At 46.7% G+C, this 134,407-nt stretch overlaps 5 protein-coding genes across 7 annotated transcripts; 1 reads left to right on the forward strand and 4 right to left on the reverse strand.

Moving 5' to 3' along the window:
- Positions 1–420: 420 nt before the first annotated feature.
- On the reverse strand, positions 421–19,876 carry CORO2A (coronin 2A; the record flags this gene model as incomplete). Its single annotated transcript, XM_082497340.1, has 11 exons — positions 421–552; positions 1,931–2,202; positions 2,440–2,530; positions 3,645–3,757; positions 5,580–5,676; positions 6,021–6,125; positions 7,869–7,985; positions 8,675–8,854; positions 9,396–9,545; positions 14,307–14,423; positions 19,643–19,876. 11 exons carry the CDS (start codon positions 19,874–19,876, stop codon positions 421–423), a joined length of 1,608 nt encoding a protein of 535 aa, XP_082353466.1.
- A 40,882-nt stretch (positions 19,877–60,758) lies between these two features.
- On the reverse strand, positions 60,759–81,832 carry TBC1D2 (TBC1 domain family member 2). Its single transcript, XM_082497423.1, has 13 exons — positions 81,407–81,832; positions 80,619–80,751; positions 79,571–79,709; positions 76,420–76,556; positions 75,622–75,809; positions 74,100–74,486; positions 73,132–73,242; positions 71,407–71,594; positions 69,794–70,264; positions 68,893–69,013; positions 62,782–62,967; positions 62,013–62,134; positions 60,759–61,313 (listed from the first exon to the last, which is right to left on the reverse strand). Exons 1-13 carry the CDS (start codon positions 81,812–81,814, stop codon positions 61,112–61,114), a joined length of 2,793 nt encoding a protein of 930 aa, XP_082353549.1. The 5' UTR covers positions 81,815–81,832; the 3' UTR covers positions 60,759–61,111.
- A 4,223-nt stretch (positions 81,833–86,055) lies between these two features.
- Positions 86,056–118,145, forward strand: ELP1 (elongator acetyltransferase complex subunit 1). 2 transcript variants are annotated; one of them, XM_082497846.1, is made up of 36 exons: positions 86,056–86,251; positions 87,702–87,854; positions 89,563–89,644; positions 91,583–91,663; positions 91,992–92,077; positions 93,301–93,400; positions 94,301–94,391; positions 94,884–95,007; positions 95,688–95,778; positions 96,240–96,470; positions 96,766–96,936; positions 97,584–97,683; positions 98,366–98,539; positions 99,331–99,437; positions 99,943–100,046; positions 100,888–100,941; positions 101,043–101,148; positions 101,821–101,936; positions 102,683–102,756; positions 103,396–103,474; positions 103,733–103,812; positions 104,703–104,843; positions 105,918–106,003; positions 106,582–106,730; positions 107,567–107,690; positions 108,144–108,241; positions 109,461–109,662; positions 111,053–111,114; positions 111,589–111,651; positions 112,513–112,573; positions 113,394–113,504; positions 114,199–114,310; positions 115,362–115,489; positions 115,883–116,037; positions 117,047–117,125; positions 117,624–118,145. In XM_082497846.1, exons 1-36 carry the CDS (start codon positions 86,102–86,104, stop codon positions 117,689–117,691), a joined length of 3,993 nt encoding a protein of 1,330 aa, XP_082353972.1. In that variant the 5' UTR covers positions 86,056–86,101; the 3' UTR covers positions 117,692–118,145. The 2 variants fall into 2 exon arrangements, with proteins under 2 accessions (XP_082353972.1, XP_082353973.1); XM_082497847.1 differs by lacking the exons at positions 114,199–114,310; positions 115,362–115,489; positions 115,883–116,037; positions 117,047–117,125; positions 117,624–118,145 and having other exon boundaries at positions 112,513–112,636; positions 113,394–113,438.
- A 2,429-nt stretch (positions 118,146–120,574) lies between these two features.
- On the reverse strand, positions 120,575–121,678 carry LOC309683000 (actin-like protein 7A; the record flags this gene model as incomplete). Its single annotated transcript, XM_082497182.1, has 1 exon — positions 120,575–121,678. One exon carries the CDS (start codon positions 121,676–121,678, stop codon positions 120,575–120,577), a length of 1,104 nt encoding a protein of 367 aa, XP_082353308.1.
- A 1,753-nt stretch (positions 121,679–123,431) lies between these two features.
- Positions 123,432–134,026, reverse strand: APTX (aprataxin). Of its 2 annotated transcripts, XM_082497740.1 has the most exons (8): positions 134,001–134,026; positions 133,306–133,442; positions 132,309–132,355; positions 129,560–129,889; positions 127,997–128,056; positions 125,011–125,237; positions 124,087–124,190; positions 123,432–123,782 (listed from the first exon to the last, which is right to left on the reverse strand). In XM_082497740.1, the coding sequence occupies exons 2-8, from the start codon at positions 133,433–133,435 to the stop codon at positions 123,628–123,630; spliced, it is 1,053 nt and encodes a 350-aa protein (XP_082353866.1). In that variant the 5' UTR covers positions 133,436–133,442; positions 134,001–134,026; the 3' UTR covers positions 123,432–123,627. The 2 variants fall into 2 exon arrangements, with proteins under 2 accessions (XP_082353866.1, XP_082353865.1); XM_082497739.1 differs by lacking the exon at positions 134,001–134,026 and having other exon boundaries at positions 133,306–133,493.
- Between the last annotated feature and the right edge of the window lie 381 nt (positions 134,027–134,407).

Genomic DNA, 134,407 nt, shown 5'->3' on the forward strand with positions numbered 1-134,407 from the left:
CAGAGTGGTCTCCTAGGGCAGAAGGACAGCGGGCACAGGAGCCACACTGCTGGGTCCAGGGGTGGGAAAAGAAGGTGGCAGCTGCCTTCAGTCTCCCATCCTCATGTCATGTGGAGGGGCAGCAGAACAGTTTGTTCCCAGACCTTAACAGGTGGCTTCTCCAGGACCAGAAGAGCAAGATTTTCCAAAGTCTCTCGCTAGCATTAATGCATGAGCTTCTGACATAAGTGAGCAGGCAAGCAAGGGGAACCTGAAGAAGTGCAGCAAGTCCATCAATAACTGTCAGGTGATGATTAGGGAAATGTGACCACCACAAGCCAGGGAAATCCATGCTGCTTGAAGCATCATTTTTTCCCCCAGCAAAAACCCTAGGAGTCTGCTGCAGTTGCCAGGGGTGCAAAGAGCTGCAGGCCAGCACCCTCAGAAACTGCCTGGGTCTGTGCAGAGGTTTCTGAGATCCAGCTCCATCTGTTTAATTTGGACATCTCTCTGATTTACCAGCTCACGTAGTCTACGGATTTCTTCCTGTTGCCGGTAAAACATCTGCAAAAGCTGTAAGAAGAGTTGCTTTTTACTTTTACATTTTACACTAAGAAAACACAGACTTAACTGATAAATGTCACATCACTTCTGAGAGAAACAGCATCTAAGGAGACAGCCTTCAACCAACAGACTGAACATCAGCAGCGCTGCTGCTGTTCCCTAGCCTGGGCTACAAGTGAAGGTGTTTCTCAGCACCACTTAGTAATGCTACATCTGCTTAATTCAATGGAAAAGATCAGAAAAAATAACCTTCATTATATAACCTCACTCAAAGAGAGACCAGACATAGATAGTATTTGGAGCCTAAATTTCTGGATCTGCCACATCTCCTACTCCGACCTTGGGCAAGCCCTTTTACTTCTCTTCTTTTTTCCTGTTGATCATGCTCTGTCCTCTCCAGTTGGGACTAGTATGGCCTTTCACTGTGCACACAGCAAAGCACGCAGCGAAGCACAGTTTGCTTCTGTAACTTTGGGGTGCCAGCTCAGAAGCATGCAGAAGAATATCCTTTTTCACACCACAGAGAAATTCAGCTGTGGAAATTCCTGCCCCATCAAGCTACAGATGCTAAAATCTTGCAGAGCCAAAAAGGAGACCTGGGTATAGCTACGGGAAGGAAATCCTTCTAGGGTTCCTGAAATCAAACAAGCTGCATGTACTCAAAGATGTCCCGGAGTGCTGCCAATGATGGAGGGCTTGCAAATCACCACAGAGATCTACCACTATACAAGCTCCGGTTACTATACAGGGAGGGGGTTGGCCATGGCTGAAGGCAGATCATGGACCTGCCAGAACCTTTTCTGGAGTCATTCCCAGGAGCAGGCTGCACCCAGCAGCCAGCCTCAATGGCACTGCGCTGCCAAGTTGTCCCCCAGCAGTGAGCTGCCAAGGAAGGGGCAGAGCCAGCCCCTTGCCCATGTCAGGGTGCGCAATACGGTTAGGCACTTAAGACTACACAGATACGCCATGAGCCAAGGGAGCAGGGTACACCCACTCCTTCCACAGGCATCCCTGCTGCCTCACCGGGCTCTCTGAGTGCAGCTCTCATAGAAAGGTTACACTGCATAAACCCCCTTCTCTTCTACAGAATATGGAGGTCACAAGGACCTCCTTGTCCCCAGCCAGCCACCAGGCAGGCCTGGGCCACAAGAATGCCTAAGAAGCAGGAATACTGACTGCTCCCTCCTTCCTGAATCCCCTCAGCTGGAGTGCTGCTGGGCCACATTTCTGCTTCCCATGTGACAGCCCACGCTGGCAGAGCTTGCACTGGCCCAGGTCTGCAAAATAAACCCTTCCCGTATGCTGTCACCTTCTGAACAGCATCCTTTTGCCACCTGACTCTGGGCTTCCCCCCACAGCCCCAACCCTTCACCCCAGACATTCACACCTCATTTTCAGTTTTTGGTGGTGGACACTCAAATATGTCAAAGCCATTGGAGAGGTGCATTTGCTCATTTTTTGGCAATTTCTCCTCCACTTTCAGTTGTTTTCTGCTGTCTTCGATCTCACTTGGCTTCTTCATGTCTTCCTGTGGCATCCTCCCTCCTCGACCCTGGTGCTGGCTCATGTCAGTAGTTTTCATGAGTGGCTCTGGCTCAAGAAACTGTGGTAAGGAATTCACAGCTCCAGAGCCTGGTCTCAAGGATACCAAGAGGGGCCCTAGGGAGGGAGGCAGGTGACAGGTTAGCACTTACAAACCACACTCAGAAATCAGCTGTAAGCAATTCATTCAAACAACCTTCAGGGATAAACATGGAGGCACTTGACTGGAGAGGCTTCCAGAGTTCATAGCAGTGAATAATTTAGCCACCAAATTAATTAACAGGCCAGAGAGCCAGTGGCAGCTTACCCAAGCCCTGGGGAGCTGAAGGGCTGGGGAGCTCTCCATGTGCTGACCTTTGTTAACTCCGTTCAGCCACTCTTGTGCTGTCAGTGCTGGCTGGGCTCCTGTGGTCAAGGGGTAGATGTCTTCCTGGTATGACTCCGACTGCAAGCAAACAAAAGTCCAGAGTCACTATGTCAGTGAGATTTTGGCTTAAAGGTACCATACTGGATTGTGGTGGAGAAAAGAAGTTTGTTCCACCTCAGCACTGACTGGCATGGACATAAAATCTTCTCACCTGCCCTAAGCCTCTCTCCCCCGCACCCCAACTCAGAACAATCCTGTCTGAAAGACTATTTTAACTCCTGCCAGTAAGGCTTTTACACGTCCAGACAACAAACTGAGGGAGGCTGGTGACACAGGCTAACCCGAATCTCATGAACTCAGTGTTCCTGAGGATGAAGTGGATACAAAGGATACACACAAGTAACAAATCATCAGCTGATCATCAGCTGACAAAAATTGGCGAAGGAGATAATGGGGGAACATGCCTGAGTAGTTGCCATGAGCATTAGCTCTGCTGCTTCTCTGAATTCAAGACACTTGTACCTTCCAATGTTTCTGGAAGTACAGGGCACAGTCCTGACATTTACCATGTACCCCTGCTCACACGGTCATATGGGAGCTACCTCAGCTAGCTACAGATTCATAACCTGGGACATTCTCTAGCCACACCAGCTCTGAGATTTACTTCTACATCACTCTTAGAGCCAAGGGTCATGTCATAAACGCTGCAGACCAACTGTCTGTAACACATCTGCACCCACTGGATAGAGACCTAAGAACCCTTCGTTCCCTTTTTCCCAGGGTGATTCTTCTTCCTTCCACAACAAGATTTTCATGTCACCCAGCACCACCCCCAACCCCTCTCTGTCTTTTGTCATTATGTCAAACAGATGCCACCAACTGAGGAAGTTTACAGCCAGCTAGTTGACCTGACAGTCAGACAGACACCTTGTTGAACCCAAGCAGAGCAGATCAGCGGTGAGCATGTCTTATAAAGTTGCCCACTGCACAGAGACCTAACTCTTGAGTTACCCAGCCAGGGTGTGTTGGCAGGGCGTCCCCACAAACTGACCAGCTTTGTCCCTCAGACCAGGAGAGAGAAAATCCCTTGTTCTACCTACTCTCCTGCCCCCCAGAGTCACAGAGAGAAGGCTCTGCCCTCCTTTTCACTGATATTTGCCCCAGACATGAACATGACCTGAGGTTAACTTACCCGTCGAGGCACAATCATGGAGATGGGCTCAATCAGGCTTTTAGTTGGGATCAGTTTGTAGAAACGGAAAATCTCACAGGCTGACACTTCAAGGCCTCTCTTTGGCATCATTCCTGGTGGGACAGAATGAAAGAAACAGAGTATAAATCTCCCTAGGAAAGTTAATGTCATTCACCATAGAAAAAGAGTCACCAAACAGAAGTCACAGCATAAGTTCTACAGCAGCATGGTCTGAAATCTGCACCCACAACTGGCTCAGTGGCACAAATGACAAGACGAAATAGTATTTTTTTTCTGTCAGGCCACAGAGTTACACACAGGGTCTGTGTTTCTTGTTCTAAGCCTTCTGTTCCTTATTCATTCTCATCAGCTGCAAATAGAGTTACCAGGACTGAGCAGAACTGGCAGGTGATACCACAGGATTTGACCACCAGGATCAGCAGGAAGGGGTTTCAGGACACCTAAGCACCACCAGAATAGCTATATGGGTCAGGCTGAAAGCCCTTCCAGCCCAGTATCCTCCCACCAACACTGCCCCAAAGCAGAATGGAATCTGAACAGGGTGTGAATATCTACTTGTCAGACAGGACCATCTGTCTTTCAGGGACTGGCCACACAAGGTCTCTAAGTACCTGGTAGCCTCAGTGGATTTCTCTCCCATAAGCTTGTACAATCCAAAGCCTACAACCATGTAAATTCCCTTAACAAAAAAGATTGCCTCTCCTTGGAGACTTTGCTTCATGGTGTCCTACAGAAGCTTTGTTTTCTACTAATAACCAATGACTTCATTAAACAGTAGATTCTACGTGAAGGACTGTTGCTCCTTATGTTATGCATTCATCTAAATGCGAATCTAAAATCCACTCCTGTACATTGTATTTTCTTCAGGCAATATTGTAAAAGAAGCTATTGTGCAATAACCTTAGCAGCATTTTTCAACAGCAGAACAGATCAGGTTAGGGGAGGAGATTTGATTCACTCAGGCCTTTTAAAAACACTTGTACACTTACTTTTCATGGAATGATTTTTAAAGAGACTATGACATTAAAATCAGGATGTGTATTGGAAGGATTATAAAAGCCGAATAACGGAGAAATCTTCCAGTTAAGCTTTAAGTAATTTATTCCTTTTCAATAACAGTTTTTTGAAGGAGACCTGCAGGCACAAAATCTAGTGCTGCTAAGTATTTGTACCAATGTCCTGGAAGAATGGGAATGTCCACAGGTAGTGTGGAGGCGTGGCAAATGGTCCTAAAAACACATCAGTCTATAGAGGAATATTGCTTACAGGATAGACTGGAGACTGGAGGAGGTTCAAGAAAGGGCTACCAATAGGTTCTGAGGGCCAAATTCTGTAGCCTGAATGAGTTAAACAGTGAGTAGTATGTGGACAGGTTAACAAGCAAGGGTCTCCAACAGAAGAAAGGTGACCTAATCAGAACAGATCTATCTCTAATTGGGAAATCCCAATACAGTAGAAGGTAGGCAAGTGATAAGAGTGAAGGCATTAAGATGTGGAGCACTCATTACCAGAGAAATCCCGGAGCAGAAGCAATGTCAACAGAGTTCAATGCCAAAAATCTTGTAGCAGATTCATAAAGGACAAGGAGCATCCTCCATCTTTAAATGCAGACTATCCTCCCTTCCACCTTGACCAAGTATGTGATAGGGGATGCAACAGTGACTGCTAAAGCTGCCCAGCCCATGCTTTTCTGGCCAGAAGGGACCCCTCCAAGCTGTGACCCTGTAACACCATCTGTGATACATAGGTAAGCTGGGCCAAGCTGGCTGTTGTGCACCTGTAAACCTGGATGGAGACTGGAATCTGATCCACTCTCTTTTCTAAATGTTATTTTGGATAGCCATGGACACTGACAGCCTCTAAAACAAAGAAGCCACCACGCTTTTGTAGCATTAGACACATGCTGCCACTCACCAATTCCTTTCTGTGGTAAATGAGAATGATATTCCATCAGGTAGTTCAGGTATGGTTTCTCAGGGCTTACCTCATAGTACCGTATATTTCCATCACCCTAAAGGCAAAAAAAATGAACATAAGCCAGGCTCTGCTGTTCACAATGAGGGTCTGAGAAGAATGCCTGACCTCAGAAGCCATGCAGGGTTGAGAATGAACCAAGTATTTCCCCCAAAAATTCCTCTGTGGGAAGGTTAGGGCTCTGCAGTGTACCTCCCCACAGTAAATGTGGTACACCTGCAGTGGAAAATGTAACCCGACGCTGCAGCACCCTCACGCCTCTTCCCATCAGCCCATATCAGGCTAACATGCTTCAGGAGCACCTTTGACTTCAGCCTGATGCAACACAGGCTGGGAGAAGAATCAGCCAAGCCAGCATTTGCTGACATGGAAAGCACTTACCTTTCCCACAACATAAAGCATGTGGGTGTCTGAGTCATAGAACGGAAACAGGAGTCCTGAGGAGCCATCCAGATCCTCCTCCAGTAAAGGCACAGAAAGGTCATTCTGGGCAGGACACAGGAAAAACAGACAGCTGCGATCACCTCTCAGTCACCTCAAGTCAGGGACACCCTACCTGAACCCCTCCTGGCAGCAGTATGTGAGCGCAGCTCTATAATGATCCTAGGCCATGGCCAGCTGCCCTGAGCAGAGGGCCATGCATAGACTTCTTCAAAGCTTTGTGGGTGGGAAATGGGTGCTCTGTCCCTGGCTCTTGAGTGAGTGCAGCACCTCGGGACATCGGTACCTACCACTAGAACATATCAGGCATCTGATGACAGGTGGATGCAATAAGAAACACTGCCCTCCTCTATGTGGGCCACCAGACTCAAGGAGATGGAGGGGCCTTTGGGGCATGTCTGCATTGCACGCTGAATTACTCATGCTCCCTCACTACCTCTAGTCAAGGCAGTATCTCCACAATAGTGCACCACCCCCCACAAGAACAGTTGACATCAGCTGAGCACTCTCCACACTGCACAGTGGGAAGGTGTCCATACCAAGGGCAAAAGCTCCCATCAGCCTTTTGCAGGTAAGCCATCTAGGAGGACATAGCACACCACTCCATACAGAAGGCTGGGACATCTTATATAAAGCTACTCCTGCACTGCTGAAGGGAGCACTATCAGGAAGACCAATGGGGCAGAGTATGGCATCCCATGGCTGCCATTGTGGCTGTTGTCACATAAATATGTATTTAGCATAGGGTTAATACATACTTTGTCCTGCAGAACTGCCCAGCTGCAGGCTCCATAAAGCCAGAGCTTCTGTTTAGATGCGATGATGACGTGTGGATATGGACCTCAGAAAGATGCCTGCTGGGCAGGTCCTGTGCCAATGCCTGTCCCTAAGGAGGCTGCACACACCTGGCCTCACAGGCCGTCCCACTGTATTCTCAAATTCAGTGTAGCCAGCTCCTCCAGCAGCTCTGAAGGCAGTGAAACCCTCATGCCAGACCACGGTGTGTCAGAGCACTGCTCAGCTTTGTGGAAAGCCTTCAGACAGCAGCACAGTGCTTTGCCTCTCACATATGCGAAGAAGCTGTGTCCAAAGATAGCCAAATGGCAAATCATAGGCCTGGTCTGCCAGCTTTGTTTGATACAAAAGGTGACAGCACAACAAAGAGGCAGAAGATTATGCTCCAAAGTGGCTGGCACCAAGGGACTAACTGAGATGCTGCCAAAGAAAAAGCACCTCACACATAGAGATAGAGGGGTAGAGCAGAGCAGGGTTTCGTAAGGCTAGCAGCCATCATGATAGGAGATCATGTCTCAGAAGTGACCAATAAGCACTACCTCAATACTCTACTGGCAGGAATCATCAGAAATCAAAAATACTTCACATCTTTTTCTCCACTGAGGTTTTCACCTGAGTAGGCTGTGTTTAGAGCTCATTTCTCTTTCCAGTATCAGTAACAATTTGCGAGTAAGACCAGTAACAGCGGTTTTTAAGTCAGAGCTACAGTGACCACCCAAAGGTCCTTTGAATTATTTCTTCCTGCAGTGGGCACGGCATTCCCTTTGTTCTGGTGGATTTCTAGGCAGAAAGCTTTGAGAGCTTCTTCAGAAACTCATACTCAATTAACAGTTTCATAGCAGTAAGACCTATCACCCATTAAGAATTTGACAGATCACTTCTGAATTGCTGTTATAAACCAATTATTGGGTATTTGGCAGGTAGAAAAGTTAAAGTGACAGGAAAAGAGACAAAACTGAAGCTGGTATTGTTAAGATTGCTGGTCCAACTCACTTGATCCCATAATGCAATTTGCCTATTATTCCACCGAGATGTTCCAGTAGAGAACAGCTTTTTCATGTTTCCAAGGAACAAGACTTTATTTACTCTGTGAGACTTGTAGCTGGCTTCCTATAGGAAGAGAAAGGACACTGCATAAGTAAGAGACACCACCTGTTGCATAGCTACATTTCACGTTACATGAGACTTCTGATTCACTCACATCTGAAATATCTGCTCAGCCTGGCTGAACTACAGTGAGCAGGATTTCACAGGGATCCAAGAAAGGTGGCCTAAACTCTTCAGGACCATTCCCAAAAGCTCAATCAATCTCTCTAACTACTGAGTCACATATTTCCAAGAGGGCAATCCCTATTAGTTGTAGGCAGAACTTTCTGTGTACACAAATCTGTGCAAATACCTATAAAATGCAGTCAGCTTCACCTTACCAACAGATACAAAGTACAGGCAACAAGAACAACCCTAGCAGTGGGACAAATGTACACTTGCATTACCTGTCCACCTGATCTCTACAAGCCCTCCCAAGGTATCCCACAGAGGACCACAGGAGGGAGCTATCAAAACAGTGCACTGCAAGAATGGTTTCAGGGAGCAAGGAGCATGGTAGCAAGATGCAGAAAGCCTGTTTTCAACAATGATAGCAAGTGTTCCATGAAAATTAGAAGGCAATAGCACCATCTGCTGCCTTGGGCAATGCAGAGCACAGATGCGTCTTCTTTAATGGCAATGAATCTGCCCAGAAGAGGAAACATTCCAAGGGGTGAGATCAGCTGGACCACAAACCTCTGAACCCAACCTACTTGTAGGACTGTTCCTGCACGTGGGTCTATCAGACGTATCTTTCTGTCCCTGCAGGCTGTGGCAAGGAGACTGCCATCTGTGTTGAATGACATGGACAGGACCACATCTTTGTGAGCGTCAATGATCTTCACCGGGTTCGAGATGACAGCCTCCTTGGTGTCAAGGTTCCAGATCATTATCTGGAGGCAAAAGAAAAAAGAAAAATCGGCCCTTTGCTGCCTGACCAACTGGGGACTTTGTGTACCCTATTCACTCCTTCCTCTGTTCTCTACATGTATAGGTCTTACCATTGTAGGTCGTTGTTCTCCAGCATTTAAAATAATTCCTGGTACTTACTTATCAGGGACACGGTGTCTGCACAGAAAGTCCAATATTCTGATTTTCTTTGCAACCACATTTTATACATAAAAATGGGCAGCCTTAGTGCAGATATTTGCACTAGCACAAGAATGAAGCCAAACAAAAGTGCATTGCATACTGTATCCCACCCAGTAAAGCAGAAGGGAGTAGACTGAAGTTCATCAGAAGACTGGCAAATTAGCAAGTCCATTTGAACTTGTAGCAATGTCCTTTTGCCTTTGGGGTCACTATGGAATTTTCCCCTGAAGAAAGTTTCTGAACTCTTTAGTATTATCTTACAGCTTGAAATTAAAACAAATTTCAAAACACACTGCCAAACAGGGTGTCACAGGAGGAAAGGTCCACAGAGAACAGACCCACCTTGTAGTCATAACCGGAGCTGAAGAGGATGTTATTAGCAGTGGGGTGCCATTCAATGAGGCCCACTCTTCGAACATGCCCAAGAAGTTCCTTCTTCGGACTGGTAATATTTCTTGTTAGCAAGTGCTTGGGGATATCCCAGATTTTAACCTAAACGGCACAGGACGGGTCTTTGTGAGATTCCTGAGTAAGGAGCTAATTTGGAACTTAATAATAAATATTATTCCCTTGGTATTATCATTCCCTTGGTAGCAAACAGGAATGCTTCTGGCTTTATTGAATGCCAGTCCTTTAAATTAGCATCTTTACTTTTCTGTAGGCCTGAAGACTCCTCTTTATCCTCTATTTTTAGCCAGCAGTTCTATCAGTTTGTTTTAATTTGGCAATCCAACCCTTACACCTGGCCACGCTGTCAGCACAAGTATGAAAAGCTATTCCCACAGGGAAGAAGTAAACCACAGATCTTGCAGACCTTGCCTCCTAAAAAACTTTGAGCAGGAACAAGCAAATCTCAAATAAACTTCAGCAAAGAGTCTCAGAAGATATGATAACAGTGACTGATCCAAACAGTCATCCCCTCAATGCTACCTGGTAAAAGAACTGAGAATTCCCCTGGTCAGATGACAGCCATAGTACTGTTTGTCCCATAGAAAACTGCACCAGTGCTGAACGCTTTGCAATGACACAGCCATTTTTTAAAGTACACAGAAGACTACTCAGATGGCCACACAGCAGATGCCCTGAGCAGAGAGACTGGGCAGAACCACACTGAAGTCACTCTAAACTGGGAGTGTGCTGTCTCATAACAGGTCTACCTGCAGCCCTGGGTTCTTCTAGAAGGATGCTGAATGAAGACAAAAATCCTCCGTCCTTCTGGGGTAGAACAAGAAAATAAAGGAAACCTGAAAAAGGGGCTGAACCTATGTAGGTAAAATGAAAGAGTCTTTCTCACACTAGCCCTAGAAGCACAAGTATTTAGGATGCTAAAAGATGATTAACCCTTTGGCTCAATGAAAATTACTATGCTCATCATAATTTTTCTAGGACTTAGCCTGAAGGAAAAGGGAAATGGTCTTTGAAGTAAATAGTTTGTCGAAATTAGCCACACCTGCCCAAGCCTACTACTGTTTGGCTGATGAGGATTACACTTTTCTAAGCCAAAGAAGAAGAGGCACAGATTCTGGGACCTGCTGGGAAAGATCATGAGCACTCTTTTCAACAGTGTTTATCCCAGTGAGGAATCAAGCCCATCAGAAACCTAAAGACTGCGCGGTCCTGTAGCCTCCAGGTGAACTTCTACAGTAGTACGAGAAAGCATCACACTCTACAGCTTCAACAGCTACCATGAAAGAAATTGGGTTGAGAGATCAGGAAAGTGAAAAATATGCTGTGTTCACACTGAGAAGAACTGCCCAGAATGAACCATTCACTCCCCATGTTATGAAATGGCTGGTGATAAAAGCAGGGAAAAGCCCCTGGCTGGAATCTAAGGATGCATTAAATGACAGAAATTGCCAGTGCTTGGTGTACAGAAGAAGCAGGCCTTGGAGCCAGACCTGCCAGGCCAAGCAGGAACAATCCACGAGCTGTCTACCCTGCTGCATCTTGAAGAAAACCTGACAAAGCAAAGGAAAAGGCACAGAGTTGCCCCTCTAACCACAGGGGAGATAATCTTCAGCAAGCTGAATTCAGCAAACTGTGCCTGATGATTTGCCAAAAGGAACAGACGGGGTACGAGGATAAGCCTTCTCCCCGTACCATTCAAACTCTCACCCCCTGGCCATTTGCACTGGCTTCAGTCCTAAGCCTGCCTGAAGCAGCAGTGGGAACTGGCAAGGGCACTGGGTCTTCACAGACACATCCCCTCCCATGCCCAAAAGTACCACCCTACATGTTTCAACTGCACACCACATGACAGCTGTGGTACCACCAAGGCAAGCTCCAGAAAGGCTGGTTGAGAGCCAAGAAACCTCTGAGGAATAAGGGTGATGGGAAATTTCCACCATCTTCACAAAAGCTTGTGGCCTTCCTTAAAAGTTCCAGGGAGATCCAGCCCAGTAAGAGCAATCAGGTGCATCCTTGCACCCAAGCCAGAACAGCTGTGTATGCTAATGCTCAGAAACGGCAGAGAGCACCAAGCCTTTAACAACAGACTCCAAGGAAGGCTTTGGCTCTAATGTCCAGCACAGTAGATGTGATGGATGCCTCTGGGACCCCAAAAACTTCCTTAGGCTTCTCACAGGATAAAGTGTTGCTGTTGAGATGTCCCAACAGTATGTCTAATCTGAGCTCTCCAGTACAGGCCAGGACAAGTAAGACAGATGTTGACCCCATGGAGTAAGTCCAACAGCAGCCACTAAGGTGAGGAGAGGACAGAAGCACAGCAAACCTCAGGAGAGCTGGAAAGAAAATAATTTGTTCAGTCCAGGAGGTGAAGGCAAAGGTGACCTTCAACTACATTGCAGGAAGGCACAGAGAAGACAGGGCCAAGTTTGGCTCTCTGGAGGTGCATCAAAGGCAATGGGCACAAATGGCAATATCGGCACTCCCTGGAGATCAGAGGATCCCAGTTTTCCCCAGAAGGATACTCAACCACTGGAAAAGGGCCAGTGAGGCCATGGGATCTGTAGCATTGGAGATTTTCCCAACGCATCTGGACAAGGCTTGGAGCAACCTGATTCAACTGACCTGCTTTGAGCAGGGTTTGGACTAAGTGACCTCCACAGTTCTAGCTCCAGGTACCAGGAAAGACAGTCACACTAAGAAACACAGTCTGCTGCCCTCACTAGTTAGCAGGGAGGGAAGAGGTGTCCTTGTGTCACTGCGCAGGTGACCCCTAAGATCCCATTTCCTGGTGCCAGGATGATGATGGGAGTGTAGTACTAAAAATGGAGAGTACAGTCACAAACAGCAAGACTTCTCAGAACAACTTTTGGTGCTGAGACGAGTGTCAAGCTCAGTGTTCCCATTCTTTAGCCTGGAGAATGATTCAGTGCCAAGTTTCAGTAGGAAATTGGAAAAGAAAGCTGACAGAGAGCAGCCCTTCTGCATAGATCCCAGGGTCCTGGTGGACAACAGAATAAATATGACCCAGCAGCATGCCTTGGCAGGGATGAAAGCTAGCAACATCCTGGTCTGGAACAAGAGCAAGATAGCCATTAGATCAAGGGAAGCAATTTTCCCCTTTACACAGCAATCATTAAACAACAGCTGGAATACTGTATCCAATTTTGCACTTTCCAGTGCAAGAAAGATGCTGATAAACTTAAGTGAGCCCATTGGAGACCACCAGGATGGTCAGGAGACTGCAGCACTTACCCTGTGAGAAGCAGAGGGACATGGCCTTGATCAGCCTTTTGAAGAGAGAGCTTCAGGGTGAAGTGATGGAAGCCTTCAATACTTACAAGACTACTGAGAAAATAGAGCCAGGCTGTCTTGAAGTGCAGGGTGGGAGGATAGGATACAGTGGTCACTGACTAAATCAGGGAGGTTCTGATTGCATATAAGGAAAAAAAACTCCCCATGGGAGCAGTGATGAACAGGAACAAGTTGCCCACAGAGGTGGTGAAATCTCCATCCCTGGAGGTTTTAAAGACTCAGCTCCACACACCTGCACAAGAGGTGAGGGTAGAGACAGCCCAAGGTGCTGCTCAACATGAACGATTCTCTGATTCTGTAACTACAGCAGGAAGCTTCAAAGTTTGTACTCATTCCTCGTCTGAGGCTCAAAAGAGAGGTCATGGTGGTGCCACAAGTCCTTTCTGAGACAGCACGAAAACCTGGCATATGGGTTGGAAGATAAAATAGAACCCTCATAGGCAGCCCAGAAACTGAAAGAAGCCTTCAAAAAAGACACGAATATCCAAAGAAGCAAAGGCAAGTCACTAAACAGGAAGGACAATTCAAAGAGCCTCAATCTTCAATTCAAGAGTGATTTTTGGTAGAGCTGAAATGGCAGAGGATGTTCACCAAGCCAGGGCTGGAGGAAACAGCAAGGGAAACCTCCCTCACACTGTGTGGCAGAGGGTGAATATACCCAGTGGGAGAAAACACACGTGGGATGTCTGGAAAAGAGCACAGTAGTTAGTTGTCCTCATTACCACAGAAGTCAATGTCACACTTTTGACAAGACATGGAAAGCAACCTTTCAATGGTTAAATATGGGCTAAACTGTCCTCTACAAACATGAATTGAATCTTTCAGTTCCTAATAACTAGTCTGCACCTTCACTGAAGTAAAATATGTGACTGCATCTTAATTATACTAACTTCAGCCAAACCACTTATTGCCTAAAACTTAAACCTGATGTGATGTATTCGGTATCTTTTTATAGGTTTGCATTAGCATGAACCTTTGCACTTATGGAGTCTTTCTGTAGTTTCAGTAGGAAAATGCTCATTTCACTTATGCCTTTTGCAGAATAATATGATGTAGATTCCTTATATACCCTATAACTGATCCAGCATGGCTTTACATAGTAACTGAGGGCAGGAACAAGCTCAAACTTGCTCTGCAGGGAATTAATCTGAAATAGCTGTTCCAGATTATGTTGTGTTGAAGCTTTTATTCTCAAGTGAAGGAAGAGTTTCACAGCAATTAAACTTGAATAGTCATTCCATTATGAATTCATATTCTGTTTGTCTCATGCAGCGCACCCAAAAAGACACAAGCCCCCACAAAACAGATACTCCTCCTCACACCGATTTTTGTACATCATGTGGAAGGGATCACACAGGTCTGACCTCAAGAGAAAGACAGGAATCTTACTCTTACCTGACTTTTTTATAAGTGTATATATATATATATATGCTTTTACACCTCATCCACAGGTCTTTTGGTTTCTTTTTTATGTCTTTCCCCAAAAAGCACATTAGCCAGGTAATAATACAGAGTACAAGTTGGTAAACTTACTGTGGCATCTTCTGAACATGAAGCTATTACAAAGTCATTGAACGGGTTCCACTTGATGTCCAGAACACTCCCTTTGTGCCCACATATTTTGGGATAATGCGGGTCAAGCTTGCCTGTCTGGAAAAAACAAATATCATCAAACCTAAGGTAAGCCATGGAATTATGAGACACTTTCAAGGAAGATCCACCCAAGAAACCTCTTTCTGCTTGTTATGCTCCAAATGCCCTGGGTGATCTCTATCTGTTGAGAAAGGGGGTTAACTGTCCCTGCCAGGCAAGTCTTTATGATACCACCAAAAAGAAAGGAAAGAAGTCCTCAGGCCTTCTTAAGTACACACTGCTATCAAGAAATCTGTACACATGCAGCAAGACTGCTGAAGTTAGAAGACTGTTTGGTTCAGACAACAGAATAAAACTTAGAGGGGAAACACTTATGAATGAGTTGAATCTTTCACATTTTTTAAAGATCTTGAGGGGAAAAAAATCCAGAATCTCTTTCGGAAGACATTTCTTATAAGCAGGAAAAAAAAATGGTTTAGCTTCTATTTCTTAGCCCGATCAGCTGGCATTTATTTCATTTTTTAAGCAAAAAGACGTTTGTGACACAAATTACAAATGCAGTTTTTCTTCCAACAAGTTATCTATTTCTCTCTGATGGCGTTCAAATCCAGCCATTCACCGGACTCAATCAGCATTCCAGACTCCCAAAAGAAAATGCCATGTTTGGGCGGCGTCTTCACTGGTAGAAATCCTGCACGAAGTGCACTAAGGAGTATTGAGGACGTTGCGCCACACGGGGGCTGTGTTGCATCAGGATAAACCCTTACTGCAGGCACAGTCTCTGCTACAAAGTCAAATCGGTATATTTATTATGGGCTAGGAAGGGTGCTGGGGAATTTATTCACATTGGAGCAGCGCTTGCTTCTCCCTGTCAGGAGCAGAAGTATGGGGAGCTCCAGGAACCACCTTGCATCCCAAACATCTGTCCAAAAGTCAGTCACCTAAGGAGAGAGACATGGTGGCAAGCTGGTGATGCTTACCTGCTTACTTTTACCCCACGTGGAAGACTCGTAAATCAAAATGAATGCAAATGCATGCTCTCCTGGAAAGCAGACACTTCCGTTGGTGTTCTTCCTGCCCCTCTCCAGAGGCAGTCCTCAAGAGTGCACAGCAGAGGGGAATGGCCCTAACCTGGATGTAGCTAGGATGCAGTTTTCCCAGCCTTGAAAATTTGTACAGTTTTGAATGCAGAACAGGACACGATGTGCAACTATTCGGGCTTCACTGGAAAGTTTGTCGCATAGACTGGGACCAACCTGCTTTAAACTGAACGACCAGAGGTCTTTGAAATGTAAAAGACTCTGCTTTTTTAGACTACAGTCTAAAACAATTCCCTTTTATAACAGCGACAATGCAAAGTGACTTGGGAGGGCAGAAGAGAGATAAAAGGCCTTTAATAAGCAGCATTCGCCCGCCTACGGTGTCCTTTTGTAGGCTTCAGGGCTTGGTTTCAAGCTGGCAACTCAATGGGCTGGGCAGCCAGCTCCACAGGGATCCCTTGATCCCTATGGGAACTCTGTCCCCTCCCAGAGCTGGCTGCCTGTCTGCTCCCCACTCCACTTGGGAGACTCCCAGGCTGCCTGGAGCCTGCTTTGCTCTGCTCCATCCTCCAAGGCTCTCCTACCCCCATGTCCCAAGCAGGCTCAACTGGCCCTGGAAAAGGTGTCCTTGCCCTCCTGGCCACCAATCCCACCTGCTCCAATGCAACCCTGCAGCCCTGGGACAGAGCGGGACTCACTACGCTACTCCCCAGGCTGCCAACAAACATATACGGCAGGTAGGGCTGTTAGTCTCAGATGCACATCTGCATGTGGAAGTTAAGGTCTTCATGTGCAAGGGAAATTTCATTCCACAGATCAAAAACTACGATTCTATGATTTCAATAACTAGATGTGTTGTCATTCATGCAGAGGTACCTGATTTCCACAGTTATTTGCAGAGCTTGAAAATGAGTAATTTTTCAACCACTCGCTTTATAAACTCCCAGCATTTTTGAAAAGTAGCCAAACTCAGAGTTCCTTGACAAAAACCACTTCTAGTGGGATAGCTGTTAAAACCCTCCCAGCAGATTCATACAGGGTGGATTACCATGAGATGGGTCAGCCCCACCTCTCAGGTGTTCTTCAAAGGGCAGTAACACACCTTGTTGTCATGTCATGGCACAGCACTCACATCACTTAGATAAGGCCTGAGGGGTCATCACAGGTTTCATCTTATAGTTCTTGCACCCAGAGAGAAGGGAGCAGGTTTGTGTCTAGGAGGTCTAGAGAATCACAGATGTCCCTCCTTTCACACCTGGTGCTGACACATTGAAAGATTGGAGACTGCAAAGACTTGGACACAAATATATCCCTGTCTCTCAGGACTTTGTTCTCATTTTGCTACCCATTTGCATTATGCTGCAAAGGAATAGATGGATGCAGTCTCAACCAAGTCTGGTCACCGGAGAAGGAAAAAGGCAGACCTTTGTCTTTCAAAGGAAGGCCACAAAATTTCTCTCTGACTCAAGGTCCTTCCTTGGCATGTGGTGCATGCACTTCCCCAACACATCTCTGTGAGACCCCACACTACACCCAGGCCACATTGTGTAAAAACAGCTCATGTCCCAGTGACAGTCACTGAGCCCGTGTCTCCTCAGACTTGCACGATTTACAAAGGCACCCAGACTGTTCTTGGCACCAGGCCATGGCCACTTCCCTCCCTGGTGAGATGTGCTGCTGTTCCACCCAGCTGGCTTCAGTGGCACATCTTCATGAGGACCAAACTGACATATCCTGCCACAGAAGACCATTCTCCAAGCGGTGGCATATATTCAACTAATTCCTCTTCAGGTTGAATGCAAAGGCCTGCTGAAAGGAGGGTATCTGCAGCAAAGAGCTCTTTCCCCATGTAACCCCTGCTGCTCCCAACCCTACCTCACGCCCAGGCTCTCAGAGAGGAAGAATGGTGCAGAAGGCAAGAAGTGGTATTTATTCAAGAAGAGATGAGAGAGCTCAGTGTCCGTGACTCAGCAGGAGAGGACCACAACAAAGAAGGAGGCACGGTTAAATGGAGCGAGGTTGAGCCTGCATTCGAGTACACCCTCAAGCAGGCAGCCCCTCCAATAGCACATGCAGAATGAACTCAAGAAAGGATTGTAGGGACAAAAGCAGCTACCCGAGCAGGTTGTTCATCCTCCCGAGAAGGCACAGCCCTCCCTGTCCCAGCTACCGTCTCTTGCTTTGGGCAAGCGCATCCTGGCTCTTGGGCTTTTCCTCCACACTGTGGCATGCTCGGAATGTGGCTGCTCCCTGTCAATTCAGTCAAAAGTAACCCCGGATCAGCTGTCCATCATGAGAGGGCAATACTGTCCTAGGCAAATGTCTCCAGACCAGGCTGCCTTCTGTGCATGGCAGCCATGGGCACAGGCCAAAAGCCCAGTACCCTGTCTACCATGGGTCACTACCACAAGAGGAGGTGGCAGCCACAAATAACACCACCAGGAGCACAACTTGAAAGCTGTTGATTTTTACCAGGTGACACCAGTTTGAAAGTGTATCATGAAAAAAAGTAACTGGTGTTGCAGCCCCCAGTCTCAGGAAACCCCTTTCTGTGGGTTTCCTGTGGGCCAAGGCTGCTCTCCCCCCCCAGTATGGGTCAGGAACAGGTATGCAGACAATGGCTGTACAAAGCACATCACCATACACATCCTTTCCCTGATCAACCACAAATGGTAAGCCCTCAAGGGACTGCCTGAACTAGGGGACCTGCATCTGAACAAATACAGTTCGTAAACCAGCTTCTCTCGGTAACACCATCCTGTTTTCAACACGTTAATTCTGCCAGGCTCATCAACATCCAGAGCAATAAGTCCCACGTCTGAACAGCACAAGTCTTCACATCTGCTGCTAATGGTCTCCAGGATCCCCTTCACCACACAAATCTAGAAGACTTGCTCTCCTTACACTTTTTCCCCACCCTCTTCACAGTTTTATATCTCTCCCTCATTTGCCTTCCCCCCACACACCTCCAACTGACTGAAGCCTAACCCCCAAAGCCTTTCCGCACATGAAAGCAATTTCACATTTTCTTTGACATACTTTAATTATCCTTTTCTGTATCTTCTAGTTCTACCATGCCTTTGACTTCTACAAGCAGTATTTCAGATCTGGGTGGAGTATCTGAGCAGGTGTTAAGAATGGAAGAACTGCTGCTAAAGACTAGCCAAGCTGAGAAGAGGTGAGAAGATGGAAGAATTATAGTAAGCAGTGCAAGCACCTTCAGCTCATTTTGCCAATGCTTTGAGAGCTGGGTCCCACCCCATGTCCCACAGTCACCAGCTGCCTGCTTATAGATGCAGCTCTGTGATAAAGACAAGTTCTTCAGCCTCAACAGATCACGGTCCAGGGGCAGAAGTGACTCAGTCAAGAAAAACAGGGTAGTGGTTAATTTTAGAAGGACTGTCTCTGAACAGCACCAGCGGTGAAGAAGCTGAATAAACAAAGTCTAGAAGGGCCAGGAACTGTGCTAGGTTCTTCAAGCATAGCCAGTTCACTTTCATCCTTAGCAAATATATATTGAAAAAGTGGCATTGCAATAACACCATCAATTAACTTTTAATTAAAGGCTGAACTTTTGCCTTTCATCTGTTCTGCCCTGATTCCAGAGAGCTCATAATCTCATACGGAAGTTAATCCACATTAGTGCATGCCTAATTTTTCTGAAGCAATAAACATCAGACAGCCAGCTTCTCCCTCTCATCAGATCCCTAAGTCATCAAAACCCATAAAGAAGGCATTTGTTTCTGAAAGGGAAGGTTTTCCAGCATGAAGTGCTTGAAGCTTAAGAGCTTCATTGCCTGATAACTGTGTCTCCATTCTTTCGCAAAGGAGAAGGTAGAGCAAAACGTACCACATTCTCCTTTGGTCACAGCTGAAGTCATGCCACTAAAGCACCTTTTAGTTTTTGCCCTCTGTATCTAACTGCTTTTTTATTTGCAATTTCTCCTAGGAGACAAACAGCTCAGCAGCACAGTTCCTGTTGATTATACAAGAAAGTCAAATGAGATATGAAATGAAGGGAGGTGTTAAAAAACTGCAAGCAGATAAGTAAGACATGTAAGTAAACACATCCCAAGAATCACCTCTCAGGGCATCTGGGGCCCCTTCCATCATTTTGCAATTCAGGCAACAGCATTAACCGAATATCATCTGTGCAACCTAGCTCCCTAGAAAGCCCAGCTCTCCTCCAGCCTCTCGACACGCTTGTGAAAGCTAGCTCAGCTTGGCAGAGCTCACCTGGTGGATGGGAATGACGAGGAAGGCCCCCCCACCTGCACACTCAGTCACCACGGCAATGAAGTGGGGGTTCACAGCACAGAAGTGGTTGTCGTGGACATTGCGGGTGATGGGCACGCAGTCGTAGCACTTCTCCTTGCTGGCAGCTTTGCCGTACACATGGCGGAACTTGGAGCTGCGGTACTGTGGGTGCCACGACATCTGCAATGGGAGAAACACAACACCCCGTGACATAAGAACGAGCCATCCCGGCAAGGCTTGCAGACTCCCACTCCCCTCTCCCCAGCACACGCTCACAATCCTCATGTGGGCTCCTTGCACCAACACTCAGCCAGCAAGCAGCAGCTACATTTTCCTCTGCTGGTCTTCACCCCTTTGGCATGACCTGTCTTTGCACCTGTGGTACATCTCTGATGGAGAAAGGAGAGTGCAAGGGAGAAAAGACATCTGTCTCCAACACCAGCCAGCTGGGCTGGCCAATCCCTATCACTGGGACAGGGCCGCATGGCAGCAAGTTTAAGAGGAGATGAATCCCAGTAGCACAGACCTTGGGAAGCATGAAAGATACAACATCTTGGATGAGGAAAGCCCAAAAGATCGCGAGTGAACGAGCCAGTCTGGATGCATGCTTCATTTAGCCCTCAGGTGGTTTAGAACCAAAAACGAGTCTAAATTTTGCTCACATAAGGGGAAAAAAGAGGCTCAACAGATCATAGGAATAGTTATAGTCACTTGTTGCTTTTCTTCCCACTGACTGCATGTCTGGTTTATAACTGCACCACATCACTCTGACAGACAGCATTTTAAATGGTGTTTAAATGAGATACACGCAATCAGCTGGGAGTATGGGCAAAGACCGGGAGAGGGCTTGGTTTTGCCCCATATTGACCTGTTTAATGTGCATTGGGTGAACGGTATTATTGGTGACGCTGGATCAACAATAATCCAGTTTGAGAGAGGAACCCAGACAAGCAGATTTGAGTTAGAGCAAGACTCAGACTGCTTACTCACATGGGTAAGCGTTTGAAGGGGAGCACGTACTCAATGGCAGAAAGCCAAATGCATCATCACCTGACAAGCAGAGGGCTAAGCAATTCTAAACCAAAATGTACTTGTTGCTGGCATGGTACTGCATCCTCGTGGGATGACTATTAAATGCTAGGAATCTGTATTGCTTGATGCTGGGCAGTCAAACTGGAGCTTTACAAGTATCCATCAACACAAAGATCCAAAAAGCTCACATCCCACGTCACACTGGAAGATTTGGGCTGTGAATAGTTCTAGGACACAAGTCCTGTACTATTCCCTGCCTCCTCCCAATCTGCTGGCACAGCTCAGACCCAACCCCACCTTGAACAAATATACATGCCTGTAAAAAATCAGTCCTGGCAGATCACTGGTTGCTTTCACAGTCATTTTTATTGCTCACTTTTAGCTTGGTATGTTTTACCTATATCAACTCTGCATTTGTCCATATTCTTAGCCGATTAAATTTCTTGTGCAGAAAACATAAGGTGCAAAGGATCTCTGACACAGTGAGAGCTACCTATCCCAAACAAAAATGAAGAAATGCAAGTTATTTGAAAAAGAAAGCAGCGATCCTGGGAAGATAATCTTGGAAGAAGAGATGTTCACAGGCAGAAAGACAGTGGATGTTATATGCAATTGGCTAGCTCCCCAAACAGCCCCAGGAGTGTAGTGTTCTCAAACAGCTTCACAGTCGTTACAGCTTTAGTGGTTAGGTTTACTCACACCGGAGAAAAAAAAAAAATCCCTGTATTGTTTGGATGCAGCAATTCCTTCTTACAGCACGAACATTATCTTTCCAAAAGGAAATTAATTGCCTGGCTCCAAGAAACTTCTAGCTAAACTGCTCTTGAGGTGGGAGAGAGTGTGTGGTCCGGAGGTTCAAGGCTCCTCTGCAAAAAGGAGTCTCTGCAAAAAGCATGTGGAAGATATTCGTTATTGCGATATCATTCCTATGGACAGCAGGAACACAGCCCTGTCCTGTCCACTCCTCCCCGCAGGTGCAACCCCTCTGTGCTTTTCTGCTTCTGACCTTCCAACGGGGCAAACAGCAAATGTAGCTGATCTTGATTGTTATAGCAATAAGTATAAGCAAGAGCCTCTCTGCATTCCAGTCCTTGGTATTAACTGTAAACATCAGGCCTTATCTGCCAGAAGCGGATACTGTCTGAAAAACATGCTGTTAATTTCAGACAGTTAGTTAGTTAGGAGAGACTGAACTGTCAGTTAAATTCAGTAAAACTACTGAAAAGAAAATTGGTTCTGTTTTACCTCAAACCAGGACGCATCTTCACTAAGTAAAATAAGCCCCTGTGTGCACAGCCTGTCTGCTAGAAGCCCTGCAGCTGACAAGATGTGGTTCCTCAGCAAGAGACAATCTTCCAGCTTTCTGTTAATGCGAACAGCACAGCCAGGGCTCTGACAGATCTCAGCTATTAGACAGTGCAAGCTATGGCACCTACAAGAAGATCCTTGCAGAGGAAAAAGGTCACCATTCTTAGTTGTTCACCAGAGCCCAAAACACACCAAATGCTGTGTTATGTATGAATATAAGGCCCAATACTGAATACATAGATGGATGTATAGGTATAGGTACTAAAAGGAGCACAGAAAGTCTTATCCCCCAAGCAGGTCCCCAGTGCAGCCTGCCTTCACACAGCTTGCCCAGATCTGCCCTTCCACTGCTGTCAGAACAATGTAGGAACCAGTCACAGGCCACTGGTAGCCCTTTTCCATCAGCAGTCCTGGCCCAGCCTCTTTGCTCAGCTCCTGTGCTTGCGTGGCAGGACAGCAGGGGCCTCAGTCTACAGCAACAAGTCTCTTCCTTGGTTTTTTTTGGTAACGCAGCAGGTTTTCCAGCCACCACTTCTCCTCCTCCTCCCTCTATCTTCCTCAAATGATGGTGTTGGTTTATTCACTCCTCATCTGGTACTTCAACCATCTTGACCACCCTCCACTTCATTGTGCTAGACGCAATGCCGTATGTGTTCCTGGGAGAGACAATATGACTGTGTGCCATGGCTACCCTCCAGGGCTAAAGGTGGAGCCTGGGGACTGGCCAGAGAGAAGAGAGGCATCTCCACTCCTTCCTTGCAAAAAAGAGCAGAAAGCACCACAACAAAGGCAGAGCTGGGTGAAAAACACTTGTGGTCAGGCAAGGGGAGGAAGCATGGTTTTCTCAGCATCTCCCATCCAGGTCTCAGAGAACCTGTTCTGGTGCAGCTGGCAAAAAAACTTTTTTTCTGTGAGGGTAGTCAAACACTTGCACAGGTTGTCCAAAGCGGTTGTGGAGTCTCCGTCCACAGACACACTTAAAACCTGACCAGACATGGTCCTGGGCAACCTGCTCTATTTGACCTTGCTTTGAGCAGGAGAGTTGGACTAGATGATGTCAAGGGATCCCTTCCAACCTCAACTATTTTGTGATTTTAGGGCCTCTGGATCTCAGCCATGTGTATCTTGTACTGCCCTAAAAATGCCACTGTCAACATACCAAGATGCACATTCATACAATGTGGACTTTCAATCCAATAAACCTGAAGTTTGCCTTGCAGGCTCAGCTCTCCCACCTGTTCCTCTGACAGGGAGTGATGACAATGCATTTCTCCCTCATTCCATGAAAACTGCTGTTTGGAGGGGCAACCATTTTCAAAATTGTGCAAATAGCAACTGGTATAAGGGATGGGGGACAGAAAATGAGGGAAAATACACCAACATTTTGTCAACAAGACAGGACTGTTTTTTCATTGCAAAGACTTGCACCATCACCTCAAAAAAAAACCATATTTGTGAATTTCATAGAGCCCCTAAATTAAATGTTTTGCATAGTCCCTTAACAATATGCTTTCCCTGGATGCTTGTTAGGACTAACAGGGTTAGCTTTCTCTGGAGGGCTCACCCCAGTGTACAGAGGATGTCTCCTTGCAAAGCCCTGCCTGAGCAGGGTGAGCCAGCACGGGCAAAGCCCAAGGTCCTGAAAATTCTGGGTGTGCAGCACCGGGTAAAGCCTGAAGCCACAGCTCTGGGACCCCTAGCTCACCCCACCTGCCTGTGGGGCAGGAAGGAGCCAGCGTGCCCACAGCAGGGGCACGCAGACCATCCCTGCACACTGGGCAGTGCCTGTGGGCAGCATATCCCCATCCTGAGAGGCAGCTGGACCTGAGGTCTGGATCCTCTCATCTGGTCAGGGAGGTAAAAGATCCTCCCTCACTTGCTGCTCAGGGCTCTGATGCCACTACCCTACAGAGAGATTGATGCTGAACTGACAAAAGGATGAAAGGGACTGATGAAGGGACCGGTCCTCTGCCAGCATGGCATAGAGCCCTTTGCATCCTGGAGAAAGAAAGGAGGAAGGCAGCGCAGCCTTTGCAATCCAAGAATCAGCCTCCTGCCTTCCCTCCCCATCAGCCTGACCTAACTCCCAGAATCACCAACTTCTCTCTGGTAGGAGGGGGTGACAGGATGGAGGGAGATACTGCAGATTGTACTAGAGTCCATATGTTTCTAACCATAGAGCTGATGCAAAGAATGTGCTTAGCACTATCCTGCCCTCAACCAGCTCTCAAAAACCAAGTGCTAGGACCTTGCGGTTGTCAATCCCACCTCTTCCAACAAAGAACATTAAGGAGATTTTTTTTCTGAAGCTGGCAAGAGGTCCTGGCATAGGATACAGAAATCCCTGCAAGCACTCCTCAGATCTCTGCTTACCAGGTTGCAGCTGGCAATCAGCACAAGCTTTTTCAGGCTGGACAGTGTTTCCTAGACTGGTTCTTCCCACTGAGATGTGTAACCCTAGTCCTGGGAGCACTATCATCTCATGAAAGAATATGCAGTGCTCTGTATGACCTGTAGTAAAATGCATCCATTTGCTTCATAGTTCCTTGCTGCTAGCATAAAAGAAAGCAGCACCTCTGCCTCCCTAAGCTGGATAATGCAACTGCAATAGACATAGCAAGGACATAGAGATAGTTCTAAATGATTGCCTGAAACCTCTCACAACAGGCATTTCTGGGTGCTTGGCTCTGAGCTGGAAGGACACAACATGGACCACTCTGAAAGACAGATCTGATTGCGTAGAGAGCATCAACTACAGAGCAGAGGAACCTTCATGCCAGTTGGCCTTGAAATAGAAAGGTCCTTATCTCTTGCCCAAGGTCCAGAATATAGCAGAAGGAGGCAGAGAAACTGAGGTCAGGGCTGCAACTTCTCCCACCTGCTAGGAACGGGGGTCTTGCCAGAATCCATACTCTGACTGTGGAAACTTTGCCTGGTCCAGCCCTTTGCAAGCAGTAGGGATTCAGACACCTGCCCCAGCATAATGGGGCCCTGAGGCACAGAAACCTCTGGAGATGTCTTCAATGTGCAGTACAGAGCGCAGGCTTCACTGAAAAATGGGCCTGCAACTAGCCCTACTGTTGCTGTGTATGCACAGGTTAAGTCACAAATGCAGCAGCACACTCAGCAACAGCTCATGCAAGGAAGACTAGAAGGGAATTGACCTAAAATTTATCTGTAAGTTTGCGGCTTGCAGGACCTTTTGTTCCTTTATTTTTTTTTAAGACACGATCATATTGCCCTTGGCTCAGCAGTTGGGTCTGCTAGTACAAGATAAACCAGCAAAGCAGTAGCAATTCTCAGCCCTGTGCTCAGAACAGGTGGGAGTCCTCCTCCTGGCACCTGAAAAGGTACCCAGAAAGACACCGGGGCACTTTGATACTCTCAAGTGCAGCCCACTCGGCCCTTTTGTACTTACCAGACGTGAACACGGAAATGCTTATGTGACCTCTAAAGAACAGACAGTTAAAGATGGAGAATCCAGGTCCACCACAATGCAGCAGCACTGAAGGGACTTTGCTCTGCTCTGACTCTTTTACAAGGTTGTTTATGGGAAGTGAGCTTTTCATGACTCATCTGTGAAACCTGACTGCAAAGGTCCTAGCTCCTTGCTGAAAGTGTGAGCTCGTAAAAGGGCTGTGAAGTCTAGGGATGTCTGCAGCACTCAGAAGCAGTCTTCGGAGAGCTATGCTGTGGCATATTTACTGCTCTCCAGGAAATGTCAGACAAAACAAACAGGCGTATGCACATGCTTCACCGTAGGCCAGCGTGTTTCTGCTTGCCCCATTGTGTCCCACTTACCCTAGGATTACAGATTTGCCTGTACTGTGCAAGAAATTTGTGAATTCTGGATTAATTTCTCTTGCTCCTGGACAAAATAGCCACATGGAAAAAGTGAAATATGTTTGAGAAAACCCAGATATATTGTAGCCTAATCCAGACCCAACTGAGAGCACATTCTTCTCTGGTGCACAGTATTTTGTGAAAGAGTCACGGCAGCCAGGTCAGCCCTGACAGTCTAGAAACTCAAGACACTGGCAGCACTTTATTCTGCCTTTTACCATCTTTGATATCCTTGGCATCAATCGTGCCAGGAGCCGGAGGGAGTACAGACCAGGAAGTTATTTTCCTTACACCCTGAGGAAGGCCTGAAAGAAGACCGATGGGCACCTTATCTCCTGGAAATACCAGTTTGTGGGTGTGACTCCACACACTGTTATGAGCTAACCTCTCCAGCACACACTCCTGGCCTATTTGTGTTCTGGCACTTTCAGTCCCATCCATGAGTGGCTTTCTCTTGCTCAAAGAGCAGAAAATTAACCCAGGGGCGGGGGAAGATATTTAAAAAAAAAAACAAACCTGTGCACTTGAGCAGAGTCAGTTGATAAAAAGTACCTGATGTGGGTCAAACAGAGCACAAATGGATGGGGATCACATCACAGCTAGAAGCAGAGGGAATTGGAGTGTCTTTGGCAGCAGTGAGATCCCCTCAGCTCACCCAGGGAACCACAGCCAGACAGTGTAACAGTGTCACTCCAGGAAAGGAGAAGCAGCTACAAACCAGACCTTCCCTCATTCCCCGGTGAATAAGCGTGCACATCTCCAGCAATGGCTGGATGAACATCACGGGCTGTGCTGCACCCTGTTAGAGCAGGGAGGAAATTAGACTAAATCAAGGTCTGATGGGAGATGGGTTTGTAACCTGACCAAGAAGTTTGGGGACAGGAAATCCCACTTAGCATGCCCAGCTGCTATACTGCACACTCTTCAGAAGTGCACGCCAACCTTCTGCTCTTTCCCAGTCCCTAGAGACCAGCAAACTCCAAAGCATGCACGGTCTACCACCCAGCATCTTCTATCATGTCATGCACACAAAATGTAAGAGTGGATCCCCACTGTGGGAGGGGAGAGGTGGCACCAGAAGATGTGGGAGCCAGGACCTCCATTCATCCCACTGCAGGCTGCCAGGAAGGGCACTCACTTTCTAATATTTTTCTAAAACGCACTTTCCAGGTGCACAGAGCAGAACTATCAGCTGCTAGGCCCTCATCCGCTAAACGGATGCCAAGGGCTAAGCACGCATGGCCCTTTCTGGAGCCAAGAGTGTCCACTGCCATCCATCTTGATTCAGCAACTGGCTCAGCGTCAGTGACAATTTTCCACTGACTTTATGTGAGGGGAAAGGCTGGGCAATCCCACCATTTACCAACCTGGATGTTCTCTGTGTATTTTCTTTCCTTCCAGGCATGTTCCCTGCTCTGAAAATACAAGCAAGGAATGAGGGAGTCTGGCTCTGTGTGGAACTACTTAACCGTGTCATGAGCTGTCTGTATTTCCAGGACGGAAACGATACACAAGAAGTGTGCAGAGAGGATGATGCTGGACTGCATGCTCCTGCCCCACTCCACATACCTGCACTGGGATTTCAGTTCAGCTTGTGTTTCCCATCATCAACAACACAAAGACCAGACAAAAGACTTCAGCTCTGGGCACTGCTCTTAGGAAAGATGCCAGACAGTTAGAGGAGAATTCACTGGAGAGTGGTACGGACCAGTGATCAAAGGTGTGTGACCTGCTAAGAAATCCTACAAGCTTCAGGGTGGAGATGATGGAGGGAAGCCATGACAGTAGTCTTCAAAAACGGAAAAAGTTCCTTCAAAGAGGGTATAAATCATCTTCTTTCAAAGTCTAGGGGAGACAGAGAGTCAAAAAACATGTGTTTTAACAACATCAGAGAAGTCTCCAATTAGGCAGCAGTAAAACTTTCTAACAGCCACAGGAGTGGGAGAGGGAAAGACATGATCAGCGGCATTTCCCAGGCAGACTCGATAAAAGCCTAGCAACGACGACAGAGCTATGGCTGACACTGATCTGGACAGGAGACACACTCACAGAGCTGGAACAGAGAAATCACATAATGTTGTGATTTCGTGTGCAGTAAACCTGCTGCATCCAGAGTGTGGCAGGGCTACACGCACTCATACTGGCTGCTCTAACCCCCTCAGCAGGGCAGCAGTATCACCATTTTGAGCAATTTTCAATCGCAATACTTAATGACAGAATTGCAATTCTTAACATACAGGACAAAACAGCTGAATGAGATACCGCTACCGTGGAACAGTCTGTTGCATTATGGTACCAAAAGCCACGCTGCAAGCCAAGCTGGTTACCAATGGCCATCATTCCTGTCATTAACAGGTCAGAGTAGCTCCTTTCAAATGTATCACTGGTCAGGGTCACTATTAAAAGTGGTATAATGGTAGATGAAAGCCAAAAGTTTGAGTTCACTCATTTGATGCAACATTTGAGCTGAAACCTTCCCTACTGCTCTCATGAAAACAGGCAGGCCCTATTTCCCCTGTTAACCTCAACAAGTGGATGGGACTGCAAAAAGGAAACATAGAAGGAATAGACAGTCCCATCCAGGTGCAGAGCTGAAGATGATGGTGAGCAAAAGGGGTGGGACCTCCAGAAGCAGATCACACAACATCATGGAAAAGGAAGGAAACTGAGGCACAAAAGTATTCAAAGCAGCACAAAATGGCATCTGGAGAACTCAAAGGAGTTGAACAAGGCCAGTGGGCACAAGAAACTTCTCCTCTTGGCTAAGCCACCTGGAGCTCCTTCAGGGAAGCTGTTTGAGGTCTCTGTCTACAGAAAGTTTTTCAAGCTAACCAGGCTGGAAACCACCTCCCTGTTTGCAGAGAGCTGTCTCTGCATGCCCAGAGCTGCCCCCAGGCCATCCCAGCGCCTGTCTCCTGTGGGACCAGGCTCCAGACTTAGTTCGAACTAAGTCCCTCTTTCCACCTTTCTGCACAGCGCATCTCGGGGCCTGGCAGCACCCAGCGTGCATCCACCGAACATGCATCCATCGAGACACAAGTCCTTGGCCCCTTCTGTCCCCACCCCAACATATTATTGCTCTCCTATTGTCTTCAACTCAGTTTCATTCATCTTATCCTTTTCCACTCCTGCAAAATCCTCTCTCCTCCCGTCCCTGTCTTTTTCTTCCAGACAGCAGATCATCTCAAAATTCAGCCCTCCCCATCCAAAAAATGAATGTCACTTGCTGCCAAAAGACAAGAAGAGTCTCTCTGGAAGGCTAGAAAAGCCCTTTCAGCTATCTCATCTCTGCCATTAGCAATTAGATAATGCTTAGAGCCAGATGAGGAGAGCAAGACATACATGAAGTCAGCTTCAACACTGCCCTACACTGAACACCAAGCTGTGCATGGGAAATAGGAGATGCATTCCCCTTCCCAGTACCCAGGACTTGTAGAAAGTTAAATACATTATTTTAAATAAGGCAATTAATATATCATTAAATACTGCTGGTTTTCTGCAATGCACTGTAAATTTCATTACATGACTCCATATGGAGCAGACTGTCTAAGAGAGCTCCATAAAAAGTACTCCCCCTCTCCTCACTCTGCTGTCCACACAACAGATTTATGTTGAAGCGGGAAGACATTTGCTACTTGCACCTAAACAAGGCTTGTGCAACCTTCACAGAGGCACAAGGTCTTGGTTTTAGTGTCTCCACTTTAAAATAGACTGTTGGTACCTCTTCTGATCAGAGAGAGATGTGCTTCTTGCCACATCTTGCTTCTTGCTGAATCTCAGCAGAGGAACAGCTGCGGAGCAGGCTGCTCCAAAACTTTCTGCTCTTACCTAGCCAGCATCAGGGCACAGCTGGGGAGCAGTGCAGTACATACATCAGGTCAGCAAGGTCAATGTTTCTTACACCTCCTGCAGAAGACATCTGTCACCTGGACACGGTAGACAAGCAAGACTCACATACAAGCACATTTCACTGGGAAACATCTGCTCCTGGCAGTTGGCTAACCAAGTCCCATGTCCACCCAACTGGACTGTGACAGTTTTGGCAAAGACAAATACATCACACCATTATATTTACTCTAATGCTACTAATGCTTCCGCCATGGGGCAAAGATCTCTCTGCCTGAGACCCAGTACTACAGGCCACATGCCAATGCACCCTCCCCCTGCGGTTAAAGAAGAGCATTCAAAGCACCAGGCATCAAAAAAACTGCATGCAGAGGAACTCCTCACTTCCAGATGGCTTTAAAACTTTCAACCTCACACTGCTCCACATGCATTTCTCACCCTTTCTTCTTGACTGATGCAGACAAAAGGCTGTTGGCTGCAACCCTGATAGGAGCACAGTGATCACAACAGTTGTTGTGCTAGTCTGCAGGTGCCACTTTCTAGCTACAAGCAACCACAGCTGGGTTTTAATTTCCCATCCCATGTGTCCTTGTTTGCCACCAGCTTTCATGGTAATGAAAAAGGCTTGGTTAGAAACAGCAGAGTGGGCAAATGTGTCCCTCTTGCTAAATCAAGTATTGTAATAAGATACAGTTCTCTGCAAGTAGCACGCACTCATCCCAGGAGGATTTTGGAAGATGAGCCAGACTCTGTCTTGCTAACACGGACCAGACTCAGGCATGATCAGTCACCCTATAGAGCATGGTCTGGTCAAGCCATCATTGGTTCTACCCCACACAAATATTATTCCCAGGTGATTTCGCCAGAGCAATCAGCTCTTCACAACCCCACCCTGTTCCCACCCTCCTCTTTCCTCTTTCACCATGAGCAGCAGTAAGGGACTAAGATGTTAGCGAACAGCCTTCTGGCTCAGAGCAAGGCCACCCCCAGCGACACATCAACATGGCTGCAGCTTTCTCCAGTTGTGCCTTGCAAACTCCCAGGAGGGAGACCCCCTCAATCTCCTGGTGCCCTGCACCACCCTCTTTAGGTTGACCTACGCCTGGAGACTTCTGCTTACAGCTCTCCATGCGTGGCCTGGAGAACCAGCAGAGCAAGGAGTATTTTCAGAGACACCCACCTCCTGCCCCCAGAGAGGACTCACCAGCAGCCTGGGGGAAGCCTGCTGGGTTGGGCTTGTAAGTCTCTTAATGACAGGGTCACTAATGATATGGGTGTACTCATTAAAACCAAGTCCTTTGCACCACCAGGCAGACGGAGAGGCAGCCCCTGGTTCGTAGCCTGCAAAGAAACTAGAGGAGACCCCTCTAAACACCAAGGGAATTACTGTGCTGTCAGACTGTTGCAAGAGCAGGTGGAGGCTTTGCCAAGACACCCCTTTGCTCCATTGGTTTGGGACTATCTTCATCTCATCCTACTAGGAGCTCTTGCTTCCCCATGATGAAGGTCTCTATCACAAGGCAAATGCTCCTCTCTCCTGTCCTCTCCTGCTTGGTGACACCTCACTTATAACAAGCTCTTCGCAAGAGAATGTACATCAATAAATCAAAGCCAAACCCCCATACAGCCACCCAAACCTTGCACTGAAAGGGCCGTGCTGTCCTCTCTCATTTTAAGCATTTCTTGTGTTGGGGCGTGAAAGGTCTTCAGTAAGGCTATATGAAACATACTGCTGTCACTATGGAGGAAATATTGCTAAGAATTGATCATGGAGATGAACATTTAGCAGGTTATCTTGACCCCAACAACTGCCAACAGCAGGCAGTGGTACTGCACGGGCCATCTTCCAGTCCTCTGGTATCTAGGAGGCTGCTTCCTGCACCAGGAAGATGCAGGTGTCGTAACACATCTCCAGCATTTCAGCTCCTTTCTTAAGGGAAATGTAAACCTTTTCTTTTGCCCAGAGAAGGAGGAAAGCCCAAACTTTAACAGCAGCTCTGTTTTGGCTCAGGAAGTAGTTCCAAGCACAAATGAGGAAGTTTGTTGCAAAGGAGGGATAGAAGAAGCAGCTAAAATAGTTAAGTCCTTGCAGGTGGCACAGAAATATTCAACAGCAGTATACTGAGAGCAAGAGAGGTTAAAGTTGCAGCTAAATGAAGGAAATAGGGGCTCATAAGTTTAGGCAGATTTAATATAAAGTAGTGCAACTAAGGGGATGAAGAACAATTTCTAAGTGGCACAAAAGCTACTAAATTCTTTCTCAAGCACAATCACAGCAGGATTTTCAAGGTTCACCTCCTCCATGTTCATAATGGTCCATCCCAAGATGCAAGAAAAGAAGCAAAGGCAGCGGGTGACGTGCATAGATGAACCAGGACATCCTCATAAAACTCAACCATAAAAATGGTACACACAGGAGGTGGAAGCAGGGACAAACGTCCTGGGAGGACTATAGAGACACTGTGCAAAGATGCAGGGCTGGTCTTCGGAAAGCTAAAGCCCACCTGGACTTGAATCTGACAAGGGATCTGAAACGTAACTAGAAAGGTTTCTACCAGTATAACATCATAAAAAGGCTGACTAGGGAAAATATGGGCCTGTTGAGGAATGGGAATGGGGACTTGATGAGAAAGGACACAGGAAAGGCTGAGGCATTGAATTCCCTCTTCACCTCAGTCTTTACTGCTAAGACCAGCCTTCAGGCATCCTGGGCCCCTGAGACCCGTGGAAAGTCCAAGGCAAGGAAGACTCACCCTTGGTGATGGAGAATAAGGTCAGGGAACATTTAAACAGACTGGACATGCAGAAGGGCCTGATGGGAAGGACCTACAGGAGAAAAGGAAGCTGGTCCATGTTGTTGCAAGGTCATTCTTTGTTTTCTCTGAAAGGTCATGGCAATTGGGGAATGTCCCTGAGGACTGGAAGAAAGCAAATGTCACCCTCATCTTCAAAAGGGCAAGACAGAGGATCTAGGGAACCACAACCTCTTCAGCCTGAGCTTGATAAGGCAGTTAAATGTAAGAAGAAACTTTTTTACTGTGAGGTCGGTTAAACACTGGCACAGGTAGCTGAGAGAGACTGTGGAGTCTCCATCCTTAGCGATATTAAAAACCCAACCAGACAATGCCCCAAGCAACCTGCTGTAGGTGAATCTGCTTTAAGGTGGCGGTTGGACTAGATCTCCAGAGGTGCCTCCACCCTCAGCCACGCTATGACCTTGTGAAATTTGCCCAGTGATCTTGAGGGAGAGCATCCCAAGCAGATACTGTGAAAGCAGACCAGAACTCTTCCCTGAGTGTTGAGCGTGAAGGAGATGGGAGAAGTTCCCGTTACACAACATTGCCTGCCAGGGACTCATCAGACAAGCCATGCTCAGAGGAAGCAAAATGAGCGGCAACTCTAGCAGCTGACTTAAAGCAACAAAAACTGCTGGATTACAGTGTCTACTCTCTCATTTAAATCTAACCATATGAGGAAAGCAAGAAAGCAAGGTTTTCAGGGGAGGCTGGGGAAAGGAAAATGACATCAAAGAAGTAAAGAATGGAACAAAGTTAGCAGATACACAGATAAAAGTGAGATAGATGGAGAGTCAGCACAGCTTTTTTAAACCCGTGCCAGGGTTTTGTTAGTGCAGCCAAACTGCACTAACAAAAGCCAAAATCTCTGTGACAGTGTACTCAGTTTCCAACCAGCATGGTTGGTGACCACAGTGATAAGGCGCATGAGGTTAGCAAGAAAGTCCTCAAACAGGTAAGTGGTTTGTGAAAAATGGAAAATATCTACTTCTTGAGTGTTGCAGGCTTAAGTTTGAAATAGACTCCCACCACCCTATTTATACACCTATGTGTCTCCCAGGAAGGATAAATTCATGGAACAGAGGCAGATCTTCACAGTTCTTGGGAGTTCATCTTTTTTCCTATTCTCATTAATTTCTCTACATCCTTCCCTAAGGATCTTTTTCTAAAATTCTCCAGTAATAGACAGACCATCACCTTCCTGTGAAAGTTATACCAGCATTCATCTGCCTTTACTATTACACAGCTTTTATCTGCTTTCAAAATTAAATCTCCTTTTGTGCAATCAATGTCCCTTGCTTCTTATCCTATTTAGCCAGATCACAGGAAAAAGATTATTCCCTTCCTCCTGCAGCAAGCTTTCCTCTGCAGTTGACACATCGCTTCCCAGTGTTCTCTAGTTTTTACCTCATTCTCCTTCTATCAGCCACATTTTCTCAACAGTTGATGAATTTGTCCTCCTCGCTTCCGCTATCTTTGGCTGATCTGTATTTTTCCAGAGCAGTTGCACCTAAAACTGGCATCCATCTATTTTACTAACATGGATGAAGAGATGCTTTCTTTATAACTTACCAGATACTCTCCTGTTCATATTTATCATTTTCTTGCTACAGCATGTCACTGGGTTGTGCTCAGCCTTGAATGAACTGCAGTCCCTGGAAACTTTTCTGCAGAACTGAAACGGGTCTGATGGTACTGTGTCATCTGAAGACCGAAACCTCTCACTACTGAACTGCATCCTGATTTTCCCATGCCATTCCTTCAGGTCATCAAGGCAATTTCAAACCAGAGCTCTGTCCTTCTGCAGGCTTCCTGCTTCTCTTGGTTTCCTGTTTATCATTTATTCCTTTGTCCTAATTACTAACAAAAATACCAAACAGCATCAGACAGCAGGAAGAACCCTGCAAATTTTTTCTCAATGAATCCGCAAATTTTTATAATTAACCATCACATAAGCTCTCCTGTATAGTCTATATATCCTAGACAGGTGTATCATCTCGTACATATTCCCTTAGGTGTGTGGGACAGAACTGAACATTTTCCTAAAGTCAAGATAAATGACATCTCCACATCCACCAGGCTCACCACTTTTTGCAAGAGGAAATCAGAGTGCATTGACATGATTGGTTTTGCCATGCTCATTCTGCCTCTTTGATCTCATTTTTTCTCCCCCATGTTCCGCTTTTTCTCTCCTTATGGAGAGGCTCAGGCTTCACTCTGTCTAGAGCTCAGAATTCCCCTCTACCCTCTGCAGAGTCCTTCAAGTTAATTAACTCAAGCTAATTGCTCTGTGTTAATTTCAGACAGTTCTTCACGTGTCCTGCAGCCCACATGGACTGGGGTCCCCACGCATCTGCAATGAGCACTGCCTAACCTCACCTGCCCCACTGTAGCCCAAATTACCACTCATCCCTTCTTGCTGTGGCAGAGGAATTTAACCAGGTCTGGGAATGGCTCTGCATTTGTCCTTCCAAGAAGCCAATATGGCTGGAAGCTGTGAGCCCTGCCAGCCAGGACTGTGCTGCTGGGGTGATCACAGTGCATGCCAAGCCTGCTAGGTGGCAACTCACTGGCTAAGCAACCAGTACCCCAGTACCCGCTGGGATCCACAACTCACTGGCTAAGCAACCAGTACCCCAGTACCCGCTGGGATCCAGGAACTTGGACTGCATGTGGGACAGAAAACTGCTTGTTGTTCCTAACAGCCTGTCAGGGGTGCAAGTTCTTCAGGATTTCCAAGATTTTGTTCTCATGGGGCTTCAGAAACATTTTCCAATACATGAGACTGAACTCCAGGTCCAGCACACCAAATATCTGTATCATCAGCTGGTCCCTCTCAGAAAGCCTTACGTGCAGCAGGAGGAGAGCTCCTGTCTCACCTGTGACTGGAGATCTGCAGCAACACCCAGGAGTCCACATTCAAAATCAGTGAGCCAGGATCCCTCCTGTCCCAGCACACCTTCTCAGGCTGCACTAAGTCTTGCTGCTCCTGCTGTGGAAAGTCAGGCCCACAGGGCTGTGCATCCTGGTGGCTCTCTGCAGGCCAGGCTGTCTCACACCTCTTCCTGCCACTGGGTTTTGCTCAGCACACCAACAAATGCCCCTGTGCAGACATGCTTATCTACCAGCAAGATGGGGATGAAGAGCATCTTCACCTTTTCCCCCATAAGACGTACCCTTTTGGATTAGTTTCTGCATTCCAAGCCGGACCAGCAACACTGCTGTGAAAGTAATTACAGGCTTTAGCTCCTACTGAAAAAGTATTCCCACATAAATAGGCCTGGAAAACCCAGTGGCAGCAACATGGTAAGTAAAGGTGTCTGTGCTTTGCAACAGCTCTAGAAATACAGAGAGCAATCACTGCTCATGTTTCACAGCTGAGCAAGTAACACCATCAATCCCATTTTCTTTTCTTCTTCCTTTTATTGTAGCTATCGCTCTTTAATTTCAAAACAGAAATTGTCTCTTCCTGCACAGGAAAGACCCTCTGACCCTCATCCACACAACATTTTTCACTAATTCCAGGCTCTCAAGTTTACTTTTTTGAGCTTGCTTTTTTTTTTTTTTTTAAATCCATCCACATGCTTCCATCCTCAAAGTTTCAAAATGTAAGACGAGTACATCCTCAAAAAGGCAACCCTGAAGGCAAGCAGAGCAATGTCAGCGTTATCTACAATTTGTAAGACTCACACATATGAAACAGTCTCCTGCCTTTTACCATGGTTTGTGTTGAGCTGCGTCGACAAAATCGGACCCCTCAGAACTTCATCACCAGCTACCAGCCTCCTGGGTCAGGTGCCTAACAAGCACAGACCGTTTCATTTCTGGTCCAGCTTCTCTCAAACCTGCCACACCAAATGGTCTGTGAGCCTCAGAGCTTAAGCTGGGCTCCCCTCTAAGCCGTAGATGCCCTCCTAGGCACATCTGCAAGAGAGTAGGTCACACACCCCCAGACGCACCCCTCTGTCCAAATTCCACTTCCGCTGTGTAATAACAAGAAGAAATTGTCAGTAATAAATTCCCCTGGATCCAAAGTCGACCACACAACATGATTATGCAGCAACCCAGAGCTTTATATGCCATCTGTACGTGTCATCTGAAACAATATTACAAGCTCAGAGGCTACGGATTTATTGTTTCGAGAGTAATAAACAGTACAGATATGGTGGGTTTCACCTCTTGGTTCACAGCTTGGTGCCGGCCAAACAGAGGCAGTTGCTTCTTCCACAACTGTAGACTGAGAAGCAAAATCCTACTTCAAGGATGTTGCCTTGGAGGTGAGGTTCATCAGTTCAGAGTCCCCAGATGGGCAACCTGACTACTGGACCATGGCCTTGACCATGTCACTTGACAGCTAATTGCTAAAAGACAGTGAAGGGAGCTACAGAAAGAAACATGTTCCCAGGCTGGCTTTTTATGCATTCAGCCTATAGGCTAGTGCAACTACAGTCTGTGGCCACAACTGGGAAACAAAGTCTGCCTTGCTGAGTCCAGCAAGGTCTTCTCCCCACCAGATGTGGTGCAAACAGGAAAAGCATTTCCCATCTTTGACTCCAGGGTTTGCAGTATAACTTAAAGCTGTTTCTGCAGGAAGCGCATATTGCCAGCTACCAGCAGCACAGGAGGAGAACTCAGGGAGCTCAGGCAGCCTAGGAACAAGCACACATGCTGCAGTTGTGCCTTTTTTCCACAAAAAGAGGGCCCTGTCTCTCAGAGCACAGCACCCTGAATCCTGCATGAGGTCCTCCCACCACGGCCAGCACGCAGAAACACAGGAGCTGTCTCCCGCAGTCCTCCTCCTGGTGCTGCCCCAGCGTCTACGTTCAACAGCGAGACTCTTCATGGGTAAGACTACTAAACATGCATTAATGAAGAGTCCAACGTGGGGCACTGTTACTGCAGATGCTCAGTTTTCGAAACGCATATTGGCATGCATACCGCACCTCAGACACTTGAGCAGTTTAAGTTGGTGCCACAAGAAAACTGAGTTACCGGTGAAGCCTCACAAAGAGGAGGACCAGCCTAGCAAGCAGTTTTGTATGAATAATGCATTAAAAAAAATAAATAAAAGCAGCTGGGAATAGTTTGTAAACAACAAAGGAGGTGGAGAGCCATTAACTAAGTGATCTCACATTCCTCGATTTGCTTTATCAATCTCAGTATTCAGAAAAAAAGCTTAAGAGCAGTCCAGGCTCTCCAGTGAATCAACAAAACCACACAAAGGACTGTACCACTTTTCACAGCCTCCAGGCTGCGCATTAGCTTTTAGCAAAGGTATCTACCACATGAATAATGCAGCACGTCTTCCAGAGCATCTGTACTCCAATCAATCCACAGTAGCAAATAAAAACCTTTCAGCACGCCTTTCTATCAGGCAGCAGGACCTTTTTACAGCTGCTCAGAGGCATATCCTTGGAAAACAACCCTATCTGCTACCAGAGCTGGAAGCCTTTTAAACCAGCCAGCTGGGAGCCAGCCTTTTAAATCAGCCATCCTGCGATGGGACTTGATTTTATCAATTGCCTTTCTTTGTCTTTTGTTCCTAAAAGATCCACACCCACCGTTACGGGATTCAGATTAAGAGAGCTCAGACTAAGGTTTCAGTCCACTTTCATTAACAGACACGTGCCACCCCCAAAGGCAGCAGCTCACAGCCTGCAGCCTGCCCAGGCGCCTTCTCTTTCCCAAGAGGGACAAGGTAGCCCACCAGCCACATTGCACGCATGCCACTACTCTCTCCTGCGCTGTAAAGCAACCTCGTAATCAAAGTACTCTTCCCCAATTTTGCAGGTACGGGCAAAGAGCCTTCACCAAACCAAGCTTCAGTCATATGTTCAAACCTCTGTATTTTCAGAGGCAAAGCAGGTAGTGGAAAGTGGTGCTTTGTCCATGTCCATCGCGAGCACCAGTTTGAACATCAGTCCTCTGCAGAAGCACAAAGGTCCCTTCTACTTGGCAGCCAGCCGGGACCTGTGGGACCTGCTTCTGTCACCTCATTTCAGCAGCACAACCTGCAGGCCACTGGCTACCTGAGGGAGGACGTGCTGCTGGTGCGGATGGATTAGGATCTGCAGAGGTGGTGTGGGACAAAATGACAACAGCAAGCAAGATCTCAAAGCAGACCATATTCTAGAGATGTGTTATCTTTCATCGGAAAACCCAGCTCTAAATAACACTTCAAAATATTTGCAGTTCTCCAGCATGCCAAAGATACTTAAATATAGTGCCCTGGAAAGCTGGTTGTGAAGGAACACCTCTGTCTGTAGTATAAACGTTGCACAAATACAGAGGACATGAAGCAGAGAGTGAGGGAATCACTCAAGATGGAAATGAGTTTATTTCCTCATCCACAAAACAGCGAGGGCCAAACCTCTCTCTGAGCAGGCACAGCAGCCCCTTGTGCCCCTTGTGCCAGTGTGCATGCCGGGCAGGGAATGACGTGAGTTCTCACATGTGTCCCTGGGAGGAGGTATATCACACCTTCCCTGATGCCAGCAGTAGCTCAAAGCTTACACAAAGGGTACCGGATGGACACAGCCCCAGGAGAGGTGAGACAGTGGCCCCTCCACTAACACAGGCGTCACCTGCTTGGACCGCAAGCAGAAGGGGATTCCAGTACTTTTGCCTCCCTCAAATATCCACTTGGGCTGGGAAAGGCAAACATTGCATGACCTGGCCTGTACTGAAAAGCAAGACTCCATCAGCCCACTCCAGCTCTGCACCCCACAAACGTTGTCACCAGCTGGTACCATACTGTCTCAGAGCATCTTCCTGGTGAGGGACCTCAAAGCAGCCCACCAAGGGCCAAGGACATACCAAAGACCCAAACTTGGCAAAATGCACATTGTGCATATTTTGTTCATGTTAGAAGATACATCAAGTGTCGTGAACCTCAAATTTATTTTAAGCACATATGTCCAGTGGTAGGCTAGGCCTGCCGGGATTGAAAAAAGACCACTCTCCACAAGGTAAACTTGAAACACTAAAAATCCGGTGGCCATCCTGGAAAAGCTTTCCAACTGCATTTGTATTCAGTCAAAGTTGAAACCACAATTGCAGGCAGCAATGCCCAACTGGGTCCAGCATAAAAACTCCCTGACGGTGACACCTGCTCACGGTATTGCCACATCCCCATCACCTGGTATTACTCCATGGCTATGCTCTTCTGTCACACTGGCACAGCAGAGAAATGGACAAGGGAACATATGCACCTCACAAAAATAGTTCAGACAAGTTATTTTTAACTGGGTCATCCCATCACAGCCAGCAGCAATGGCCAGGAGCAGGGAAGAAAGCAAAGAGAAAAACTGGCAGAGACCACAGCCTCGGGCAGCTCCCAAGAGGCTCAGACTCTGCTATCACCTGACCTGCTGAGAAGCCCAAGACTGTCCTTTGGGTAGAATCCCTCAGAACATTGTAAAGAGAAGACATGTCATGAAGTACTGGCTGAATTGTCACCCATTCCTTATTTTATTGCTGGGGTCACTTCCAAGCCTGACACTGAATGTGTACATGAGCCTCCACAGGGTCAAGTGGGAGAAGGAAAAAGAAATTACAACAATAAAGCATACAGAATCACAGGAAAAAAACAGGCCAGAAGGCACTTCTGGAGGTCCTAAGTACTATCCTCAGCCCCCAGCAAAGTTCACTACAAAGGCCAGTTATGTTGCTCAGACTGTCCAGCTGAGTTTGGAAGACCAACAAGGACAGACATCCCTCAGCCTCCCTGGGAAACCTGTCTGCCTACAGTCTTGTGGAGAAGCCCAGGCTGCAGTTGGCCTGCAGGGCTTGAAAAGTTACCCAGATGATTCTGGTCAAATTTGCTGCCCACCAGGACCCTCGTGGCCTTCACTGAAGAGCCGCTGTCTTGCAAATCAGGTCTAGCCTGCACCACTGCAGGGACCTGCTGCAAATAAGGGGCAGAAGTTGACGTTTATCTTTATTGAAGTTCATGAGGGGCTGCTTTTCCGCTCATGAGAGGCATAAAGCAAGCTGGAAGCCTCCAGGTTGCTTAGGAAGCCCAGGGGCTGGGAAGTGCCCATGGAGGGTCATGCCATACCTTGGACTTCCCTGCAATGGCCAGGCAAGCATCACTCTTCCCATGAGCAACCAAAGTGATTCACCCTGGAGCAAGGGAGCCTGAGGCACCCATGGCACCATCACTGTCACTCTGCTGCCAACAGCGCCTGGAGCTCCACTTCCTGAAGGCTCTCATCTCTCACTCAGGCACAGGGAGTGAAACACCACATCGCTGCACATGAATTCCCCCAGGCCACAGGAGAAGTTGCTTCATAAATATTTTTAAGCCAACATCATCTAGAAATCAAGCTGAAGAGCACGGCTCACCCCCTAACGAGTGTGAAGAAACTCGTGCTCAGTCAATGAAAAGCCAGTTTGTGCATCCCAGGAGGGACAGGGGAATCCTCCAGGGATGATCCCGCGCTCGGTGGCAATACCATTTTCTGGCCGTTCAACCTCCTCCTTCACCACGTGTCCCATGTCTGCTCCATGTGATGTCCCTACTCTGCAAGCTCTGACAGAAAGAAAGATGATGCATTGGGGACACAAATGGCTTCAGTCAACATGGCCTTTAGAAATTCAGTAGTGGGTGTGAAAGGCTGGCAAAACCCAAAATTACCCTGAAACTGAACTCAGTTTCATTAGGCTTATCAGAGCTCCCAAGAAGGGCAGGAGGCACTATGACTGAGGCAGAGGATGGGGCCACCCCAGCCTCTTTGGAGAGAGAGCCCCTCCTTCCCCTGGTTTACCTCCAGCTTTCCAAGATAGCCTGTGTACTCTGGCAGAAAGATAAAGCTGACTTGCCTTCATTCTCCAGAGACAATACCCTCTTTCACTCTGCCGGTTACCTGGGCAGCAAAGAAAATATTATTGCTTATCAACTTCCTTGTGAGTACTAATGTGCTTCTGAACTCAATGAGAGGGCAAATTCCACCTTACAGAGCTTTTCTACCCTGGCAAGATCCTGCTCTGTTACGAAAGCAAAGCAAATACAACAATCCCCGTTCAAAGAACAATAAAAACTGGAAGCCTTCTCCACCTCCCTACCCTGCAAAAACTCATTATAAAAAGGAAATGGTGAAATGCACAAACTTTAAGAGATATTGCCACATTCCTTCTCAGAAAGGCAGCCTTGAAAGACTCATCATCATCTGACCCTCTGCAAGCTCAGCAGTTTCTCCTGCAACCAGAACACCATGCTTTCGATCTCCTATTCCACAGGGGCAAGCTTCCTGCTATTCAAGGCCAAGCCAGCTTCTGAGTTTCAGGAACCCAAGTTCAGCTACCTGTCGAAAAGACGCAGCTGGGTCTCAGTAGCCTCAGTAGCCTGCCGTGTTGTTTGGGAAGACAGAGACACTTGGTCCCACTGCTCTTTATCGTGAGGTCTACGCGTGCAGACATCATCTGGCAGATGGGGTATCTCTGCGAAAGGCTATCATACAGAAGGCTTTCCTTGCGGCAAAGCTGAGCATCACTGGTTTTGGGGGTTTGGCCACCTTCAGGGAATCCCAAGAACTTGGTTAGCTGCTCACAGGAGTCCAAGTGGGGTGCACTGGGCTAGCCAGAGTTCTTCCCAAACCTCTTCTGCCTAGCTGAGGAGTTGTGGCTGCCACCAGGACAGAGATACATTAGGAAATCTGAAGTGGCCAGCAGGATGGCGAGGCAGTGTACATACACCAAATGCAGATGTTTCTCCTGAGTTCTGTGAAAGTTTGGAGGCCACACACTTCACCTGAATGTCTGAAGATACAGCCCTTACATCTAATGCGATCTAGCAACCACGTTCCTCCATGACTGAAGCTTTGTGCACTAACCAGCCCACAGGACACAATGCTTACAGGACGTGATAAGATTCTGGCCAGCAAGACCAAGGATCTGGCCTTAGGATCTCATCTCCGAAGCTACCTGGGAAAACTGAGAGTCCGATCAACCAGGTGAACATGGAAACTACTACAGAGCTGGGGCACTAACCAGGCTCTGACTGTCCGGGCAGGAAAGCACAAGCACAGATGCAAGGACACAGTCTAGGGGACCTCGCCTTTGGTGGTCTTCAGTCCAGACTCACAGTGAACAGCTCTAATTCAGTGCAGACGTGGAGCCTTCAAAAACAGCAAGGATGAAGGCCTCCGCCTGCCTGGTCCCAGGGCTGCACCGCCCTTCCAGCGATGCGGCTTTCTCTAACGTCTGACCTACTTCCCTCCAGCTGCAGTGTGCGTCCTTTTCTCCTTGTTACACTATCTGTGACTGCCAGGAGGAGTCTGGCTCTGTAACAGCCCTTCCAGGAGTTGTATCCCACTATTAGTAAATCAGTTTGGCAGCAAAAGACACAGGTACCTACTACCGTGGACTAGAGAAGAACCAGCTGTGGGTTTCCCAGTCATAAGCCAGGAGCAACAGCCAATGGTCCCTGTCCTTCTGGGAGCAATGACAGCAGAACCTTGCTCTTTGAAAGGTGGTGGGTAGCATCAAAGGTCTTCTCTGAAGCCCATAGCTGCAGAGTTCTTCCACCTCCCTTGCAGCATCACCTGCACACAAAAAACATTTAGGGGCCCACAGAAAAGAGAAGTGTGGGGAGCTCTCCCACACCCATGCAGCAACTGGGGAATTGCTTTATGATTCCAGTTGAGGCTGTTCTCTTTGACTGGCTGATTAAATCAGAATTGACATCTCTCTGCTCTCCAGAAAACTCCTAATGCACTTTTCAGCTCTCTAACAGCATGCCCCATTTACCTAATGCATGAGAAGCCAGCAAGAGAGTGTGGCAAAGGCAGGTGTTACAGACACAACAGCCAATGCTTTCTTCCACCGCATCACAAGTTCTAAAATCGATTCACCATTTACAGCAGAGATAGCAGGTTCAGTTTTGCTCTTTTTGGTTCTTAGTTTGGCTCTGATTAGTGCTGACTAAGTGGGAGGACTACCCATGCTTTCACTGCCAGGGAAATGAGATTCTGTGCCCGTTCATTCACCTGCTGGGCTTGGCAAATGCAAAGTCTCTGGGAAACCAATGGCATCACACTGAACTGAATTCACTGATGCAAGTGCAGAAGTAGTGTTGGGTTCAGACTGTGAACATGCTTATGGAGCAAATCACCCTATTGCTGCCATTTACTGCACTCCAGTTCGCATTGCAAAGTCATCTTGAAGAATGCAGACAGGATTCCCCCCAGATTAAACTAAAATAATTTCAGGATCAGAATGCAGTGCACTCCATCTGCTAATGGGACCAGCTGGGTCAAATTGAAACATCCAAAATGCCTGTAGATATTAAGTCCTGGTGCCACTTCTTTCACTCCGCAGGTTTACTCCTCTTCCACTGCAGATGTGCCCATAGTTAGAGAGGTGAGGTGAATCACTGCACAGACACTCTTCATAGATTAGAATCATAGAGTCACAGAATCGTCTAGGTTGGAAGGGACCTTTAATATCATTGAGTCTGACCATTAACCTAACACTGCCAAAACCACTGCTAAACTAAGCACAGACATCCTTTTCTGTTTGACCTTCAGCCTTGCCTATCCTCAGACTATTTACTTTACCTCCTCTCCTCCAAGTATTGCTCTCTTATACTGGTTTTGGGTGTTATTCCATCTCTGATCATTTCGTTCAGCATCACTGCTCTCCCCTGTGACCAATCCCCCTTTTCACACCTCCTACCTGAGGTGTAGGTAGAGATCAGCCTCTCCTCTCATGTAGTAGTTTATTTCCTACATACTTCATTCCTGCCAGCCTATTTGCATATCTCCTCCAGTACAAGCTTTTATCATCTTCCATCCCTGTTCCTCTGCACCACCCCTCTCACTAGCTCTTCCAGCCGGGGAGCAGCCCTGGCAGAACCTCCATGTCCCAGCTGAGCTCCCTGCTATGGGCTCACTCTTTCTCCCTCTACCACTGCTACTTTCCATGCCAGCCTATTTCTCCAGCATAGCTGATTTCCACGATGACAAGCAGATCTTTTCTCTGCCTTTGAGTCAGCTCTGGGCATCTGTGCCTCAAGGGACTTTTTGAGCCAAAGGCTTATCTGTCTGTTTAGCCAGACCTAATGGATTTTCCGCCTGCAGATTCATCTAATGGCTTTTCTTGAACCACATCCCCAACATCCTGTGTCAATGAGTTCCACTGTTTATCTGTATCCTGTAGTTCCTGGGCAGTGATAAACAGAGGAACAATCACTCCCTATCTGAACTCTCCATCCCATCATCCTACCATATGTCAAAGGCCATATGTCATATGCCTTCTCAGGCATACCTTTTCTAAGCTAAACCGTTGTCCCTCTCTGCCTTCTCTTCTGCACTACCAGGCCCTCGATGAGCTGCAGGAAGCAAGCATTGCATGAGGCATTCAAGACAAGACACAGCTGCACTGTAGATGTATACAGACAGTATTTGATTTTTACCCGGTGCCAGTAGAAAGGTAAAAAAAAAAAAAAAAAAAAAGGAAAGGTAGCACAGCCCTTGAAGTCTGGCTGTGAATTAAAGCAGCATTTGAACTCCTGACATGAAGCACGCCAGGCAGCTTGGGACACAATTTCCATGCCTTAGACAGCAAAAACAAAGAATGTCTGTGTGAAGAACAGTGAAAAGAAAAGCACTGGGCCACGCTGCACCTGACTGAATATGCAGTTTTCTCTGGATATCTTACATGCGTTCATGAAATTACATCTGCTTCTAGCGCTTTTCAGTACCAGAGAAAGCCTTCAGGCTCCAGGAAACTTCTGCAGGCTTCCTAAAGCCAGAAGAGAGTCAGCACCATGCCCCCAGCTCTTGTTCAGCCACAGATGACAGCAAGTGGGAACAGTCTCACAGAGGGGTCCCCAAGCAGGCCGGAGGGCTGCAGATGGGTGCTACCGCTGCCCTGCGTGACACCCCGGGCACCCTGCGATGCCAGGGAATGACAGACACTGGAAGGACAGCAGGCAATGACACAGTCAGATATGGAGGTAAAGAAAGGGAAAGGTTTCTAGAAAGAGCTCAAAATAAAGTTTGAATTTCCTGGGGAAGACTTGCATTTCTGCAGGAGTTCAAAACATTTGCACATTTCCAGATGTATAGACTAAGACATCATGCAATCACCTGCCTGTACTGGTGGCCAGTGGCACCAGTGGCAGCAGAACCCCACAGCAGTGAAAGCTGTGTCAGACCCTTCTAGTGCCACATATGGTGTCTGTGCCATTAATCTTCCAAACCCCAACAACTGAGCTTGACTGCAAGACAGGCAAAAACAAAAGTATAAACACTGCTATATTATTTTGTATGTAAGACACAAGCTGTCATGAAGCCACAGAAAAGTTTGTGTTGCAAGTTATGCTGTCAGGGAAGGAAGAATAGGTAAGACGCTGCTAAACTCTTCTGAAATACACAAAACCACACACAAAATAATGGCTGGTTTCACTGGTTTCTGAAAATTGAAAGAAAGAGAAGGTGGAGAAATTGTCGCTTCAGTTCCTTCTTTACACATCAAACAGATCTACTCTCAATTAAGCTTAAGAAGTCCTGTTCCACTAAGGGCCCACAAAGGCCTGGGCACCAAAACCAAGCCTCAACAGTAAGAGATTTCCCAAGCTAACAGCAAGATAAGATTTATTGAAATGTTTTTTGAAACCTCAAGGATGACCACAATATACTCAAGGACATCCTTTTGCCTCCATCCAGTCACGTCCTGGTTTGAGATAGAACAGAACCAATTTTCTTCACAGTAATTTTATTTTTCAGTTGTCTCTCCTAACTAACTGCATTTTCTGAAATTAACAGCATGTTTTTCAGACAGTATCCGCTTCTGGCAGATAAGGCCTGATGTTTACAGTTAATACCAAGGACTGGAATGCAGAGAGGCTCTTGCTTATACTTACTGCTATAACAATCAAGATCAGCTACATTTGTTGTTTGCCCCATTGGAAGGTCAGAAGCAGGAAAGCACAGAGGGGTCGCACCTGCGGGGAGGAGTGGACAGGACAGGTAACCCAAAACTGACCAACGGGGTACTCCATCCCATCTGTCTCACGCTCAGTATAAAAGCTGAGGGATCAAAGAGTCAGCCCTTTTTTCTTCAGTGGCCGACGTCTGAGGAGGACTCTGTTCATCTGCCTTTGATCCTGATCCATGCGTTCCTGAATCCAGATCTGGAATCCAGTTCCCATCTGTTGCAGAGCCCAGTCTGGGGCTTCCCCAGTGCCTGCCTGTGACATGATCATCATCCTGGGAGCTCGATATTGGGTGTTTATATATTGTATGTATTTTGTTATTTTATTAATGTTATTTTTATTTCTTTTTATTATTAATATTTCATTAAAGTAGTTTTAGTTTTCTTGTCAACCCATAAGTCTCCCTCCCTTCTCTTGGGAAGAGAGAGAGGTTAAAAGAGAGCATCTGTCATTCGTTTAGTGGCCAGCCAAGCCTAAACCACAAGTGGATGGACCCATAAAGCACATATGTCTGCTGTAGCAGAAGTTAGGATTCTCACTGCTCATCCAAATTCAACACTCAGCATTGGCATTGGGAAAGAAGTATGGGAGATAGGGACCAAGGTAGACCTTCCAGGTGGAATTTAGCTATGGGTTTCCTTGGTTTAACTCCTTGGAAATTTGGTTCCAAATACCATTACCAGGTTTTCACTTCTACTATCATCATAGAACCACAGGCAAATTTAGGCTGGAAGGGGCTTCTGAGGCTCTGCAGCCCAAACTCCTGGTCAAAGCAGAGTCAGCCTCTAAGTGAGATCAGGTTTCTCAGGTCCTTGTCCACATGAATTCTGAAAATCTCCAAAGGTGGAAGTACTACAGGCAAGCAAACCATCCTGCTAAGCCCCTGTCTGGCTAATAACTGTGACCTCAGTCAGTCAATATACACCAGCCACAGAGGCTGATACCGGTCCTGTACAGTGCTCTGCCTCCATGGGGATGAGTCACCTACTCCTCCCTCTCCAGATCTCTACCCAACACGGTTAGTGAAGTCCATCTCCACTTACAGTCAATGTCCAAAGTGGCTCAGAGGACTCCTGCCTTCAAATTTTCATCCCTCCAATGACTATAAAACAAAACTCAGGAGAGGAAGTTAGCTGTTGTGTTGGGGAACAAGAATACCACCTTGGGGCCCTAAAGGCAAAGCCCAGCAGAACATGCTGAGAGCTTGGAGAGAGGAGCATATCTCCACCACGGTGAGATGACATGATTTGGGGGTGACAAGCCGGGGAGAGAAATCTCTGCAGGATGCCAAATAGCTGCTGTTCAGCTAATGGCAGGCTGAAAGATGTCACCTACTTCCAGAGAATACTGCTGTCTGTACTGAGTGACATTATTTAGAATATGATCCTGTTCAAGTTTCTAGCAAGTTTCCTAGTTCCCACGATTATGCAAATCCGAGGAAGCTCTTCCCACGATTCCTCCTCTTTGCTACTAAAAACACAACTGCCTTACTATTTTGCCAAATAATAACTTCTGCTTCCAGCTACTGGCTCTCATTCTGGTTTGTCAGCCAGATTGAAGAATCCATTATCTATAAACATACAAGAGGCTTCTGATCTTTTCAGCTCCACAGGAACCAAGAATTCACCAAAACACAACCTGGGCACCAAGAAAGATGAGAGTGTCAACTTTCCACTTGAGCTTTTACTTGTAAAATCTCAGTAAGGGGTTGAGTTTTTCTGCTCCAAGACTTGGTTTGCTTGGCATGGTGCATCAAGCCCATAGCTATTGCACAGGGCTTAATGTATGGCAAGGGGCACATGTCTCAAATAGATGCAAGGGGCCATAAAGTCAAGCCCTTCAATCTCTATTAAGCCTTTCAATGAGTGCCATGATTTTTAAAACTGTGAGACACTGAAATCCTATTGATTTCTATGGAAGCTGTCGGATGCCAGACTATCATTAGCAAAATCAATCTTTTCAATTAAGACTTCAGGCATCAGTTACAGACATCAAGGCCTTTGCAGATTTGAAGAGAAGCATGAGCTACAGCCATGACCACAGGCAGGAGGGGTCAGAAGAGATACTCTAATCCTCCCTGACTGTAAGGAAAAGAGCCTCTATATGTAGGAGGAGCTGAATATTATGAGAGCAGGAACTTGGAGCAATGCTTTTCTGATTTTGTTTTTGTTCATCTGTGTGTATATTTTGGTATTCAAATTAAATTAGAGAAAATGGCAGAGAAAAATAATGTGAACTAATTACACTTAAGTAGATGTTAGCAAGACAATCTTTGACTTCTTCTATTTGTCTGTTGCAATTAAAGAGCTGTCTGGGTTCTCTGTGCCTATTACCTTGCAATTTTGTTGCCAGCACAGGCTCCTTTTTTGGGCCAGAGAGAATGGAAGAAACCAGAGGATGACAAGGAAGATTGGTCCTTCCTGGCATTGTTCACGTTACCAGACAGTGTTCCCAATAACATTAATGCAAGGTTCCTTGGACGGGAGCACTGCAACTGTGCCAGCAGCTCAGGCAAAATGGTAGCTACACTTTTCTAAGGCAATACATTTCACTTTTTTCAAGATTTGTGTATTCTTGCTCAGGGCAAACACTGTGAAACACCGGTTCAAACAACTGGTTTCAAATAACCTCACATGTAACCATGTGGAAGGTGGCTGACAGCTGAATGGCACTGGCAGAACTGAACTTTCCACAGCCTGGAAAGCAAAACCCCCACAGATACCCGATGGGAGAAGAGCTGCCGTGATAGAGAGGGCAGTGAAAAGCCTATGGCCAGATTCAGCACAGATCGCTGGTGTGACAATGACACGGGGTGGCATTCAGGGGCAGCACCACTTACAAGGGTCCTTTTGGCAGACAGGCAAACGTTCTACATGCAAATGCTCCGTGGCTAAACGGGACCCAGGCGAGGCTGGAGTAGGACAGGCAGCTTCAGGAGAGATGGGCTGCTCCCAGCCCCACGCTCACACATGCTCTCGTTCCCCTGCTGCATCAGTCCATACTCCAACCCAGGGAGAGGGCAACGCCTGAGAAAAAGGCACTTGTGTACCGAGCGCTACCCATGCACCCTGCCTGCGGTTCCCAGAGAACCTGGGATGGGATCCAGAGATTTCTGGCTCTCCCAAGGAGGGTTTCAGCCCTCTGTACAGGCTCCTTGTAAGAAAAGTTGAAATCGTGGTATATGTAGAGCAAGAATTGCTTAATTTCTGCTCTCAGGAGACAGACCAGTACTTGCCTTGGCTCCTGCCTGAACCTTTTTTCTGACTGTCCCAGCTCTACTCTGCGTACAGGCTGGAGCCACGAGGCTCATAGTGGCTTTGCTCATGTAACCCTGACCTGGAGAGCCTTGCCCAGACACCTTTCCCGAGAGGAGCTCTCCCCCGCGCCGCCTCCTCTCCTGTTAAGCACAGCTCCCAGAGCTGCAGGAGGAAGAAAAAAAACAGAGTTTGGCCTCTCCCACTTTCCTGGAAGCTATCTAATCAGTTTCCATGGACTTTGCCTTAATCTCAATGATAAAAATATCACAAATGCTGGGAGTTTCTACTGCTTTGTCTTCCTTATCATTTTCCTCATTGACTTTGCCCCGCAGAGGGAGAGAGGCAGTGCAGAGTTATCGGTGCAGAAGACCTCCTCTCTGCAGGTAGGAATGTCCGTATTTCCTGGCACAGAGATAAAGAGCACAGTGACTCACCAGACTGGAAAGAAAACCTTGCACAAACCAGAGACCAGAAGGATGCTCAGAAGAGACAGAGGCCAAACTTTGGGCACCACTCTGGAAAACAAGAAGCCGTGTGAAATGGAACAGGGAGCAGTTCAACAAGGGAAGAGAGAACAGCGCTTGGAGCTGCATGCTATCATTGGTCCTACCATGGGCAGTGGCACGTCTCCAAGCCTTAGAAAGGGCTTTGCTTGGCTGAGGGTCAGAAAGTCCTATTTGTGAATTTCGAAGTGCTTTGGAAATAGTAAGCATCAGCATTACCCTAATAGAGCCCTGCAGGGTGTATTTTCAAAATGGAGAATTGCTGGGAAGCCTGTAATACCGCAGAGGGGAAATCCCTGGAAATACTAGGCCTGTCTGGCTTCTACTTGCAAGCCACTATAACCCTGTGAGTGTCAAACCCCCTCAGCCCATACAGCCTCCTGGATGATCTAAAGACCTTTCCAGTTTCTCCTGCGGAGAGGCAGAAGGCGCGTCAGCGTAATTGCTAGGTGCTGCAGGCTGTTTGCCTCAATCAGCTCTCTGCAGCCAGAGCAGCTTAACGTGCACTTAAGGGAAACCAGGTAATGACTACATGTGGAACACCTCACTGCATTATCGTTTCGATGTCTTCTTGCCATGGGAGCAAGAGACCAGACCGCCTGTGTCCCCGTTGTGCCTCAGTGGGCAGCCGGCCCCGGCTGTTCCAAAGAGCAGCCGCTGTCCAGCCTCACCAGGGAGGGGTCCGCAGGTCCCCTTGGGTCTGACCAGGAGGTTTAGCAGCAAGTTCCTCAGCAGCTGCCCAGAAATCAGCCCACTGGCCAACTGTAATACTGGCTACGATTTCCTTGAAAAAAAAAAAAAAAAAAAGACTGCTGCTGTTTATACCTGCAGATGGGAATACTCAGGTAAGGTGGTGGGTGTTATTTTCATTGAAGCAAACACTTCAAGCTAACTTTCTTAGAGAAGGTTTATTTATGAGTGGAGGACAGGGTCTGGCCATCAAGGATCAGGACTCTGCTGAGGTCCCCTCGGACCAACCAAGAGATGGTGGGGAACTGATCTGGGACAGTCTCCCTCCACCCTGTTTCTTCCCAGAAGGTCTCTGTCATACCCTGTCACAACTCACCGTCCAACAGTTTCCCCATTGAAACTCCTGCTGTGGAAATCAGGGCCCACCAGTGTGGGATGAAGACTTCATGCTGTGCAGCCACTGTGGGCCGAGGAATACAAAAACATCCGAGGCAGCAAACTCACCACGACACATGAGGAGCCTGCAAGGTCATGTGCAAAATCTAGCTTAGCTTGACTCTGATGCAGCTATCTCTCACTCCAAAACACCATCTTCACTTCTGGAGATTTACCAAAACCTTCAGTTCTCTCCCTAAGTCTCTCTAACACTGAAGCGCTAGTGTGCCTGGGCTCCTGCAGTTCACAGCACAGGGACCTGCTCTGTACTCAGACGTACAGCCCCAAAACATGGTACACACAGCACCTGAGCATCTGGCAGTCCAGACAGACCACAGGCAAGGGAGAACTACCCTTGCACAGGCACCACAACCTGGTTCCAGAGACCAGCAGCCTGCCCAGTACCAACCCACCTAGAAAGAGACTCACAGAAACACAGACAACCCAAAATCCACTCACTATCCAGCTACTAACCCCTGCGTTACATTCAAAGTGTTACCCATTACTGACGTTTTCTGAGCAAGAAATCTGGGGACAAACCAACGTACTCGAGAGACAGGCAGAAATTACTCAGGGTGGAAACAGAGAGTGAGACACCCACCACGTCTGGAGATACCCTGACCTGCTATCAGTAAACCCACCCACTGCACAGACACAGCCAGCAACCAGTCTGATCGATGGGACGGCGGTGAGCAATGCTGCCGGCCAGGCTGATGAAGCTGGCATGCAGAGGGCAGCGGTCTGCTTCTCCCCCCCGGACTTGCAAAACCGGCACATTCATGCAGAGCTGCTTTGCCTCCGAGGAAGAGAGGTGAGGAGCAGCTCAGGGCAGAGCTGGAGTGCAGGCAGCAGAATTGTCTGGCTCTTTGTCCAGGCATCTCCAGTGCCTGGGCCTCGTGTTTCCCGGGTCTACGGCAGTTCTACGGAGATGATGGGGTTTGATTTGTTGCTACGGCCTAATGGATTGAGTGAATTTGAAATAACTCTCATTGATGGAGCTATAGCTTGTCTGCAACATCGCTAATTCACCAAACAACACCAGCCAGAGATGAAAACACCTCCTTTTCGCCTTGTCTCTAAGAAGCAAACAGCTCTCCCCTATCCCGCCTCCTGAAAGCTTTGCTCTAGAGTTTCCCGAAATGCTCACGCCAAAACATGAACTCCCTGCACGTCTCCATTAGTCACTTTCTATCTCTGATCAAACCAGGAGAGATCTGAGCTCGCCAAAGAGGGCACAGCCAGTGGGAGAACAAAGGGAACAGCAGGGCTACACAGGCTGCTCCTTTGTTAACCCACCGGGGAGCCTGCGTTGGGAAGCTTAAAAGGCAACCAACACCCAGCCTCTCCGCAAGTGTTCTCCGAATCCTCTGCAGCGATCACTTCCCTTGAGCACCCAAGAGACCAGAAGTGGTTAAGCCTGCCCAGGCAAATTCGCTTTACAGGGACTGCAGCAAACACGGTGCCTTCTTAGGAGGTGTAAGTGAACGGGGCGGAGGGGGGTGGGGGGGAGGGGGGAGATCAGGAATAGCCAGGATGCTGCAGGGCTGTTTTTCCACACTCTAGAGCAAGACAAGGAGGGCACCACTCCCTGCAGGGTGAACAATGGATGTTCGGCAAGACACTGCACATAGCTGGCCTCCCCAGGCCACCGGGGACTTGTTTGCAAAGTGCTGTCATCATTACATATCCCTTCGCAACAGCCTGCCTTCGCCCCTGACAGAGCTGTGGCGTCAAAGCCAGACCCACGGGAAGAAGCAGCCCTCCAAAGCTGTGCCCAAAGTAAGAGTCCTTCAAGGGCTTGCCCTGAAGGGGGAACTGGCACCAGGAGACCCCGCTGCCAGAGAGCATGGCCCTGATGTCGTTTATGTGGCTGTCATCGTGCCCTGCTCAAGATGGGACCTTCCCCGACATCAAGCACCCAAAATCCCCAAGACTCCAGCACAAGGGGCCAAATTCAACTACTAACTCACTCACACACACACAGAGCCATAGAGGAGGCTTCTCTCTGTGTCATGAGCAGAGCTATGCTGATGCCGAACGGTGCCACCCGTGTCACGGACAAGCGGAGCTATCAGCAAGCGGCCGCAGCCTTGCCGGGCAGGCGGCACGATGCCCACCGCCCCCCGCCTCAAGCCGCCGATAAGCCCCTGTTGCTCCCCTGCACCGGCCGCGCACCTCGCAGCGGAGCCCGGACCCCTGCGGACACCCCCCACACCCCTTCAACCCCTTCCCCCGGGCCGGCTGTCGGTCTGTCCGGCTCCGCACGGAGAATTACCACCACCACCACCACCCACCCCCCGCAGTTACCTGCAGGAACAGCCCAGGGGCAGGGCGCTGCTAGGGACCGAGAATCCTGCCCCGGGGAGGGAGCGACCAGCACCGGCTGCCCCGACTGCGGCCAGCTGGGAAGCCTCGCTCCCGCTCCCCGCCGCCCACGCCGGGGGATGCCCGAGGCCCGCCGCACCGGGCGGCCGCCGCATCCCCATCCCGCGGGCCGTCGGTGTCCCCGCGGCTGCGGGCGGCGGCGGCGGCTCCGCACAAAGCGGGGTAGGGCGGGCGGGGGCTGCAACACCCGGGGAGGGGAAGGCAGGCGCCCCCCCCTCAGCTCCGCAGGCCCCAGGCTGTGGCAGGTGCCCCGGCCGGTCCTACCCACGCCTGTCCCGGCCCCACCATCGCCCCCGGGTCTCGTTCATACCTTGCCGCTGGCTGCAGGGGTCCAGCAGCGCGCAGGGGGTGCGCATGGGAACCGCGCCGTTCCGCGCCGTGCCAGCCCGCCCCGGCCCGCCCGCCGTCCCCGCCCCGGCCCGCCCCCCACGCCGCGCCCAGCTGCCGGGAGGTGCCGGCGGGGCCCGAGGGATGCCCGCCGCCCCCCTGGTGCGGGAGCCTGAGCCCGCAGAGCTTCGGGGAGCCTTCCCCGGGAGGTCCGGTCCGGCGGCGCGGCGCTGCCCGAGCCCTGGCCACCATCTGCGGTGGGGTTTGTGCTGCTGCTGTCGTGGGGAGAGCCCCTCCGTAGCCTCCGCAAAGTAGTCAAGCACCTCTGCTTCCCCTGGGGTGGGGGAGCCAGCCCGCCTGGGCCGACGTGCACAGCTCCCCACCACCATCAACGCTGCAGGTGGGTCCCCCAGGTCTGTGCCTGGGGCTATGTGGTGAAGGCTGGGTGCGTTTTCCTAGGAGATCATCCTGACAGCATCGGGACCTTCCTATCATATGCACAGAGGGTACCCACAGGCCTTGCCTTAGCTCACAGAGCTGCTGAGAACATGGTGGCATGTTCTGTACCCTCAGTGTGGCCACTGGGTCCTGGGCACTGCACCCTCAACCCTGCAACACATATTAGTGTGCCAGCCTTAGCTGGCAGCCTCTGGCTGGCTCAGCAGTCCCTGGCAGACAGAGAGACACTGGCCTGTCAGGACCTTCACTGATGGCAAATGGCCCTAGAAAGCTTCTCATGCTTGCAGTGCTCGCACTCAGACTTTGGGGTTAGCTGGTACCTTGGCAGCACTACAAGCCCACCTGACAACCTGGATGAGGAACTTGGCAAGTAGACAGTGATGCCCAAGATCAGAGGGCAGAGGAGATTTCCTTGGCCAGGTCACCCACTCAGCTAACACCACGCCAGTTCTCTCTGAACAGGGCCTGAGACAGCTGGCTCATCTCCATGCTTTAGTCCCATCAGTCTGTGGGTAGCAGTGGCAGCTCTGGGCTGAGGCAGCAGGTGTGACAAGACTGTGGGACTCTAGTGTCATCCACAAGTGGGATGCTGCAGTTCAGGTGTTTCTGCTTTGATTCCGTGGTGGTGAGACAGAAGTCTGCCAGTCTCTCCGGGCAGCTGAAGTCTTTTGGGGGAAGGAAAAGCAGGCCCCCGACAAGAGCAGTCCCACTGAATACTCTGAGGGAGTTGAGCAGAATTTCAGAAGCAATTAGCACCCCCCAAGAGTGACCTCCATGGTTTGCTGCCAGGTCCAGGCTGGAACAACCCAGGAGACCAAAGCAGTCGAGCAGAGACATGGCTGTTGAGAAGCACTGTCTGTGGATGGAGCACAGGCAGCAATCCAGCTGCGGACATGAATTGTGGCTGCTTGTGCAGCAGCTGTCCTGGACCTGCCCTGCCTACAGGAATTGAGATGACTTCTGGAACACCTCAGGACACTTGCAGCTGTGGTCACATCTTCACCATGGAGAAGTATGAGACAGTTCAGGTGTGGATGCACAGATAATCTCTAGTGCTTCCTTTCACATACGTGGTGCTCCAGCCCTGATTGAGCTGCAGAAGACTACGTGCAGGACTCATGGGAGGACAAAGATGTCTCTGAGGTTATTTGTGGGAAACATTTCTACTGCCTTCAGCCCTGTCCACTGTAGGCATCTAGCTATGCTAGTAATGCACAAGTGCCGTTCCTCAGAGCTGTTTTAGATGCTGACAAAGTGGATGGTTTTGCTGCCCTTTCCCTTTTGGAATCTGAGACAGGGTGGCTGGGACTGATGTCTGTACTGGGGTGTCCTCAGTGATTGGGGTGAACTCTCTGTCTTCTTTCCTGGGACTTCTGAACTGGTCATCCAACAGCAAGGGCTTGGCCAAGGAACTGCTGCTGACAGCCTGTGTCCACGGAGGTGGCTTGTGGCACAGAGCACCCACACACAATACCAGTCCTGCTCTGTAAAGGGCCCCCAGCAGCCCCAAAGAACACACTGGTGTTAGTGCTTTCGTTGGGATCCCACAGCAGAAGTTGGAGCAATGTGCCCTGTAAACTTTCTGCCATCCCGTATCCTTAAGTGCCAGAATTCGGGCCAGAGGCAGGCTAGTGTCACCTCTGGACACCTCTTCCCAGCCTGTGCAAATTAATGAAAAGTGGAAAGCTACCACTACAGACAGAAAATTTCTTCATGGAGGGGAACCTGACAGCAGTGCAATCAAGCACCACCACTGGCCCACTGCTAGCCAGAAACCACCTGTAGCATGGCAACCTGCAGCACGCTGCTGGGAAGAGCAGAGCCGGCACTTGCTGTGGCTGCTCTGCGTTCAGGAGCTACAGCGCTGTGGCGGTATTTGTGGTATCTGTGCAGCTATGGGTAAAGCACCCCTCGCCTAGCTGGGGGCAGCTCACCAGGAGCAGGATCCTGTCTCACAGGGAGCAGCTGCAGAAGTGGATGAGATGTGACAGAAGGAAAACAGCTTTCTGCTTGGTAATATGCCTGGCAACCCCAGGAAGGTGTTACGGTTTGAGGAACCCACAACAATTTATTGTCATTTAGATGATTATTCTCTCACCCAGTGACCCTCCCCACATGGGAAAGGGAATTGGGAAAAAACAAGGAAACCCAGGGCTTGAAATATAAACAGATTTAGTAGAATAAGACTAATTAACATTAATAATATTAAAGAACCAATATTGACACTGATACCAATATAAAATACGCAAGGATTATACTCAGCCCATTCTATCAGTAGGAAGCTGTGCACTCCCAGCAGTGACAGTAAATGTCAGACACTGTGAGTGTTGCGGCTTTGGGAGGAAGGGAAGGGCTCAGGGGTCCGGCACCGGGACACGAAGTTCTCAGGATGGCAGCCATCAAGGGAGACAGCAAGCTCCTCAGCAAACTTTCTAATTTATATTGAATGTGACACTCATGGTATGAAATAACCCTGCTGGCCAGCTTGGGTCAAGCGCCCGGGTCTCACTCCTCCTCGTTCCTGCACCTGGCGAGCTCGAAAACACCGAGACCTTGAAACCCACGCACCACAGCTGGCTATAAAGTAAGTATTTTCACAAGTTCAGACTCTAGAGTCTGCTAAAAATGCAGTTTTCCCTAGCATTAGAAGAGACCTTACTGAAAAGAAAAATTACTGAAAGAGTTACTGTGTCGCTCAAACCAGGACAGAAGGGCAGGACTGGTTTGCAGATGCAATACCCTCAAGCACATTTAGTTCAAAGCTATGTCACACCGGTGCTCAGCCCAGCACATCTGCACTGAAGAGGAGGTGCTGCAGCACTCACCTTCATCCCAGCCCACTGAGGACAAGGGGCCTGAGAGTGCCTGTGGTAGGTTTGGATAGAGCCGCATGGAGGAAGCCGCTAATTAGTTATACCCAATTAGCATCATATTTAACGAGAACTCCCCTAGTTCCCACCTATCCTGCTGTAATGATTTCCAGCCCTGCCAAGTTCAAGATCGCTGACTGTGACACACATGTGGGGGTGAGTGGCACAGAGGGGTAGGGTGGAACCTGGGCCCACAAAACACCCACCAGCTTTGGGGGCTGATTTAAAACGCCGTTGTGATGGCAGTGTCAAAACTGGAAGTCTTTTCAGAGTCTGTGCCATCATCATTCCTCCTCAATGTGCAGGAGCTTTTATCACATTGAAAAATGTTACATTATCGGAAGATGAAGCAAAAAATATCATTTGGTTGTAATTTTCTTTTGCAACTTTTCCACCCTGCAAAATGCTGCCATAAACAATACTCTTGTACTAAAAGAGTCACTTTATAAAAGAAAAAAAGAAAAGTATTATTTTCAGCAGGGGGCTGTGATGTTGGGCTGAGTAGTCTTTTTTCCCAAGGGGCCTTGAAATTTAATTTTACTTACCTTGGATGTTGCCTCAAGTCTCAAAGCTTCCTACCAGCTTGACACTAGAAGGTGTGAAAGAGGTTCTCTGTTATGAAAATTAAGCTTAAAAACCAGAGCAGATACCAATCCACCAGCTGGAATCTCAAAGCCAGACTTTGCACTTGGCAGGAAGCCATCAGTTAATAACAAGATGAAATGGGGACTTTGTCTCAATGGTAGTAAACCATGCACCAAAAGTAAGCATCTGGCTGCAGCGGGACAGGGGATCCCTCACCCCAAATGTGCTTGCCATGGTTAGTGGTGCCTCCTCTTCCACTGACGAACCTGGTGTGCTGTTTTCCTCTCTGGAGAGCTCCCAAGGCTGAGCAGAAGGAGCCCACAGGGGTATTCTCACAATTTAGCGTCTCAGTGCAGCCTGCAGCCTCTCACTGAACTCCAGGAAAGGGGCTGAATTACGTTGGCAGGCATTAAATTACATCAGCACCACCACTATGGCCCTGGCGTGGGAAAGCGGTGTGTCTTCTTGCACCTGGCACGTCCCCAGGCCAGACAGAGCTAATGTTCTACAGAGGAGCTCTTAGCACTGAGAAGCAGCTAGAGTCCCAACTTTGGCTCAGGGCACCACAGTGAGCTCTTAATCAGCAAGAGCCAGCCCCAGGTCTTGTGGCTGTGATGGTGGCGGGAGGTTGCCCAGCCTCAGCCTGCAAGCTGGAGGAGAAACTCAGCACTGTGGGATAGCTCCTGCTACGGGGTGTTATTGCTTCCTGCTTGCGGGCAGTGCATTGTCCCTTAGGACTCTCCTTCACCCTGGATGAGAAGCTCAAGCTTGGGATAAACATTAACCTAACATAGAAACAACCTCCCCAGGAATGCCTCTTTCCGGGGCAGTGTGCCAGGATACAGGAGCCGATCGAGTGTCTTTACTGTGCACTAGCGCTTTGGAGTTCAAGGCCTTAGCTGCAGCATATAGGGGTAAAAGTGGTTCAGACCAAAGATGCTTCCAGGTCAATACCACCCAGGGTCAAAAAGAGGTGAAGAAGAGAAGCCTCCCAGCCTCTAGCTGTGTCATGGTTTAGGCAGCTTTATGTTGCAGCTCAGGGACTTACTGATCCAGCAGTTTCTGTGTGTTTGGCCACCCTCCACCAATTTGTCCTCTCAAAACAATATAAACACTTGGTGGCTCCAAAGTCCTGAAACAAGGTGATCCACAGATTAACTGCACATTCGGGCTGGGGCGGAGGGGGGGGATAATCAAAACCATTCTCTTTAGGGTTGGAGCTGATATCCAAAGGTTTAGATTAATGCAGAGACAGAAGGCTTATTTTTATATTTTTTTATATATTTATATATATTTATATATTTTTAAGCTGTTGCAAAAGGGTCTAGGAGAAACATGATTTCAAATATACTTCTAATTTCCACGGTCTTGATTTAAAAGATAATGCCTTTCAAAAGTCCGTAACAGTAGCAAAAATCTGTATTTGTGTGCACCCATGCACATAACAGTATGAGTAAATTAGATTAGCAATATCATCTGTAAGGAAAAACCTTCTGCCTTTTGAGCTTCTCTGGCTAGGTGTCATCATTTTAAAATCAGAGCGCCTTTTTTTGGAGATACTGTGGTAACTCCAGTAGCATTTTCTTCTCATCCCACACTTTCAATGTGAACTGCTATCAGTGACATGCACAGCTCTACCTCACTCTTGTCCATCTGTTCACTCTTCCCAAAACCTCATTTCCACTTTGGTTATTTCTGTACTGTGTGGTTGGCCTCCACAGGTCTCTCCCAACTCAGACTTTTATAAGTCTCTGAAACTGGCTCATTTGACCAGTTGTGCCTATGGCAGAGCTAAGGCAGACCACATGTCTCAGGTGAATAGAGGCTGGTGCTGTTTCCACTAGAGTGGAGGACTGAGCTGCACAGGCAGGGCATCCAGCCCAGGGGATGGGCGAGCCTGGGAGGCGGGGGAGAAGGCTATCAGACACCATTCCCAGAGGTAGGCAGGGCGCCTCTGTGTGCTAGACCCATGGAGGCCAACTCCTTTGTTCAGCTGAAATTAATGATTTTTCTAAAGAATATCAAGCCATCTTTTTTTGACCTAGTCCAACTGGTTTGCAGGTTCACTCCCAGAGTGCCATATTCCATAGGTGAAATACTTTCAATATTGGTAACTCCTACAGAAAAGACTTCCTTGCTCCCATTGTGAATGGGAGTCAGAGACAAGGATATCAACATAGAAACCTGGCACAGGAGGAGCATAACTGTGAGGCAAAGAGAGATGGCCACACACTCATCCTGGCCAAGTGTGAGGCAATCAGAAGACTCAGGTGTCCCCAGTGGTCAAAGTCTCCATAACATTAGGCCCTGCCTGCAGCCAGGCTGTGGTTGGTTTCACAATTTGATGAGAGCTCTTCTATGGAGCAAACTCACCTCTGGAAGGCATAGTGCTGCCAGGATCAGGTGAACCCATAGATGGCTCTGCTCAAAGCTAAACAAAGAGGAGAGGCAGCTCCCAGCATTTTCCAACCAGGCAGAGAGACACACCTTGTGCTCCCATGGACTTCAACAGGAACCAAAACAAACTGCAGAGGCAACTCCACTCTCCCACAACCCATTTCACTTGTCCCAGCCTGAGTCCCATGGGAAGATGCCTTCTAATCCCAGGACTTCCTCACGCCCAACATTCATCTGGTGACAAGGTCATGACTCAGTAACTGCAATGTTAAAACACATGCTCTCCTGGCAGACTAGCCACTGAGGGCACCAAACCAAACAGCAGGTTTTCTTCCTGACCAATTTGGAAGCTTTAGGTACCAATGAAGGAGTGCTCTCAGTTCATCATTTCTGGTGATTTTACTTGTACATAAAGATCTCTTTCAAGCCTCCATCAGAAAAGGTAGAAAAACCCTGCCTAGTTGGGTCTTTTGTACTTCTGTCATGGTACCACAACTGATATTTCCTATGGACTTTCAGCTGTAATCCTGAACTGCACAGGACAGGGTGGGCTGAATGGGGAGAAGTACAGAAGAGGATAAAACTCCTTTGACACCTTCCAATACATTACAAAGTCTGGCTTGGTCCCCAAATGGTCCTATGCCTACAGCCTTGCTTTCTGGGGCAGATGAACTCCTGCTGTGATCACCTTTCCCCCCTGCTCCACCTCTTACAGACAGTTGCTACTGAAGACCTTGTGGAAGGTGGGAGGGAAGTGATGAGGGAACTCAGTTTTTATTAAATCTCTTCTTCCTCTTCACTAACAACCTCCTTCGGGTCCTGAGGCCCCTGTTCTGCTCTCTCTTTTACGTAGGCTGCCTTGATCTGTTCCAGCTCACACAGCTCTGCCTCCAGCTCTTCTCTGTGCATTGACCGCCGGTTCCTCAGCAGTTTCATGGGGAAGGGGTTTAAGTCATTGAAGGCAATGTTCATCAGCTTCCTACAATGGAAAAGACAGATCTGGTGAACCAATTTACTGGCTGGTAATAGATGGTAACAGATACGCCAAGTGCATCCTGGGGTAGGCAAAGAGTAGGGCCTCAGATTTCAGCTCTCAGCGCAAAAGTCACAAAGCAGCTGTGTCTTAAAGGAATCACAGGCAATTCGTTCTCACACAAACACCAACCCCAGCAATGCTTTAAACAGCCTTACACCACACCACCTTTTAAGGTACCAGTGTGCAGCCACCAGTCAGGAGACAGTGGATCAGATGCCAACTCTGATAGCCCAATGGGAGGAATATTCCCGACATTGAGCTTTTCCAATCACAGAAATCTTCCTCTCAGACATATATTGCCATTACAGGTTGTAAGCGGTGCTGTGTTGCCAAATACCCCAACTACGTCTGAGAGGAATCCAGAAAGTCGCAACACAAGTTCCAGCTGCTTCACAAAGGAGGCTGGCCCAGACTTTGTGGCCTGCTCTGCTGTAGCATGCATTTGCCCAAGCCAAAAAGACTTTAGGTAACACCATGAAGGGAAAGTCAAAGATGAGATAAACTGAGCCGTGTCCCATTGACCTTCCAATGCACATGAATCTCTCTTACCAGACTGCTCACAACTCTTTTTAGGCTGATTTAACAGGCAAGCAACTACAAACCCAAGATGGAAGGAAGGTTGTCTACAACTCACAGTCTTACCTGCCATCCATGATCATTCTCGTGAAAAAGCGTAGGTACTGGTAGATCTCCACACTGTCGTGAATTCTTAGGATTTCCTCCTCATTGTATTTAAAAATTGCAAGAGCGTAGCGGAAAATCACCTGGAGGATTGAAAGGTATTTGAGTTGACAAAGTCTTAGGCAGTTGAGAGACCAGGCCCTCCTGGTGTAAAACATGGGGTGGGGCACACTGCACTGCAGTACAGGCTGGACCCTGGGCTTCGGCTCTCAATAGGCTGCATTGGGGCAGACCTAAAGAAGCAGAGCTAATCCCAAGAGAATGACTCTCTGTAAGCTAATTTACAACCCCAATGCATACGAGGTCCTCCAAAAGGACCCCATAGGGATTTTGCAGGGGTTCTCCAGTTCTCCCTATGCACAGGGGAAATGCGCAACTCATGTTTTCAGGTACTAACCTTTTGCCCATCCTCTGCTCCCTGTATCTGTCATACTCTCAGCTGTGTCTGGGTCACAGAGCAGAAGACACCACAGCCTGTCTGAGAGCTGTTTTATAGCAGGACTACCTGCTAAAAAGCGCCGAGGATATTGTGCACAGTATTGGGGACTAGGTCTGCCTACCGGCAGCAAGTACACAGACAACGAGGATGGGAGACATCAAGGCACCCCACCAAACAAGCAGGATAGGACAAGAGGGTCACTCCACATCTCTTTGACACACATGTATGTCCATTGACATCATGTCACAGAGGTGGTGCAGATGGGAGGAAGGCCTAGACTGAGAGGCACACCTTAGTTCCCTCGTACAAGAAGGCATCCCACACTCGCAGGAGGATGTCACTGACCAGGCTGTCCACAAAAACCACCAGAAACCAATTGAAGGTGATGAGTGAGACATCAATCCGATACTGCTCAAAATGAGCCATGAGGCGAGGCAGCTTCTCTGACAGGAAGTCTTTGAAGACCCTCTGATCTACCTAAAGTTTACAAAAAAGAAAACAATGAAGTCCTAGTCAAGAGCAGCCCAGGTGTTGGAGGAGAGGAGCAGCGCAACAGGACACTGGCCCACACATGCCAGTCATCACTGGTGCTGCCTTCTAGCCTAACCACACCCTAGGAAGAGCAGAGCAACTGTTGTCTCCCAATGTCATGGTTTAGGCCAAAATCTGCTACTGGGGACCTGGGGGACCCCAGATGGGACCAACAGATGCTCCCCTCTACTCCTCTTCAAAGAGGAGGAAAAAGAGACTTATGAGTTTAGAAGAAACTAAACTACTTTAATGAAATATTAATAATAAAATAAAAAGAAATAATGAAATATATACAAAGCCGTATCAAGCTCCCGAGATGACAATCACGTCACGAGCTGGCACTGGGGCAGTCCCAGGCTGGACTCAGTGACAACGGGAACTGGATTCCGGATCTGGATTCAGGATCGGGATCACAGGCAGACAAACAGAGTCCTCCTCAGACATTGGCCATTGAAGGAAGAGCACTGACCCTTTGATCCCTCAGCTTTTATACTGAGCATGAGGCAGATGGGATGGAATACCCTGTTGGTCAGTTTTGGGTCACCTGTCCTGTCCGCTCCTCCCTGCAGGTGAGACCCCACTATGCCTTTCCACTTCTGTCCCTCCCACGGGGCAAACAACAAAGTTGGTCGGCCTTGGGGGTTATAGCAATAAGTGTAAGCAGGAGCCTCTCTGCATACCATGCCTGGGCATCAGCTATAAACAATTGGCCTTATCACTCTGAGAGAGTGAACACTGTCTGCACAACATGCAGTTAATTTCAGTAGTTAGAGAAGCCCAGCTAAGAAGCGAAGTTACTGAACAAAATTGGTTCTGTTTTACCTCAAACCAGGACACCCAATGCTGCAAAATTACTGAGCAGTGTACCTGTATGCTGTACACAGTGCAAGGTGTGGAGCTGAAACAGGGCCAACATGCAAGCAGAGATACATACCTTCTTCTCACTCAGAGGATCGAATTCCTTCCCAACCTCAAAGTCAAGAGGAAAAAAACACTGACACATCTTCCTGCATCAGTCTTACTAGGATTTTCTGTGATGTCATAAGCATCCAGTTGAATAACAGGGATTAAAACCTGCCCAGCTCTGAATGACTGCACATGGCCCAACAGAATGAACACCTAGAATCCCTCTGACTTCACAAGCAGAACCTGACCTTCTCACTTAGCTTCTCTTTGCGGTCTGAGTACTGTCTGTGCTCTGCTTCTGGTTGCACGAGACAAGACTCAGAAATGCAGCTGCTGAGATCCTTGACCCAGGTTTGTAAAGTCTTCATCTCAGGGAAGCCTTGACCTCATGAGAGTACGTGCTAGAAGCAAGATCATGGTTAGGTCTTCCCCTATGCCATATCATACTACTGCCTTAGCTGTGGCACAGTGGGGTACAAACCAGATAAGGTAATATTCCTGGTCTTTAAAATCTGCAAGAGCTAAATCTCAAGTTTTCCAGACAACTCAGAGCTTTCACTTTATCAAGCAAATCCACAAAGCATCACCCTAGACCTTCCTCTTTATCTGGGTCTTGGCTAGACTTTCAGAGACAAACCATGCATCTATACCAATGCACGCAGTATGAACAACAAACAGGGGGAGCTTGAAGCCATGATGCACGAGGAAAACTATGACATAGTGGCTATCACGGAAACGTGGTGGGATGCCTCACATGACTGGAGTGCCACAATTGAAGGCTACAAACTCTTCAGGAGGGATAGACAGGAAAGGAGAGGTGGTGGAGTGGCTGTGTATGTCAGAGAATGCTATGAGAGCTCAGAAATTAAGTATAGTGATAACAGGGTCGAGAGTGTTTGGATTAGGATAAGGGTAAATAAAGGTGATATCGCTGTGGGAGTCTGCTATAGATCTCCCAACCAAAGCAGTGAGATGGACGAAGCCTTCTATAAACAACTGGGAGAAATATCGCAGTCGTTTGCCCTTGTACTTTTGGGGGACTTTAACCTCCCCGATATCTGCTGGGAATAAAACACGGCAGACAGAGAACAATCCAGGAGGTTCCTGGAATGTGTGGAGGATAACTTCCTCATGCAGCTGATAAGTGAGCCGACCAGGGAAAGTGCCCTCCTAGACCTGCTCCTTGTGAACAGGGAGAAACTTGTGGGGGAAGTAAAGGTTGGAGGCCGTCTAGGGCACAGTGATCATGAGATGATTGAGTTCTCAATCCTTGGAGAAACAAGGAGAAGGGTTACCAAAACTGCCACCTTAGACTTCCAGAGGGCAAATTTTAATCTGTTCAGAAGACTGATAGACAGAATCTCTTGGGAGGATGCCCTTATGAATACAGGAATCCAGGAAGGATGGACATACTTCAAGAAAGAAGTCTTAAAGGCACAGGAGCAGGCTGTTCCCATGCGCCGAAAAACAAGTAGGCGGGGAAGGAGGCCAGCCTGGCTAAATAGGGATCTCTTGCTGGATCTCAAAAAAAAAAAAAAAGAGTTTATGACCTTTGGAAGAGGGGGCGAGTCTCTCATGAAGACTATAAAGATGTAGCGAAGCTATGCAGGGAGAAAATAAGGAGAGCCAAAGCGCAGCTAGAGCTCAACCTGGCTGCAGCTGTTAAGGATAATAAAAAATGTTTCTATAAATTCATTAATAACAAAAAGAGGGTTAGGGAAAATCTCCCTCCTTTATTGGATGCAGAGGGAAACATAGTTACAAAGGATGAGGAAAAGGCTGAGGTCCTCAATGCCTACTTTGCATCAGTCTTCAGCAGTGGAACTAGCTGTTCCCTGGACACCCAGCCTCAAGAGCCAGGAGACAGGGAGGGGAAGCAGAATGAGAGCATCACGAGATTAAAGAGGACGAGATCAGTGACCTGCTATGCCGCTTGGATGCACACAAGTCTATGGGACCAGATGGGCTACACCGAGTGCTGAAAGAGTTGGCAGACGTGCTTGCCAAACCACTTTCCATCATTTACAGGAAGTCATGGCTAACTGGGGAGGTCCCAATGGACTCGAGGGTGGCAAATGTAAAACCCATCTATAAGAAAGGGAAAAAGGAGGATCCAGGTAACTATAGACCTGTCAGTCTAACCTCGATACCAGGGAAGGTCATGGAGCAGGTCATCCTGAGTGCCATCAAAACCCTCATAATGGACAACCAGGGGATCAGGCCTAGTCAGCATGGGTTTATGGAAGGCAGGTCCTGCCAGACGAACCTGATCTCCTTCTATGACAAGATTACCAGAATATTGGACGAGGGAAAGGCAGTTGATATTGTATACCTGGACTTTCAAAAAGCATTTGATACTGTCCCCCATACAATTCTCGTGGAAAAACTGGCTTCACACAGCCGGGATGAGCATACGATCCGCTGGATCAAGCACTGGCTAACTGGAAGGTCCCAAAGAGTGGTGCTCAATGGATTTAAATCCAGCTGGCGAACGGTCACAAGTGGCGTGCCTCAGGGCTCAGTGTTGGGACCATTTCTGTTTAACATCTTTGTTGATGATCTCAACAAGGACATAGGGTGTATCATCAGCAAGTTCACAGATGACACCAAGTTAAGCAGGAGTGTCGATTCCCAGGAGGATAGGGAAGCTCTACAGAGAGACTTAGATAGATTGGATCATTGGGCCAACATCAATGGTATGAGTTTCAACAAGGGCAAGTGCCAGGTCCTAAACTTGGGCCACAATAACCCCATGCAGCGCTACAGGCTTGGGGAAGTGTCGCTGGAAAGCTGCCTGGCAGAAAGAGACCTGGGGGTTCTAATTGACAAGCGGCTGAGTATGAACCAGCAGTGTGCCCAGGTGGCCAAGAAAGCCAACGGCATCCTGGCTTGTATTAGAAATAGCGTGGCCAGCAGAAGTAGGGAGGTGATTGTGCCCCCGTACTCAGCACTGGTGAGGCCACACCTCAAGTATTGTGTCCAGTTTTGGGCACCTCAATACAAGAGAGATATCGAGGTGCTGGAGCAAGTGCAGAGGAGGGCAACGAAGCTGGTGATGGGCCTAGTAAACAAATCATATGAAGAGCAGTTGAAGGAGCTGGGACTGTTTAGTTTGAGGAGGAGGAGGATGAGGGGAGACCTCATCACTCTCTACAACTATTTGAAAGGACACTGTAGAGAGGTTGGTGCCGGTCTCTTCTCACAGGTAATTAATGACAGAACAAGAGGGAATGGCTTCAAGCTCCAACAGGGTAGATTTAGACTGAACATTAGGAAAGAATTTTTCACAGAAAGAGTGGTCGGGCATTGGAATAGACTGCCCAGGGAAGTGGTTGAGTCACCATCCCTGGATGTGTTTAAGAGACGTCTAGATGTGGTGTTGGGGGATCTGGTGTAGGGGAGAACTTTGTAGAGTAGAGTAGATGGTTGGACTTGATGATCCCAAGGGTGTCTTCCAACCTAGACAATTCTATGATTCTATGAGGTCAGGAAGCCTTTCTAAAAAAGGCTCCCACAGCTGACAGTCTTTTCTCACCAAATGCAGGGGAGCCTCTGTGTTTTCAGTCTGCCATGTTTTCCCTGTCAACCACTAGTTGTCAAGTACTGAGCGCTACCTATTAAATCTCACAGCTAACACTACCCGCTAGATAGACATTTTGCTATCTGCACAGTGATTTGGCTGCTTCTCCAGTGGGTTGGCCTCTCCACCAGCACACCACTGCTCCAGTAAACATTAGTCAACCAATTCAGTGGCACAATCAGTGACTCTCAGCTACTGATGCTTGTAGCCTCACCTATTGCAGGCCCACAGATACAACCCTCTCCTCTCTGAAAGGACCACACACAATACAGACACCAAGGTCATGACCAGGCTCACCAGAGTAGGCACTGCTGGGTGTGGGTGGTGTGGGCACACAACTACAATTCCATTGAACTATATGGGATTTATCTTGGCTCTGAGTCTGCCTGGGAGGACGTAGTATATCTGATACAAGTCAACACATCATCCAGTGACTTTTAACAAGGAGGGTAAGTAACTCACAGAACAACATTTTACATCAAATGGCCAGAAGGCTTTCTGATCTGCAGGGAACCCCAAGCCCAGAACTAACACGGTATTTGATCATGAACTGAGGACAGTACAGTGAATATAAAAATCTCAGTATTTTCTTCTATCTGCACATGGCACGCCAAAGATAGGGTGCAGTTTCCAAAGAAACATCTGAAGGGCTGCAGAATGGTGCCTTCTTACAACTATCTGAAAGGAGGATGCAGAGAGGTGGGAGTTGACCTGTTCTGTCAAGTAACAGGTGACAGAACAAGAGGAAATGGCTTCAAGTTGCACCAAGGGAAGTTTAGATTGGATATTAAGAACAATTTCTTTACTGAAAGAGTCATCAGGCATTGGAACGTGTTACCCAGGGCAGTGGTGGAGTCCACGTTTATTTATAAATATCCCCCAGGTATTTAAGGGTCGTATATATATATATAGTGCTTAGGGACATGGTTTAGTGGTGGTTTTGTCAGTGTTAGGTTGATGATTGGACTAGATGATCCTACCAGGTCTTTTCCAATCTAGGAGATTCTATGATTCTGTGTGATTCTGTGATTCTTCATACTTAGTTCTACATGTGTCAGAGTTTGCTGCTCCACCTCTACTAGGCCCTCTTAAAACAAGTAACTGTGCAATAAATGGGCACCTTCCTTCTGACTAACCTGACCTTCAAGTGATTACTCAGGAGTGGTGCCCAGTTCCCTAGTGCTGGGGATCAATTTTGCTGCTCCTGTGTGTGTAACAATTTTGTACTCTTAAATCTACAACACTTCTGCAATGGAAGGGCTTGCAAGGTGGTATCACTGTACTATGACAAATCAAACACACTGCAACTTGATTGCTTGCTTTTAAACCTTCACTGTAAATCACTGTAGCAAAAGTCCAAGCAGATATGAGGATGCCCAGCTCACCTGTGATGTTATCAGTGTGTCACTGTAGTAGTCTGCCGGCATTAGGTTCTCCACAATATGGACTAGGCACCAGAAAGCACTTTCCTCATCTTCTAGGACCAGGAGTGCAACAGCTGCCAATCTGTGTTGGACAAGACGCAGTGAGGCAATGCAACACTGCAGGAGGAGACTGCAGTACAGGAACTGGAGACTTACTCCCTTTCAGCAAGACTGGAAAGACAACATCTAATATCAAGGGCTCTATAGAGTGGAAAATGTCTTTTTGAAGACCATCCAAAGAACAACAGGAATAGCTTACAGAGACTTCCCTCATGTGAAAAGGTCCAAGCAGAAATTCCCTTCTTGCAGCTAGCGCCCAGTGCCTTTGGCAGCACACTTCTAAGAAGTATGGTTTTATCCTTCCTATAGCCTTCTTTGGGAAGTGAAAGAAACTTTTACATTTCCTGAACTTTCTGTTTTCCAGACAGAACAACCCCAGTTGCCTCAGCCTCTCCTCATGTCATTTGCTGCAACTCCCCCATCTCTAACTCTTCCCAACATTTCCAACTCTCCTCAAAAAAAGGGGAATCACCAGGGTGTTCTGCTGAGCACACTAAGACTTAGAAATTCAACCCCAGGCTCATGCTGTTATTCTGGGACTACCTCACTCTACCTCCCATAGCTGCTCCTTTCCTATACTGTAACTACGGAGATGCTGAACAAGTGCGTCCTGCTGCATGCTTGATCCCAGAAACACTAGGTGAAAAAAGACACCAAATGTAGAATTCTGCAGGAAATACCTAAAGCCAGGACAGAACTCTAGAGACACAGGAGCCTGTTTTTTTTTTAATCACAGCCTGGAATATGAGTCTACACCTTCTCAGTGCTATCCCATGAAGAAGCAGCATTCCTGGCTTCTCACCTGTTCAGTCCCTGGCAGTATCCAATAGCAGGATTGTGCCAGGAGAATGCCAGCAACACCCTCCGGAGCTTGGGGATGAGCTGGGAGGTAGGAGAGGAAAAATGTTTGTTGTTGGTCAGTGTGCGGGGCAGGTCAAGCTCAATCTGCCGGCAGGCAGGGTGCTCGGTGCTCTTGCTCTGCCGTAACAGCCGCTGGTAGTGGTCAGGCAGATGGCTGCAGTGCCGGCTGACAAGCCACCTCCAGACCCTTTGCCGATGGTCCACAGGAATGCCACTTCGAATCAGGCTCTTCAGCTCTGCAGAGGGGCTCAGCTCTCCAACACTGTTCCACCTGTCACGGAGGGGCTTCTCCACTACTTCCTGGCTCCGCAGGTTGTTGGACTTTATCTCCAGGGCCTGGATTTTGGCCAGAAGTTTCCAGTCCTCAACTTCATAGTCGGGTACAGTCATAAACCCATACTCATCATACTCGCTGGAAAGACACAAGGCAGAAGTTAGTTCAAAGGACAGTGCTGGTACCTGTGTCAAGGGCTACTCTTGGGGCCATGCCAACTACAGCCTGCTGCCAGGCTCCTGTCACCCATGCCGGAGCACAGGTACTCCTCTGCATGAGAGAGCCTGCCATGCCCACTGTCTCAGAGCATTGAAGACAAATGAGAGCCTGCAGCAATGGCATACATACACAAATTCAAGTGTAACTTTGCTCTGAGCTACAGCCCAACTTCATCAGACCTCTCTCACCTCGCCTGCCCCCCCGCCCCTAAGGGAGTATCTAGCTCAACCTGTGTACCTTCTCCCTACCATGTCTTAGTGCAGAGACAATTCTGAAGGGACTGCAAAGGCTTTGGGGCATCAAACCAAAGAACAAAGATCCACAGTCCCTCCTGATGTCTCCCTGTACACAACGCAAATCTCCTACTGAACAGAAAACACCAGGAGTGCTGATAGTACAGCTCATTGAGGGTTTGTGCATTATCAGTCCACAGGCTGGGATACTTGTAAGATATCACCATATTCTTGACAGGGAGACCAAGCCTGGCCTTGGGGTCTCATCTCCAAAGCTACCTGAAGAACCTGTGAGTCTGACCAACCAGACAAAATGGAAACTCCTACAGACCTGGGGCACTAGCTGGGCAGGAAAGCACAAACACAAATGTAAGGACTCCAGCAACGCTGGTGGCAAGTGGTCTCCAGTCCAGCCTCCTTCACTACAGGACTGTCCCCAGCACTAGAACAGGGCAACTGTAGCTTTGCATGGCTGAGGCTAGAAAACCTCCCAGGTGGCCTCCTTTCCTACAGAAGGAGTTTATCCTCATGTCCAGTGTTTACCTCCCAGGCACACCACGGTTGTTGTCACTTGCCATACTGTCTGCCACTGTCAAGAAAAGTCTAGCTGTACCATCTTTAATTTGCCGTTCCTACAGTGATATGCTACTATCAGATACTTATGGCATCCACACCACCAAACTAAACCAGCCTTCTCAACCTCCACTCCTAGCTCATGGCTCTAAGTCCCTGCTACAGAAAAGTCCCTGGATCTTTCTTGCCTGTGCATTCCCCTCCACAGCCAGACTCCTACAACTGTGTGAATATCCCCACGCTCTTGCCTGTTACCTTACAGAGTTCAGGTTAAAACCTTCTTCTGCTCCTTCCTTCACGTCCCACTGGAGCGCTTCTTGGATGAGATTCCTCACCAACTCAGCATGGGAGCTGGGCAGGCCAGGCATAGCCTCCTGCAGCTTCCGCAAGACCATTAGGTATTTGCTCTCCATCTGGCAGTTTCGGGCTTGCAAGCAGGCACACTGATGGGGAAACAAGACAGAATGACCTGGCTCATTGATAGTTCTTTCTGTGTTGCCACTGCTCTCCACTGGTCTGGTCCGCACATAAAGTGAAGAATCCTGAACAGCAAGGCCCCAGAAAACACATCCAGCAGCAAGGCATGAACCACCATGGTCTATGAACAAGCACAAGCTAGCTAGCATGCAACAAAAGTTGCTTATTGAGTGGGAGACCTATTACAGCATCACCTACTTTAGTTACTGCATTGCATCAGTGGGTGGCCATATCCCAGCCATCTCAGCTCAGGACACAACCAAAAAGCCACCACTGCTGTTGAGTTCTCTGCAGGCTTTTTCCCTGCTCTTCAGACAAGCTCTCTACCTGACTTTAAGCTGTCTCCTGACAAAACAACTCCTGGGACCAAGCTATAACCATACCATTGTCAGGAAAAATAGTAGCACCACACACAAGGTGACCACATGCTCCTCAGCAACCCCTGTCCTATGGTACTGGTACACAACATTTCTCAAACACAGGAAGCCCAGCTGGGTTCAAGCAGCAGGACAGTCCATGCCACCACCATACTCCTGAACACACAAAGCAGAAAAAAGGAATGAAGACTGCTACCCCTACTCCACAAATGGTGAACTGAGTCCACACAGGTGACAAGACTCACCCAATATCTCACAGGAAGCTCAATGAAGACTCCTGCTCAATGGGAAGCAGCAGTTGAAAACAAAAACAAAACAGAAACCACAGAGAGAATTAGGCTACAAGTAGAGAGAACAGAAAGGAGTGTAGGATACTGTTATATTTAATCAGCAATCTGCCTCACATTGAATATGTTGGTCTGATTATTTCCTTTCTGAAGGTTACGGCAGTTTCAGGATCAGAGAAGAGCAGTAAGTTAGGAGGTAGGCAGGGTTTCAAAGGAGTAGAAAGCAAACAGATATAAGAATGGCAATAACACTTCAAAAGCAGCTTTTTGCCCTGTTCCAGAACCCAAGACTGTGGGGACATACCTTAAAACCCAGGGAAGTAAAACTCAGGAAAAACCCACAGAACAAATGCCAGCATGCAGCACCAGCCTGGGGAAGTGGTTCAGGACCAGAAGGCAGAATTAGACAAGTCTGAGAGTAACCAGGTTATGCACAGTTACAAGGCTAGAAATAATAACAGAGCTTAAAGAAAACATACAAACTCTGATCTAGTTGCAGGACCTGAGAGTGCTGCCACCTGGCAGTACGAAGCCTGGTAGAGAAATCAAGACTAGATGGAGCCAGGGCTCAGTCAGTGTGCCAGCTCTCAGGAAAATCTGGGTTAAGTTTCAGCAGCCTTAAGACTGAGCTTTGCAGGCATTTTACTTTATTGAAGAATTAAAAATACTCACATCTAATTTGAAAATAACACAAAGCAGAAAAAAGCCCACCCTAAAAAAAACATGTTGGGAAGAAAGCTTATTCCTGGTGTGTTTTGGACCAAAATCCATTCCAGTGCTGACTTTGAAAAGAACTCAGTAACAGCTTTTGCCAAGGGAAAGAAATCATTTTGCCTTACCTTCATCAGAAGGGCTTTTTCATTCTCAGCAACGCTTGTCCAGAGTCGAGTTACCTGGTGGATCTCCGAGTTGAGAAATTGGTTCTGGATTTTGTATGCATCAATATCATCCTGCCATGAAGAAAAACAGTCACATAAGGAGAGTTCTTGAGGGGCTTGGAACGTCCTCCCAGTTCAGTTTTTAAATCCAAAGAGGGACCCAGGTATGGATTGTGTTAAGGACAAGAAAATATCTCAACAATTTCATGTTCTGGGGAGAAGACAGGATTCCCCAGGACAAATATGGCCTACAAAGGAAATCAAGGTAAAATGTTAAATTGAAATGTCATGTGTAGACAAGACACTTGAAAATGCCAAGTGTACTGCATACAGTACAAAAAACACAGAGACATGGGGTGATACAAAGCTAGAGAAGTACTTAAATAAGATGAAGAATGTATGTGTTTTGTTCTATCTTTTTAAAAACTGACACAAATCTCAGCCCCATGGCTGGCACCAAAAACAAACACAGTCCCACAATGTAGTAAGTGGCTCTTTGAGAAATTCTCCACCTCACACAAACTGATCATTATAACTGTGCACATAGTGAAATACAACAGGCTGGATTTTAAAGAACCAGGATGTATTGGGAAACTTTTTGCTTGAGGGGAACACAGAGGAACAGAGCTAGTGAAGTAAGCTAGCAAGTAAGACTGCGACTGTGAATCAAAAGAGCGAAGAAAGAAGCAGGCACTGAATGGTGACATAAAGGCAAACAAAATAGGCTCAGAGCTGAAACTGAAACTAACCCAGATGCTTTTGATCACCCTATTGGTACCAGCTGAGCCCCTTCCAGCCTGCTTCTGGTCTAGGGACAGATGGAGCAACCAGCAGAAGTACATTCTGTGCTTCTCACAAGGAACACCCTCCCACTGAACCAAAGGGCACAGAAATGGGAGCCCCCAAATGACCTGTGCCGTCTCACACACCTTCAGGTGCTGAATCTCCTCCTGCTGCTTATACAACGTCTCCGCAGTGATAGTGTTGGCATCTTGCAGGGGATCAGAGAGCTCTCGGGCCATCTGCTCCGTCAATGCCATGATGACTTCCTGTTTGGCGTGGTTCTTCTCCATCAAAAGCTGCACATGCTCCTTGAGTTCCTGGATGTGGCTGTCTCTCAGAGTCAGCATCTGCTCCAGTTCCTTCTTTTCTTGCTCAAGAGCTTCTAGTCGACTGGTGAGATCTGTGATTTGTCTCACTTTATGGCGCACCAGCTCCAGCCTGTCTTTATCTTCTGCTGCAGTGATATACATGCTAGATACTCGCTTCTCCTGCTGGGCTGCCTCCAGAGCTTTGTGGAGAAGTTTAACCAGCTCCTGGAAAGGGAATGCAAAGCTATTTCATCACAGTGCAGAGCAGGGCAATGGCAGCACGGACAGGACAGAGCCAACCAGTAATGAATGAACAGTGAAAGGTCCTCAGGATCTTGAAATTGACTCCTTTCAGGAGCAAAACTGAATGCAGCAATCTTGAAATCACAGTGCTTCCCCAGAAGAGAAGCTCTGCTCTCAGAGGGGGGCCTGAAAGGTCTCTGCAGCAGGCCACAGATGACTTGACTTTAGGTGGATTGCTAACAGACAAGCTGCTGCTTACACTGTCTGAATTCTTACTTTCTACAGTCATCTTTCTTGGGAGGCCCAGCAGAGACCAGAGAAGCTGGAGATCTGGGCAGCAGTGTGGTAAAATAGGAGGATGGGAGGTAATGCGGTCTGCATCTATGTGCGGTACCTGAAGGAAACTGTTGTATCTACTTTAACCTTCCCTCTGCCGGAGTCCTCCCTCACTTCATGCCACATGAAGGCACAAAAGCTTGCACCAGCAACATGCTGCTCATTCAGGCTCTGCCATCTCAGCCATTCAAGGAAGCAAAGCAAGGACGCAACCGATCGCCCACCATGGGACCTGGCTCTCCTGCCTCTTCTGCTGGAAGAGCTACCAGCATCATTAGTGGAGAGCCTGGCACTGCTCCATGCCTGTGAAGAAGAACAGTACCATCCAGGAGACACAGCCCTTGCAGTGACCCATGACTTCTACAGTCAAATCAGCACTTAAAGGTGGATCACTGTTCAAAAAGAATAACCTGCTATTAACAGCACGACTCAGCCTGGCAGTTCCAGTCAGTGTCATGGTACATATTCAGGACTGTACTTCGTACATTCACTGAGCAATACAGATGCACCAGCAAGACACCTGCAAAGCACACCTGGATTTGTTTTACCTCCCTTTTCCAGCCCATCTGCTAGCTGCACTTCCTAGCAATGGCTGAAGGACAGCCCATTCTCTGTTGTGCTGGGCACAATCAGGAAAATACAAAGGAGTAGTAACACCAGGAGCTTCACCTAGTCTCCAGTGAGCGCCTGCTGAGCATTTCTTAGCCTAATGCCAAGGCAGCCTCTGTGACCAGTCTCAGGGCCCTGCCCTTAGAAGCAGCAGAGCCTTTGGCACACTCACCTTCTGCGACTTGACTTCCTCTGTGAGTGTCAGGATCTGTTGCTGTAGGACATTGACTTTATCCATTGGGTTCCTCTCCCTGGACAGTTCTTCAGGCAAGCCTGGGAAGCCACTCTTCATCCACCTGGCTTTCCTAATCCAGTTTAGCCTGGGCTCCATCCTTCCATCCTCCGGGATCCCCTCTTTAGCTGAAGAGAAATAGGGTTAATTTACACAGATTTAGGTTGCTACTATGGACTCCTGAGTCTTACTATCGGTGGACTTGCAACAGCTAGGCAGAGAAGACTGACATACAGGACAAGCAAAATTGACCTGCCAGGATCCACAGGGTTGGAGCACAGATAGTAGGGATCAGCTACAGGCACCCCCAGAATTAACAAAGCTGTCATATTTTATGATACTTGTTAACCCACCTTGCACCCTGCCCATCTATCTGGCACACAGCAAATATAAGTTACCATCATGGAGAGGTAACTTCCCAAGCATGCAGTGGAGCTGCTGAGCTTAGCCTGTGACTGTGCAGCAATTTAACATCAACCTCAAAGAAATACCAGTATGGGCTGGCACCATGGATGGTACTTTTGCCTCTGCAGAATGTTCCAGAGGTAAACAAATGCAGCCTGAAGCAGAGCCAAGAGAGTCTTGTGCCAACAACACAGGAAGGGACCTGAGACAATGTGATAGAGTTTTCATGTCCCATGGAGACTTGCCACCCTCTCCCTCCCTTTCCTGTGAAGTCTGACTCCCTGCTAGGAGGCATCATACTCAGACCAGCTCACACAGCTCAGTAACAAGCACCTGCACATCCTGCCTCCACTTCTGTCTCTTGCTCCTCATCCAGGTTCTCAGGATGCTCCTGGAACTCATTGAAGCTAAAGATGTTCCCACTGTTCCCCCAGAGCTGCTTGGAGCCACAGATATTGTAGACAGTGTTTCTGAAACAAGAAGAGATTAAGACAGCCTAGTGAACAGAAGAAATGATTGCTGCAGTCAGTGCGTATTCAAACTATTCAATGCCTTACCTCTCCTCATATCCCACCTCTACTCCCAAAACCTACCATCTCCTTCATTGCTGAGAAAATGAACTGTTCGTGGCACAGGTGGATCTGAGAGGAGCAAGGTTGTAACTAGTGTAAATCAGGAAGGTGCCACAAAATCAGTACCAGCACAGCAATGTAAATCAGCTGGAGATCTTTCCCCATGTGCTTGAGCCCTGTACATAAAGGCATCAGGCTGGACACAGGGATCAAAGGTAAAAATAGAACAATCACAACCCTCCTTTCCTCCCTTCCCCCTCTCCCTCCCTCCCTCCCTCTCCTCCTTCCTTCCTTCCTTCCTTCCTTCCTTCCTTCCTCCCTCCCTTCCTTCCTCCCTTCCCCCTCTCTCCCTCCCCTCCTCCTTCCTGCCTTCCTTCCCCCTCTCTCCCTCCCCTCCTCCTTCCTTCCTTCCCTCTCTCTCCCTTCCTCCCCTCCTCCTTCCTTCCTTCCTTCCTTCCCCCTCACTCCCTCCCCTCCTCCTTCCTTCCTTCCTTCCTTCCCCCTCACTCCCTCTCCTCCTCCTTCCTTCCTTCCTTCCCCCTCACTCCCTCTCCTCCTCCTTCCTTCCTTCCTTCCCCCTCACTCCCTCTCCTCCTCCTTCCTTCCTTCCCCCTCACTCCCTCCCCTCCTCCTTCCTGCCTTCCTTCCCCCTCTCTCCCTCCCCTCCTCCTTCCTTCCTTCCCTCTCTCTCCCTTCCTCCCCTCCTCCTTCCTTCCTTCCTTCCTTCCCCCTCACTCCCTCCCCTCCTCCTTCCTTCCTTCCTTCCTTCCCCCTCACTCCCTCTCCTCCTCCTTCCTTCCTTCCTTCCCCCTCACTCCCTCTCCTCCTCCTTCCTTCCTTCCTTCCCCCTCACTCCCTCTCCTCCTCCTTCCTTCCTTCCTTCCCCCTCACTCCCTCTCCTCCTCCTTCCTTCCTTCCTTCCCCCTCACTCCCTCTCCTCCTCCTTCCTTCCTTCCTTCCCCCTCACTCCCTCTCCTCCTCCTTCCTTCCTTCCTTCCCCCTCACTCCCTCTCCTCCTCCTTCCTTCCTTCCTTCCCCCTCACTCCCTCCCCTCCTCCTTCCTTCCTTCCTTCCCCCTCACTCCCTCCCCTCCTCCTTCCTTCCTTCCTTCCCCCTCTCTCCCTCCCCTCCTCCTTCCTTCCTTCCTTCTCTCTCCCTCCCCTCCTCCTTCCTTCCTTCCTTCTCTCTCTCTCCCTCCCTCCCTCAGCTCACTGTAGAAATCCACAGGTGCAATAAAAGTTCAGCTATCTACAGCACAGCCAAAACTATCACAATGATCACATTTGAAGCAGCCACAGACCCTGTGCTCTGAACCATATTTAATAACCTCGCCACAACAAACTCAATAGACTGATGCAGTACAGATTCAGAAACAAAACGGCAATCAGACCCAGAAACAGTTTGTTACAGCTCCCGCTATCAGATATTGCCAGAAGCACTAAGAGATTACTTTACAGCATCAGGCAGAACAACAGATGCACAAGTATTTTCTGTAAAACCTATACAGGAAAGAGAGGCAGTTGTCTATCTCTATACAGGTCTTTTTCCCTCTCCTCCTATGTTGTCCATCAGCTAAAACAAAACAAGCTCCTTATTTTGAGATCTACAAAAGACTCAGTGTCAGCTGCTTCCTAACTGCAAATGAAGCTGTTCTCCTTTTGCCTTAGTACTGTAAGGCTCCACAGCAGAAGAGCAGACATTTCTGATCTCAGGGAACATACTGGCACATAAGATCAGCAGACCTTCATTCCCTGTAGTCTCCAGTTGGCTCTCATCCAATACAACTTTCCTACTTTTCTCTACCTCATCCTGCGCTTTCTTTTCCCTCTGAGACAGCAGCAGCTCAGGGATCTGATGAACTTAGCTGAAATCAGACACGCTACTCTCATAAGACCCAGTCTGATAGTAATAGAGCCTGAAGAAATGTTTGTAGAACCAGGGGAGCAACACAATTTGAAGCTGAAAAGTGGCAACTGTTATTCAAGCTAGCAAAAGCAAGGCTGGGGAGGGGGAGACGAAATATGGTCACATTATTTTTAATCAAAGTGAGGAGGAGAGAATGCATAGCTTGCAAAATAGTACAGCTGACTGTGATCCTCTCTGGTCCCACGGGGGATCTTTCTTCCTCTTGGCATCAGACTGTAGCCACAGTAGTGGTGGTAAAAAACTATAGCCAACCTCCCCACCAAAAACATTTGGTAGGTGCCAGGCTACCTACCATACCTGTGGCCACTTACACATTTTTGGTTATATGTAAATCAATGACTAGGACACACTTAAGGAGATATTGATGGGGGTAGTCTGTGTGCAAGTGTAACTGCCCAAGGCTTGTAACCTGTAGCCCTGATGGAGATAAACATCACAACTGCAGATAGAGGCATCATTGTAGGCTGTGGGAATATTCACATACTTGAAACTTAGCAAGGAGTAGCAAGCTGTGCAGTGCTGGGCTACATTACAGGCTCAAGTGCCTTTTGCTTGGAGTTCCTGCTTTAGAGGGTGCACTACATTCAAGGTCCTTTGAAACCACCAGAAAGTGCCAATGGGCTTCTATCACTAGCCTACAGAGTACAGCTCAACCTGCCCATGTGCCCTTCCAAGAGCGATGTGCAGATGCATCACAGCAGGCATGCAAACCACTACCTACAAGAAAGCAAGCTTAACCAAGCCCTAGGTCTGCCACTAGCATCTTTGCTAAGAGAGCTAGATGATGCAAAATGCATTGGAACATGGGGATGTGAAAGACCCTCTGACAGGAAGTTTATTTTTGCCTGGAACATCCTTCAAAAAGTTGCTTCATGGTTCTTCCACCTAGGCAAGAGTCCCATTCCACACAATAGGTGACAGGCAAGGAATGAACAAAGTAGCAGGCCAGCATGTCAACCACACTGCAGCTCTCCTCTTGCACTTACTGTATCTCTGTCCAAGGGTGCTTAAGGGAGATGTTCTGCAGAGCAGTAAGTGTCTGGGGTGCAGGCAAAGATGCTGCTTTTAAACCCACTGCTTCTGTTGGTGTTTTCACTGGAGGCAGAAAGTCTTCACTGTCAACATCTATACAAAAACAAACCAGGACACAGAAGCAAGTGAGCAAGACAGAATTCCATTGGACTTTGGCTCCTTCATGTAATGTGAGAGCCACAACGTTTTACTCCAAGTATACATTCCACGTTCAACTGGCCAGGTGGAACAAGAAGCAGAGCAGGTTTCCTTAGCTTTAGGTCAAATTACAGAAAGCTCCATGTACAAAAAGAGCCATCTATTCAAGCACAATCCAACCATTTGCATAAGAGAATGACTAACCCTAAACAATTAAACTTCAACCGCCTAAAGGAATAAGGAAGGGAGCTGTTGCTTTTCTTTTCCCCCTCCCAAACACTGTTTAATAGATAGTTTTAATGTGCAGATAACACTCCATAAACACAGTCTGTTACCAAATTACTGCCTGCTGTAGCAAAATACCACAGTACACAGAACCTTTTAGAACAGACACTTACTAGGGAGGGGGGTATTGGTTTCAAACAACACGTGCATAGTAGTCATAACTGAACAGGTGGACACCCTGCTTGTGCCCTCCTCTGATCTGTTGGTCTGTGTACTCCTGCTGCTAGGAATGCACATCTTCATCCCACCCCTGCTGAAACAGAACTTGCTTGCTGTAAATTTCACAGGCCTTGCAAGAGGAATTGGACTGGATGTACCAAACGTGCACACTTCACATGCGTGATGAACATCAAGAGGGAATTAACGATCATAAGATACCTGAGCATCTCCAATCACATGCTGTGGATTAGGAGACAGCCCATTCACATTCACCCAGAAGTTGCAAACATCAATCCAGCGCTGATAGCTGGCACCTGCATTTAAACACCCAGCCAAAACCTCTGCCCACTTACATATGAGGAGCGCCATTCATCACTGGGGGGGCTGAAAGCAAAAAAAAGGCTGACATGCAACACCTACTTGTTCTGCCAGGCAGAGGTTCACTCACAAGCTGGGAGCTGCCCACAGGAAATCTGCTCTGACCGTTGCAAAATTCCCAACGTCTCATTTGTAGCTGCTGCAGCCAGTACATCATTGCCTGTTTGCTGATTGCCTAACATAACACACAACAGGAAAGGGAGGGGAGTAATCTCATCAGCATGAGACACATCCTGAAGAGCTGACCACCACTTCACTGCCCAAGTCAGCAGAAATAAAGGCAAGCTGTGTCAAGCCTATGCTATACCCTCTGGTCCTAACACTGATTTGGGAGGACAGAGTAAATCTTCAGCACGGCCTTAGTAACAGAATCTCAGTGGACTGCTGACCTCATTTTAAATGTTTTTTGGTTTACTATGCTCCAAGGCTAAGCTGAAATGTCACAATTATTTTAGCCAAGAATCACCCACTGAGCTTCTTAATAGTGATGTTCAGAGAGATAAAAGTCTAGCAAAAGTTCCTGCTGGAGCAACCATTTTAGACAGAGAAGCTCACTTCTGTTCAGCAAATTACATGTGGACTGCAGGACTCATCAATGATTTTAATTCAGCACCCAGTTCAGCTTTTAGTCCTGTTAAACAATGGCCATCTCACAGGTAAGGGAGTCCTAGTCTTGCCAAAACAATGTAAGTAATTTAGGTCCAAATGGTAACAGTCCAGGCTGGGAGGACTAAAGTGAAACTCAAGCTAAGAGGTATCTTAGCACAGATGTGTCTGTCCTGATTGGAAATGTTTTGTAACCACCCCCACAAGAAGATGCTGCCCCTTACCTTCAAAGTAAAAGCTCTGCTTGGTGTTCTGATCTCAAAAACCCCTTCCCCATTTTCCACCTTGCAGTCAAAGCTGGCGCTGGCAATATCAATAGACCCCAAAGGGTTGATGTCTTGTGCAGTTCTGTAGTATAGTAAATGACATTTGTTTTCATCGTAAAAGAACCAGCGAGACTTCCAGGTCTTGATTGGCCCCTTGATACCCAGCTTATTTAAATAGCCACAGAGTCTTTTCCTGGATGTTTCTCTGATGGGTTTCAGCTGTACCTTTTCCGGTTCTCCAGAAGAGGAAAGCATGTCTTTCTCTTTCACTGAGGCTTCATTGCTGCTGTTATTGTCTGGATTTGACTCCACTAAATTGTCTGGAGCTGCAAGGGGACAAGCTCTGCTTTCTGGTCCTTTTTTCATCTCTTTCAGGAAATAGGCTCAGAATTTAATTGAAACAGGAATTTCTCTAGGTAAATAAGTAACAGCAGATCCCAACTATACCATCATTGTTATAGAACCTGCAGCAAATGCAAAAGGAAGAACAAGCTCAGGTCTGGCATACAGTAAAAAACATTCCCTAGCTTTCAAACTGCCCAACCAAGGTCCTTGAATTTCACTTTTGGTCATGGCTCCCTGCTTTCCTCAGCTCAGATGGTCTCTATATACTTCAGGTAGGTGTATCCTGGCATTTTCACTGAATGTCCAACTAACATTTTAAACCATGGTGTCTGGAGAAAAATCCAGCCTTTTGCAGCATCCTTATAAATCATTTGTGTCACTTGAGGATTGCTGTTAAAAAGCCTGCATGCTACGTGTTAGGTCTCCATCCAATAGGTCTCATATGATAGATTACGCACCAGAGAAAGTTATTCTGTGATCCTTGCAAAAGAGACCTGATTGCTCAGTGGCCAAAGTAAACTGCTGGGTTCTCAAGAGGAAAGCAACGTGAAAGAGAAAAATAGAAAAATAAGGCTGAAAGGGATCTGTGGAGATCTCTAATCCAACTTCCCTCTCAGAGAAGTGGCTGACTTCAAAGCTGTAGCCAGCTACTCAGGTCCACATTCAGATGAATTTTGATCACATGCAAGGATGGCAATTCTGCCATGTTTCTGGGCACTTTTTCAAGCTCTTAACCATATGGCAGGTGTGATTTTTTGCTCAGAGCTGCAGACACCCATGGCCCTTGTATAAAGAAAGCTAACAACACTCCAGAAAAATACTTACAAGTAATTTCTTACTTTTTTTCTTAAGTAAAAATATGGTTTAAAGATCAATAAATGAAAAGAATATGAGAGACTTCAGTTCTGACACTAACATATCTGAAGCAAATATGTAAGTAAATTAATTGTTGCAATGTTAAGTTAGTGGGAATCCAACCACAGACACAAAACTATTGAACAGGACAGCCAGCTGTGCGACAATAGGTGAATAGAGATTACTACAGTGGAGCACACAGAGATGTTGCCCAAGCTCATGCTCATAGGAACAACTTATCCTCATGACTGAAAGAAGACTTACCCATCCTGGTGCTGGCTAAGCTCCATCACTGCTGCCCACTCCTGTTCCCACATTAGCTTTTTAGACAACTATAGATAATGTTCACTCTTTTTGGAAAGCTACTGAATTTCTTTTAGTTCACTCCCCTGACACCACAGATCCTGCAGCTGAAAGCATTCACAAATGCCAGGAACAAGCATCCTTCATGAAGGTGCTGCCTCAGCTAAGCTTCTGAAACACCAAAAGCTTCATTTACAAGCTAATTTTGCCTGGCATAAAGGAACCATCATTAGGAGGAGGCAGCAGTCTCAACTCTCCCTAACAGACTCTGGGGCTTTTATGGCAGTACCAGCATAAGGACCGCCTGTACCACCTGAAGACTCCATCACACTTCTGTCTCTTGCAGCATGATGGTGCACAGGTCCACACCGTGAAGAGGACCAAGTAAGCGTTTTGTGTTATAAAGAATCATGTCAGATCTGCATTGCAAAGCACTCTAGAGAAGAAGATCTCACCTCCTTAAGAGAAGTGGAGAGATGCCCCTGGAAGTCACTGTCTGCTGGCGTAGAGCTACTGCTGCAGGCACCACCAAGCAGATAGCCACAGCCTCCAAAACAAATCCAACAGCAACAGAAGAGGGGCTTCTGCCTCAAGTTTCCTTCGGCCCAGTTCCTTTTTCTTCAGCCTGGGACCTGGGAACTGTCTGAAAGAGATGAAAGAAGCGGAAAAGCTGAAAGCAGCTCCGGCACTGGCTCATCAATGAAAAGAGAAGATCAGGGTGAACTCCATGCAGACCTTTCTGGAGCTGCTGGTGTGAGCAGCCCAAGGCAGCCCCCACCCCGAGCCTCCCCCAGCGCCGCAGAAGCACCTGCCAGCCCAGCTGCACGCCGCTGTTGCACAAGCGAAGGCTGCTGGAGCCTGGCACAGGGCTGCGCTGCCCGGCGCGGCGGGGACCGGACCCTGGCACCACTTGTACCGCCCGGCCCGGGGCGGGAGGACCTCAGCGCCGAGCTAGGGGCGGGCGGGGCGGGGGGGGAGAATCCACGCCGCTGGCCGGAGGATGGCGGGGGTGGGGTGGGGTGGTGCGGTGCGGGGACCCGCAGCCCCGGCCGGGGTTACCTGCTCCGGCCCCTCCGGCTGCCCCTGCCACCGCCGCCGCCCCGCGTTTCCTGGCGGAGTCCGGCGGGGCGTGGCGCGGCGCAGCCCGGGGAGGGCGGCAGGGACCGGGGAGCCGAGCGAGAGTCATGGGAGGCGGAGGACGCCAGCTGCAGCCGAGGGAAAAAAAAAAAAATAGACATTTCAGCCGGGGAATCGGGAAGAAAATGATTCACCAGGGTGATGCAGCACATTGATAGCAAGCCCAGAGGGGAGGGGACCAGCAGATCCCATCTGCTAAGAGGGATGTGCCCCCAAGCCTGCAAAACCGCCGGGGCAGTGGCTTGTCACCTGCTGCTCATCAGACCCCACGCTGCAAGACCCACAGCCGTGCGGTCAGCTGGGGCAAACACATTTCACACAGTAAAAACGGTGGTACTTGGTGCCACGGGAAACTGGAGGCTGGTAGGATCAAGCTAGGACAAAGGGTCAAGGCTGACCCCTGAAAAAGCCTCCTCCGAAAGAGGTACTGCAAGGAATGGAGGTGTCAGAGACTGCCCTAAGCCAGTGGCACAAGTCCTAGGGGAGTGCAGGGGGACAGGGCACAGAGCACAGCCAGGCTTACACACTCTCTGGCAGCTGCCCCTCTTGCAGCTGGTGCTGCCAGGCCCTGCAGGGTTCAGCAGGCACTGTGCTGGCCTGGGAAGGCTCTTCTTACACCCTGTGCCCAGGATAAGGAGCCTGTACAGCTTTGACTTTCTCTGCGTGCAGGGGTAGCTGAGCCATGATGATACATACGACTCATTTATATTGGTCTCAAGACCCCCCCCCCTTGGAGTTTAGCCAACTTTACTGAGTTTGATCACCAATTTTAGCCAAGTTTAGTACCTGAGCAGCAACAAGCGAAAATGTCAAGATGTCCAGTGGCACATCCTTCTACTCCCAAACTGTAGCACACGTAAGCTGATTACAGCATCCAAACTCCACACATTTCCATAGCCAAAACCAATTTGTCCCAAATTTGGCTTGCATGGCACTTGGCCATCAGACTGGATCAGCACTAATGGCTGAAGTCTAGCCCCTAAACAAAAGGGGAAAGTGTGAACATTATACCTGTGGTTGCACGAAGTTCTTCTCCCCTCTGAAGCCTAAGCTGCCTTCTGCTCCCTCTCAGCTGCCACTGGAAGAAGACCAAGTGTGACAAAAATGGTAGAATCAGGGCAGCAGTGGCTCTTCTTTATGTACACTGCCCTGGAAGTGCCTTAAGTGTCTCATCTCAAGTTCAACTGGTTAGTACCAGCATGGCTGCAAAACACTCCTCCGAGTGTTGCCTTATACCCTGGCGCTGGCACAACTGCACAGGGAACTGACCGGGTGAAAAGAGCGAGCATTGGTTTTGTTGTATAAACCACAACGCCATGCGGCCTCCAGACCCAGCACACGCTGCGTGACTCATGGAGGGAAAGGTGGTTGCAGGGACAGCAGCAAAGGCAGAGCAGCAGGACCGCGGGGGTGCCTGCCATGCTGCCACCACAGATCCACCTGCTTTGCGAGCGTCCCAGTCAGACATGGACAAAGCACCCCAGCCCTTCGCCGTGCACAGCCGCCTGTGACACTGCAGGCCAGGAGAGATGCTCGGGGAGGGGATCAGCAAGAGACCTGACAGGAGCAGCAGGTGGCAGTACACGATCTGCACCGAACACGGCCGACACTGCCAGCTCGGCCTGGCGCTGACAGCATTGCCGGGCACAGCATTTTCAGATGGCAGTCCCCCCCCAGCCCGCACCAGGAAGCCTCTGATGCCTTCAGGAGCCCTTGGGAATGATTTGAAGCGAGGCCGCGGTGCGGATGGGGACATGGCGACGCCCAGGCCGTGGCGGGGGTGGGGCCGCGCTGCCGATCCCGTGAGGAGCAGCGTCGCAGGACAGCGCCTGCACAAGCGGTTAGCGCATGCGCCCTCCGCGCAGTGCGGCTGCGCGGCCCGCCGGCGGCGCAGCCGCTCTGCGCATTGCGTATGCGCCGTCCGCGCATGCGCCGTCGCCTCCGCCTGCCGGCCTGCCGCGGATAAGATGGCGGCGCTGTGAGCGGTGCGGTACTGCCCGGCATCCCTCAACCATGAGGAACTTGCGGCTGCTGCGGACCGGCGGGCGCCGCTCCGCCGTCGCCCCAGGCATTCCGCAGTGCTTCTGCCTCAGCGCCGAGGCCGGCACGGTCCTCGTGGGCTCCCAGTACGGCCTTCTGGAGCTGGGCCGCGCCGGAGATTCGGTGAGAGCCGCCGCTGGACACCCCGGGAGCCGCGCCCTCTTGTCGCTGTCAGGCTCGAGGCTTCGGGGGAGGGTTCCGGTGCCTGTAGGCTCTCGGGCATCGCTGCGGGGCTTTGGTCCGCCCGTTGCAAAGCTGGAGTAAAGCGTTTGGGTCTCCGTTAGCGGGAGCGCGTCGGTGCCCGGCGGCAGCTCGCCTCCAGGCGGGTAGCGGCTGCACTCTGACAAGGCTCGCTCCTTGTGGCGGCGTTTGCGGGATCTTAGAGCCTCCTGCTGCTCCTTGCCACCCTTGCTGCTGTCTCATGGTATCTGGGAAATCGACTGTGAGGCTGCACTGTGGCCTTAGTGATTTGCTGTGCCTTTGAATGTGCCTTCAAGAGGGTGGTTGGATTTGATACGAGTCATTCCTGTGATTTAGTCTTAAGCCTGATCCAACGAACAGTGGCATCAGAGACACAACTCGCAGAATGGAAGTAAACAGGCAAAGGGGTAGTGAAAAGTACACGAAGAAGCTTTTGAAACTGTGCCCTGGGAGGGGGGAGGGAGAAGTGTATCTCTAAAAAAAAAAAAATTATTGAAATATTATTGAGCTGTGGATTCTTGTTAGAGCTGGGATGCAGTGTGTTCTTTGGAAATACACTATGCACCTCTGAAGCATCTAATTCCTTCAGTATGTTCAGTTCTAAAGTTAGCTGACAGAAGAGCTTTTAGGCTTTCCTGGGATCTCATTTTTTAAAGAAGGGTGCTTTCTGAAAATCTCTATTGTGGCCTGTCTGTGAAGGCTAGCAACTAAAATCTTTTCAGAATTAAAAAAAAAAAAAGTAGTCTGAAGCCTATCTGATTGCTAAATATGTCAGCTTCCTTTTTTGTTTTTCTTTTTTTTTTTTTTTTTGAGAGGGGTATTTCAGGTCTTTATTACTGTGTTTTTTTTCACTGATGACTGGATGTGTAAAATGTTCATGCAACTAAGCTAGAGAGAGCTATCTTAGCTGAAACGTTCTTATTTTGCTGTACCTGAATGCACATCCAAATGATTTTTATTTGTTTTTTTTTTTTTATGCTGTGTCTGTAAAGTCTGAATGACTTCTTAAAAGTATTGGGACATTTTAAGCAGCTACCTGTTTGCCTCTTAATGTTGAGGGGGATTGAAAGATGATTAGCAAGACAAATTGGAAGTTGTACTATTGCCATTTATTATTTGCTCCCTTACATGAGTTTCTTCATTGTCTGTCTAGCACTTTTAATGTATAGGGATCTTCACAGTTTCCAATGGATAAGTACTTGCACATTGGCTGTTTCCTGGTGCCATTCACACACTCACTTCTGCTGTGTAATACTTTGTGTAATTGCAGTAGGATGAAATATACTTATGGATGTTATTAAGTCATTTCTGAAAAAATCCCAGTGAGGCAATGTGTATGTAGTTAATAAGTTCTTGGCTTTTCTATGTCAAGGTGACAAGAGAAGTTTCCTTGACTGCAGAAGGTTTCATGCCCGAAGATGGAAGTGGTTGCATCGTGGGTATTGAAGATATTCCAGAGCAGGAGTGCGTGTGTGTTGCTACAGCAGCTGGAGACATCCTACTGTGCAATCTTGGCACGAAGCAGGTAACATAGCAGGAAAGACTGAGGGATTTCAAAGGAAAGAATGATATTGTTCTAATTTCTTCAGGGGTCAGTTGTATGTTTATTACTGAGCTGTGGTTACTCTCCCTTTTCTGGGCAGATGAACTGATTTTTCTGGGAGCCTTGGGCAGGATTAAGGACAGAATATACATTCCATAAAGAACCTGAATTGAAACAGTGGCTTGCCTTTCCACAGCCCTAGTCCTGTATGTTTGCTTACGGGGCTGTTGGTACACACCTAGCAGCACAGGATACACTGGACAGTCTTACAGAAATAGGATATTGCTGAGACTAGGTACAGAATAAAGTAATCCATTCGTAACTCACAGTGTAGCTACCTTTTTGTTATTATCAGTTAATACAGAACATCATGCTGATATGACTTAACTGAAGAGAGGAGAAAGTGTTGTGATTTGAAAAACATTTGGAATAAAAAAGCCCTAGAAACCACCAAAGGGAAACCAAAACTTCTTAGCTGAGTAAGTACGGCAGGAACTGAGATACTTGCTTCCTGTTCCTTCCTCAGTGTCAGATTTGTACAATCTTCAACAAGACACTTAAACACCACAGCAGCACCCTCTGAAATCTGCAGCAGCTCCCATAATACCAGCCCAACAGTGCAGGTGTAGGTAGGTCTGGGTTACTTGTCAGATTGTGGTTATTTGCAGCTCACCAGGTTCTTCTTTGGGTTTGGTTTGCAGGTACCACTTAAATATGCAATCAGCTGTATCTGAAAAATGTGTCCCATATTGCAACTTAAAACATGTCATAAAGGAATAGAGATTAACAAAAGATGTGAAATGTGAGACTCTTCTTATACTGATATATGGGTCAGAGTTGAGGCTTAACTTCAGAACCTTTATTTCAAGGCTTTTTGGCTTACTTTCTCGATTTTTAAGGTTGTGTTTTTTTGGTGCAGTCTGAGCACCAAGAAAGAAGCCTTCAGGGTTACTTTCCTTGTTCAGAAACCTTTTGCATGTGGGTGATGGTTACTCTGCCCACCGGGTGCCCAGTCCCACTTTGTTTACCTGAAAAGATTGTGACACCCAAGCTTTATTCCTTGAATGGCATCATCTTGCTGTTTATCTTAATTGTTCTGTTCCATGCCTTTTGCAAATCGGGATAACAATGCATGACAGAAGTTCTCTGCCCACTGCTGTTGCCTGTATACTCATGATGGGCCAGTAAAACTGGCCCAGTTGTTCATAAGCCTTGAAGTTGGTGCAGCTATATACAGTTGTCAAGTTCAGCATGCACAAGCAGATCAGAGTTCTAATGGATATAGTGTGCCTTAACTGCATGTTGGAATTCTCTAGGTAAGAACTGTTATGGCTATGTTTTGTGACTTCATTGTGTTTACCAATGTAACCGCAGACCTGATCAGGCAATATTAATATTAACACTATACATGCTGACATAAGACTGAGAGTGGCAGAATAAAGCTCTTATTAAAAGTGTGTGGTAGAAAATGCTAATCTCTAGATTATCTGGGTTCTAATACATAAACATTCTGGAACCATCTTTGGTTAGAAATGTTTCTTTTGTTTCATTCAACACAAAGGGTAAAGTAAGACTTGTGAGTTTTCTAAGTAGCAGAGGATTTCCCTGCCTCATTGACTGATTACTTTTGTGCTGGGATGGTGCTGCACTGGTGTTCCAGCACTTCTATGGTCTTATTTTGGTCTTGCAGGTGGAATGTGTTGGAAGTGTTGACAGCGGTCTGAGTGCCATGAGCTGGAGTCCTGACCAAGAGCTTGTTTTGCTTGCAACAGGTATCAACAACAGCCTGTAAGCTTTGTGTTTTTAGGAGTGAAACTCACTATGTCCAAAACCTAAAACACAGTTAAGTTTAAGACAGAAGAAGGAAAATACAAAGTTACAAAATTGGGACTAAGACTTAAAGAGAGGAAAAAACCCCACCCAATCCTATATATGAGATTTCATTTCATGATCTATGAGGTGCTTCAGTGATCCAAGCAGAAGCTGTTCAGGCCCAAAAAGCTGAGTTTTATAGAACAGTAGTAAGTCTTTCAGATCTTCCAAGGAAGTAGATTGATCTTGCCTCTAAAACTTAGACTGCTTTATATCCCCATTTGATTTCTTAGTAACAAAAACTGCTTCTTGTCCTTTGGTAGGAAATGTATGTGTCACAGGCTCAACTTTGCTACAGCTATGTCTTAGCTAGAAGATAAAGTTAACCTCAAGCAAAACAGAATTGCAGAATGCTTTAGGTTGAAAGGGAACTCGGGAGATCACCTATTCCAATGCCCTTGCTCAAGCGTGTTACCTGGAGCAAATTGCTGGGAACCGTGCCCAGTCAGGTTTTGGATATCTCCAAGGATGGGGAGCCCACAACCTCTGTGGGCATCCTGTTCCTGTCTGTGACCACCCTCACAGTAAAAAATAGTTTTCTTATCTTTTAATGGAATTTGCCATATTTTAGTTTGTGCCTGTTGCCTCTTGTGCTGTCACTTGGCACTACTAACAGTCTGGCTTTGCCTTCTTTACTGTACCCCACCTCCCACATAAGATATCTAAACACACTGTTGAGATTTCTTGTGAGCCTTCTCTCTAGAGCAGTCTGGCTTCTCTCAGCGCTTAACCATCTGTTTGACCCTTCACTGGACGCATGCCAGTATGTCCTTGTTTCTCTTGTACTGGTGAACACAAAACTGGAGCCAGTACTGTACATGTGTCTCTCCAGTGCTGAGCAAAGGAGAAGGATCACCTCCCTTGACCTGCTGGCAACAGTCTTAATGCAGCCCAGAATGCTGTTGGTCACCTGTGCACCAGAGGCATATTGCTGGCTTGTGTTCATTTTAGTGTCCCCGAGGACACACTGGTATCTTTTTTGCCAAGCTGCTCTCCAGCCACTTGGTTCCCAGTCTGTTCTAGTGCCTGAGATTATTTTCCAGGAGCACAACATGGCTTTTTCCCTTGATGAGATTCATGAGGTTCCTGGACATCCCATCTCACTTACATGACAAGGTGCCTGTGGACAGTAGCACAACCTTCTGGTGTACTTGCTACTCCACCTAGTTTTGTGTCATCTAAAAGTTGCTGAGGATCCCATCCTCCAGGTCATTAGTGAAGATGTTAAACATTTGCTCTAGTGTCCAGAGGCATGCCACTGGTGACTGACCTCAAACTGGACTTTTTACCACTGATAACAAGCTTTTGAGCTTGGCAGTTCTGTTGGTTTTCAGTCCACTTCACTGTCCTTTTATCTATCCCATCCTTCTTGAGTTTTGTCTATGATGATATTATGGGAGACAGTGTCAGTCAAGATAAATGACATCCACTGGTATCCCTTTAGCCTTCTACAATGAGATGACTGACCTGTGGATATCAGGACAGTCAGGTATGATATCCCCTTCATAAATCCGTGCTGACTGTTCCAAATCACCTTCTTGTCCTTCATATTTCAAGAGCAAATGTTCTAAGAGTGCCAGGTACTTATTTTGAAGGTGGAAAGAACTTGTTAAGGTTAGGCTAGGAGCATGTTTTGGAAGAAAGACTTGAAAATGTTTTTCTATTCCAGCTTGAGATTTTCTGCTTTGAAGGATGTATTCTCTGTAGTATCTTATTACTATTAGAAATATTTCTATATTCAAGTCCATGACAAAACAATAGGACAACACAGGAGAACATTGAGTTTTTATTTGCTGGAGATACCATTGCCAATACTGTGTTTAACATCTACCTTGCAGGTCAGGAAACACTCATCATGATGACAAGGGATTTTGAACCAATTACTGAGAAGCAAATCCACCAAGATGAGTTTGGGGAAGGTAAGAAGGTGCACTAAAATGAAATTGTTCAAACTGATGTCATTGGTGTGTTGTAAGCATGTAGAAAGTAAAGAAATGGAGCTGAGCACTTACTGCGCCCCAGGAGACATTTTAGAGTGTAATGCAGCTGAAGGGGAATACCAGTATTTTACTTGTCAGCATAAATTCAAGTAACTTCCTTGTACTAGAGGACTTTCTGGGCTATTTAAATTTTCTGCAAGTTTTTAGAATTAAACTTGTATGGATTGTGTGGGTGGCTTGGACCTGTGGTTGTGTGTACCACACTGTGCAGTATAGTGCTGTAAGTCAATGATTATTTCTTTTTCAGGAAAGTTTGTTGCTCTTGGCTGGGGTAAAAAGGAGACACAGTTCCATGGATCAGAGGGAAAACAGGCAGCGCATCGCAAACAGATGGTATTATACTGGTTCTCTTATGTTAGGCCCATGCTGTCTCTGGGAAAACATGTATAAAGAGTTTCTGTTCTGTGTTGTCAGTTTGCCACCACCTTTCTGGTCTTCATAGGCAGCTTCTGTTTGTTTTTGTTGTGATCTGAAATCCAGCATTTTTATTTTTCTAATTCAAGACAGCAGCTGGGACTACTTAACTTTTCATGCAGAGCCCAAAGCAAGATTTGCAAGCCCTAGTGCTTGCGGAGGTAAAGCCACCCTTAAATCAGCATGACAGATTTTGCTGAGTGAGTGCTGTGTACTAAAGTGTTCATATAACCAAGAGACATAGCATGAAGTTTGGCTGACAGGAGTGGATATAACCATAGTTTGAACTCCCAGAAGAGAGAAGAATTTGGGGTACTGAGCATCATCAGTCATGTGAGGCACCTCCATGTTCCTGCATATCCTTGTTCCTTTATCTGGTACTTCCTTGTTTAGTTTTTTTTTTTCTCTACTTTTTATCTGGTGAATACTCAGGTAGCTAAAAACACTCCACTGATGGATTTTTCTTCTTGTGTTTAAGTTTCAAAATTAAAACTGCTGCTGAAACTTGGTAGGCTAGAGTGCAGAGACATGAAATGTGGACTGTTCCAGCTTTACTGTTTGGAGGGACAGTACAAGGTTTGGCTGTATCTGGGAAAATATGCATAGTTTGACAAAGTTAAACCTTTGAACAGCTGCCTCTCTATATGTATTCTGTTGAGATATTTTTTTTTTTTCCTGTGTTGTTCTGCAAAGAACCTGTTTACCTCACTGAACACTACTTCTAATCCCAGCTTCTGTCTGCCATACAGACTGCCCGGATGGCATGCATTTCTCCTTCCAAGGGGTTGTGACTCCAGGCATCAGTCGTGAACAAACCCTGATTCACCCTTGGGTCCAGTTTATGCACAGCTGGTGTATAAGCAGAGACCCTGATGGAGGGGAAGGATGGCATGTGATCATGTGAATAGTCGTATGCACTTCCAGGAGGAGCAGATTCAATTTACAGACAGTTTTAATTCTAGTATTTCCTCAAATAACATTCTGAGTAAGGAATTTTTAACTTCACAGCCTTAAAGTTTTTTAATGGATTGATTTCATGCTAAGGCTCTAGAAGGAGCTAGCATAGCAATGCAGTCTGTTTAGACAAAGGCAGCAATTGCCTTCCCAAGCCTTGATGCAACTTTCTTTTTGTGTGACTTCAGGAAGTGTCACCTGCTTCAGTCTGGGATGATGGCAGGCCTCGGGTGACATGGAGAGGAGATGGGCAGTTTGTTGCAGTGAGTGCTGTCTGTCCAGAGACAGGTATGGGACCAAACTTACTTGAAATGCCAACATGTGTAAGAGGCTTCTTAAGCAGAAACTAGGCAAGGCAAGAACTGGCTGGTACTTCTGGTCTCTTGGCCACTTAAAGCAAGGGTGAGTTGAGCTAATGAATTGCTCTTTTCTCTGTTTGGTGTTCTCAGAGGCATCTTATAGACATGATCTTTTGAACACTTTCTTTGCAGTTTGGTTTTCAGTCCAGTAAGAAGCCAGGAGAGGTTATTACTGAGTAGTTACTATTGAACTGCTTCTTTCACCAGTGTTAAATCACCGCCCAAGCTCTAAGCAATCTCTGGTGGGCTCCCAGTACCAAATGGATGAATCTGTTTGGGTTGCCATACCCAGTGTCCCTCACACTAGCAGTTTGGCCTTCCACACTTTTATTTAAATACTGGTAATACTTTTCCCTAGGTTTTGGCCTAAAGCCAAAGAGGTGATGAGCACATACATTTCTTGTAAGACTGTAATTGATATCTTCCATGATAAATATTAGAGAGCATTTAAAATGTATTGGTCAACATATTGAACTGCACCAAACTCTATTGCTTTTCCACTAGTTTGGGTTTTTACCTTTAGTACTTCAGATTGGGGAGGATCTTGCGTTTATAGGGAGATTTTAACATTTCTTTGATGAAAGTTGGAGAGAGAAATGGCTATGACTGAGCTACATTAGACTGAAATTCCTACTTAGTTCCTTTAGAGTCACTCAGTTACTATGGGAGAACTGCTTGAGATAGAATAAGTTCTTACCCCTTAAGGTATACAACAGAAATCTCCTTTTTATTCATGTGCATCAAAACTTTCTCTCCTACCCTTATAAAACTAGAAAAGTCTCTTCCCAGTGCTTTCTTACACCTTTCTCTCATTGCTGTCAATCTATAGGTGCTCGGAAGGTCCGAGTATGGAACAGAGAGCTTGTGCTGCAGTCAACAAGTGAGCCTATATCAGGATTAGAACAAGCACTGTCCTGGAAGTGAGTAGCAAAGTGGTGTGCATGCTGGTAGCAGAGTGTTGCTTTATGTTCCCTGGTCACAGTCTTTTATCAGCATCAATTTAATTTCTCCTTTGTTTGGTTATTTTTCAAAAAAAAACTCAAACCTTCCTCTTGATCCAGCATAAGGAAGAGTAGCCTTTTAAACCCTAAAAAGCCTAATACTTGCATTACACATGGGAAGAAGGTGTAGATACTCTTCACGGTCTCAATGTCAATGTGTTTTTGGACTCAACTGTATAAATAGAAATATTACAGGTCCCTTTGCCAGTGCTGACATTTATTTGCTCACCTGAGGATGCCATGAGCCCTGGAAAATGCCTGTGCTGGACCTATGGCTTTATCTGAAGAGGGCTGAGGAAAACACATCCTCTGCTGCTCTTTTCTTCATGTCTCTGGAGAAGATGCGAGATGATCAGTGTTTAAAAGGACAGCTAGTAAGCAACCACTTCTCATTTGGCTCTTTTTTTTAAGGCCCTCTGGAAACCTGATAGCATCCACGCAAGAAAAACCCAACAGACATGATGTGGTTTTCTTGGAGAAGAATGGACTTCTTCATGGAGAGTTCACCCTCCCGTTCCAGAAAGGACAGGTCAAAGTAAGTGCCGTGTCTAAGCTTCTTGGATTAGAGCGTAATGGAGATGAGGATTCGATCTTTTCCAGATTCTAGGAGGAAGTTTTTAACCTAACACTTAGTGCTGGTCCTAATGGAAGAAGTGACTTGAAAAGAGAACAATGAAGAAGCCTGTGGAGAAGATGCAATGCCCTCTGCAGGCCCATAGTAGAGAGAAAAGTACAGGGGGATTGTAGCCCTGGGGTGCTTTTGGCCCGTGTGTACTTTCTACCAGGCAAATGCTTCAAAAACGCTGTTCGGGATGTCAGCAGTTGCAAGAGTGAGGTGAAATATTCACATTATCCCAAATAAGAGAATTGAGAAGCTACTGCTAGGGTGTTACTTCAGCTTCTGCCTTTGGATGCTGAGAGGTCTTTTGGCAGATGCTTCCTCAGTGCCAAGGAAAGCAAAGAGAATGCTACGTCATGTTTGTGGTTGTATCTCCAATTCAGATCTGTGGAACCACTGTGACAGGTTCTGCTTTAGGATGCTTCGCTCCAGCTGTCGGGAGCTTTGCAATACTCGAGGGCTAAGTTAATGTATTAACCCGTGCACCTTACATTGTTGGAAATGAAGAGCAACTCATAGTCTTGCAAACCAATTGGGACCATACCCACCCTACACAGAAGCAACAATATCAGTAAGAGCCCTGTTTGTTTCTGCAGGTTAATGAACTGCTTTGGAACACAGATTCTACAATCCTGGCTATATGGCTGGAAGATCTGAAGGTGGAAAACTCCAACTCAAACAGCTATGGTGAGAGCGCTGTGTGAGGCTCTGGCTCTCAAGCTTGCCTGCAAATGTGTTTAGCTGTGGATATTCCTCAGCAAGTTAGGAGACACTGGGGAGGCTTACCTACAGCTTTGAGACCCCTGTGCATGTCAGAAAGAACTGGTAATTCAGCCTGGGCTCAAAGCATCTCCCAGGCTGCTGTAACTGGAAGTGGTATTAATGGAATGCTAAAGGTGTGAGCCCTTCCTAAAACATGAGTACCTTCTCATAAGGGGAGCTCAAAGAATTCTAGGATTGACTCTTTTGCACGAAGTCTGTTGTTAAGTTTTCTTTTTTTGGGTGTTGTATGACACAGCCCATGGGCTGAAGGCTAGAACTATTATTTTCATTGCATTTAACCCACCCATAGAAGAGCAGTGCTGGTGGGGGAGAGTTTGAGATTGGTCTTAAGTAGTAGTCTGTAGTAACCATTTGTTTTTCTATAGTTCAGCTGTGGACCACAGGGAACTATCACTGGTACCTGAAGCAAAGTCTCCATTTTGGTAGCTTGAAGGAAAATCAGTTGGTGTCGCTGCTGTGGGACCGAGAGAACCCGTATAGACTGCACGTACTCTGCCAGGGTTGGCATTACCTCTCCTATGACTGGCATTGGACCACAGACCATGGGTTGGGTGAAAATAGCCAGCATGTGGCAAATGTGGCTGTCATAGATGGAGGTAAGCAGTGGGACTCCTTTGCGGCTCTAGGGTCAGCAAAGGTGGTGTAGCCTTTTGGATGCAGGCTGGATGTGATATGGTAGTTCTGTTAGCTGCTGTTTCAACAAAGCTGTTAGTGAGGGGGACCATGCAATTGATGGACACTTCAGAGGTGGTTCAATGGAGTTAACTGCTAAGGGCACAGCAACTGTGTTTTCCTGCAACATTGTTCCTACTTTAGTAAAGAACCTAACAAGAGCCCCACTAACATTTGGATTGCCTACAGCTGGGTTTTTTCTCCTCTTTTCTTCCACAGATAAAGTGCTTGTCACAGCGTTCCAGCATGCTGTCGTGCCTCCACCCATGTGTACCTATGAGCTCCAGCTCCAACAGGCGGTTAATCAGGTTGCATTTCACACAGATCCCAAACATAGTGGAGACATGGCTTTCCTGGATGCTGATAACAAGATCTCTGTGTACAGATATGGTGAGAGTGTGTTGCACTGTCTTGTTAAAGGAAACCCTCTGTCCCTGAGAGCAGTACCCCAGGGGACTAGCAGGCTGATGGTCACTCAAGCTTTTAGTAGTCAGGAGCGAGATATGTCTGGTCAACTGTGGATGCAAGCTCAGTTCTTTTATCTCCAGTAGTCTGGGTGGCACAGGAGCATTTTGGTGGTGCATTGGCTTTGTGAGAAAGCAGCGTTGAGTGCCTGGCTATGTGCTTATGCTGGTAATATCCCCCTGCCTAGCTTTGGCTTGAGTAGAGTGCAGCAAGTGGTATCTTCTGCAATCTGTTCTGATGGCATGTTGCTGATTGGCACTGGAAATGTCTGGGAATAGCTACCTAGGGTCTACCTGAGGCACACAGAGCTTCCCAAAGCACTCCTATACACAGTGTAATATTTGGTATGCTGTAAAACCAGAGGCTGTTGCTGCTGTCTCTGAGTTTTGTACTGTGAGATTACAAGGTAACTGTGTTCCTCAGGGTAAGTGTTAATGAGGATTAGGTGTTGGCTGTACGTGTAGGGATGACTTTCATAATAGTTTTTGTAGTATCTACTTTTTGATTAGAATGAAGAGGAAGGGAGTCTGTTGGCAGAATCTCTAAACTCTGTTTTGTTCTGTGTTTGCTAGGACAGAGCACAGTGAATGACCCCACTGTCAGATTTGGAGCTGTGGGTGGAAACGGATTTAAAACAGCTGTGGAATCGCCATACCTGGATAAAACCTACAGGTAACATAGAACTAGTACAGCTGTAGTGTGGAGAAAAGGGTAGTGCCTGGTGGATGTTTTAGAGGTCACAGCTCTGGCCACTTCTCAAGATTTTGAAGAGGTTGTCAGATAACATGATTTCATTGTGCTGACACTGTGGCTGCAGCTAGTGCTAAGGATTGATCAACACAGTGAGCGATTTATCTTGAGAGGTGCCCTTGACTGAGGTCTTGATCTAGTGGGAGCAGTGACTGTCAGTGACAGCACTGAGGTAGCCTTTCCTGTGCCTGATACTGTTGGCATTACGGTGCTGCACTTTGTGCTCTTGCTCCCAGAGCCAAAGGAGTGACTGTGCAGTGCCTGGGCCCATGATCATAGCACACCGAGTATGCTTGCATGGCAGGGACAATAACGAGGTATAAAAACCCAGCCTGCTCTGCATTTGTTCCCAGACACAGTTGGCATGGGAGCAGTACTGCCTAGGGAAAACAAATGGGGCTCCTTGGGTCTCATCCTTCACATCCTGCCAAGCCTGTGGCAGAACTCATGCTTTGGCTGTCTGTGTTTGTGCACTGGAGCCCTCCTAGCCATGCTGTGCGTCTGAACAGCCAGGCTGTGCCTAGGAAGACCTTCACCTCTCCAGTGAGGTGGCCTCCTGATATCAGGTTCTGTTTGCTTCCCAGTCTCTCTTATTTTGTGACAGAGTTGATGTGGGCAGCAACAACAATGAAGTGATGAATCCTCTGGGCCTCCGATTTCTCACCTGGCTGCCAGATGACAGCTTCCTGGTGGTTGGTCAGGGTCAGCATGCTGCTCAGTCTGTCCTTCACCATCTGACTGCAGTGCCTGGAGCTGAAGAAGAACGCCTGAGTTTATGGTACTAGAGATCTGTCAGTTGTGGGTGAAGTCTGAGAGTGCCTCTGGACCATGCCTAGAAGGAATTAAGTCATTCAGTAGACATGCAGCCTGGAGGCTGTAGGTTGGGGAATTTGGCTGTCTTCCTGCAGGAGAACCAAACAGCTTGGGAAGCTGCCTACTGGTCAGCACTTGCCTGTAGTCCTAGTGCCTACACCCAGCCTGACAAGAAGGTGTATGCTAGCATGCCCGCATCAGTACTGGATAGCTCTGTTCCTTTGTCTGAATTCCAGGCCATTGGGAGTCTGAATTCCTCCATTCTACTCTTTGCCCACCATTATCAAGGTCCAGAAAGGGACTGGTATCCCTTGTTACTCCTGTCCTCCTCCACTTGCTGGGTTTTGTGGCGTCAGTTGAATTAAAACCAGATCACAAAAGGAAGTCACTTGGGGTACAGAAATCTGCTTCCCAAAGGGATCCTGAGAGTTGCTTTCTGCAGCACTCACGCAGCAAAGGCAGGCTGATTTGCATATGAACTGTAGATTAGAACAAAAGAAGTGTGGGCTCTGCAGACTGCTGCAAGTATGCAGATGGTGACTAACACAGTTCGGCAGATGCCTGTTGGCTGGAGTTGCTGGTGCTCTGTGGTGCCAATGTCAGCTGACATAAATGTGAAAAGACTGCAGAAGATCCTTACATTAACAAGGTATCTGTCCATGCTGGAGATGTGCATCCTTCCATCTGGCCACAAGAAATGCAGGATCTAGATGTTAAATGTATCTGCTGTGACTGATGTTCTGTGTCTTGCTCCAGGTTGTCTGTGCCTGTAGATGGAGAAGTTATCAGCCTGTGCTGCTGCCCACTGACCAAAACTGTAGCTCTGCAGCTGGCTGATAGACAGATCCTGAAATACCTATGGGGTAAGCTGGGTCTTATTAATGTACCTGGTCTGAGGTGTAGTTATTACAGATTTCTCAAAAGGTTTAATGGGATTCTTTGACTTTCAGGGACATAGATGACTGTTGCTGGTAGTTGGTCCTGCATTTTGTGCTCCCTCTGCTCCCAGAAATGGGCCAAAATTGGTGATTTGTGTCAGAAAGCAGTTAATATTGAAAACAATAGTTTAGACTTTAGGATTTGAAAAGAAATGGCTGATTTGGTGATATCAGAAGTGCTGACTGACTGCCACGTACTTGGCACTTCCCTGTTATTCCACAGTGGAATAAAGGTGCTGCTGAGCCCCTAGAAGTTAATGTCTTCTTGTCTGCTGGGTCCTGGACTTTTTTGTTTGTGTCAGCATTCCTCCTTTCTGTCAGAAAGTGTAGCTTATTCTCAGCTCTAGTTTTCTTGAGATGCATGTCATGTGGTTGTAATGTCTGAATCTTTGATTGGCTGGAAAACGATTTTATCTTCCTTGCTCTTTAGAGGCTTCTACTCCGGTCCTTGAGCCCTGGCGGACTAGCAGTGGCTCTGCTGTTCAGTTCCCCTCCCCTTGCGTGCAGACTTCTATCACAAGGATCAGTGGTGAAGTAAGTAAGACTGTGAGCAGATTAAACTCCCTGATCTGTTCTGTGTGTCAAATGTGTACCATGATCCTCTACCCAGGGTCCAGTGATACTTCTTAACTGCATTCTTCATAAGGCCCTATGCAGAGCTGAGCGCATAGCTTTCCTTGTTTTCTAGAGCATTTCTCATGACTTGCAGTTAACACCCAATCTCCCTGTTCTATGAATACAATGAAAAATGTCATTGAAGAACGAGAAATTTCAGATTTAAAATTTCCAGCAGTCAGTGCCCTGCTTTGTTTGAAAACGTTTTGCTCTGTGTTATCTGAACTTATCCTATTAGCAAATGTGGCTGCATTGAGTTACTGCAGATCTCCTACTACTGGTGTTTTCTATTGGTAATGGTTTCTTGGTAGTTCCAACAGCTTGAGGAATGACTAGCTATTTTGCTGGTAGTTTCAGGGTTTGTTTCCTTCAGTTTGCATCCAGGTGAATGCTGTATGCAGCTGCTTTGCTCTGCTCTGTACTAGTGTTTTTCCTCTGGTATTTTTGAGCAAATGCTGCTGAATAAAACCCAAATTATCTGGCACGTTTTCTGCTTCTATTTTGTTACTGTGTGGTCTCTGTTACAGTGCAGTCTTTCTTGGGTAGACCAAGCTGGGTTTCCAGCCAGAAGTGTTTAAAGACCCTTAAGTAAGCCCTCCTGGTATAGGTCGCATGACTTCCTGTCCAGCTTCTCTAAGTAACTCACATGCAGTACTCAGTACCTAATCGTAAGGTACTTCAGTCCAGTGCTAGTCAGTGTTGTGAAACACTGGAGGCTGTGATACCGACAGCTTACAATTGTCATCCTTTTACTTTACAGGAGGTGATCTTGGGCCTCACAGATCGATGCCGTTTTTTCATTAATGATATTGAGGTACCAAAGTTTTTACGCCCCATTGCATCCCCTATTCCTTTGCCAAAGGCAGCTTTCCTGTTCTTGTCTATACAGCAATAAACTACATCATTTTCCTACAGGTCGCTTCCAACATCACTTCATTTGCAACATACAATGAGTTTTTGTTGGTGACAACCAACTCCCACACCTGTCAGTGCTTCTGCTTGAAGAACATATCAGTGAAAGGTAAATGCCAGCTCTTGTTGCCTGATGTTAGCAGCTCGTGGCCGTTGTCTTGGAACCACAAGGGGTCCCCATTTTTTTACATCCAAACCTGCTGTATTTGGGTCACTCAGAGCAACTACTTAAGAGACAGAGGAAGAGAGCTGCTTTCAAAAATCAGAGAGCAAGGAGCACAGGGAACTGACTTTGCATATCACATGCTTCTCCCAGGGAGCAGGATTTGTCCTGTAGTCATTGTCCCTTCACTGTTGTCAACAGCTTAGCCCTGTATTCTCTCCCTCCCTTTCACATACAAAAAAAAAAAAGAAAGGGCTGTATGCTATCTGAAGGTGTGTGGTAGAGAAGGGACTTCAGTAGAAAGAGTTTCTGGTCGTGTCTGGCTATAAGAGGTATGAGGACCCTGGGAGCGGCAGGATGACAACTTACTGGTCCTTTACATCTTTCAGTGCTCCTCTCATCTGGTATGTTGAGCTTTGGGATCCTGGTGTATATCTCTACTTCATATACAGCAGTGCTTAGCACTAAGATGTCCTCCTCCTGTCTGGAATTGTTGAAGATCGCTGGTGTATTGTTGACTCAGTTGGTCCAGTATACCTTGCAGAGCCACATAGGAAAGCCTGACTGGGGCACTGTGCTGCGATGTGCCATGTGTATTGTTAAATATGCTGTCTTCAGCCCTTCAGGCTGGCCTGAGCAGCGCTGCTGCACCTAACAGTGAGACCCTGCGCAAGGTGGAGCGAGGTTCGCGTATCATCACTGTTGTGCCCCAGGACACAAAGGTTGTGCTACAGGTCAGTACTCTGCCTCTGCCTGCTGAAGTATGCTCTCAGGGGGTGCAGGGGGTCCCTCTCAGTGGGCAGCTGGCCAACCTGCAAACAGTGTGTACAGTGCTACAAAGCTGCTGCCTTGTACTGCTGCAGCACAGTGCCTCACAAATCTCCAGCTGCCTGGCTGGATGCGGAGGGATTTTGAGCATGCCTGTAGGAGTTAGGTTCAGCACAGGCATCTGGATACGTACAGAACTGGGAAGGGCTATTCAAATTCTTAACAGCTGAGATAGTGTAGTGCTACATATTGTGGCCTCTCACAGTGAGTCTCAGGCTCACCTCTTAAGTACTTGTATTTGTTAGCAGCCCTCCATTAGCCTTAGCACTAAGTTTGCCTGAAGTGCTGAGCTCACTCTTCAGAACCAGCAGAGGTTCACAGAATGGAGAATGGTGTCATTTGAAAGGCACCTCTGGAGGTGTGCAGCCCAACATCCTCCTCAAAGCAGGGCTAACCTGAAAGCTTGATCAGGTTGTTCTGGGTCTTGCTGGTTGAGTCGAGTCCAGCCTCCTAAGGAAGGAGTGTTTCTGAGCTGAGAGAATCTTCAGATATTTTTCCACAATCATTGAAACTGCGTGTCCTTTGAAGCCAACAAGCAGGCCCATACACCTGCAAGTAGCAGACAGGTCTAGAAAATTGAGCAGGCCTCACTTTGCCTTCAGTGTAGGGAGAGTAACTACAAATAAATAATTGTGTGGATCTCATGTTACAGATGCCAAGAGGAAATCTGGAGACTGTTCACCACCGAGCTCTGGTTCTTGCCCAGATTCGGAAGTGGCTAGACAGGTAAATGGCACTGGTGTATTCTGGTCTTCCTTCCTCCAGTCTGCGCTGTTAGAGGCTGGTTGGCCTGGTTTTGTTGTGCTGGAGAAGGGAAGGAGGCTAAACTCAAAATAATTGCCTTCATTAGTGGGAATGAAATGGTTTCTGGGGCTACCACTAGAAGTCCAGTTTTCAGCAGCCCCAGGTGTCCCTCACTTCACCACTGAAGAGCTTATGTGTGTGCTGAGACTGTGTGGGTGGGAGAAATCTTTGTCTCCTCCATTTTCCAGGCACCTTGATCACTTTGTGATGAAGCGTGCTGGTTTTGACCTTTATTTGTTTAATTGGTTTACGTTGGAGTTTTCTGAAGCAGAAGTTGGTCCGTTAGATTAAAATGTAATTCTCTGTTTTAAGAGAGGAAAAAGTTAATGCAAGGCCTGTATTGCTTCCTCAGCCTGGTGTGCATGCTGATCTGTCACACTACAGAGGCTGGCAATGAGCAGGATTGACCTTGAACATTTTTTCTGCAAGGCAATCTACACAGCTTATTGCCTAGACTGTTCCCTTCTCGGGGGTCTGTGCTTACCTCTGGTCAGTTGGCTTTATTTGCAGATATTGCACCTATCCACCATGTAAACTATCCCACTTGACTCATTCCTCCAGGCTTATGTTCAGGGAAGCCTTTCAGTGTATGAGAAAGCTGCGAATCAACCTCAATCTTCTCTATGACCACAATCCCAAGGCAAGTATGCCTAGTTCTGTTGTATTGTTTTCCATATCCATCTAGTCATTGACATTGAACAGTGGGCTCAAAAGAGTAGGTGGTACTGTCAATTCTCCTTTAGGCAGAGGTGGCTGCTCTGCACTGCTGCATCCTCATGCAGGCAAACCGGATTTAGCATTTCCTTCATCTTGTACATTCAGATAAGGTCTTTGTATTTGTTCTTGTACTTAATGTACTTTTTCAGAATAACAGTAGTAATAGTCTCATTCATTTCAGGTATTTCTGGAAAACGCAGAAACCTTTATCACACAAATAGATTCTGTGAACTATATCAACTTGTTTTTCACAGAACTAAAGTGAGTATAATTCTGCAAATGGAAGCATGCAGGTAATCAGTGATGGTACATTATTTCATCAAAATATTGGCGGCTTTTCAGTGTGGGTTCAAGGTGGCAGTTAGAAATCTGGCATCTTGGGTCATAAAGACTTGTATAAGCTCAATAGTTTCATGAACAGTCAGTGTGTCTTGTTGAGAATTCCAGCTTTCAGGCATTCCAGCAAGGGATTAGCACATCAGCTGACTGCTTTGACTTGTTTTCTGGTTTTCTATACAGTGGTAAATGTGAAGAGAGAAAGTTTTGTTCACTCGTAAAGAGGAGCAAGACAGCACTGCTTATCTGAAACCTGAGGCCAAGATACTTGCTTAGATTCCCAAATCAGGTTCCCTGACTTCTATCTCAAAGGTTGAGTGACAAGAGGCTTTAGGGCATTGGTAGCTTCAGGACTTCCCTTGCTGAAGTAAAAGATTGTTTATGAGCTGCAGCTATCACTTAGCTGTTCTGGTTTATTTTCAGTTTTGACCTGACCTTAAATCTTTATATAGAAATAAAAGCAAATGGCTTAATTTTCAGAAGTACTCTGTGCTCAGCATCTCCATAATGTATTTAGTGAAGACGGCCGTGTCCTGAAAATCTTGCCTTCTGATTTTTTTGTGCAACTACAGTAGTTGTTCTGACCACTTTTCTTCAATGCCTTTCTTGGCTGAGAAGCAATTGGAATGAATGAGAGATGTTGGAGACCTTTCTGGTAGTGTGGCAGGTTGTCTGTGTCAGTACTGAATGACATAGAAGCTGTTTTGTTGAGTAGTTATTTTCTGCATGCATTTGTGTTTCTTAATGTTTTTGTGTTTGTGCTGGGCTATCTGATGAATACCGTGCTGGTATTCATGATATCTGTTTTTATTTAGAGAAGAAGATTTCACAAAGAGTATGTACCCATCTCTGAATGGTAGCAGTAGCGCTCAACCACGCCAGCATCCTGATCAGAAAAAAGTAAACCTGATATGTGATGTGATGAGAGTTGCCATGGAACACATTGACCCTCAAAAGTGAGTATTTTCTTATTGTAGGTCAAGGAACCATTAGAGAAATTTCTGGGGAGTCATTTGCAGAAAGTGAAGCTGTCCTTAACGTCAGTTATTTTACTTTAGATCCTCTGAGGTGAGCCATACCTTCCATCTGCTGAGGAGGCTGTCCTGAAACCCACAACATCTATTAATTCCGCAGATATCAAAACAACTTTTTACTAGAAGAACTAACGTAATACATGCAGGATGCTTATAAGGGTTTAGAAAATACACTTAATTTAGGAACAGGGTGTGTGGCATAGGGGATACATAGGCAAGATTGTCATCTCAGGGAGATGCCGGCTTTTTGGAGTAGCTGGCCTTTCGGAAAGATCTCAGCTGTTCCATTTGAGACTGAATTACTTTTGTAAATCTTCAGCTGCATATTTCTGAATGATTACCTTTTTGGTAACCATCCTCCTTGGATGAGTCAACACCATACAAGGATAAAGGGTGGGGAAATAGGATAATAACAGTGGCTAGTGAATCAGTGTTAAACCATTGGTGTTTATATATGAAACAGTGGAAAGAAGAGCAACAGATAGTAGGTTGCTGCTGAACCCTGAAAATTTAGATGCTTTTCAGCAAACGTTTTCGGAAAACAGACCATTCCCTTAGCTGGGAAAGCTATTTTGAAATGGTAAATGTGAAATGTATGAAAGTGGAAATGACCTCCTAGAAAGCTTTCCTTTTATAAAAGAGACTATTTTCAAGCCAAATTTGATTTGGAAAACTGTGTCCAGCTATCTGAGCCTTCAGAGAGTAGTTTTATCTCTCCATTGTGCTGGCTGGCATGGTAACGAAGCTCATTCTGCTCAAAATGCACTTTCAGTCTTGTGACATGTTTGGGGAGACATGCTGAGTAGAAAAACCTTTTTGGTATATTCTGTTCTCTTCCTATTTTTCCTGCCTTCCTTTAAAAAGATTGAAATACCTGAATAGTTGTGGGTTTTTTAATGAAAATATAAGCTCGAACATGTACAAACTATGCTAAAATTGGAATAAGCAGTGTTTCTGCCTTCTTGCTTTTTCATATACTGCTTCTGTTTTCTTCAGATACTGCCTATCAATACTGACAGCACATGTGAAGAAAAGTCCTCCAGAATTGGAAATTGCTCTCCAGAAGGTTCATGATCTTCGAGGTGTTGTATCAGGAACTCAAAAGTTTTGAAAATGAGGGGTTTGCAGGAGCTTTCGTTGTTAGCATGGTTCACCCTGAAAATTAGTTTAAAGTGGCTGTTCACAGAGTCAGCCAGAAAACAGAAATTTACTTGAACTAGCTGTGTGTTAATGGAACAGCACCATAATAACTGAGATACGCTGCTGTACATGCCCTCAGCTCATCCTTTAATCTAGGTGTGTCAGTAGACAGCCCAGAGTTGGAGCTGTTTTCTCTTTCCAGTCAGAACTCAGGTTATCCCAGTATGGAATAGGAGGTTCCCATTCTGGGTCCTGGTATCTCAAACTGCCAGACTTTGCTTTTGTTCTGTGCTGATACTTCTGTTGTCACTGTTGCACGCTTAACAAGTTACTATGCTTGAGCTGGTCCTTGAAGTAGCCCAGGAAAGGCAAAGTTACCCCTCTGGCAAGAAGGAACGAGCTGTTCATTTGATGGTCTCTGTGTGGTGTCAAGGATGTGCTTGATAATACATCCCTCCCTCAGAACAGGGTTCCACTGCAGATGGTGTAACTGATCATATGCTTGTTTATCTTGTTACAGAAAGCACTACTCCAGATGTCAAAGCTGTGAGTGCAGAAGAAGCACTGAAGTACCTGCTTTTCCTTGTGGATGTCAATGAATTGTATGATTATTCCTTGGGGACGTATGACTTTGATTTAGTCATCATGGTGGCAGAAAAGTCTCAAAAGGTGTTGGCTTATAGCTCCAGACAGGCAACTATTTTTCTGCTTTCCCAAAGGTTCTTTGTAGTCTGCAGATAAGCCCCCATGTTTTGTTAGTCATAGCTCTCTACCTAGGCAGGCTTCCAGTTACTCAGAAGTTCTCTGTGTGCTTGGGATGATGCTGGGAAGATGGCATGTCTCTGCATCCCTTAGCACTCCTTGAGCATAGCTTTGGAAACTTTCTTGTCCTTAAGGTGAAATAGAGCTGTTTACAGCAGCACGGCAAAGTAGATGACAGTCCCTCCCTTCCCCAGAGCTAAAGTGTTGTGACTGCATGCCTTATGTTCCCAGTTTTGTACTCTTTGGATTCTTGCTTATTTGGTGGCTTGCCCTGATAATAGTGTGTCTCTTCCAGCCGGTTTAATTTGAAATCTGAATGGAAATGCTCATGAGGATCTTCATAGTTTCCTAATGTTACAGCAGAGCCTGCTGTATGTCAATTAAAACACCCTATTCATGTTAACAGGTTTTATGACCTTTGGTGTGGGGGAAATTGATCAGCTTTACAGCTGCAAATTTATACGTGATAATAGCTAATAGAAATAGCCTTGAATTTTAAATGTCACCAGCCTTTAGATGCTGCTGAAGTCCATGTGGGAGACCGGTAATTTAAGTTAGTCATTTCTGGCAAGAGTACATATACAGAATTGATTCTTTAAGATGGCTTTCATTTAAAAAAAAAAAGTCTTTTTAGTGTATTGTCATGCAATTTCAAATATGGGACTGTCTGTTGGTGAAGATGGGGGCAAATAAGGATCTTGGCAGATTAGCTCAACTGCGATTTTTTGTATTATTCTTTGCAGGACCCAAAAGAATACTTGCCCTTCTTAAATACCCTCCGAAAAATGGAAACCAATTATCAGCGATATACAATAGACAGACACTTGAAGAGATACACAAAAGCTCTTGGGCACCTCAGCAAATGTGGTAGGTGTCCTGCACATCCAGTGTCTCTAAGAAGTTTTGCAGTGGAACTTTTCCATTTTGGAGAGCCTTTGGGGGGAAATAGCTGAAGAAAGAGAAGGATTGCACATGGTCATCTTTCCTCCTGGTAGTGCATGGTTAACTTCTGCTACATGTAGTGTAGCTTGGCGCAGGGAGAAAGGGGTGAGAATGTTTTCTGCTCTGTGATTGTGAAGCATGAGTCTTGTTTTGTTCCTGTTGTAGGTGACTTGTCCCCAGTTAATATTGCTGGCAAAAGTGGACCAAACCACAAGGAAGTGAACACCTTGATTTTATAGTAATAGAATAGGTGCTTTTGTGCTCTTCCACGCAAGCACCTCTAGTTGCTTCTTAATGCAATGAACCCAGTCTGGCTGGGAGCATTGAGAGCCATCTGTTTTCTCTTTTATTGGTATGAAAAATAAATCATTTCTGTAGGTCCTGAACACTTCTCTGAATTTCTGAACTTGGTGAAGGATCAGAATCAGTATTGCGAAGCCTTGAAGCTGTACCCCTCTAGCACTCAGGAGTACAAGGTGTGTAAGCATGCGAAACTGCAGCATGTAAGTTTTTCGTTCTGTTATGCGTGTGTTGCCACATCCTCGGCACCTTGAGTGACAGCAGGAATGAGACAGCAGCTGCTTGCATTCAGGGTCTCCAGGTCATTGCTATTCCTATGTTGTCCAAGACTGTCCTCTGAGATAAGAGCTGGAATGACTCTCAGCACTGACGCTGCAAGGTCTGGTCATCAAAGGAGTGGCTGTTATTTCTTTAATCCTGTGACCAGGAGAACACCTGGGAGTCCAGTTTCTGCTGCACTTGTGGTGTGCTGGAGAACTCCTGTTACCACAGAAAGACTTTTCTTCCTGTCTTGACTTTTGTGATACCAGCTTTCTGTCTGGCACTTGCAAATTCTGTGGGGACACTTTGTTATCCTTAAAGTATTCTGAAGAGCACTAGTGAGCTTGGGGAACTTGTAGGTGTGCTGTTTCCTTGCGTGTAGTGTCCCTTGTTGGTTTTAGTATTACTGAAGAACTTTAGCTTGCCCAAGGCTGAGGTAAAATGTAAACAAATGCATTTAATATAATTTCATTTAGATATTGTAAATACACAACACAAAAGCCTTTGTAAAAGAAGTAGATAAAGATGTAAGAGGGGAAATGCAGAAACTCTTTGTAACACAGTGAAAGCAGAAAGGACTTTTTCCTCATGAAGGAGGTCTGTTCCTGACTCTGGCTCACTAGGAGTCTTTCTTTATTCCTTCTGTATTCTTCCAGTCAAATCCACCCGTCCCTTCTTGATGGAGATTGTGAGCTTTGAATAGCATAGTGAAGCTCAGGACATTGATTCACAGCAGCCTGTGCCTATAGAGTTTTGTGGCTCGCGTCCTCCCTTGTGCCAGTGTTTGACTCCTGGAGTATGTTGGTTCAGGGAGACGTACAAACAAAAACCGCATGTGTGAGCGGGGAAGAAGGGGCTGATTTCCTGCATTATGTAGTTTACTCAGCCTTTGGCTTGGACAGTTAGGTACTTCCCTGCATCTCTTGCTTTAGCTCTGTGAAATGTCTGTGTGTGCTAATCATCAGCCCTCGGCTTGATAGAAAGTTCAAAATGGTGTAAGAATATTTTGCCTGGAGGTTCCTTGGGGAAAGGGGCAAATAGGCTTTTGTTGTTGTGCACTTAATTTTTACTAATGGAGGACTGCTACTGACTCTGCAGCTGATATCTTATTTCTCTTTTGTCCCTTTCTTGCAGGATATCAGCGATGCGTATGGGGAGTCCTTGATTCAGAAGCAGCTATACGAACAGGCTGCATTAATATTTGCTCGTGCTGGCATCTTTGCAAAAGCACTTGATGCTTTTCAGAACAGCGGTAGCTGGCAGCAAGCCCTGTGCATGGCGTCACGGCTTGATTACACAAAGGATAAGCTGTCCAGCCTGGCACGGAGCATGGCAGGTAGGCCTTGAGGAGATGGAAGTGTGCAGTGCAAAACTGGCTGTTGTTATTTTTGGTTCATTTTGATTTTTCCTAAAATTTAGTGAAAATCTTGCTCTTTAGCAGCATTTTTCTTAAAGGGAGAACAAAGATCCTATGTTTTCCAAGGGTTTGTGTGATTGCACATCACTTGTTTCTCAAAGGAACCAAAAGATGCTGGAGCTGAGCTGGTAGGCACCCAGAAGTTGCCAAGCTAGCTGTGGCCTTGACTACCTGATACTGACTGATTCTTGCACTTTTTCCTTGCAACCAGTTGCTGAACTGCTGTTCCAGATTGCCTCCCTGCTTAACCTCAGGAAATGGAGATTGTTTGAACTGACATGATTGAGGCCTTTAGGCATCCTTGACATAAGTACTGTGCCTAGTCACAGAACTTAAAGGCTATTGCATAATTCAGAGCTGCATCTTCATGTTTTCTCCTTAAAGCCTGCTAGCAGCTAGGACCAACTGGTACATGTAAAGCTATGTGCCATCCTGCTGCAGGAGAAAAAGGTAGCTGGTCTCAGAATTTGTGCTCACTAGCATGTACCAGGCTGCATATGTGAGATGTGTTGTGGACCTAGCATATATTTCAGCAAGAGAAATGGAGCATCATCCTGACTTTTGCCTTACTCAGAGGCAGAGTTTATGAAGGGTCCACTTAGGCAGTGGGAATATGGCTCCTGGGAGTGTAATCTTCCGGAGTTGGATATTCCAGTATTTTCTTTTTATGTCACTTAATGTGATTTGGATCCTTCATGTCTTGCCTTTAATACTTTTTCTGTTGGCCCTCTTAAACCACAACTGTAATTTTGTGAAATGAACAAACTGTCTTGGATGGGATTGCTTTGTTTGGGTAATTTAATTTTTTTTCTAGTGTTGTGTATCACTTGCTCTCTTACACTGCATCCTACCATATGAACCAGTGCTAAAGCTGGTTCTGACTTGTAGAGGACTAGAAGCCCTGAATCCCACAAGCTTGATGGTTGTCCATACCACAGAGAGCAGGCACCAAAGTGCTCTCTGCAGATACCAAGGTGCAATACACCGAAGCTTCATGAGAGATTTCCTTTTTACATCCTGGCCCCCTCCACTTAAGAGACTCTTCGCTATTTCTGATTTAAACTTGGGGAAAACATTTTCCAGCTGGCCTCAAGGGATGTGCACTGGCAATTTCACAAGGAACTGGCTGGTGATGATGCAAGTTAATGAATTTTTGGCATCAGGCAGCCCCTCTTTTTACTGGGCTGATTGAGTAAGTGTGTTGAGCAGGTGGAAACTGCCTCAGTGAGTGGTATTTTCCTCTACTTTGTTGTTTAGTGGCACAAAATCCAGCTGCTTCTGAAAAGCTGAACTTCACCTTTTTTTGTAGGAAAACTAGTTGATCAGAGAAAGCATGCAGAGGCATCCATACTCCTGGAGCAGTACACTCAGGTAATGTAATCCCCCTCCTGTCTGTGCCCCAGTAATATCCTCTGTCAGAGAGATATGCCATCTGTGTTTTCTCTGTTTTCCTGGGCCACAAGTGACTCCATGCATGCCGACAGCAAAACAGGCTGTCTTGGGAAGGTCAGAGCAGGTCCAGGTGATGCAGTGAGCGGGATGTGGGTGAATACTGTGTCCCTAAGCTTTTCCATTCATGAAGCTGCCTCTGTTTTTTTGTCTTGGAGAGCTGAAGCATGAGGACTGGAGTAAGGAAGACAGTTTCAGAGGGATTTCCCCTTAGCATGGGAGAAGGAACTGTAGTTCTTTTTTTTTTTTTTTTTTTTTTAATGTCAGCATTTCATAGTACCGGGCATAGTTTTGCTGTCCTGACTGTGATAACTGCTGCATAGAAATGTGTATCTGAATAGGTGCTACGTGTACTACTAGCATCAGTAGCAGTACATGGTTGCTCTTTCCTTCTAGGACTATGAAGAGGCTGTTCTCCTGCTCTTAGAAGGGGCTCTCTGGGAAGAGGCTTTAAGACTGGTAAGCCATTTTAGAGCACAAGAACCAGAATGAAAATGTTACCTGAAAGAGGGGTCTAAGTCCTGATTCTTCCAAAACAGAGACTATGTTTAGAGAGGAGACATTGCTTTATTCTGGTCAGGGTGCATGGTGGAATATTTCCACAAATCAAGCACACCTCTTGCGGGTTTCCTCATCATATTTATACATGAAAGCCACAAGGTAGCACACTCCCAGTTACAATAATTGGTTGGTAATTTACATATTATTAAATATTTGCTGTGTCATTCTTCTCAGTGACTGAGCCTGCGCAAGGGAAGGGTCTCCACCCAGGCAAGGGTCGTCTTGGCCTATGGGTGTGATTTTTAGTATTATAGTGAAGGTAGTTGAGCTTTAGACACCCATCATTTTCACTTTTCTGCCAAGTTGGTTAGACCTTTCAAAACATGGTAGATTAGTAGTATCCTCAAGGTTCGTATGCTCCAGGATGTTTCACTTTGAAGAACAACAACAATACTTGCTTTCCCTGATTAGGTGTTCTTCCTCTTACAACTCAAGGATAAAATCCTTGTTATCCATGAGAACGTCTCAAAAAGTTCCTCTACTAATTAGCCCAGATACTTGTGAAGAAACATTCCCAAGGCCGACCATCTGGCCAAGTACATAACAAAATCATCATAGCAAGACCCCATATCAGAAGTTCTGTTAATGCCAATAGCTAACAGGCCTAGCTAACTTTAATGCTAACAACTTTAATGCTAAGAAAAATGGCTAAGATTCTAACTACAAGACAACAGAAATATTTCATTAGAGTGCAAGAACAGAGGGATGGGATCTGGGTTAGATTCTTAAACCATACCTTGTTTCCTTTCCCTGATTCAGATTCACAAGTATGGTCGACTGGATATCTTGGAGACCAACTTCAAACCTGCTATTCTGGAAGGTGAATCTGTGCAAGAATCTGAGACTTCTCTGTGCTATAGAGGCTGAAGAATGTCTTTACTCGGTCTGTGGGAAGTCACAGCACTCCAGTAATGAAAGCTGTATGGAAGGATGCTTTGATTCTGCCCGACTGATGCTGCTCAGTTAGCTGCATCTGGCTTTACTCAGTGCAGCTTGAAGCTCTGCAGTGTCACAGCCTCTTTTTAGCGTAGTCAAGTTCTCGTTGAGCTTTTCCAGACCTCACAGTCACAAACTGCAAAGAGGTCTGTGTCTGCATGTCCATGAACAAGCAGGAATGTCCTTGTTCCAGAGCACACGTGGCAGCAGAGCTATGGACTAAGAAAATGTCTGGCTGGCCTATAAGCTTTTATGAGTAGTTTTTGAAAAATATTTGATGGCTGTATTCTCCCTTCCATCCAAGAAGGATGGCTGGTTACTATTGGTTGCTTTTCCTTTTCATGCTATGGGCAGTAGGCTTTATGTGTTGAGGGATTATTTTTTTTTTTTCTTTAATTTGAACCTAATTAATGTAAAGAAATTCAGCCACAGAGCTTTCTGCTCTTCCTGTATCAGAAACAGACTCTTGTAGAAAATACTTGTCTGGCAGGTTGATTCACTCTGCATCCAGGTGCATCTTGTTTGGTGGGCTCCTGTATTATAAGCTTTAAACTTCCTTCTGCTTGAATTCTTTTCCGTGCTTTGCACCTGACTTCTGAGTTTGTTGAAGGACTGTACTCCTTCAGACTTCTTTTTTTAAAAAAAAAAAGCTTTTCTGGTTCTCTTGCACAAATGTTCATGTTCTGATTTTTCTTATTGAGCAGCTCAGAAAAGTCAGCTCATGTTCCTAGATTCTCAGAAAACAGCATTTCTTCACCATAAGACTCGCCTGCAAGTGGTCCGAGAGCTGAAGAAGGCTTGTGAGAGTCTGCAGGGTTGGTATTAAAATGCATATGACTTTCTCTGCATAAATAACTGTGATCATCTTTTTCGTTGTGTTTTCCATTTGTCCTGGAGGAGCCATGCTGTGTTCTAGCTCCAGTGGTATCTACAACAGTAGAAGAGCACTCTTTTCACCCCTTTCTCACACCATACTTGAACTGTGGTTGTTTGACCTTGCTCATTCTGTAAAGACAGCTTTATTTTCAGTGCTATCTGTGTCGTAGCTTTCATGGGATCAAAATGCACCTGAAAGTTCTTCAGAATGACACAACGTTGTCTCCACAGGGCCAGCTTGACTGGGTCAGACAGTGCTCAGCGTGTCCTTTGTGCTGAGTACCTACTAGGCCTAATCAGCTGACAGCTCACACAGGCTCAGGGAAGTTTTCTGAAAGCAGAATGCTTTGTCCTGGTCCAGATTTGCTGCACTGAGATTGTCATCCCTCTGACTGTGCTGTCTAATATCACAGTCCCCACCAGGGCAGAGCAGCAGCGTTCTTCTCACAATTGATGTTTCTTCTCACGTGCTGGCTGAGTGGGGTTGAGAGCTTTAAGGCTCCAAAATGCCAGCAGGTAGAATGAATCAGCCCAAGCTGCTTCTCAAACAAGCTACATAAATTACCCAGAGAGAAAGCTTCGAATAACTGTGACCTTTTTCTATACTGTGACAGTTTTTAACATGTTTTGCAGATTATGAAACACCAAATTCCCCAGAATTCGATCTTTTCTCTGAAACCAGCAGTGTTGTGACAGCCAGCGACATGAACAGCAAATATTCACACAGCAATTCAAGAATATCAGCGTACGTATCTGCCTCCAAATTAGGTAGTGGCTGCCCTGGCATCAGCATTTGGGAGGGCAGCTTGTTCATGCTTGCCATGCTCCTCCTCACAGCTGTGCGTGTCTAGGAGCTGCTTTAATTACAGGCATTTCATGGTTATTTCAACTGTTATTGGGAGGGATAGAGCAGAAAATGCCAGAAGCTACTAGTGCAACAGGAGCTGAGTGCCCAGCAGAGGAGCTGTGAGCACAGACTTTGGGCAGGAGCTGGCTCTGTGAGTGTCGGGCATGCTGCCAGAATAGCTGGCTGTAGGAAGCTTGACACAGAATATGGGCAGAGTGCCTCAAACATTAGCAGCTTGTGCGCATGGCTTGTGCTCTTTGTCCCAGGTTTTGACTAGATGGGTGGGGGTTGCTAATAAATCTCATACCGATGTCTTCCCGCAGTGGGCATCTGTGTTGCTTTTAAGTGCTCTTAAGAATGGGAGCTGCAGTGTGGGGTGGGGTGTTGGAGGCCGGTGTAGTCTGTGTGACTGCTTCTGAATTCCCTAGCTGAAATGTGGAAAAATACAGTTGTGGGGAAAGCATGGACTTTTTAGGGCACTTTCTGTGGCCCGGATGAAAAGAGGAAGAGAATGCAACCTTGGTATTCAGCATATCTGTGTCAGAGTGTGCTGATCATTTGGCGACATCATGCAACTAGTACTGGCCTGTGATTAGAAGTTGCTTTCCTGTGATAAGGGGAAGGAGCTGAGCTATATTAGTGCACATCCTGTGGAGACTGCAGAAATGAAAATGTGCACAGGCAAGCACAGACCCTGGCACCAAACTGATTTAAGTGGAGCTCACCTTTGCCTGATGGTGACTACTGCCAGACGATTTACCCTACTTTATGCTTAGAGCAATGCTTTAACCTTGCTGGAACACGAAACAGTCCTTTCTGTAGAGAGAAGCAGCCCAACTACTGACTTGTGTTTCAGACCACAAAGGATGTTCCTTCAGACTATTACAGCTTTACCCCATTACAGCTAATCCTGTTGTGCACGCTGTAATTAAGCATCCTCCTTTTCCAGGCGATCCTCAAAGAACCGGCGTAAGGCTGAGCGCAAGAGATACAGCTTGAAGGAGGGCAGTCCATTTGAAGATATGGCCCTTCTGGAAGTCCTGGGAGAAAATGTTCGTGCTGTTGAGACTGTGAAGGGTAGGCTACTTGATGATCTTAATCCACTCCGCAGCTTGTGAGGACAGCTGAAGCATTGTGCCCCCTCTTCTTAATGCATATGCTGGGGAGAGAAGCTGCCTGGTCCATAAGACCAGCTGTGTTGGACCTTGATTTGGTTCATCTGCCTCTTGGCTGCAAGAACACGTAATAGTGTGAGCTATCCACATTTGAAGTTTGGGAGAAGTGAGATCTTGTCAGTACCGTGACAGATTTGTCTCACATTTGTACTCGGGCACTGTACGGGCTGGGTAGGGCAGAACCAGTTCTCATTTGCTGCTCCCCTTCCTGTGCCCTGATACCAGAGAAATACAGCTGTTTATTTAGCATACCTGTGTTAATTGCTATTGCTTGTGATTCTGTTCCCTTCTGCAGGAGACATACACATCCTTCTGAAGCAGCTTGCGCTGTTTGGTTATGATGAGCAAGCTGGGGCACTGCAGCAACTCCTGGAAGAGGTTTTGCAGTTGATGGAGACCTCGATCCCAGAAATCTGGACTCCAGACCTGCAGCAGAGCTCTGTCAACCTGGTCTGTGCTCACCCGTAATACCCATCATGCCTGCTATACAATACCAAATATTTAGCAGGATTTTGCATCCTCTAGTAAAGAGTCCAGAATCCTTCCCTCACTTTGCAGATCTGCTTTTTTTTCTTTAGAGGCCAAATAGATATTCTGTGCAGTACCTGCCAAGTCAGTACAGTCTAGATGTAAAGGTAGAGCCTTCTGTGTCCCTTGCACTGAATGCCACATTGGACACGAAGAGGTCTTGTAAACCTTGTGTTACCTTGTCCTAGTGGTGACTTCTTTTCGTAAGCTCTATCTTAAGCAATTTGTAGGACATAGGAACACCGTTTTCTTTTTTAGGCCTGATGGTTGAAGTGTTAACCACCACTCCAGCACATACATATGCTATCCGACCTGGTGGTGTGAAGTGAAAAGCTACCAGACCGGTCAATTTAGTTTGAATCAGTATGTCATAAGGAATACATTGCAAAAAGAAGGGTTATGTCAAGCTTCTACGCTTCAGCTTAGAAGCTTCAGGAAATCACGAGGACTGAACTTGGCTCCCTTCCAAAGGAAAAGTCTTCATTTCTAATAAGTAGTTTCTGAACATTAATGGTGAACACAAGATATCCCCTACTATCTTCTCCCTAACTACTGATTAGCAAGATTCTAAGGACAGATTAAAACTGTTCTATGTGACAGGGAGCTGAGACTATCAAATGAACTTTAAATATTGCTGGCACTGTAATGAAAGCAGTCCTGCCAAGTAGTGACACTTACAGTGCTGTGAAGAAGCAGGTGCTGTGTCCTGCAAAGCTGTCCAAAAGCAGTTATCTCTTTGTGCCTCTGTGTTAACTTTTTGGAGACGTTATTGGGCTTTGATCGCATATTCCTGGTCACTTTGTACTGCAAGGTCTCCTGCAGGCAGCTCCTCCTGCTTTTGGAGAGTAACAGCAGAGATTTCTTTGTAGGTATCCCTGCTCTTAGCCTTGCTTTGTGCAGGTTGGAACATTAGTATTGCTTCTTCGTACAGGTCCTGGGACCCAATTCAACTGCAAACGGCATTATGGCTGCCTATCAGCAGAAGAGGATGATGACTCCTGTTGTACAAGGTTAGTTGACACTCTTGAGTTAGGTGTGGGTGTGAAATGTCAGTGAGGTGAGTGGGCTTTGAGGCTCTCCAGCCATTGCTACCTGCCAACAGTTGTAGCTTTTATTCAGTTGTAGGGGTTTCTTGCTTTTCTTTATGATGTACCCTCCTGCCTTGCAGCAAGTGAACAGCCTTAATAAGGTTTTCTTTGCTCTGAAGTCCTGGGCTAAAACTACTGTCTGAATTGTACTCCTGTCTGAATTGTTGCCTCCTCGTTCTGAACAGTAACACTTAATGGAGGGGGGCTTGGTTTGCCCCAGAGATTGATTTCTGCAAGCAGTTCTGCCAGGGGCACTCTTCCCTGTAGGATGGTGATCAGTCAGTAAAGGGAAATGCTATGTGTCGGAGACTTCTCAGTGTCCTTTGATATAAAGAAAAGCAAACTAAGTAGTTCACAGCTCCTGAAGAAACTGTATTGCTGTTACCTTCTGTTCTGACACTTGTCCTGTTTGCCTTTCAGATCCAGAATTACTTATTCCACCAAAACTCAATAAAAATCTACAGTGGAAACTGCATCTTCTCCAATAACTAAAAGACAAAGAATCCCAGTGGACTCTGAACTGTAACTTTTCATATAATTTCATTACATCTTTACAGAAACCATTGTTGTCCTGGTGTTTCTGATACACTGTTCTTAGGGCTGTGCCAGGGCAGGGTCCCTCCCCCTGATGCAACTGTGATTGTGACCTGTATGGCATCACGCTAATGGCTATAGCCACTCACATTCCACTGCAGAGATGGTTTGTGAGGTTGGGGAGTAAAAGGGTGTGCAGCTCTGAACGCTGCTGGTTGAATCCAACATTTCCCACCACTATTCCCTCCCTTCTGGATGAAGCAACCCCACCAGTGTTGGATGGGCTATTTTCTCTGCTTGTCATTCTCCCATGGATGGTACCTGCCATGACAACAGGTCACATTTGAAGCTGTTCAGCCTGGTTTACAGATCTCACCAGTAAGTCTGTACCCATAGGAAATTGTTGTAGTTCCTAAACAAATGAGTTGTGTTTTCTCTATTGAAGCTGGATGTTGGTAATACCAGATTTTCATCAGTATCACTTTGTTACATCAGAGTCAACCCTGCAGTACCAACAGCTGTTACTGTCCTGAAAGTGCGACCATTCGCACATGGCAAATCTTGGGTAGAGGGAAACATGAATAAAAGTCAGGGGGAAGGCTGGGGTAGGGGGTGTCAGTGTCACACACTGCTGGGTAGTACTACCCTAATTATCTCAGTTTAAAGAAGATCAGCTAATGCTGCTGCATGGCACTGGCAGATCACAGAATCACAGAATGGTCAGGGTTGGAAGGGACCTCTGGAGATCACCTAGTCCAATCCCCCTGACAGAGCAGGGTCACCTAGAGCAGGTTGCGCAGGACAGCATCCAGGTGGGTTTTGAATGTCTGCAGACTTGGAGACTCCACAACCTCTCTGGGCAGCCTGTTCCAGTGCTCTGCCACCCTCAGAGTAAAGAAGTTTTCCCTCATGTTAAGATGAAACTTCCTATGTTCAAGTTTGTACCTGTTACCTCTTGTTCTGTCACTGGGTGCCACTGAAAAACAACTGTTCTCATCTACCTGGCACCCTCGCTTTAAGTATTTATAAGATCAACAGCTGTACCCTGATTATGCTGTATGCTATTGCAGAACTGTTTCAGCTGGAAACTGATCTAACCTCATATCTGAGAATTAGGTTTTACTGTAGAATACTTCTGCAATCTGACTCAAGAAGTAACAGCAGTAGTCCTGGGAGCAGAGCAAGGGGAAAAGCTCTGCAGGCTGGGCTGGAAACCCTTTCAGTGGTAGCAGCCCCTTTCTCCATCAGTTAATTTTGGCCTGGCAGCTGCTGTGTTCAGTGCAAGCCATTTCAGTTAGGTGCTGTGGAAAAATGCCAGCACAAACAAGGCACTTCCTGCCTGTCAGAGGTATCTAATGACACAGCAATGGGCTGTGTTCTTACTGCACGGCATTGGCATGTTTCTAATGCTGCTGATCGTCGTTTTTGTGATGCAGAAACTCCATCATACTGGGATGGCCTTGTGGGCTTGCACTGCATGTGCTGTGCTGGCTTGGGGTTGTTGGGGTGCAGTGTTAAAAAAATCCTTTGTCAGCGTTGCATTAAGCATTGGTGTGCTCTTACTTCCAGCTGTTCTGTGTTACATGGCCTGTTCTGGGTGATGTGGGGATGCCTGGAGCCTGTTGTCAAGTACCGTGCCTACCCTGGGAAGAGATCTCCAAGAGTAAAGTCTTGAGATGGCAAAACACATGAAAGGCTGCACAGGGTAGGAGTGGTTTACTCCATCTGGGTCTTCAAAATGGTAGTAGAACATAGTCCAAGGTGAAATATGGAAGCCATCTTTCAAGTCTGGGGAAAGGGGTGGTGAGGGAGTCTGTGATCCTCTCCAGGGTATGGAGAGCTCTGGCCTTGCAACTGAAATGCAACACTGGCAGCACTAATTCCTGACATTCCTAAATCTGATGCTAGGAAATGCCGATGTATTTGTGCAGCCTAATCTATTGTCTAGAAAGATATTCCCTCTTTAAAGAGCCCAAGAAAAGGTAAAACTACTGACAGTTTACTGAGGGTTCTGAGGGTTGGGCTTGTGCCTAAACACAGCAATTCCTGTAATGTACGCATATGGATTCTTCTGCTTTTCAAAGCTGAAGACCCTCTGGTCTTAGACATGTTTTTCCTGTTCTCCTTCAAGGCAAAATCACTTTTAAGTCTGCCATCCAGGTGGAAAACCAGTCTTCTAAAACATTCATATGGTAATTTATCACTGAACCCCATTGTCTCCCCCTACCCCTCTCCCTCCCAAGTGAACTTTGACAAAGGACCAATAGAGCTGGAAGCAGCACCTAGTGTCCTGAGCCTCCAGGGGGGATGTCCTGCCTCCTGCTTCCTCCTTCTGCAGGTGCTGAACCTTAGCTTCTTTTCAGCAGCAGCCAGGAGTCTGCTTTCCCTTGATTTCTACTAGGATGCTCTTTTGCTTTCTCAGTGATGCATATCATCTTGAAATACACTCTGCCTTAGCTGCTGTCTTTACAGATGTGGTGAATTTGCTCTTCTGATTTCTGTGGAGGCTCGTACAAACAGATGTGGTTATCAGGAATTGAAGTAAGCCATTAATGCAGAAATAGGGAGTTTAAGAAATGTCCAAATTTCTGAGTAAATGTGGCTGTATGGAAGCCTGCTTCTCTTGTTAGAGTAGAAGTTTGTCACCTGTCTGCTGTCTAGCTTTATTAAATACAAAATACAAAAGAAAATAACTATTTCAGGCACAATATCACAAAAATAATACGGCTACAGCAGAGATCTCTTTAATTACAGCAAGGGGTGGAAGGGAGGTGCTCTTGAATTGATTCAGGTACCCTTTGTCAACACTGGTCATTCTAAGGCGCCCCATGCCTTTCTCAGAAGCACTTCTTAAAAATGCAGGAAGGACCATGTTCTTCATATTCATTGCTGTAAACCCAGAGCTCCTGGGAAGAGTGGAGTGAGGCCAGAATAGACCCGCCAATCCAGACAGAAGACTTTCTTTGAGGGGACGCAGCTGTGACGAGGTTGCTATGGGGGCACATCCCAGCCAGTTCCATCTGGAAGCGGTCAGCAAAGCCCGCCATCATAGTACTGCCCCCGCATAGCAGGATATTACCTGCCATTTTTTTGCTGATGTCGGGATTACACTTCTTGAGACAGGTGAGTGTCAGTTGCAAAAGCCCTGGCTGCTGTGAGCCAAGTAAGTCTGGTTTGAAGAGCCCTTCAGCACAAAGGAATCTTTCCTTGCCTACAGTGATGAGGTGTCCATCCGGCAGCTCGTAATCCATTTGTTGTTTTTGAACAGGCAAACTCAAGTCCTGTGAAAGGTCCAGAGAAGTGTAACAACATTTCTCTTTGAGATCTTGTACCACATTTAGCTGGTGTTCTGTGAACAAGTTTCCAGACTCATTTAGTAACTTCATGAGGTAATGTGTGATGTCCAAGCCAGCATAATCTACTCTCCTAGTGATGCTACGTATAACATAACCTTCGTAGATGGGAACCACATGCGAAACACCATGGCCACTTTCCACCACGAGAGCTGAGGTTTTTCCATAAGAGTACATGGATAAATGGGACTGGTAGGCAATATGGATGGCAGGCACATGAAGTCCTTCAAACATCATCTCGGCATATCTCTCCTTGTCAACAGTGGAACACAGGGGAGGTACCGACACCAGAACAGCATGGTCCTCTGGCTGAATCTTCATCTCTTGCTGGAAAATACACTCCAAAGTATCTTGGACACAGTTCCAGTCCACCACTATGCCATGTCTTATTGGGCTGATGAGTGTTAAGGGTACTCTGCTATTCTGAAGCTCTCTACCAACAAAGGTTTCTTTTTGATTCCTCCCAGTCTCCTCTATGGGCTTACCAACTGTAGATGAGACAATGTAGGAAGGCTGTGGGTCCCCTGCAAAGCCACATTTGAAGTAACCTGTGCCAATGTCTATGACTACTGCTTTAGTTTCCTTCATGGCTGTGAGGCTACGCTTGGTTGCAGATACATGGCCATCCCCTGTAGGCTTCAAACAGCTTGTGTCTGCTGCTGCCATTCTTGCAGACCTTTCCTGTACAGCTGTGACTTCATTCAGTGGGTGCTGGACAGGCTTCTCAGTAGCATTGCCCTGCCACCACTCCACCCAGGGCCAGCACGAGCAGCAGATGGTGCCTGGAGCCCTGATAGTGGTTCTACTGATGCCACAGACTTATGACATCATACATAGGCCTGCCCCTCAGAAACCAGTGGTCCATATGCAAGTGTGTGACAACTGTGACTAAGACAGCTGTGCACTGTTTCTGTATAGATGGATTGCAGGCATTTGTGCTTCACTTTGACCTGCTCTGAGAGGTTCTAAAAAAAAACATGACACCCATGCAGTTGTGATGGACTGTGGGGCATAAAGAGTTTGTTTAGCTGCAAAGCAGTGTGGCTTTCCTTTCTGGGCTGCATCTGCCATGTGAGGAAGAGCACTCCAGCATTTGCCACTGCTCTTGGTCCAGAACAGTTCCTGTTGCTACACGTTAGCAGTACTTCACCTCTAGGGCCAAGCAAAGCCCTAGTTTGACTGTATCAAGAGTGAATCCATAGACTGGCTGTTTTTTGTCATGGTTGCTTTTTTTAAGTTTCACTTTCTAAATTAAGGCATAATACTACTAATGTCAGCAAAACCCAAAATGTGACTGGTGTTTGAAATTAGGCCACAGCCAACCCCTCACCGTTACTGTCCCCCATTCCACTACGGGAATGTCTTTGTTCTTTTCCAGCAGCAAGAGATCACTATCATCTGCCCCACCAGAGTGTGTGTAATAACACACTGCTGCACGGGGGCATAGAAGAAGAGGACACCCTCTCCCCACAGAATAGGTTATCAAAAGTTACACAGCATTTTCCTTGTGTAACAAAAGCTTTGTGTGCTCTTTTACTGAAAGCCATTTCACCCAGAGGGCATCTTACTTAACAAGGCAAAGCTGGGCTTAGAATGAAATAGAACCCTACAAACCAGTTCTGGACCCAGAAACAGATTTTTATTACTACAGCTCTGCTGCATATCTGGGAGTTCACATCTTGACAACAATCAAATAACAGCAGCTCACCAAAATCCTGATGTGGAGAAACAAGGCAGCATTAAACCACACAATTTCTATACCAACCTCAACACATGCAGCCAAGCAACTGCCAACCTTGATAGTTTAACCCTGGGGAACAGTAAAGCTGCTCACTGTGTAGTATACATGTTTTTATATATATAAAAAATTATTAAATATATCCTTGTACATGAAAGAGAGAGGCTGCCCCTCTTAGAGCCTGAGCAGTGACCACCCTGGAGTGGGGCAATGCCTGTGTCATAGCTAAGGGGAAGTTCAACAGCACTGAATGTTCAAGCCATGCTGTGGCGCAGCGAAGTGGGGACGCTGTAGCTGATGTTCCTTCCTGTATACTCTCAGTACATTCCTTTGACAGTTTTGCTGTCAATGACACCAGCCTCTGCAACATTATCACTTAAGAGAAACTTCAGTGATAGGCAGAAGACATCAAGAGAAGGATGTCTAAATCATTGTTTGTTTCTTTCCTTTCTCAGTAGAAACCTAGGTCTGGGCTCAACGCCTCAGCTTCTGAATTAAAATAAATCCTTTAATCCAAACAAAACACTTCTTCCAGACTTGGGTTCACGTACAGATTAGCGTGGCAATACCACAAGAAAGCTGCAAACATGCCTTCAATTTCACAAGTCACTTTATTTTATGTTGGGGTTTATTTTGTCTAACCTATGACAAAGTTAGTATGCCGCTGTTTCCCGGCTACTTTTTCCCACATTACATTTGTCATTCCAGTTAACAAAAAACATACATGTCCACTAACATTTCAAGGTCTTTGTTTTAGCCTGAAATCTGAAGACAGGTTGTAAGATGATTTTTTGCAAAGTCATTTTGGCCAGTGTTTCCTGAGATGTTCCTTTAGCTGTGGGATAGTGGACAGCTGTTGTTTGCAACGATGGCATCTGAGGGGCAATGTGAGAAGTTCAGAGACATGATCTTTCACCATCACTTTTCCCTTGTCTCTTATCATCTCTATCACATCTGAAAAAAAGAAAAAAAAGAGATGAGAGATATTGGGACCACGTAGCGTCATGAAACACATGACACCGCATAATCTCCACGCACTGCTTTGCATGCACAGCATGTCATCACTGTATTCTAATTTAAACCAGTCACAAAATTTCATTGACTTCTACTTAGTGCTATTCCCCAATATCTCAAATTACATAAAACCTTGAACTTATTACATTAGAATTTATTGCTTACACATTTGTTTGGAAAAAAGCCCAAAGCCAGAACCCACAAGCAGGATTACATGTTATGAAATACCTTTTCTAATCATTACCTTCAGAGTTTAAGAAGTAGTCTGTTGTAAAAGAGTTCCAGTGCTTTTTGGTTTTCAGGGCCGGAGAATCAAAATCCTGGCTGATTACGTGCAAGTGTAGCTGACTGAAACAAATATATTACATAGATAAGAGAAAGATATTAATGCTTGAAGTGCTTTTGCAGTACTGTCAGTTGCAGACATGGCTCAGCAGAGTTGGACTGCCAGCCTTAGGGGTCAGTCTTATCACATTTCACCCATAGTCCTGCGACAGAAGAAACCCAGTCTGTTCTGGAAGCACCGCCTCATGCCAAGCATTTCACTTAAAACAGTCAAGGTCACTACTCTGCGTGACTCCTAACTACAATCTATATTCCTGCTAGTTTCCAAAAAGGCAGAGACAGTGGTTTTAATGAACCAAATGTAGACTACCTGAATAGGACTTGATCAGTGACTCAAAGCTTCATCCAAGAACTGGAGAACAACTTAGGAACACTGACTCCAATACCCACAGGCATTTGGACGCTGTAAGATCTGGGCTTATTTACACATAAGACTCAAGTCCTTGCTCAGTATCAGGCAGGACCTGACAGGCTTAAGAGTTTCTCTCTGATCCCAGATCAGTGCCCTGGGAGGGGGGGATGCCCTAGCATTCAGCCACTAGCATCACCACCACCTGTTTTGCTGGGACTGGACCACAGGCGTACCGTAGCCCCAGCTGCAGTGCTCTGCTGGGGGAACCCAACAGGCATTTCTCACCAGACCCAAGATGCCCGTGTAGCCCATCGGCATGTACACAGCAGTGCGTGCACAGCTGCACCCAAGGGACTTGGACACCAAACTGATGGTAGTGTTTAGGAGTATTAGTTGCTCTTTAGCAATGCCAGATCACGTCACAGGTTTGGAAGAACAGGATCTCCACCTGATGACTCATCTAGGTCTTACCTCATACTGGGAATAGCATGGTAACCCAGTCTGAACTCCAAACTCTCTCTGGCAGGGCACTGTTCGATCATTTTTTGCCCAACTGCGTGCATATGTTCCAGGAGTTCAAGATGGTCCCTGGTGACTGACTTCAGGCTTGAAATGGGGTCCCATGGTAAGATAAGCCAGTGGTAACGTGCTTTAGGATATTTATCCTTGATGACTACAGTCTTTTCATCTTTGTAAACCTGGCAAAACAAATAACTAGATTATTTACTGACTGAAAGTTAAATATCTTATTCCTATAAGCACTGCACTTAATGGATTTTGAGACGCTAACCATATGCACGTCCCATTATGGTTGGAGAAGTCCCTAAGGACATGTATGTGTTGTTAGTGCAACTGGGACTGCCAGGAAAAAAGCCAGGGAAGATTACTAGATGGGGAAAAATATCAAGCAGCAGAGGATTCCACTTCAAGGAGGACTGCTGCTGGAACTAAGTTGGTCCAGGATGTGTGCCCTCTTCCACACCATGTACCAGGCAGCTACAGAGAGATGTTCTAGCATCCATCTTTATATACTTTAAGCAAAAAGCTTTCTATTCTTACTTAGCAGTAAGTTAACCATTGCTACAGGTGGATATGAACTCTCTTGAAAATCACCTGGATTCAGATACCAGTGAGGTCTAGGAGACTCTACTTCCATCAAGCTACATCCACAGTCACTGAAACAAAATCACAGCACTGTGCTCAATATAGAGCACGTAGGAATGGACTGGACTGCCTCATACTTCGCAGATTTCTGGAGTGAAACACAAGTCTCAGAGGTGCTACAAATATTGTGCTCAGCGCTGCATACCTCCGCCAGCATTACAAAGACAAGAACATTGAAGTCTGAGCTATTTCAGTTCATGCTACCCACTGTGCTACTTTGTAAGATCACCCACAAAAAAGTAGAACAGATTCCTGTCTATCATGTCCTTTTTCCCCTGCTTTCATTTTGTTTTGCTTTCTGCAACAATTTGATGCAGCTGATGAAGAGAAACAGGAGCAAAGCATCTGGAGAACAGGGGGGACAACCTGCCCCAGGCAACAGAAATCTGTCAGGTTCTGAAGCAGAAACTATGTGCTGTGTCTCTGATCTCTTAGTAGCACACGAGTTGGTAAGAGGTGGATGATGTCTTTGTCATCTTTGCTAATTATTCTCATATGTTTATATACAGAGCTGATCAGTCTTGCTCTACAGGAAGAAAGATTAAAATTTTATCAGCACGCAAATCATAGGACTGATTCTTTCAGCAGCAATACTGGTTGATGATGTCATATTTTTATATACACACATTTGTGTCTGCATATGCAGCCAGTGGGAGTGGGATCATGATCAAGTATTTTCAGAAGAAAGACATATTGCCATTTATTTAATATTTGATTAAAATGCAAAGATAGGAGTTCTATTGTTTGTTTAGTTCAGAACCACAATAAAGCTAATGCTACCTCACAAACAGTTGTGTGTCCTCTAACATTCAATGAGCAGTTTTAAAACCAGCTTATCTTTTGGGTCAAGAAAGCACTGTCTTGGTAAGTGCTATATGAAATTCCACTTAAGGGATGAAGATTAAGCTTCGTGTTTAAAAAGTAAGCAAATATTTCAATAGCTTTATCATTCCCCATAGAAAGACATTTGAAACTGCTGGCATTTCCAGGACAATGGGCACCCAGTTCTCTTGCAACTCTACGCAGTTCAACACTTTAGACTTGAATTAAAAAAAAAATAAAAAAATCAATCAATAAGGACCTTCTGATTAGTTATCAAGGAAATTATTTTCAGCCTGAAGGTGATCACCACCTGAAGGGGCCTAGTGAGGCTGTAGGATCTTCACCCTTGGAGATCATCTCAACTCAAAATGGCCAAAGGCTGGGGCAATCACACCAAGTGCATGTGGTCACACTGGGTGACTTCCAAAGGTCTTTACCAACTGAAATTATTCAGTGATTTCAAGAACCAAATATCACAGGTGTCTGATACCTGTCCTCTGAATACATACTCTTGCTGAGAAGTACCAAGGGAAAAAACACATCTCTAATGTTAAGATGACCATGCAGCAGTCAGCCAGCCAGCCAAATCCCAAGCTAAATAGACCAAAGTTTCAGGCCTTACTCTGCCAGACAGTCGAATACTGATGCAGAGCAGTCTCCCTATTTTGGATTTGAGCTAGAAATCTTGGTTTTGAGGAGGAGTTTTCTGCATATTTGACATAACTTAAAAATAAAATGAAAGTGGGTTCTATACATGGATAGGGAAGGTTCTCTCAGGGCTTTCTCAGAATACAATAACAAGGAAGTGTGTATACACTGTAGCCACAAAAGACATTTATCAGATTTTTGCACCTTTAGCCTGACCTCCCCAAAAGCAGGCAGCAGACAACAAAAAAAGAGCTCAAGGAAACCATTATGCAGCCACAGGGAAGCAGAGAGAAGGAGGTGCATCTGCACAAGGTTAAAAGATACCACCCAGGAAATTCCTGTTGGCACAAAGAAACCCGGTGGAGGAGGAGCCAGGGGTCACATCCTGTCAGCTGGCACAGAAGTGCTGCAGTTGAGTTTGTTGGAAACCAGGAAACAGCACCATGCTTGGAAACAAGGCAGCACTGACCACCGAAAACAAGGACTATCCACTACTTGCTCAGCTTCAAACCAGACCCCCACTTTAGTTGGTTTCCTTGAGGAAACAAAACAACTGCACTGCTCACCTGCTCTCCCAACAACCTTTTTGAAATCTGTTGGCCAAATTTGACAGTGTAGAGAGCTCAAACTAATTAAGATAATGACATTCTGCAAAATCAGTGTAGTAGAGACTCCCAAATTAATGCTGCTACAGAGAGATATGCAAGTACAATTCAGCCCTTATGCAGTACTCCACTGGTTAATCAGATCATTAAAGTAAACCACCGAAGGAAGAAATAAATTAGACAGGAACTACTGTAAAGTACAAGTGTACGGCTCTCACCTGCATTTTTGGATCTTGCATGGAGCTCTTTAGACCCTGACTCCAGTGTCCTAAATGTTCCTAAAGCACAGAAGGAAAAAAATAATTTATAAGAGAATTAAGAATCCAAGTATATGTTTTAAAGCATTCAGTTAAGTACTTTCATTAGCATACAGCAGTAAAATAACAGCTGAATAACAGCTCGATTATTTCCTTTCTAGAAATGCCAACACCCCTGCTCCAACTTCCACCCCACAAAGCTACTTTTGAAAACTTCTAACAAGATACTTTTAAGATTCAAAGTTAAGTGTTTCAAGTGTTGGAAATTTAAGAACAGGGAGCTCCAGATGTGTTTGAATTTAATAATTTGTACGCACATGTTATGGCACAGTCCTTGGTTACCAATGATGACAGATTATTGTACCAAAAGAGCCTCTGCTTCATGGATCACAAGGGCCAAAGGAAGTACAAAGATCTCCATTAACTGTCCTACTACATGCTACTCTGCACAGAACAAAGAAGTGCTTGCGGTATGTGGCCTTATTCTTAGATGTACAAGTTGCTTGTACAGAAAACAGGAAAGGCACAGGAAGATCAAGCCAATACTAGCAGATATCTTTTAACTTGGTTACTGAATGCCTAACAGAAGGTGCGTCAAGTGCTCTTTTTTCAAAATAGTGTTTTATGTGTTTAGATCACTTTATAGGCATTATCAACTATGATCTTCATCATATTCTTATGGAGAAATATATTCAAACATTATTATAGAACTGACAAGAAACAGCGTGAATGTTCTCATCTCTCTGCTCATACCACTCCAGTCTGGCCCTAATACAGCTAGCCTGAGCTCATAAATTAAATCAGTGAGCTTGAATCACAAATGAAATCAGAAACCCACCACAACCTGGGACTGAAATTTTGTCCCAAGGGGTTTCACTTCTGTGCCTTCTCTTCCAGCAACTGCACTGTTATAATTCCAGATGCACTAAGCAGTCTTCTATTTCCTGCATGTCAACAGGGCTAAAAACTCCCTTTCAATAGATTTTGGCTGGTAACATTCATTAATGTAAACATGGTTCTACCACAGGGAATGACTAAAGCAGGAGGGTGGGGGGAAGCAATTAAAAAAAAACATAAATAGGGTCAGGTTGTTCCATTCTCTATGCGTAAGCTTTTAGATAACCACTGCTCTATTTGTAACATGGTAGATTACATCTCAAGAGCTAGCACAGTATCCTTGTGCGACTCCAGCTAACCTGAGCTCACGTGGACTGTCCTAGCAGAAACTGCAGGAGGAAGCACAGATTAAACCCTCACTCGCTACAAGCAAGTCCCTTCATACACATGCACCCCCAAGCTCAGGCTAGAATGGGTCCCAGGTAACTTTCTCAGGACCTCAGTGATGTCAGGAGCAGAGTCTTTGCCTCAGTGCATGTCAACTCACATGCTCTGAATACTCTGAGGATCTGTGTTCACCTGAGACACTTCCCCATCAGTAGTACCCACAAAAGTAAAAGACCAAAGCCCTAATGGAGAAGACAACCCCAGGAGAAACAGCACAAGTACTAATACCAATAGACTTGCCTTTTTGCTCGAAGTTTCTTCATTTGGAGAGACACTGGTGGTGCTTAGCTTGGGATGTGCAGAACTACCTTGTGTATCCACCACCTCCATCTTCATTGTTTTTCTTGGCACTAGCTCTATATCATCATTCTCACAAGAGTCCTCACATGGCACCTTGCCAGTTTGTATTTTCTCTTCTGCTTCTCCGATAGTTTTCCCTGACTCTTCAGCAAATTGCACCATGAAGGGGTAAAGTTTATTCACAATATGCAGAACTTGGCCTGGCTTCATTTTCACCTCTTCATCTTTGCCAATATTCACGAGATCAACACTAGTTGGGTTGACTCCTATCTTTGGTAGGGAGAAAAAGGGGGAAAAAAAAGCAAATGATGTTGCAACTGGAATTGCCAACTACCACTCCATTGTCCTGGAATATCACTATTCTGGAAAGTAAATGAGTTTTGTATTCACTGCATCCTCTCCCCACACCAACCCACTCTAGAGGATCAGGGAAGTCCAACACTGGAGACATCTCTCTATGGCCCAGTCTTCAATCACCGCTGTTAGTACACAACCCTTAGGGGCATGGTGTCACTGGGACCCAACAGTTCTGTAGAAGCTGGCTACAGTTACCGCAAGACCTATGACACACTTTGCTCAAAAAAATGAATGTTATATTAAACAACTGTTAAAATAATAACAGCCTTAGTAACAATTATTTCTGAAGAGTAACAGTAGTTTTAACAAATTATTTCAGTCTGGTCATCCCCAGAAAGCTTCCGGTTTTCAAATTATTTTACTTTCTTTCTTCTCCTTCTTACTACATTTTGGTTTCTGTTTCTACCGAATGCTAACCCATCAACACATTTGCCTTCAAATACACAAGCACACACTCTTCTGGCTCATTTCAAGACGGAAAGGAGTTCAGGCTTACAACCACTGGCTCATCAACCACAGCCCACTGCTAACGCTTGCAACACACTCCCTCCTGTGTGGGAGGAAAAAAGTCTCTCTGAGCCCCCAGAAGCCCCTCTACTACACAGGTATTAGCTCCTTGCTCCTTTTTTTTCTTTCCCAAGATGAATATGATAACCTTTCTCCAGCCCATGGAAGACTGTGTGCAAACAGAGTCACAACACTTGCCTCTTCCTTCAAGAAAGGCTAAACCTCTCTGTCCTCCTCAGCTTGTGCAAACTATATATCAGTGTATCTGTATTTTAATGCTTTTCTTTTCATTTTGCATCTTACACTTTCACAAAACCAATTCTGTTATTTATTCTATTCTAGCAGAAAATGAGGACAGCAAGGTCAATTTTTTACCTGCTTCTCTCATTGCATCAGTCTACAGCACTATAGAGCTCTAAAATAACTTTCCCCTCCAAACAGTGTTTTAAAGACTGAGAAGTTACCTGAAGTTTAGCTGATAATTGAAAAACAATACATTTTGCTCTGTCTCAGGAATAAATATTAACACAAAGTGGCATGGGCAACCCACAGTGACTACTTGAGAGATGGATTTTGCCTGATCATGAGGGTGACCCTAGGGAAATTAGGTGTCTTCAACTTCAGTAAAATGCTTTTGGTTAATATTTATGCATGAAACAAGCTTTAGGAAGACAGCTCTTCCCTTTGACTGATAAACTCTGTCACAGAATGTTTCTTCAGTTTTGTCACTGTGATACCTGCCTGATTCACAAGATTGTATTGTGCCTCTCATCACTTGGTATTCACTGCAATGAAGCACCCGCCTGATTCCAGCCAGGATCTCTTCCGTCTAGAGTTCCGCAGTTTCACTCAGGTCAAATACACTTCACATCCCCTGGGCCAATACACTATCAAAAAACTGACCACTGGAAGCCAGTGCCACACAGAGTTCACCTGGGAAGCACCTCTAGAGCAGGCAGCAAAAACATGCTAGCACCCACCACCAGAAAGTATTCCCAGCCCCAAGGCTCCACTAACACAGTATTCAAATTGTGGCTAAGGCCAACTTCTGTGAAAAACTGTCTGAAAGATTTTTGCTGGATTCACCAGATACCGATGGGGTCCCTGTGGTTACTGAGCTCTGGAGGCGTTTTGACAAGGATGTCACTCCTCAGCAGGCAGAACACATTGATGTGTTGTCCGTACTTGGTGATGCTGCAAATGCACATACATGCCCCAGCACCTGAAGCCAGACAATTTTCCCTTCCTATTATCTCAGGGATACCAGTCCTCATAAGTATGAGAGAGTAAGCCTACATCCATCCAGTTAGTAATGTGAGAATGCTTCAGTGCTGTCTCACATCCCATCCTTTCCCAGAGGTGACCTTTGGCTCTATCAGCCATCAAAACAAAAACCTTACATAACTAATCAGCCCTATTAACACAAGGACCAATATGATCTTAAATGAAGGGCTGCCTCAGCTTTAGAAGTTTAAGGCTCAGGAGGCAGATCAGCAAGCTAAGGGGAAGAACTCCAAAATCTCCCAAATGTAGCACATGGAAGAACAGGTTGAGGATTCACAGCAGCGTTCCCCGATGCTGCAAGTCTGTCTGTCTGAGATTGGAGCATATCTGGAAGGAATAGTGCAGTCTTTTCATTGAGGTGCACACCAAAAAAAAAAGACAGATCCCTTCCAAGAACTGCTCGCTGTGCTTTCCTTGGTCAGAAAATATCTTCAGGCCCCTCAGACCTGGTGATCAGAATCATCACTTGCGGCATTTGTGGAGTTTAAGCACAACAACCGCCCCAGTATCAGAAATATTGTACACCCATTAAAAAACATACCTGCTTAACTGTGACATACCCCTTGTTACAGTCTGCTTTTAACTGAACTGGAAAGAAAGAACAAAGTGTCACAAAACAGTGTAAATAAAAAGGCCAGAACTCTGCTGAACCACCCCTTGCAGAAAACACTCCTGTATTTTAAGATCTGCTACCTTCTGAAGCTGATCTCTGTGAATGTAGGCAAAGAATACTCCTGCCTCATCCTGTTTCCAGGACCACAGGTAGAACAAAACCAACATAAACCTGGAGCCACACCTGAGTATTTCACATCATGGATCAGCAAAATTACTTCAGAATAAAGGTGAAATCTGTAGAAATCTTCTACACATTCTTGCTGCTCTCACCAGTCCTCTGTGACAAGGCATAGAGCAGGACTGTGTCCAGAAGGAAGAAAGATAAGGCAGGGAAGATGTGAAGGGGAGTATTTTATAGATCACAAATATTTTTATATATTCTCCCAGCGCATCTATAAAATAACAAGTCATACTAAAAATCAGTTGGTGGAAGACAAGGGAGATGAAGTGCCACTCACAAAGCAAAAGTGCATGCAGTGATGATGACTGCAGGCCTGGGGGCTCATGTTAAGGTTCAACGCCTTTGTTTACAAAGCTGAACTTCCTGTTATAAGGTGTCTCCTCTGATTTTTTAGGGCCCAGAGATCTCCATAAGTGCTTATAAAAAAAAAGCTTGATGACTTCAAGAATCAGGCAACACTATGGACCATGCAGAGAAAAAAGACCATAAGCCAGTGACTGCAGAAGCAAGCCTAACGAAAGCCTGCTTTGACTTCAAGGAAAAACTGCGATTTCCCATTTAGGCCCTGCTCAAAGCAGGCTTACAAATTAAGCCAAAACACTGGTCCATTAGTTTCACTGTAATTTAGCCAAACAGAAGAACAATGTTTACTGATAAACATGAGTGCTGTACTTGTAACTTGCACTTTTCACAAGTTTGGTTGCTGCTGCATGTAGAAAGCAGGATCTGAGCCAAACCTTACCTTGCTGCCGTGAACACTTCCTATCCGTTATCCCAGTCTCTGGGCCACGCCCAATTACAACTGCTTCCAAGTGTGGCAGTTTCATCCGCTGACTGCATTTCTCTTTCCCCACCAGCCAGCACACACGCATCACTGTGCTATAGAGCAAAACAAACAGCATGTTACTAACACACAGCTTCCCGATGGGTCACCTTCCTGTGGAGCAGGGTCCAGGAATTCTGCTGCCACTCCATTCTGTGGCCGAGTCCCTTCTGCTAACTGGGTTCATACTTATGAAATTCAAGGCAAAGCACAACATTAACACTAGCATAATCTAAGAGCAAGTTTGCTGTCTAAAGGGCAATCCTATTTTGCTTCCTTCTACATCACCATACATTCTCACATCCATGGATCACACATAGGAAAAATCAACTGAATCAACAGTTCTATCTCACAGAAAAGCCGACCCACCAAAAAAGTGATCAGGGTTGATCTGATTAATTTACACACCAAAACAACGAAAGTGGCTTAAAACACACAGGGCGAGAAAGGGGAACAGATTCATCCAGCAACAGTCTGCAGACAGAGCACACTACAAAACCGGATGCTCAAGTTTACACCAATTTGACCCTGGACAGCAAAGATCCCACACCTCCCCGCCTCTACCCGGTGCTTGGCGCTAAGCGCTCCTCCTCCTAACTGCGTGGTGAGCTTACCCCGATGCAGAGCAACCCTCCGTCCCCACTGCAAGACCAGCGCACTGGCACACACTCAAAAGCGTGCGACGTGGGGTTACGCCCACGCAGCTGCACCTCCCGGTCGGCCTGCTGGTCAGGACAGACCCCCTCCACCGCTCGCTACACACCCCGCCGGAGGCGCGCCGCCTGTTACCCCCAGTGCCCTACCACCCGGGCGGGGGCCTGCCACAGGGCAACGACCGACAGCACCACACAGACGATGCAGACGCCAGGCAGCGCCCCCCCAGCCCCGCCGAACCCGTCCCTGGCTGTCGCCGCCGCACGACAGTCGATACCGACCCGCCGCGCGTCAGCCCGCCGGCCTGAGGGGGGAGTCGGGCCCCGGGCCCCGTCCCCATAGCAACGCCACGCCCCGCCCTCACGGC

The sequence above is a fragment of the Vanellus vanellus genome, assembly GCF_965231255.1.
Source record: "Vanellus vanellus genome assembly, chromosome: Z".
In the NCBI taxonomy this organism is placed as follows: domain Eukaryota; kingdom Metazoa; phylum Chordata; class Aves; order Charadriiformes; family Charadriidae; genus Vanellus; species Vanellus vanellus.

Excerpts from the sequence above, each read along its gene's own strand:
- ELP1 (XM_082497846.1), top strand. The coding sequence starts at position 86,102 with ATGAGGAACTTGCGGCTGCTGCGGACCGGCGGGCGCCGCTCCGCCGTC. Across the intron at positions 113,505-114,198 it reads GGCTTGTGAGAGTCTGCAGG|ATTATGAAACACCAAATTCC; the intron begins GTTGGTATTAAA and ends CATGTTTTGCAG. Across the intron at positions 117,126-117,623 it reads GATGACTCCTGTTGTACAAG|ATCCAGAATTACTTATTCCA; the intron begins GTTAGTTGACAC and ends TTTGCCTTTCAG.
- APTX (XM_082497739.1), bottom strand. The coding sequence starts at position 133,465 with ATGCTGTTTGTTTTGCTCTATAGCACAGTGATGCGTGTGTGCTGGCTG. Across the intron at positions 129,890-132,308 it reads GGTATGTCACAGTTAAGCAG|ATAGGAGTCAACCCAACTAG; the intron begins GTATGTTTTTTA and ends TCCCTACCAAAG. Across the intron at positions 124,191-125,010 it reads CATGCTATTCCCAGTATGAG|TCAGCTACACTTGCACGTAA; the intron begins GTAAGACCTAGA and ends TATTTGTTTCAG.
- TBC1D2 (XM_082497423.1), bottom strand. The coding sequence starts at position 81,814 with ATGAAAAAAGGACCAGAAAGCAGAGCTTGTCCCCTTGCAGCTCCAGAC. Across the intron at positions 79,710-80,618 it reads ACCTCTGCCTGGCAGAACAA|ATGTTGACAGTGAAGACTTT; the intron begins GTAGGTGTTGCA and ends GTTTTTGTATAG. Across the intron at positions 75,810-76,419 it reads AGTGGAGGCAGGATGTGCAG|CTAAAGAGGGGATCCCGGAG; the intron begins GTGCTTGTTACT and ends ATTTCTCTTCAG.